This window comes from Pseudopipra pipra, chromosome 2, assembly GCF_036250125.1.
Source record: "Pseudopipra pipra isolate bDixPip1 chromosome 2, bDixPip1.hap1, whole genome shotgun sequence".
NCBI classification, from domain to species: domain Eukaryota; kingdom Metazoa; phylum Chordata; class Aves; order Passeriformes; family Pipridae; genus Pseudopipra; species Pseudopipra pipra.
Genome location: NC_087550.1, coordinates 60,597,030 through 60,741,208, shown reverse-complemented (window position 1 = coordinate 60,741,208; position 144,179 = coordinate 60,597,030). Strand labels below are relative to the sequence as shown.

Below are 144,179 nucleotides of genomic sequence, written 5' to 3'. Positions count from 1 at the left end.
CAAAGGGAGTTAGCTGTGGTTTTACCAGCTGATGGCACATTCAGTCATAGCAGGGAGCGAGCCACAGAATATCACTTCATATCCAGCATCAGGATCAGATCCTCCCAGAAGACTCCCTTGGGATGATCTCACATACATCTTAAAAGAAGAATAAGTTATATTGTCCTCAGGGAAAACCACTGCTACCTTTTCCTGAGGACTGCTTGTGCCATTACAATCTGGAACAGGGAACTGGAGTCAGTGAGCTTATGTCGGATGCCTGACCTCTTCACCTCTTTTGGAAAAGCTACCCAAATTTGGTCAAGCGATAAACGTCTATAAAAAAATCCATTCTTATGTGATCCATGGAGACTTCTGACTCCAGAGGAGGGTTTGAGAAGTAATGAAGCACGAGACCATGTGCTGGAGAAGAAAACAAGATATTGAATGGCTGTTCATTAATCAAGTGCTGGGAACAGAGTGAGAGAAGTACAGTGGTAAAAAGTAGCATGCAGTTCTTATAATTAAGGGCTGTTTCAGGATGCATATGTACAGAGAGGTGAGGATGTGAAATAATATTACATGAGCAACCTTAATTTACACATGCCTTACTTCTGGAGAGCTTAAGTTGGTAATTCTGCTGCTGTTTTATGGGCACAAGAGTGGTTTTTTTCTATTGTATAGAGCAGCTTGCTGCCTTTCAGTTCCCTGTACTTCCCTGGCTTTAAAAGATGTGGAATATTTGTGACTGCCTTGTGCTGCAATGATGCGATTGCAGAGCTCTTTTCAGCTCAGTGGAAGAAATGAAAGGTTGGGCTCACTGTGAGCAGTTGCTAGGAAAGAAAGAAAGAAACCCTATTTTAAGCTGTTCCACAGAAGCACATTCTGCCTTGATTGGTTATTGATTCCAGTTTCATTATGGAGAAAGCACATTTTTAGCCACAAACATGTGCAGCCACATGTTGAACTGCAAGTGTGAAAACTGCATCAACTGTAAGTCTCTGCTGTGGGCTGCACTAAGCCCAAGCATCCAAAAAGCTGAGGACCCACATTTCCCACTCTAGCAAATGTCACCAGTCTCTTGAGAAAAGTTTTCTTGGCTCCTTCAGCTATATTGAGCTTTGGATTCAATTCAGTTAGGAGTTGGTTGTGACTTGGATCTCGTAGACTGTCCCTAGACTGGTAAACGAAACAAAGCCTCAGACTGTTTTGGACATTGGAGCGTGACTGTCTATTCTGAAAAACTGTTGGACTGGTCCAGGGAGTGGTGGAGTCTGCATAAATTATTGCCCTCCCAAACAGTGCCTAGACGTGGGGGTGCAAGAATTTAGGAGGGTGCTGCAGGCCCTTCTGTGCAGCATGGCTTTGGCATCAGACAAAATTCGTGGGCATGTTCAGTTTGGTAGGAGGATGTAGGTACGCTTCAATATATGTGTATATATATAAACACAGGCAGCCATACTTGCCATTAATATACAGCTAGGTAATGTCTTACAAGTCTGTGGATTTCAGTAGATATACGAAGAAGCAAACTTGTACATCCTGCATCAGAGTGCACGGAAAGAAGGGGCATTTGGGGCTGCACAGTTTTGGGTCGCCTTTTACCCCAGCTAAGCCAAAATGGAGGTTTTGTGGCAATTCACCGTTAGCCAAGGGCAAAAAGAATATGGGCAGGGAACAGGAACAAGACTACGGATACTGGGCTTTTGATATACTCTTTCTCCAGAGCTGTGCCAGTTTAGTAGTTAGTTCAGAATAAATAACAACAAAGTACCTCCCTGAACCAATGTTTGTAGGAACAGAGCCCAAGGTCAGGCACATTTAAAAGGGGCATTTATCCTCCTAAAGAAAGGCAGAGTCTGTGAAAATGAACAAGGGAAAGACTTGGAAACTGTTAGCTATTTTCTGGAGGCTTTTCTTATTGCTTTTCGTGCAAGTCAATGTGTGCTTTGCCTGAATGGAAGTGGGTATTCTTTTTTCAGAAGTACCGGAGATATCTTATTTTCCTTTTGTAGGAAGGTTCCAGGCCCTGTAAACTTTCTCTGTTTCATGGCCTGAAAGAAATAAAATGTGGTCACTTTTGTGGGCTGCAAAAGTCATCTGTTTAGGCCTGTTTTCAGAGGAGGCCTGAGACAGACATCCCACAACAATGAAAGAAGAGAAAGGAGTCCTCTCAGTGCTTATTGGCACTGAGTTGCTATTGAGACAGTTGTTTCCGAAATTCCTATGCTGACCTGCGGATCTAAAGGATTGTCATCCAAATTCTGATAGTCTATTTGTCATCTGCAGGACTCTGGCCAAAGTCTGCAATGACAGTTGACTAGCCTGCAGATCCAGGTTTTCCTTTTGAAGTTGGCAGGAAAGAGGGCAGGTTATTACTAGAAATGTGCCCTATATAGGACTGGAATATGGCCTAAATGCACATCTGGATCCATATTTCTCCAGTTTAAACCAGCCCCATCTCTCATTACAGTTTCCTTTAATATTTGATCAGTTGATCAATCTTCCTTTTTGGTCCAATGAATATTTAATCATGTATATAAAATCAGACAGCTCCAAAATGAGCAATTTGGAGCTATTCTCCCCAGCGACAGCATACAGCTGTGTAATGACTAATGGAGACTTCAGAGCCCTGACAATCTTTTGCTCCGGACTGGACTTCTCCCGCACCCATGTTTTATGGTCCCAAGCAAAGAGAGATCTTTTCTTGGACTTGTCTTATGGTTTCAGTCCTACCAGTTACATTTTGGCTGTTTTTGAAGGCTGAGTCTATGTTTCTGAGCCAGGACCTGAACCTGGCCTCCCAGGCAATGGGCTAGTTTGAGTCCCTGTTGCTCAGAGCTATTTCTCAGGACAGTAGATTTGACTCGGAGAGAGCTGGTTGGAGTAAACAAGCAGAGCTGGGAACTGAGTACTGCTGGGTTCCAGGACTTCTGTTCTTTCCTAGTCCTTGGAAGGGCTAGGAATGTACCCAGGATGCCCAGCTCCCCTCAGCCCTTGTATGAAGGGAGCCTGGTTTCTTGGCTGAGGACGAAGAATTCACTAGGCAGCAGGGGGATGATGAGGAGGAGAGCATTGCAATGCTAGAGCAGACTTGAGGGCCTATTCCCTGGTGCCTGGCCTTGGTACTACGTTAGTTAATACTAGACTCAAACACATCTGTGTTCTGGGGTCCTCTTTTTCTTGAAGAAGCAAGAGGATAGATTTTATATCAGGAATACAATGCCACTCAGTAACAAGCTGGAAAAACTTGCTTGCAACATGCTGATCACCATAAATAGACCACACAACCAAGGTGAAGAGGTAGGCAAAATATTCTATAAGCAGTTGGGAGAAGTCTCACAATCACTACTCCTTGTTCTTGTGGGAGATTTCAGCTTATCAGATGTCTGCTGGAAATACAACACAGGAGGTTCCTAGAGTGTGTGGAAGATAACTAGCTGATACAGCTGGTGATGGAGCCAACAAGGAGAGGTGCCCCACTGGACCTGCTGTTTGTGAACAGAGAAGGGCTGGTGGCTGATGTGATGGTCAGAGGCAGTCTTGGGTACAGTGACCATGAAATGACAGAGGTTTTGGTTCTTGGGGAAGTAAAAGAGGGGTGTCAGCAGAACTGCAATCTTGGACTTCTGGAGGGCAAACTTTGACCTGTTTAGGACATTGGTTGAAAGAGTCCCTTGGGAGGCAGTCCTGAAGGGCAAAGGGGTCCAGGAAGGCTGGACATTATTCAAGAAGGAAATCTCAAAATGCAGGAGCTGGTGGTCCCCATGTGCTGAGAGACAAGTCAGTGGGGAAGAAGATAAGAAGCCTGGATGAATAGAGTGCTTTGGCTGAAACTCAGGGATAAAAGAGGAGTTTACAAACTTTGGAAGAAGGGACAGGCAACTCAGGAGAACTACAAGGATGTCGTGATGTTATGCAGGGAGAAAATTAGAAGGGCTAACACCGAACTAGAACTTAATCTGGCTACTACCATAAAGACAATAAAAAATGTTTGTGTAGATACATCAGCAACACAAGGAGGAGTAAGGAGAATATCCATCCTTATGGAGGATGGCTCATGCCTTGGACAGGTGCACTGTTTGCTGAGTAGAAAACAGGCTGGATGACCGGGTCCAGAGATTGGTGGTGGATGGAGTTAAATCCAGTTGGTGGCCAGTCACAAGTGGTGTTAGCCAGTGCTAGGATTTGGGGCCAGTACTGTTTAGTATCTTTGTCAACAATCTGGATGAGGGGACTGAGTGCACCCTCAGTCAATCTGCAAAGGACACCAATTTGGGTGGGAGTGTTGATCTGCTGGAGGGTAGGAAGGTTCTGCAGAGGGATCTGGAGAGGCTGGATCAATGGGCCAAGGCCAACTGTATGAGGTTCAATAAGGCGAGATGCCAGGTTCTGCACTTTGGCCACAACAACCCCATGCAGTGTTACAGGCTGGGGGAGGAGTGGCTGGAAAGCTGCCTGGCAGAAAAGGACCTGGGAGTGCTGGTTTACAGCCAGCTGAACATGAGCCAGCAGTGTGTCCAGGTGGCCAAGAAGGCCAATGGAATCCTGCCTTGTATCAGGAATAGTGTGGCCAGCAAGACTAGGGAAGTGATTGTCCTTCTGTACTCAGTACTGGTGAGGCAGCACCTCTAATCCTGTGTTCAGTTTTGGGCCCTTCACTACAAGGAAGACATTGAGGTGCTGGAGCAACTCCAGAGAAGGGCAATGAATCTGGGAAATGGTCTGGAACACAAGTCTTATGAAGAGCAGCTGAGGGAGCTGGAGTGTCTCAATCTGGAGAAAAGGAAGCTCGGGGAGACCTTATCACTCTCTACAACTACCTGAGGTTGTAGTGAAGGGGGGCAGTCTCTTCTGTCAAGTGACAAGCTATAGAAGAAGAAGAAGCAGCCTCAAGTTGCATCAGGGTTGGTTTAGATCAGATAGTAGGAAAAAAAATCTTCGTCGAAAGTGTTATCAAGCATTGGAACAAGCTGTGCATGGTAGTGGTGAAGTCACCATCCCTGGAGGTATGTAAAGGGCATGTAGATATGACAACTTAGGGACGTGGTTTAGTGCTGGCCTTGGCAGTTCTGGGTTAATGGTTGGACTCAGTGATCTTAAAGGTACTTTCCAACCTAAATGATTCTATGATTCTAAATGTCCTGTGCTGGATTTAGCCACTGCACAGAGTTGGGCAGTACCACTATTTGCATGCTGCCACCCAGCCCTGGTCTCCACTGCCAGGTGTACCCAGGCCCACAGCTGGGACATCTCCACCTGGCTCCTTAGTGTCCCTCACCCCTGCTGTAGGAAGCACAGGGCAAACACTGATGGTGGAGTTAGTAGGGTGTGAATGAATATTGAGGTTTGTCATTATATAGCTTGTGAGTATGTTTACCAGCTGCTTCTATTACCTGACATTAGGCTCTGTTTATAGGAGTCCATTAGGAGACTTTTCATACCATATTTATTCTTGGGGAAAAGACATTAAAACAACATGACCTCAAACTGACTAACAAACCTGAAAACTGTATAGTAAATTACCACAGAGAAAAGGCACACTCTCAGTGTGTACCTGGTAACGATGCTTTCTTGCTCTTCTGTTGTTCTAACCTAATGTTTCTATGCAGGTAGCATAAGACCACAGGCAGAAGCATCTCACAAGTATGCATTGACTCCAAATGTGTCAGGTCACTGTGGATTTCATAGTTGTTGTCACTGACAGTTATCACCTTGCAGCTTAATGACACACAGGCAAGAGCAGCTTTAAGTCTCAGGTGATGTGTATGTTTGCAATGCATTTTTAAGGCCACATCTTGAGCCTTGGGTAAGGCTTGAAGGCATGCACCAACCCTGCCAGGTGGAACTGGAAAGTGATCCTTACGATTGCTATCTCTGCAGGAATCACCAGACCACCAGAGAGGAAGGGACAGGCTGAGGGCAATGTCTCATATGGACACCATTCCTCTTTAATGAGAGTTGGGACTCTTTATCTAGGATATTACATGCACCAGGATAACCATACAGAGGTGTCAGACCTCCAAAGCTAAGGCAGAAATAAGGTTTCGGTCCTGAAATAAACCCAAGCATAATCATGGGGGACTGGTATTATAGGGAAGATGCTGATGTGGGTAATCTCGTCTGCTTAGGTTGTAGTTTCCAAAACACAGTAACAACTACAGTTAAAAGGTTCAGCAGTGGTGTTGTGAAGGTGTGGAAGGCTTAGATACTCTGTGTAGGATTCATCATTGAATGGCAAAGTCTGAGGTTCCCCTTACCATCCATGGATAGCAAGGTTCATTTGGCTGAGCTTGTCTTAGGATGTCTTAGCTTTTCCTCTGAAGGTTGCTCTTTCCCTTTCTCAATTAGAAAAATATCCTGGGAAGAACTTGTTCTGACCTGGACATGTTTCCTATAAATATCTGAGTGAGACCAGATGGTTCCTACCACCCATGTAGAAAGGAGATCTGCAATGTGAGCTACAAATAGGAGCAATGGATGTTGGTCCTTGGCTTGTACTGTTAATCCTGCCATGGAGCTGGCCTTGGCTTTCCAAATTGCAGCAGAAGTGCAACTGGCAACAACTGCAGTGATTTTTCTTTATTACTTTGCACCAGGGGGTACCAAGCAAAAACTTCTGATGTTAAGGGATATTCTGGGCACCTTCCACAGATATTTTTTACTCTCAAAGACTGGTGTGCAGAAATTTAATCCCTCTCCTAAAATTACTTGCTTCCTTCTTTTGTGTAGAAAATTGAGTTGGCTTGCTTCTCTTTGAGCATGTTCTCTCCCTAGTCTGCACAATGTTAGAATACAAGGACAGCAATACAGATCTCTGTGGTTTTGCTGTCCTGCCGCTGTTCCTATTAAGTTCAACACTACTGCAGTTTCATGCTTGCCCCTGCATGCTCGTTCTGATCTGGGACCCCTACCAGCTGCTGCGGCCATGTCCTGATACCAGCTGGGATGCACAGGTGCTGCAGCAATAGGATGACACTCTGAATACTGGACCTCTATTTTTGAGATTTTGTGGGAGTTGAAAGCAACTTCTAAGCAACTTCTCTGTGAGTCTTCAGCCTCTTCAGGATGGGCTGACTCCCAAAGGCAAAGATCTTTCTCAGCTCCCATTTTCTTGGATTTTTGGATCTTATGGATTTCCATGAGATGTGTGGGCACTTGACACTTTGGATTAACGAACTCTCTTTCTGCCAAAGCAGATATTTGCCAGCACCCACTGTACCCAACTTGGAAGAGCTGCTTCCAGAAATGACCCTCTTAGAAGCCTCAACCCTGTTCTGGGAGTTCCTGCAACTGGATCAGGCTTTGCATTTATTTATGGGTGAGGAGAATAGTTGTATTTTAGTCAGACCCTCTGTGAGCCTGAAGAAAAACAAAGCTGAACATCTCCTCCCGATGTTACCAACTGGTCCTATTGTACAGTGGTTTTGTCAGCAAGTTATTTAAGATCTTAATCCCTTTCAGCTATTAGGGGGAACTCCAAGGCAGAGTGAGGGCTGGAAGCAGGAGTGATTTTCGCTTGGATTTTCATCCTTTCTTTTCTGTAGTGCTGTAACCTGATGAAGAGGCAATGCTGTTTCACAATGTGTATTCCATTCACTGCTGCCTGCTTAAAATGAGGAAGGTGGAGGAGTAAGAAGAAAAGACTCCTTTAAATCCGTAGAGGAGCACTGGTGCCTGTAAGGGCTATTTAAAGAAGTAAAGCCACTTCATCTTGTTGATCTATTTCTGCATTGTAATTTATGCTGCTGTTCACACAGTGTCAGAAAGCTATTGTAAACCCTTGTATAAACCCACCCTGTAGACTTGAGGGGCTTGAGTCCATGGCTATGCCAGCACTAGCACTCTGGCAATAGGATAATAGCAGGTTTCACTCTTAGAAGCTTTTTTTCTTTCGGGGGGGTGTGGTGTTAATATACAAGAGGAAGAATTTTAATGACTCTCAGACCACCTACTTAGCTATTAGCAATAGGCAAGCTACAGTTATGCATCCTGGTAGAGGTGAGTTTTGAGAAGAGATGTGAAATATGAGCTGGGAGCTTTCACAAATGATTTCTGGAAGGCACTTCATGAAATGCCACATCAGTGATATACCTTAGAAGAAAGCCCAGGCTGGGAATTCCTTCAAAGCAGCAGCTGGAGGAAAGTTACCATTTCTTTGGGCATTGCCACTTACGAGAAGGAAAGCTAGATGAAAGATCATTCAGGAGGATAACGTGCTGGGAGCAACAGGGAAATTGGCAGAATAGTGATATAAAGGAAAGATGCTTAAGGATAGGTTTTGTCTCAGCTAACACTAAACATCTAGGCTGTCTTTGTGGTCAGCAGAGCACATCACTCTGAAGCCATGATTCATCTGACCTATTTTGGGCACCAGCCTATGTAGGATGAGGTGAGTTACACTTCATATGTGCCTGTTTCTTCCTACTGGTACCGGGAGGAGCTTCAGGCACATAGCATAGATACGGACATCTGTATTTTAGACACGTCAAGAGAGGTGAGACAAATCCTCCTCTGCACATAGAGTGGGACTGTGAGAGAGGACATGGATGGCCACGTGGCATCCTGTGAATCTGGGACGGCATCCAGTCACCCTCTGCCCTTGTCTCCAGAAGAGACAAGGAACTAGAACAACAGAGGATGGAAACCAAGAACGGAAGAGAGGGGAGAGAGAACGGGGAGGTCTGTTTCAGCCATGTTATGTTTCAGCTCTCAGTAAAAGCTGCTGCAAAGAACATTGGAGAGGTAGGCTGAGGAGAAGAACACAATAAATTAGAAATGGAAAAATGAGTTTTACAAGTTTTGCTAAGAAGTGAGCTTCTTTGTGAACAACCAACATTATTATAGCTATCAACTAAAAAAAGAACAGTGACATTTTATTATTACCATTTTGTTCTGAAATTGAGTTCCAAAATCTTTATGGATTGTCTTAAACTTGCTGAAATGTATATTTTGCGCTGAAAATCGGGTTTTGCATGAGCAAAAAAGAGAAAGCTTTTGTGATGACTGCAGCACAAATTTCTATGAATGGTTCTTTAAGCTGTGTTGCCAGAAATGTCATGAATCTGCTCAGAACTCCAAGGAGGGGAAGTGGTTTAAAATTCCTAACACTGCTCTTTCAGCCAGAATAGCCATTTTGGGTGTATTTCACATGAAGCATGGCTTCAGGGCTTGATACATCTTCATGCTGGGCCCCGTATTGTGCCAAGGAAGTTCTCAATGTTTAACAAATAATAATAGAAATAAGCTGTGTAAGCATATGTGAATCTTCATGTTATAATTTTACACGTAGAAAAATGATCTCATAGGCACATAGGAAATAGAGCAGATGGTAAAATGTGTGTTGGACTGAACTCAGGCTGGAGACTAAGTCTCCTAGACAATAAAAGCACAAATGCTGGATGGTCCCCTCAAGCCATGCACATGAAGTAGGCCTTGTGAACTGAGATAGGGGAGCAGAGATCAAAACAAATTAAGAAGCCAACTTTGATCTGTTGTTTTCCCCTATTACTGTAAGTTGTAGTACCGTGATCTGTCATTTTCTGTGTGGATATTCAAAGGTCTGCATGTGCTAGGATAGCCCTCTTTTACTGGGAGACAGGTACCCTGCTGCATTATTCCAATTTTGAACATGTGCAATTCTACCCATTTTGGAGGTGTTTCATCAGCAATGAAACGGTCTCAAGGAGGTGGTTCTGGATAAGGTCTTATAGCTCAGCCCTGCTGCTTTTTTCCTCCAGAGATTCGCCTCGGTGGGGATGGATGTATCCTAGTCCACACTCCTATTTCAAGGCATGCGCTTCTCTCAGAGATTAGAGCCAATGTGCAGCCCTGAGCAATAACAAGGTAATCTGGGAATATCAGGAATAACCATGAACTGTCAGAGTTCAAAATTTCTTCTATAAGAAGAAAACTGAGAAATGGAGTCATGCCAGATTGTAAGGAAGCTCTGCTCTGTATGCTAGCAAAACAGAGACCAGCATTATAAAAGAGCATTATAAAAGCAAAACACAGCAAACAAAGCCTCTTCACAACATAATTCTCACCAGAAAGTTTGTAGGTAAACAAAAGCTGTACATCCCAGGTCTGTTAAAAGACTAAGCTGAGCTGAAAGATTCTTTCAATTATGGCAATATAAATATTCTTAGTGCAGATCTGGCCAACTAGTAGCCCCTGTTTGATGTACAACATTAGATTCATGCCTGTCTCAGGAAAAGAATTATCTTCTACTGTCATGTCATTTTTTTTCTTCTTTCTCTTTGCTATAGGATTCCTGATGAGCTATTCTGGAGCGTTAAATACAAATCATCACAGTGCTCTGTTAAATAAACTTCTCTACACTGGGCAGATCACATGCTTCAGAGATCAAATCAACTCATGTCTATCTAGTGGCAACTTCCATTCAAGTCGATGGCTGTGGCTTTGGCACAGCTATCTAGGATTTCATGGCAGAATGTAGTGAGGAAACTGCTAGAATAATTTCATTTCACTTTACAAAATATTTTCCCCCTTTTTTTTACTGTAGGTAATAGACTTTCTTCTACAGTAATGATAGTATAAAGTAATTATTGTACAGGGAACATGATTTCAAAATGGAAGAATGGTCAATGAAAATTTTGCATTGGGATGCTGAAATCTCAATGCTGAGATACACTGAAGTAATAAGATCTAGAGTTTGGGTTGTTGGGGGGTTTGTTTGTGTTTGTTGGGTTTTGTTTGTTTGTGGTTTGGATTTTTTTTTTTTAGAACAGTTACTCTATTAGTAGGCTAATATGCTAATTTAAGGCACGGAACTCTGGAAAAATCTAGATGCCATCTTCTCCTTTCACCCCAGTACATATCTTGCTGAAATGCCTTTGCACTGCTCTTTTCTCAAAAGTAATCCGGAGGCAACCATGTCTACTTACATGATATATTAATTCAGACCACGTTACTCATAACGGGCATCCTGAGTCCCTGGAAGAGCACTTCCCCTATTTAAATTACACCAGTATTAGAAGTTGCAACCTGCTTTGAAGTAAGCCACACAGAGATTTTTACTGGTGGAGGTCAGTGGGAGGCAGGAACAAAGGAAGGAGGTGGGAGGTGCTGACTTGAGAGGAAACTGTCTTTGTGATCTTTGTAACTTGCCTTCTTGACAACTAGAGGGGGATTTTCCTAATAGAAAACCTGTGAGCTATATTAGGAGGGTAATCCACTTGACCCTTGCCCTCTCCTAAGCCTTCAAGTCATCACAGCATTTCATTTCTTACCAGCTGCAAGACCACTTCTGGGGATTCATTTGGACTGCAATACAAAGACAGCATTGCTTAGTCCAGGAGGAAGACCAGAATAAAGATGTCGGAACAGGTTATGTGGCGAGGACATAGCAATCATACTTGGAGACGGTGAGAGCTGGTGGCAGCAAGGAAGATAAACAGGGTGTGTCTGTGCAAGTGACCTTATTTATTTCAGCATGCTGAGGAGGCCCCAAATGTACTGCCCTGAAGGAAGTGAGTCCACGCACATATGGGAGTGGGCCCAGCACTATGTGGCTGGCACAAGCCCAGGAGCTGCTTTACAGCGTGACAGTTTGGGGCTCTCAGGGCAGCGGCCATCCTCAGTGCTGCACTTTTAGAGCTCTTAGCGTTGCAGGCTGTGCTGAAATAGGCAGGGTGGTTATTAAGCACTGGTGGGAAAGGTGGTCTGCTCTGGCATGCACTGCCCCTCTGGCGGGCACCAGCAGTGGGGAGGGACCCACAGCCTCCCACAGCACTGAATAGACTCCCTGCGAGCAACTCATTCAAAATCCTAATTTGTTAGTTCAACATTTGGCTGCTGAATGGCCCATGGACCAATCCTGACAGGGGGTTTTTTAATACTGTTTTTGTTATTCTCTGAATATTTTGGGTGAGTAATTATCCAGTGTGTACTGTGTATTGCAGAACCCAGGAATATTTGCTTTGGCTTTTCTTCCTGGTTAGTTAGGGTGTGTGGTTGCTGGCCCAGATCTCATGGCATTGTTTCTGACTACGTAAATGAAATTTTTATACAAGAGAATAATGAATACAGACCAGAGAATAAGGCACATCCTGTGGCAATTTCACACAGGCAATTTTTCTTGCTAAAACCCATGAGGGGCTCAGCAGTTGTGATTATTTACACATGTACATAATGGCTGTCCACATATGACTGATGTAGGATAACAGACACCTGGTAACCAGAGATGACTGAGTATGTGGGTGCCTTGAATCATCCCTTTTTTTGTCTGTGTTTTCTTTCCCTCTCCTACTTTCTGTTTGACTATAGAAGCACTTCTAAGGATGAGGAAGAAAACCATTTGAAACTGCATGAAACCAAAGGCTGGATGTAACTAGCTTCAAATCCAGGCAAGAGTCGGTGTGTAACTTCGTGTATTACTGTTCTCGTCATTCAGCATATCACATGGACGGGGTGGCATTTTAAAACACACAGAGGATTGCTGCCACACATGGGGTAATGTATGCACACACATACACACTCTTCGCTGTACACATACTTCACACTGCAGCCAGTTCAGCTGTGGTGCCAGCAGCAGCCCTGCTGTGGTGAAGAAAGCTCAGCCTGAATGTTTCCTCAGCTCCCCATAAGAATTTTAACCCCTGTACCAAGACCCACTTTGTCACAGCTGAAATGGTACCTGGCCTGCCTGCTGTAAAGAGTTTATCCACCTTAGGTGACAAGTCCTGGAAAAAGCTAAAGATATTTCTTTTTCCAACTCTTTGAATATGATCTTGTGGTTGTGTTAATGCATGCATGGCTTCAAGAGACTGAAACTTCAGCATCAAGTGTCACAAATGTATGTCCAGGCCCCAAATGTGATCACAGTACTCAGACAGCAGCTTACTGAGAGTTCAATCTATGAATTCTCATCCTAGAAAAAAATTGCTGGCAAATCTTCCTGATGGTCTTCTGAAAGTAAAAGAGATCAAATATAAGAAAAAAAATATTTTGAATGCATCTAGAATATAATCGATAGAACACTGGAAACCACAAATTCCACTGACATGGGATTTTGTTACCTGCCAGTGCTTTTGTTCACTGCCTGTGCAGGTCCAGACCTAAACTTGGGTATGTAATGGGAACTTGCTACAAGAGGACACAGGTGGAGATGAGGAGGTAGGCATAGAAGTTATTTGCAAGTTACCAAACTCACTGCTTGTGAGAGAATGGAAAATCTTTGCCTGACAAAGAGCTTTCCATGGGGTTTGAAGGCAAGGCTCTGCCTGCCATCCACACACCAAGGGAGCTCTGATAGGATATCTTCTGCTATGATTCCATCTAATCTTGGGAAGCAATACAAGCCAGCAAGCGTGATGCCTTCACTAGCTGCCTTGTCAGCCACAACGCTCCCTTTCCATCGCTGCATACTGTTCCTGAGATTAGGGAGGATCGGTACTGGTGTGAGCCCGCACATATCGCAGGCTGCCAGTTGCTCAGAAATCCCTGCTCTTGAATGGGTGAACGGATAGTTTCACGGTGGATTGAAAATACAGTCCCGTCCTCAATGTAACCTTTAATCTTGATTAAAAAGCTTCCAGGGCCAGGCAGCCTGGGCTGCATCCTTTGTTCAATTCTGGCAGTGGCTCTTGCATTCCCTAATCCCTGTTAATATCACTGCTTGTCAAAGAAGATTTGTGCCTTTCCTGGAAGATGGCCGCCTATTTTGTACCAACCGGGGGAGGAGATGCCTCATCAGCTGGTGCCGGGAACAGCGAGTGGCAGACAAGAAAGGCATCCTGTTTTCTGGGGAGAAGGCGCGGGAGGTGGGTGAGCATCTGGCTTTGGCTATTAACTCTGGCTGCTGGCACCACTCCTGTCTTTTCGGAATGCAACACAATCCTCTATTTTAACCATGCACAATCTGTGAACCTGTCATGGCAGTGTTTGTGGCCAAGGTACCAACTTTTGTATCCCAGCCAAACTGTGGGTCGGATTATGCTCTCTTGACCTATATTCCCCTAAAGTCATTTTCAATTAGTGTAGTAGTTAGTCCTCCTTTGTGCACTGATAAATTCCTCCATGCCATAATATTGAGCTGAGATTCCAGAGGCCATGCTCTAGGGGGCATTTTGCTGGCTCTTTAGAGCAGACAGAGAAACACTTCCCTAAAACAAGCCCCTCATAATCTCATGTTTCCTTGGAAAGCCTGTCCCACTGCTGCAGGGAAACATAACTGCTCTAGGTGAAGATGGAAAAAGTCTGATCCCCAGCCATGTCTTGGTTGATTCCTTTGGGGTCAGGAAACAAAAACCCAAACACTGTGGGGGGATTCATGTGGGGCTATTTGCCCAGCTAGTGCAGGCTGCTCTCTGTGACCTATCAAGACTGGAGAAATTAAAGGTGACTTCTTACTAAAGGTGGGAAGGGTTGTAGAGGCAGCAGGAGGAATACCTACAAAGGGTCCTTTCCTACAAGGGAGGGGGTTGTGAGTGGGGAGAGCAGCTTTTGTGACAGGCTGAACAACAAGCATTTTGTGGGAAGTGATGTTGCCCTTCTTCTCCACACTGGTGAGACAGATCTGGAGTGCTGGATCCAGTGCTGGGCTTCCTAGTTCAGGACACACATGGACATATTGGAGTAAGTCCAGTGAAAGCCCATCTTGGATATGAGCATAGGCTGAGAGAGCTGGGGGTGTTCCTCCTTGGAGCAGATAAGGCTCAGAGGGATGTCATCAGTGTGTATAAATAGCTGATGGAGTTAATATACAAACTTTCCTTCCTACCAGTCTGGCAGTCATGTACAGGTCTGTCTGTGAGGTGAGAAAGTGTGCGGAATCCATCTTCCTCTTCCGTCACCCATTGCTATTTCATTCCTTTTCTGATGGGAAATGCAGGAAGTTGATGTCAGTTATTCATTCAGCAAGAACGGATTACTGTATTGTATTTTTAAGTAACAGAAATACATTGAGGTTAATAGCCCTCAATTATATCAGAGTTGATCTATATTACCAATTTGTGCTCTATTTTGAAACAGTCTCATACAACCGCATAGGCACTATCCTAGCAAAGTTTTCCACGTTATCTTCTTGCTATGAGACTATAAACTCCTCTGACATCTGGAAGAACCTCTCTGTGTAGTCCTTGTCATTACAGTAAGATGAAACATATCTTAAAAGTATCTTCTGATGTCACATTCCTCTGGGTATCAAAATAAAATATTGGTTTTGATTGTAGCTGTAATAATGTGACTGAAAACACAAACCTCTTCTTACCTGGGCTTTTCTTTATCTTTTCTTTTTCTGCTTTTGTTGCTAGGCTCAAAGGAATGGCTATTGGTCAGGATTTTATCCCCTCTTTTTCCCATATTTTATTTCAGTTTTGAAAAAATTGGGGAGGAGTTCTGCTCTACCTCCTCCTTAGGTGTCAGTCATTTCTCCTTTTTGTGTGAAACTTACACAACCTGGGGAGGAAACAAACTTTATCTTTGAAAGGGGAATTTGAAAAACAAAACTTCACTTTTGATTACATAAAATAAAAATCTATTTCTAGTTCAAAATTTTTCATATTCAAAATCAGTACTTTTTCAATAAGCATTTGGTAAACTCCTAATTTTGTAGACAGGGTACATTTTCAGTTGAATGTTTTTAACAGTTATGATGGTATTTATTCTCTTTCTTTGTTTCTGGTAAATCAGTATTTTTGGACAGAAATAGTTGCGAATGTTTCTGTCCTTTTCCATCTCTCCAAGAATCAGTACACTCCTATGAGAAAGTCAGAGAACCTCTGTTTATGAAATAATAACATTTTGATTCATATATTTTAATGTACAATTTCATTAGAGGAGCAGTGCACAAGGCAGATTTGGCTAAAGCATATGTTGAGTTTTGGGAAGTCTGGGAGTGAAGCTAATCCGTCTGCAAAGATCCTGGGTCAAGGCACCATTTCCAGAGCTGAGGCTGCTAAACTGTAACATGGCTGTAACTGCCTGTCTTCCCTCTGCAAGACCTGCAAAGAGTCAGCCTGCAAAAGGGTTTGACACCCACTCATGCAACTTACCCGTTGGATTTAACTATTAACCTCTTGAACAAAACATCTGTGGGATCCAGAGCACCACCTTCACCCAAACAGCCCTGTGGTCAAGGATCCTTAGATGTGTGCCAGCACTAGAACTTTGCATGGGACAAACATGCTTTGTTGATGAGGTAGAGCAAAGATGAGTGGCTGCACCCCTGCCAGGGTCATGCTATCACTTGATAGGGTGACACTTGCTGGTCTGAGGTAACAAGAAAGCAGTGATTAACTGCTAGGTGAAGGATTTGTCATCTTGACTTCTCACATTTTTTATTTTCCTTTTAAGCATCAAAATGTGTAGAGGATGATGTCACCCCTGCTGCAAGAGTGCTGTGAATTTGGGCAGATGTTTTTTGCTTTCCTGCTGCATCACAGGCTCGTGGTGCTGTTATCTATCATGGAGCCAGGCTGGACCAAGTAAAACCCTCCCAGGACTTCACTGCCATGCTGTGAGCATGGGCATATCACTTCAGGGCCTTCATCCCTGCCACTCAACTGCCAGAAGGGGGCTGTTCATTTCTAAAGGAGATTGGTAGCAGATACTCATGTTCACACAAGAAAAACACGGTTAAGAGAGGCTTTACCTCAAGATGGGCATCCTGGCCAGATCACGGGCTCTCAGGGAGCAAGGGATTTGCATTCGTTTGGGTGTTCACAAGTATCTGAGCTCCTGTTGTGGCTAATGAGGACCGGGGCCTTCATTCAGCTGCAAAAATACGAACATTTAGTGCCATAAAAGATGCTCCTGAGTTTCTGGAAGGGTTGGTAAATGTGACCAGATCCAAGGGGCTACCTGTACCTGTGGGTCCACTGAGCTGTCTCACAGCAACAGACCTTTTTCAGGGTCACTGTAAGGGTGTCAGTGTCTGTGGGTGCTCTGCTTTTCCATATCTGGGAAGTGGGAGACAAATCCACCAGGTAACTCAGCACTCTTCAGGACCCAGACTCTTTGACATGGACACTCCTTCCTCACCACTCTGTCCTGTCACTCAAGGGCACCCTGAACCCAGTGCAGGCTCCTGATGCCTTGCACTGGTATGAGGGAGGCAGAGGGTCAGGGCTTGACTGGTCTATTGCCAGGGTGACTGAGCTGCCACATGTGGGTTCCCTGGAGAGTTAGGGTTGCTGCTGGCACAGAAGGAGCATTGGTCATCTGGCCTCTGTTTCTGTGCAGTGCATTCTGCATCACCAGGCAGGCTTAAAAATAACTACATCATCATTGTTCTACATTCCTTCCCAGGCCCCAGCCTTGCCATCAAACCCCAAGCAGGTCAGATTCAAAGAGAGCTGTGGCTTACAATGGTGCTAAGCAGAATGATGCTCTGGGTACCTCTTGGAATATGTGTGCCAAGTGCTCCCAGGGCAGCTGTGTACCCTGTCTCCAGCTCAGCACAGGCTGTTGGCCAGTGACAGCTCAGAAAAGTGTCTTTTGCCATCTGGAATTTGCAGCTGCTTCTGCTGCAATCTCCATTAGTTGGCTGAGGTAGTCTGACCAGCGTTACAAAATGGGAGAAAAGGACCCCAAAGGCCACTTGGTCTGTTCCTCTTGGCAAGGCAGGATTACATGTGTCAGTGCATTTAGAGAGTCCTCCTCGGGAATCACTTCTGTCACTATTCCTTTCCTGGCTACTGCCCATGCAACAGCTGAGAGGCAGCTAATATAATTAGCAAAACTTAATGAGAGACAGTGCTGTTGGCCAGTGCCTTCAGCAGGGCTGCTGAGCCCTGTTTGCATCAGAGCAGAAACCACTCTGTTATCAACCAACTGTCTTGAAAACTGGATGAGATTTTATCCTTTGCTTTCAGGTTTAGTATGAAAAGCTGTGATTCAGCTTTGTATGGAGAGCTCTTCATCAAGCTCACAGAAAAGCTGACTCAGCTGGGATCTCCCCCACATCAGTAAAACTCTCAATGGTACCATGGTGGAAGTGGGGCATAAGGACTACAATTGGAGAGTTTCTAAATCATCACTGTTGTTTATTCATATGTGTTGAATATTTTTATGCTCAACAGTTTCTTTGGATCTCTGGTATTAATAAGCTGTATAAAATACATACATCATCCTCCCTTTTCCATGAAAATGAGAACTTTTCTTGCCTGCAGGTTTTAAATTTTGCCTTCTTGGTTGCACAATATGAAAAAAATTACACCCTGAATAATGAAAACCAGAAACCTCATGGCCTTAGGTGTTCTTCAGTATGATGCATGGATTTGAAAAATCATTTGGGTTGGAGCCATGGCATTTGGTGACTGGATTTGTGCCTCATTATTGGTACACAAGCAGGCTAGCTGATGGGGATGCAGCTTAAACCACTGTCCAGGTGGAAGAAACCAGCTGAAACAGTAGGATCAAGGATAGTTGATAATAAAAACCAAAACTTTTTTCTCTTTATCTTTTCTCACTAGGTTCTTGATAGGTCGTCATTGTGGTTCAACCCTAGTGAGCAATGAAGTCTGCACAGCCACTCGTTCACTGTCTCCCCATTGGGATAGGGAAGAGAATCAGAAGAGTAAAAGTAAGAAAATTCATGGGTTGAGATGAAGTGTTTAACAGGTGAAGTAAAATCTACACACACAAGCAAAGCAGAACCAGGAATCCATTCCTCACTTCCCATGAGCAGGCAGGTGTTCAGCCATCCCAAGGAAAGCAGGACTTCCTTGGGAAGTCCATATGTAACAGTGACTTGGGAAGACAAACACCATCAGTCCAAATGTCCAAGTTCCCACTTCCCCCTCTCTGTTCTTCTTCTTCTCCCAGCTTTATAAGCTGAGCACGATGCCATATGGTCTGGAATATCCCTGTGGTCAGTTGGGGTCAGCTGTCCTGGCTGTGTCCCTTCTCAACTCCTTGCACATCCCCAGCCTCCTCGCTGGGGAGGTGGGGTGAGAGGCAGAAAAGGCCTTGACTCTGTGTCAGAACTGCTCAGCAGTAACAAAAACATCCCTGTATTATCAACATTGTTTTGGTCACAAATCCAAGCCATAACCCCATATCAGCTAATGGAAAGAAAATTATCTCAGCCAAAACCAGCACAGACCTTCTACAGGTTATTCTTCTAGAAGTACTGTTGGAAGACTTTTGTTCATAAAGGAATGAGACTGGAGAAAAGTGACTCCAGCCTGCTACCTTGGCATAGCTGAGGTATGGAATGTAATTCAGCTGGTATTTCTCAAATCTCTTCCTATATTTTTTGTAACAAGTGATAAACTTGTATTTTTTGTTAATCACTAACCCTTATTTGCTATGAAAAACAGATCAACCCCATTTACACCATCTACATCAGAAGGTGATGAGTATATTCTAAAGAAGCAGAATATAAAAGATTTTATTTTTCTTCAAGGTGGTCCTTAAATTAGCTGTTCAAAACCACATTGCTTAAATCTAATTTATGGGAGCCAAAGGCACATACAAGCAATCACTATCAACTCTTGCACTGGTGCCTAAATCCATAATGTCACTTCATGAGATAAAATCTCCAGTATCCATGCTGACACAGGGTGTTCCTGACACATAATATATGTCCTTGCATAACAGTCCCCCAGTTCCCAGGAACAATTTGCACAGCACTAGGAATTGAACTGAGGAACTGATCTGGCTCAAAGAACATCTGCCAAAACCCTTCCCCCTCCTTCTTCTTTTTTAATCTGGATCAATTCTCCAGTCTGGCCCTGGTGTTAATAAAGCTGACAGAGAAGAAGAAACCTGGATGATGAGGGGAGAAAAGGTGAGACAGTAAGAAAAATCTTCATCTCATCCTATTGCTGTGGACTCTGTTTCATGAGACCCCACAGCCTGAGCTGTGTAGCATCAGGCACCACACTGGGAAAGGTTACCCCAAACCTTTCAACTTTTTTGAGTCTTTGCTTCAGCAGAAGTGATCTCAGGGGAATCTCCATCAGGCTGTGGCTCCTGGAGGGATGTCAGGCAGCAGCAGGGAGGATGTGGTGAGTGTTAGGGAAAGAATGAAGGAGCTGCTGGAAGAAATGCTACTTTACCTGGGAAAAAGAGTGGGAACTGTCTAAACAGGTGCCTTTTTAGTACATGCACCTGTATGCTGAAGAAAGTACATGCCATTCAGGGAAGGGTAATTAATGCAGACTGTTGTACACAGGCACAATGTCACCTGTGCATCAGTTGATGGGAAGAAGATTGCTTTTTTTTTCTTCAACAAACAGTAATTTTATGTATATACATATGTATTAATATGGGGCGAGCCACATGTGGCCACAACCAACCTTTTCATATGCTCTCTGCCAAGAAATCCACCCCGAGGTGCACACGAAGCCTTGTCTCTAGGAACTCTTTTTGTACAGACAAGCAATTCACAGACTATGACCCCAAACCATCAGTAGATGCCATTGTTATTGCCCTAGATGTTTGTCTGCATCCCAAGGGTGTATAAACTTAGCTTTCCATTCCCTTCCCTGTTTTAAATAGTAATAGGTCATCCCAGAAGCATGTTTACTTCCTTGTAATTTTCAGACTTAAATATAGAGCAGCTCAAATTGCTTCATACTTAAAATTTTCTAATTAAACAGTGGGAAACAGTGGAAGAACTTTGCAAAGTACAATGCGCAGCTAAAGCTCAATGGTCATCCTTGAGTTCAAGCATTGCCACTTGCAGGAGTTTTTTCTTTCTTTCCTCCATTTGTACAGGCTTTAAGAACTTTCAGTAAGTAAGATTTCTTGTACAAGCTCAGATCAAGCCCATTCCCTTTATGCAGGCATAACTGCGTTGCACTGCGATGGTAGTTATTGGGATAAACTTCTGGAAGGGGAGTGAGAAGGGAGTGAGAAGTGCTTGTCCTAGGCAAAGGGAGCATCATTAAAGTCAGACAGAGAAATAAAATGCTCATAATTAATAGGAGGAATTTATTCTACTTAGTGAAACTAGCAAAAATACAGCTCTGGGCTTTATTTCAGCCTTGGACTATTTTCTTCATTTTGTTCAAGTCTAATTTACTTTTTCATGGCTCTTTGGTGACTTCAAACTTTTTAAAAATGCTGATTTTGAGTAGCTTTGTCTGCTCTGATTACTCTGCTCATTCTTCTACATAGATATTACTGCATTGGCTCTGGTCAGTGGAGAGCTAAGACAACTGTAGCAAGTGAGGGAACAGCATCCTGTGCAAGAGCCTCTTTGAGGCTGCGCGGAGAGGTAAACCTTCAGGACTCACGCAGTGGAGAAACCTCCAAGGCACTGGCGGAATCTGATTTCTCCAGCTTACCAGTTGCTGAACAGGTAGAGGAAAAACTTTTTACTGTGAGCAAGAAAGACAGGGCAGCCCCAAAGCCCTACCTACACAACACACAGTTGACTCCTGATCCTTCAGAGATGGGCTTGGCAGAGTGCCTGAGTCTGTCTCCAGCACAGGGCTGGGACTCTGTAGGTCTTAGCATGCTGCAAAAGGAGACAGTTTTTTGACACATTTCTTTTATGTAGAGGCATCTGGAGATTATGACATGCAAGGAGCTGATCAGATTATGAGTTTCTTGTATTACCTTTGCTGTTATATTATGTAAGGAAGGCAGAGTGTTCTCATATTATTATTGTAATTAAAGAATATTGTGCTTTTAATTTGCACAGTTCCTTCCTCAGCATTGTTTGATATGAATAGATGATAATAGACTAGTTATTGTGAGTTATTAATAACATGTTATTTGCTCACCATATGCCTAGGAGCCAGAGCAGTAAGCAAGGCTGCTATGTCCTAGGTGTCCCTCCCTGCACACACAAATAAAGGGATCATCTTTGATCTCTCTTTGCCTCCTGAGGTCTCTCTTCAATTTGGACTTACTGCTTACTATTCCTTTTGCACCCACCCCTGGCTGCCTCTGGGTTAGAGGGATTCTGGAAAAAAGAAAAACAGTTTGTTCTGCCTTCTGCATTACCTCTTGCATTTATATGGAGTGGATGCTCTAGTCTGTTTTTAATTTCCATGATTCTATACTGCTTTTGAGTCCAAGGTGCTAAATATAGATCTAACCCATAATAACCAGACTCTTTTTCATTTCTGTCTTACGATGTTATTTTCTGCTTTTATCGTTTAAGCCTAATGGATTAATAGGAGCTCTCCAGTGTGTACAATGTGGTTACAAACAAGACAAATGTCTCAAAAGTTTCTAGGAATATTTATTTGAATAAAAACAAGAGAAAAAATGACTCTTCCCTCACTCTGCAGGAAGAGGACTGGTACAATAAAGGCACCTTCTCTCTCCCCTTTGTACTGCAAACCTGTGTATGCCCTCTGGGTAGGGGAAACACATCCACCACACTGCCTAGAAAAATGACACTCTGGAGAAAAATCAGCAGACGGCACGAAAAGTGCTGGCTCAGATATCTTGTGTTGGCAGACTCCTACCAAAATTAGTTCTGGATAAGCCAGTACATCTGTAGTCAGAACAAAGTATTCCTCTTTCTTCCTATTCCTAACGCAGTCATGCCCAAAAAAATACAAGTCAGGAAAACATTTGGGGAAACTATTAAGGAGCGTGAAGGGAAAAAAATATTCAGACAAATATGGAGCCATTTGAGGCAAATATGAAGTCCTCTGTAATAAACAGCTTGACTTTATAGGGCCAAAAACAAGCCAAACACAAGTGATAGCTTTTTGGGACTGAGCTGCCCAAACCAGCCAAGGAAAGAATGTGGTGGATATAAAAGGCCAGGCCCACAGGAGACATGAAGACCACTTGGTACAAAATTAGAGCCATACCTGTGCTTTTCCAAACCTAGTTGGTACCACTGGCCTAAACCAGTAGCTGGTGAGAAGCGGGGTAAAAGGAAGCCTTGGTCACTTCATTTCATTTCTGTCAAAGTATCTTCCTCCCTGGGCATATAAGAGGAGGGACTTCTGTGTCCTTTGTTCCTTCCTTGTTGAGCTTGGTTGGGGTAAAGGTCTCTTTGTGCAAGAATCCAAGGAGCATGTCTGAAGACTCACTACAGGTACAGACATTGATGACTCACCTCTCCAGAAGAAATAAAGGTTGGAACCTACATGAACAGCTGCTCTGGGCATAGTCAACTTCTCTTTACTCAGAGAAGCTCATCATGCTTAGCTTGCCTATTGAAGTGTTATCTGAAAAGGGGCTGAGATACACAGAGGTATGCCATGGAATTCAGAGTTCGAATATTTTCACATTGTCAGGTGCCTCTCAAGGGATACCTGTAATGGTTTTGGGAAAGGTGAGTCTTCAGTACCACCGTTAGTCATGGTCCCTCCAGTCGTTCACTTTGCACTACTAACAGATGACCTGGGGTTGTCTTCGGAAGGGGCAAGCTAGTTTCCTCTGAAATAAACTTCCGGTACAGCTATGAACATAGTTCACTTCAGGCTTTGCTTCTGGTAGGCACTATGGATGATAGACCAAGCCTGGCTGCTCTACAAAGCCCTCCAGCGCTAAACCAGCACTCTGTGCATCTTGAAATATGACGTTATGCCCATAAGCCATGCTCATGAGAGACACTGCAAGGAAGATAGTTGGCTTATTCACACTCTCTAGTTTGCTGCTGGAAGCATTGATTTCCATGGTAGAAAACCAGAGGAGAAATCTGTTGCTGCTGGAAATTGCAGTAGCACTATAGGTCTAGGTTGCTGCAAGTAGGACAGATGGCCCAGGAGTTGTGCAGGCCTAACTGCTGCACCCATCTAGAAAGTCCATTGCACAAACCAGGACCAAGCTGGTCCCAGTGGTATCCTGGCAAAGGAAGAAAGGTATGCTATGTAGGAAGGGAGCAGGTATTTACTTTGAGTGTGCTGATGACCGTGTACCTCAGTGGGTGGGGAAGCTCAAATATGACAGGTTCAGTTAGACTTAATTTTTCCTAGCAAGAAATGCCAGAGCACTGATGCACATGGCCAAAGTTTTGCTGCAACCTGGTGAAAAGGGATTCTCCTACACTGCTCCAGACTGTCCTGGAACCAGTTAATCCTGTCTCTCCTGTCTGCAGTTTCTGAAGATTTGTGCTGTTCCTACTATCCCAAAAATTAATCCTGGATATTCAGAGACCGATCATTTTAAATGCATTAGGAGCACACAGGTGCTGGAAGTCCAAAAAACCCAAAAAACCAAAAACCCCCAGAACCCCACAAACAAACAGACACCCCCCCAAAAAAAAAAAAAACCAACCAAAAAAAAGACAGAAGTTGGGGTGATAACATGGAAGAGGAATTAAAATGATATGATGTTCTATGAGTACATGAACTCAGTGACAGAGAGCAGACTAAGATCTTCCAGACCAATGCTCCAAACTCCAAGCCCCAGAGCTCACAGGGGCAGGTGTGCCCAAAGAGAGCACCCCACAAGAGCAAGGCTGAGTGTTGTGTCCACCATAGGTCTTCTGTGAGCCCTCCACTCAGTTAGGGCAACCTTAAACCAGATAGAGGTTGTGTGTATACTAGTAAACTGAAAATGGTCAGGGTATGACTCTGAACAATATCTCATACTATTCATACTACAAATTATGGAGACAGTCCAACTTGCACTTTTCCAGGCAGTGCGGCACCATAGTTAGCAGATGGTTAACCCACTCTCAACAGTGGTCTGGAGAGAGCTCAGCTTTGAGGAATACTTGAATCTGTCCTGTATCATCCCAACCGCTAAAACCTAACTAGCAAAGCCCTAAATCAGATCATCTTTTAGCTCCTCTTGACTTGCCCTCCTCCTGGCTAGTAATGCCTCTTTTGAGGCCAGCTCTAAATTATCTGCCAGAGGGAAGTTCTTAAAAAGCTTTATGCTGAAGTAGCCTGCCTTATGTTCTCCATTAGGCAGGCTTTATTCCTCCCATGTTCAGCGTTACACCAGCAGAAGTTGGATTAGACTTGTATTTCTTGGCTAAACAATGACTAAAGGAAGCACGATAACTATCTACAAGTATTTGATGGGTGTAAACTCCAGTGAGGAAGAGGAATTGTTTAGTGTGGTTAAAGGACTTTTATGGCTAAAGCAATCAGATTAAACTGAACAAAGCAAAGCATAAACTGAATCCCCTTTATAACACTAGCAGGCTGCAAGGGCAGCTCCCAAGAGATGTGGTAGAAGTAGTGATGTCTGGGTCAGCTGAAACGTCACAGGGAGCTGAGCAGTATTTATGTTACTGACCTAAGAACACTATCCCATGAACAGCATGTCCACTTTCCCCACCATGTCCACACACACATTTCCCTTCATCTATGTGGGTGTACACCCCGATGAACAAGGAGGGAAGAAGTGTCACAGGATGGTTTAACCTCTGCCTGCACCTGATTTGTCCCCTTCGTTTGGTGGTGTAATCCATTACCTTAAACAATAAGTTTTCGTTCTGCTGACAGTGATTCTAATCTTGTGACTGTTAAGGGAGAAGTTATGCTTACACTTTCCATAGTGAGCCATGAGTAAGCTTTCCTCAGTACTTCAGCAGGATGGGGCTTAAGACCCAGTTATCTTAAGCTTACTAGTAATCTTGGATTATCACATACCTACAGAAATGCCATCAGCATTTCCTTCAGGTTATACCTTTGTCATCTGGCAGGATGTGGTATAGGGTGAACACCTCTGTACAAGAAGGGAACGAACAGGAGTACACAGTTCCTCTGAAAATATACTGGTGGTCCTTTATTCACTGATGGGAAAAACAAGCTTAGGCTCTCACATGTGAGAAGTAGTATGCCATAATTTCATCTTGCCCTTTTCCTCTGGAAACCAAACACAAGAGCGTGCAATCCCTTCCATCAGGAGTTTCTGATGGAGATCATGAGCTGACTTGGGCACTGAAAACAAATGTCAGTGTCTCGAGCGCTGTTATACTCCTCAGAATCCTGCAGCCTCTGAGGAAAAAAGAAGTACAGAGAAACATGGGGTTTGATGAGTCACTATGCTTTCTCTGGGCATGATTGTTTCTCTGCCTAATTACACAGACACAGTAGCAAAGAAATTAGATAAGCCAGGTGAGATCTGTTGTGAATGTTCTGGTCGTCTAAGAGACTAGAACTTTATTTACCTGACATGACTTGTAAACAAATGTACCCTGTTTTTAAAACAACATACTGCTTCCAAATTGCAGGTTATCCTTCTGAAACAACACCACTTAATGGGTTATCTCCCCCTTTAATCGGGTGCCATTGTTGACATGTCATTAAATCCCACTTAGCACAAGTGTGAGAAGCCTGCTGTTAAAAGCTGCAAGCAGAAAGACAATGAGGACATCCTCCCATGGTGCTTTCAAAGAAGGCCCTGATCTGTTCATAAAAGGTCAGGAAGGCAGCAAGGAATTCAAAAGCCTTAAAAAACCATCCTGCACTGTAGTCTTCAGTAGTGCGGTCATCACAAGTTCTCTTCTCCCGAGGGAGTAATTCTTCAGATGTTTTACATGCCCCTTGCTGGTGTCTCTCCTGTTTATCTTCAGGAGAGATTTTTCTATTTGTACATTTATTGAGCTTCCTCTGTTTAAACAGAGGCAGAGCTAATAGACATCTCTGCCTATGGTAGAGAATAACAGGGTTAATTAACACTGCCTCCCTTGCATGTCCACTGTGCAAATGCTAACACTACCTGGTTAGGTGTGCACACTAGGGACCATCCAACAGAACAGGCATGGCACTATTGCAGACTCCCTGCTGTGCTGATACATTCTTCCTCCCACACCTGGCTGGCTGCAAAGAGCTCAGTTAATAACATATTTTCTGGTTTATTCTCATAGGCACAGAATACCAATCTTGGTGGCTTCACGAAAAATTGCATGCTTAAGGATGCCATTTTACATAGGCTAGTTTCCCATCCTGGCCAAGATTTTTCTTCATATAGAAGGCTGACAGATGGTCATGCTTTTCGTAATGTTTAGAAAAGATTAAATTTTGAGGCAACCCTCACAGGATTGCCTTCTCTTTTCCTTACTCTTGTGTCTTCCAGTAGAAGATCAGTATGCAACCAGGGAGGTATATTTGTCAGGCCAAAAGACCCAACAGGTGTTCTTAACATTTAATTAGACTTTCATTTCAAAAATACATCACCATTAAGGTATCTGAGGACAAGACTACCAGAATTGCTACCTGGCCATTTACCAGCTATGGAGCACATCTTATAGTGATCCCCTGGAATGACCTTTCTGGGTGGAATAGCTCATCCTGCCTGAGCGAATACCAGAAGTGCAGCAGAATCACAGAACAGGTAAGGTTGGAAGGGACCAGACCTTCTCCCTAGTCTCCTGGGTCAGCAATCCCCAAGGGCTGACCTTGGCAGTGAAGACTGAAACAAGAACACGTGCAATATCTCAGACTTCTCTGCAACCTTTGTTCCTTTCAGCAGTGGGCCCACATTTTCCTTAGTATTCCTCTTGTTATTGATGTATTTGAAGAAGACCTTCTTGTTATCCTGAACATCCTTAGTCAGATTTCCTTCCAAATGGGCCTTGGCCTTCCTTGTTGCATTTCTGCATACTCTGACAATGCCCCTTGATTCATCCCAGGGGGCCTGTTCCTGCTTTCACCTCATGTATCTCCTGCTTAAGTCTGGGTTTTGACAGGGGAGTTCCTTGTTCATTCATGCAGGTCTCCTGCTCCATTTGCTCAATTTCTTGCCTCTGGGAATGTCTTGTAGGCACTTCCTGGGCTGCATGCACTTAGCAGAAGTGATCCCACTTGAGCCTTGTTTTGCTGTGTGGGAGAAAGGTACCTTGTCCCAGTTTTAGGGGTAAGAAGAGGCTCAGGTTCAAAAATGCCCTGTGGTGCATCCGCAAAACCTTAGGCAGCATGCCAAAGCATAAGCCTAACCAACTCCCTTCCTTGCTTTACACGTAATTTATTTTTTTTACCTAGCGATGCAACATATATGAGTCATCCCTGGCACTCCTCTTTTCCCAGGGCAGGGACTACCCTCCTATTGCACAGCCACTTCCTGGCTTGGCCACTGTCTCTTGGCAGCTCTGTGAGCCTTGCTTTCTCACCCAGAGGTCAGTTAGCATGACACAAAGGCATCAGCTCCAAATTCAGACTGTGGTGCTTAGGACTGCTCTGAGGACCGGAAAAATGCTCCTGAGATGGTAGGGGACCAGAACACAGTTTCCTCCCCATGAGGCGGAGAACTCATCCTGTGTCCCATTTGAAGGAGACAGGTAGATTATGAGGTACCTCTTCTTTGCAAGGAGAAAGACTTAGGGATGTTGGTTGATGAAAAGCTGTACATGAGCAAACAATGTGTGCTTGCAGCCCAGAGAGCCAACCATGTCTTGGGCTGCATCAAAAGAAGTATGGTCAGCAGTTCAAGAGAGATGATTCTGGTCCTCTACTCTGCTTTCCTGAGATCCCACCTGGAGTGCTGTATCCAGGCCCCAACATAAGAAGGGTGTGGATCTGCTGGCATGAGTCCAGAAGAGGGCCATGAATATAATCGGTGGGCTGGAGCACCTATCTATGAAGACAAGGTGAAACAGCCTGAAGAAGAGAAGCTCCAGGGAGATCTAGCAGCCTTCCAGTACCTAAAGGGGGCTACATGAGAGTTGAAGAGGGACTTTTTACAAGGGCATGTAGTGACAGAACAAGACATAATGGCTTTAAATTGAAAGAGCGGGTTTAGATTAGATATCAGGAAGAAATTCTTCACTCTGGGTGATGAGGCACTGGTACAGGTTGCCCAGAGAAGTTGTGGTTGTCCCACCCCTGGAAATGTTCAAGGCCAGGTTGGATGGGGCCCTGGGGAGCCTGGTCTAGCAGAAGGTGTCCCTGCCCAGGGCAGTGGGGTTGGAACAAGATGGTCTTTAAGGTCCCTTCCAACCCAAACCATTCTATAATTCTTTCTAGCTGTTGGAGGCTTCACATGCTCAGTGTCCTATATCTTATTCTTTGGCTTTCCCCTTCCCTGCATCAGGAATCGCAAGCAGTCATGCTGCACAGCAACTACCTCGTTGCTGGTTTTCCTTATGTGGCAGTTTGACAAAGGGGTGCCTTGGTACAAAAGAGACATCTGTAAACTGGAGAAGATTCAGAAAACAACAATAATAAAAAGCACAATGCTCTTGGAAACATCTGTAAGGCAGCAATTTAGAGCCCAGCATGCTGGGACAAACCTCAAGTCAAATAAAAAGAAATTAACTTGTTAAATATCTCTAAAGCAGGCATGTAAAACGTATTGTTGTCTGTATGTAGATAGGTTGTGTATGCAGCCTTTTCCACTTGGAGCTATGTCTCCATAATTATGTATTATTTGCAAGAAGAATGAAGAGCGTGAGGAGTGAATATGTTCCAAATGTGTCCGAACGCTGACTAGGCGAAGGCGGCGATTTTAGCTCACTTCAGGGAGAGGAGAACAAGCCTGTGCTTTTTGTTTATTCTTCTTGAGCTCTTTGTGACAATTGTACTTTTCACTGGAAGTGAGTCACCTGGCACAGAAGATAAGAAACCCAGAAGAACCACTCAACAAAAATATAGTGCTGGAAACTACCCTCCAAATTTTAGGCATACAGTCTGTCTGAAACTGTAATCATATTCAGGCCCTTCAGGCTTCCCTAATTACTGAGAAGAAGAACTATCATTCTTTTCTAAATGTGGTGTCAGCATTTGTTACAAGCAACCAGCACAAAATTATCCAAAAACCTTTTGGTGACCTATAAACCTGCAATTTGATATGCCTCACCCAATATTTATTCTGTAACAAGCAAATTTTTTGCACAGATTTTTATTGTAGAGACTCCTTAATCTGCTAGGCAACATGTAAGACCCCACGGCTGTAGGCTGCAGCTAGCTGTGTGTCAGCTAGCAATAAGGTGCACATCTTAACATCAATCCATTAAGCACTGAAATTAGCCCTAAGGGGATATGATGAATTCACCACTTCTTGAAGTCTTTCCAAACCTCATACTATACCTGAAATACAAAATGTGGTCTAGGTACAGGAATTACAAGGAGGTACAGTGTTACAGTATTTCTTAAAGGTCATAAAAAGACATTTTCCACATCAAAACTACAATTTCTTTCTTTTTTTTTTTTTAAACACATGTAATGAATTTCATTCTTTCTTCTGGTATAAGCTGGTCTACTTCAGTGGAAATCAAGAGTCCACCGCCAAATTACACCAGTAAATAAAGCCAAACTTTTAAGAACATACAGCTAAATTTGCAGATGCCTACTGAGTTGCAGAGCAGAATTTTCAGACACGCTGCCGCCCGCTCCTAATTTTTAGCAATGTCTCTCTTTCACTGTCAAGCCTTCCATCTCCAGAACAATACATTGCTATTGAAATATTTAATGAGTCACTTGTAAATAACCCACAGGAACAACAGCATATTTATCTCATGCTGCAGAGCTGTATTTTAAAAATAGTTGTCTTAAAAAAAAGCCCCCATGCAACAACAGAAAAAAGCCCAAATGTTTTCCCCTTCCTACTTCACAGGAGACTTTCTCTCTCTCTGCCTTTCCCTTTACATTTCTCATCCACTCTTCACCTACGGGGTTACGCTGAGGTGACTACGAGGACGCCCAGGCTGAGACACTCTATTTGCATTCTTCAGTCAATTTGAGTTGGCTCTTCTCCCCTATGTGGGCTTGTAATGTGAAAAAGTGACCTTGTGGCAAACTTGGGTGTGACCTTATAAAACAGCAACAGCTCCCAGCATGACTGCTGGGTCTCCTAACTCTTACTCCATGGAAAATGTGAGGCAGCTTATCCCATGTGCGCTCGCTGACAAACTTACGTTTATCTTCGGGCAGGAGCCTATGGAGTTATCACAGTGGGGCTAACTCACCATGTTGTCACATCCTGGCTCCCCTGCCAGTAACTTGTCACAGAGCTCTACTCTGTGCCTCCTTGCTTTGTTAATAGTAGTGTGCCAGAGCCAGATCCTTGCTGTGCACCTTGGTGCTTCTGCTACTGCAAGACCTCAGCAGCACCATGAATTTCTACTGCCGCTGCAGCTTCCATGACTCTCTTGCTCTACCTATTCCTTCAGTTCAGAAGATGCAAGAGGAGCTTGGAGCTGCTTTTCAAAATTTCACCTTAATCTGATGCTATGATCCTACTCAACACATCGCAGAAGTGGTTAAGAAGGTAACTGCTGGATGCTGCAGCTCTGAAGCTTTTCACACCATGGGAACAGAGAAGACTCTGTGTGGATTCAAGTATCTCCATTTTGGGATCAAAGCAAACCTCTGTTTTCCTAAGGATAACATGCAGTACAAGGGCTTTGACAGTAAGGGTGATACCTGAGTCAGAGATTCTTGCAAAGAGGTTCTGATGCACCAAGGAAAATTACAGAACCTGCAGCACTAAACATGACCCAGACACAGCTCACAGAACATCACTCTGTGTCATCCTGGCTGCTCCTCTGAACTGGAACACATTCTCATTGCTGTGCAAAGAGTGGACCCCAAAAAGCACAAACCATTGGCCTACCTTGTCCATGAATTGTGTACCCAAGCCTGCTTGCAAGGCTGGATTTACTCTCTGTTTACCACCAATGACCAAGCCACTCCAGCCTGAGCTACACAGCTCTGTGGGGGTCCCGCTGGGATTATCAATGCACTCCATATGGGCTAGATGAGCCTGGCCTTTGAGGGCATAGAGAGACCTTCCAAGCTTAGAAAGCTAGTCTGGAGGCAAGGGAGGACAACATCTATTTCTGAAAATCGGGATAATTAGGGTCTTCCATGTCATGCCATATTTTGGACTAGTAACCACACTGATCTGGTTTCATCAGTAATCAGAGAGAAACTTTTTCTCTGCGGAGGTGTCATTATGCATAGACATTAGCACTACTAGAGCAGCAATTGTTCTGTTTTGGGTTTTTTTATTCAGGCTCTGACAGATTGAGGTTGGTATGCAGGTGCCAGAGCTGGCTGTCCTTCATTGTCATGCCACACAAACAGTTCCTTTGACCTGCTTCTTCCCACTCCCAAACCCATCCACATACACTGCTTTGCTCCTCATGGGAGCAGAGCAATGGAGATGAAGCAGTTGTGAAATACACCTGCCCTTCATCTGCAGCCCTGCTCAATTACATACTTTTAACTTGGCAATATAGACTAGTTATGCTGTAATATAAATACATTTCTTTCCTCTATCCACAGCTTTGGATTCATCAGCAACTTGAAACAGCAAGAGGGAACTGAAGTAGTAACATAGCGGGGAAAAAATAAGAGTTGAGGATGTAATCAGCCAACTAAATGCCATTAGGACATAGTGTCCTGAACAGTGGGTGTACAGCTGCACTGGGCCGTGACCAAATCTATTAATAGGCCATGCAGAGCTCTTTTTAGTCCCAAGAGCAATGTTCTTCAAACTTTTGAGCCTAGAGTTCCTTCTCTGTGACTTCAGTAACTCCATTGGGATGTTTAGTTACAGTAACCAACTCTTCAGAAAAGATTAAAAGTCTGCCTCTAGTCTCTTCAGACTAGAAGTCAGAAATCCTGCTCTTCATTTTTTGGCCAGGCTAGAAGAGTGAAATAATGCTAAGACCATAAGCTTAGCCCTAATGTGGACAGGAGAGTGCCCATAGAGCATCTGATTTGCTCTAGACTTGATGGTAGATATGAAGGGCAAAGATTGTGGTGGAAAGTGCATGGCTTGGTTTGCTGTTGATGTGGAAAAGGACCTTTTACATCCCGGGGCCAGGGGACCAGGCTGTGACATGTCTGTAGTATCCTACAGCCTGTGGACCAGCACACTTGCCATGTCACCCCAAAAACTGACTGTCATTTTGGGGTCATATGGCTCCTGCCGAGAACACCTACATGAGAAACCATCCCCTTAGTCCCAGGCTGTAACTCTAGGGTGACAAGCAGACAATTTCAGCCTACAAGTTACTGATTTTAGAGACATTTAAAGAAGATGATTTCTACCTCACACCCAAGAGACGCAGTATGAGGGAACAGGGACGATCAGATGTTTAATAGGCTTAGGGAAGGTAACTCCACATATCAATGCACTGGGGAGCCATTACTCCCTGAAAATATCTGTAACACCCTTGGGCTGCTCCGGTCTCTTTCCTCTACCAAAGTCTGGTTTGTGGCTGTAGCCAAAAGCCAGTGTTGCAGCTCTATGATTAATTCTCATCTTCCCCATGACTGGGTAAGGGACTTGAGATCCCTGGGGGCAGTGAATGCTTTCTGCAGGACATGACCCCAAAGAATTGGAGTCTGGTGAATGTCTGCAGTGCTGTCTGAAACTCAGGGGTGAAATTGTGCTTGGTGGGAAAGAGCAGCAGCAATGTGGGAGAGAAATGCTCGAGGGAGAGGGTGTACCCAGAGTACAGCAGAGGAAGCATGTGTGAGGCAGCAGCTGCGGAAACAGGCAGCAGGGAGGTGGTAAGCACTTGGGAACGAACCCTGGAAACAAGCAAAGACAAAGCACAATTACGGAAGAGGAGATAAAATGAGGGCTGTCTGTGGAAATGGCCTGGGGACAGCCCTGCATGGGGATGGGGTCTCTCTGACTTGCACTGTAAGGGTGGTTCAGACACTGCAGCCACAGCAACCATTGCAGGCTGAGAAAGCCTGACTGCAGCCTCTGGGGTGTGGTGGGGCACCTCTCCAACTCAGAGCAGGGCTGCCACCTAAGTCCTCATGGGCTTGGCTGTGTAAATTTATTTATTTAACTGAATTGTCCAAGCCAGGAGTTGAGTCACTCCCGACAAGTGTCGGTAAGGCTTTCACACCTTGCAATGTCTCCTCTCAGCCCACTGGCAGCAGCAGGGAGGGCTGGTTGGGACATGAACACAGCAGGCTTGCCAGGCCTGCCTGGGGCTCCTTCTCCAGTCAATGGAGGGATAGGAAAGGGGTGCAGCCTACTGGCAATGACTCAGCCCACCAAAGAGCAGAGGTGTTTTCATGAGGTGCATGTTCCCCTGCTCTGACTATAGGAAGAGCTTAAAGCAAAGGCAGCCTGTAATTTAGGAATCACAGCCCAAAAGCTCAAAGTTAGAGAGGATGAGTCTGGATATACATATAGATAAAGGATATATGTAAATGTTAGTGTTGCGTAGCAGAATGAGAGTAGGTGAGTAATCTTGGAGAGCACCAGAGTTCTGTGTGGTCTTCTGCACAGTAAGCATCACTTCTTGCGTAAATACAAATGTACATGAAGCAGGAACTGGTGTGTTGGCTGTGGCTCCCAGTATTGCACATTTCAGTTAAGCTCTCTTGAACAACTATCTGTTGGTATTAGTTTTAAGATAATACCAGTGGGTAGTGAACGGCAAAGTATTGCTGGCAAACTATCAAACTGCTAAACAACCACTGAGAAACACAAGTTATACATTTCTTTACTGTATTAATTTGACATTACAATTCAGAGATAAGCAGGTTTACCAGGAACCCAAATGAACCAGCATCCAGAGTTTTATTCATAAGGTGCATCTGAAAAAAGTCGGTAATAATATTTGTGTACTATTCCCCAATTTCATAGCTGATGAAAAGCTAGATCATTTCTATTACTAGGGCTAGACATACTATTCTGTCATACGCTGTTGTGTTTTTATGGTAAATCCAACACAGATATGCTCTAGTCATTTTGGACTATAAAAATATTTCTGAAGGCAGCAGCAAGGCTTCCTACAACCAAGTCAGGGTGAGATTTCAAGGGTAGTTTTTGTCCTTTCTTGTCCTCGCAGCTGACAGTACTACCAGATACTACAGTATAGTGGTTTTTTTCTGGCCTTTTTCCCATGTTTCCTACCACAAATGAACTACCTAGGTAGAAATGTAGAACCTACAACATGCAGCAGCCAAACAACCTGTGCCTCTCTCAGTCAAAGCCCCACAACAGCAGCTACCCTTCCGTCCCCTTGAGCAGGGGTCTCTGTGCCATTAGGTGACTGTGAAGGGTCTTTCAGACCCCAGAGCTGATGCATGGCTGAAAACATGCTTCTTCCCACCACATGATCTGTTGATGTCTTGGCTGCCTCGTAAAAGCTCTCAGTGCCCAGGGAGCAGAAATGCTTAAAGCTACATATACAATCAATGTAAATGTGTCAGTAGGTGGGTAAGAGAACATAATGGAGTAAGCAGCAAGCTTTGTAGACTCTGGATACCATGGGAGAAAATACAGGAAGTGGACTAAGGCAAAGGATTTGAGTTTGTCACATATTTCACCTCTGTTCCACCTTCTTTTCACTCCTTTTCTTCATTTTTCAGTTGCTGGGATAATGCAAGCAGAAAAGAATATCCAGACCCATCCATTCTGGCCTTCAGAGCACTATTTTTTAAATAACATCTACTATACCAGAGTTTATATGGAGAGCATCATGGGTAAATGTTTTATGCCATGGATTCAGTTTTCTATCAGGACCTGTATTAATAATACCTATATAGGTCCAATTGTTAGTGGGCTTCCAATGAATGCTTTGTTTAAATGTATATTGAAAACTTGTTTTTACAATGGCTTTCTTCTCTTTAATAGGATTTGACATGTTGGCTGTAATGTAGCATGCAAGTTGTTTGTATAAAGCTTTAAAATATATTTCTGAATGGTACCATATAAATACTGCAAGCACCGAATTGTACTGTTTTATAGTGCAAATGAAAGGCTTCCTGTTCTATACCATAATATGATTTGTTATTTTTCCAGCACGCACATTAGCCTGCATTCAACTTCTGCACAAGGTAGAAGAAAAATTAAATTTACAAGCACACCTGAGCAAAGCTAGTTAGCTCTGGCCAGATCATGTTTCTATGATTAAATAATGCTGGCTATTATAATACATTGCAAGAAAGTGCAGCTATAAATCCCTGTCTCAGTTTATTTCCAATGCTTTATTGTGCCATAGAAACTCTGCTATACTTTCTAGTAAGGCTAGACATGGGACTGAGTCCCCCTAAGCAGATGTGTTAGATACTAACTTGGAGGAGATAAGAGTAACAATGCTGTTCTCCCGTGGTCATTCCCCTCAAGGACTTTCCCATGCTACACAAACATTAATAAATCGATCTTTGCTGCACCCCACCACAGAGTTTATTAACTGAGGAAACTGGTTCCCAGGAAGATTTAGCGTTTTGCTCAAGACCAGAGAGAAGGCCCACAGCAAGGAGAAAGAATTGTGGTGGTGATCTTCACTTATTGCCATTTAACATTAACATTTAACACAGTGTGCTGAAGGCACTGGTTTCAGAGCCTAGTGCACAACATGCCTACAGTGCAGCAAGACCATGCTGAGCATGTTGGTCACCACCATGTATCCCTGAGGACCTGCCAGAGCAGCATGTCCCTGGCAGGGTGAGGGACCATCTCCTCCCTGCCTGTGGGGATGAGAAGTCTGTGGCTTCACCGCTATCCTTGCTGGGAAACATCAGTAGGTCTCTCAAGGGTCCAGGAGTATCTCTTCAGGGCCAAGTCTACCCAACTTAGGGAACAGAGCTGGGGAGATCCTGGTCCCACAGTCATCTGGCTCACGCTGCAGCTTGCAGACAGTTTTCCTTTTGTGGAAATGAGGGTGACAGTGCTATATAGGTGGTTGGTGTGTACCCAGCTCTGGGCTGAAAATATGCAACACGTGTCCAGGACATACGTCTGAGACTGAGGACACCAGGGCAGTTCAACGCCGTCTAGAGTTCAGGGTTTTTACAGGTGGCTCTGACAGTTTTGCATTTTATTAAGATTTCTCATTTACCAGTTACTTACGTTGTTGCCAAAATTTGACCATTTGCTATTAAGTTTTCCAATCCAGGTGTTTGCCTCCAGCTGAATTATTTCAGCTAGAGTGGGGAGGAAAGCTTCATGTAGAGCTGTTCCTCAAGGCCAAGATTTAGGCTGTGGGAAAAGACTTATATGTAAAAAAGTGATATGACTTACCCTTTAAAACTCTCCAGTGCTCTCTGAATGAACAGGTAGTTGTATGAGGAAATAGAAAACAAAGCACACACTGAATTGGGCTCTATGGGAACAACTTGAATTGATGGCTACTGTGGGCAGAGGAATGACAGTACACTTTGTCTCCTACATATGGTTAGAGCCAGCTCTCACCCCACAGGTGTGGTCTTTTAGCTGCCTTGGCAAATCTCAACATTGTGGTGTTTACCCTGCTGATAAGTCACGCGGATGTCATGCAACAGTACTTAACTCCCTTTAATTTTGTCTTTAATTGCACACACGCACTTGGGGTTTCTTCATGTATTCAAAGTCCTTCAGTCTCATATTGTGCACTAGAAGAACATGTCTCAGCTGAAAAGCACCTATTCAGTCTGTTATTTTCCAGTATATTCATGATTTATACCACATTTTTTGAATCCTGAAATATTTCCTTCATGGGATTTTCTATAGTGCTTGCCCTTGCAGAACAAAAGCTCCCCTGTTCATTTTAGCAGAATCTCTCTGTGATGAGATATCATGATATTGTCATTTGGTAAATGAGCATCTAAATCAGCACTGCAGCTGCCAAATTTGAACTCATCAGGACTTGATTTTTCAGAGCACTTACTATATGACATGATGCTGTGAGTCACTGAAGCATTGCTCTGCCTGTCTTAGCTGAGACTGGGAGCTCAGCATTTCTGCAAACCAAACCACTGGGTTTGGAACTCAGGCATCTAGAAAGTAAAAGGACACAATTAGAACCCTTCTAAGAAAAGCTTGACTAAACAATATTTCCCAGCTCTTTGGGACAAAGGATTATATCCGAGGATGTAATTTTGTCCTTCCTCTACCCCACAGTCCTGTTCCTCGTTCACTTCTAGCTTTTGGAATAACATGAAGTAGAGATGCTGCCATAGCCACAAAGTGGGTCTAATTTGTGTGCTGAAGGAAGGAGCTGTGTGGGAAAATACTGTCTGATCAGACAATCCAAACTGTGTCTGCATAATACATGTATGTATGGGAACTGAATTAAAGTATCAAAGGTAATTTTAAATTAGCATTTTCTAACATTTATATGCTTGTTCTGCCAAACGTATTAGTATTCCTTCAAAGGAGGGGTTTGATTTGTTTTGGAATAAAGCTTATTTATTCTATTATGCATAGGAAATAACTGGTTCTATCTTTCTTACAAAATATTTTTATAAATGGTAGAGCGCCCTTCTCTTGACATTCCTCACCAACTTGGGTTCAGCATTTGAAGATGATAAATGGGCATCAAACTCAGCATTTCCACCACCTCCTACCTGCTTTGACTCTTGTTTCATTAGAATGTCAGCAATGCGCTGGTTCATGGCAGATAACCTCCCCTCTCTCTCCGGAGCGCCTGTGAGTGTGTAGGGGGTGAGGGAATGGGTGCATTTCTCATCTCCTCAGCATTTATTACATTCCTCTTTCTCTACCTCCTCTGCAGCAATAAATCAATGCTACTTGTTATTGTCTACTCCTTGGTCAGAGTCTCAGTGGGAGAGGCAGGCTCTCCTGACTATAATGTCGTGTGTTTTATCAAATGCCAAAAAAGAAGTAAAGAGCCAAAGGAAAACAAAGTCTTTTTTTTTTTTTTTTTAGATTTTGAAAAGAAGGACTGTATCCAAGTCATGCCAGCTGCATCACCCATCAAGACACTTTGTCCCATGCAGGCTGCACTTACCAGCCCCAGCCTTATGTTGCCTGCACAGGCAGAAGAGAACTGTGTGTCAGTAGGGCAATGTTTCTGTTTCTACTGTAGGAAAGAAAATTTAGAATTTCTGGTCCTAATTATTTCCTGCCTGCAGGTAGCTCCAGAACTGGAGTGCTGGATGCACCATTCCTGTATGTGTGCTGAGACGGGTGCACACTCCTTGAACTTCTGCTATGGGTTAATGGCAAGTAAAGCCCTAAAATTAGGTTGTGGCTGGAGTAAAATACAGCATTATTACTGTTTACTCTATCAAGAGCAGAGGCACACACACTGGTACTTGGGGAAACTGTAGATGTGGTGCTTGAGGATATGGTTTGGTGGTGGATTTGGAGCATCAAGTTAGACTCAATGACCTTAAAGGTCCTTTCCAACGTAAATGATTCTATGATTCTAAATGAAAAGCAACTTCGTAGTGGGTCTATTAGCAACTCCCTGGAGAAACTTTGCCCAGAAAGCCCCTGACTTCGTTTTGTTGCCTGCTTTCTAATCACAGTTTGCTCCACATAGTCTTCCTGATTTTCTACTGGAAAAAAGGCCCAGAAACCAGGGATTAGGTGTTCCTGCTCTCTACAAGAACACCCTGAAGAGATGGGCTGGAGAAATGATCAGAAAAGAAAACAGTGAGGTGAAGGAGGAGGTGAGAAAGGCAAGGTGCATGCCTTTTAGAGTAGAGGTGTTTGGCTGGTCCAAGCCCAGAAGCACAAAAAAATACCTGACACACCTGCATAGGCATCCAGGACCAAATTACACAGGCAGATTTAAACTGGGGTTGCAGCTGGGACTTTTTCATCCTTAACCCATTCTGATGTTAACTGGGGTAACTCATCTGGGAACCTTCAATGTAGAGGTTTCTGAAGGGGTTTGCAGGCAGATTCTCAGAGTCTGAAGTGCCAAAAAAGGTCCCCTGACACATTAGCATGTTTTTATTGTGGTTTTGTAGACTTATTTTCATCTTCTTTCTGCAGTGGTGAAAGGTGTACAGTTAGGTCCCCCCAAGCAAGAAATGTACTTTATCAAACCTCAGTTTGTCAGCAACGGCACCAGTAAAAGCATGCACACACATGCACATCTTTCTCTATGTCTTCCCTAAACTTTGCCTAGTTTTTTATTAAAATGGCTGCCTCAAGCTATTGACAAAATAACAGGAGATGTGCGGGGTGTGAAAAAAACCCTCCAACTTCAATTGAAGCTCAGATTCTTTCTTCTGCTCTCATTTTCACCATAATTTTCTACCCCTACCCTCATTTTCAAGGGCATATGCGTAGGTCATGATGTTTTTTTCAGACACTTCAGGGAAGGTTATGTCTCTGCATCAGACCTCGTTTAGGCACAGCCCCCTCCCTCTGTCAGGAGGACTGCCATGCTGCTGTCTGTGAGGACAAACATGCAACTTGTGCTGCAGAGGCAGGCCTGACATGCAGAAATGATGCATCTATTTCATGCTGCTTTTCGAGGCTACAAAATATATTGATGATAAGCAGATGAAAAAGTATTGCGTGCAGAAAGGGGAAGAGTTTGTTGCTGTTTCTTTCTTTGTTCACCTTTCCTAAAAAATATCTTCCTAGCCTTCAGACAGTTGTTAGGGCATGGACTTGCATTACGATAGACATCAAATGGGTTTGCAAATACAGCACAGCCTTTGAGGGAGAGTTCTGGTTCAAGAGCCCTCCTTGCCCCATGGCATGGTGGGAGGGGGTTGGAAAGGGACAACCTGGTACAGAAATGGGGGAAGAGTATGTTGGGAACAACTGGGTTTAGCCTGGGAGAAAATGGGTTTTTTGGACGCAGTGGCCACTGCTGGGAAGACATGGTCCTCGTAGTGCAGCTCTGGACTCTATTGTCTGCTGCATCTGGGGGTCTCCCAGGTGTCCTCAGCCTTGAAACTCACCTGGATTGGAGAGCTGGTGGTTTCTCTTCTTGTTGAGGGCTGTGTTGCAGTTCAGCTTATCTCTGGTTGGAGGAACCCACCTAGACATGTGACTACTTAAGACAGAATGAATTATTCACAGCTCACATCTGATTTTCCCACAACTCTCTCACTTGCTGATTATAATTGCCCTTTAATTGCTTTTATAATTTCAATTATATAACAAGTAGGCTGTACAGTAGCTGCCAAAAGTATCTATTAATTTTATTTATTTTGTAATCATTAATTGACTTCAAATAATTCCATAATTATATGATTTCCATAGTCCTGAGAGAGTGGTGAGTTCATTCAACAGGTAGGTGGACTTTCTTTGAATACTGTCTGCTTACACAGGGCACAAGTTTGTCAGTTTCCTCTGTAGAGATTATTATTTAGATCTTGTAATGCTGACCAAACATCCTTAATGTAGACAAAAGGATTTCACCATTTATACAATCAAATACTGTAGGGATATCCATCAGAGTGAATGCAGGCAACAGCCAAGAGCAGACCATTCATCACTGTCACTAGGTACTGTTTTTATTTTGCATGCCAGCTAGATGCTGAACTGGAAGATGTCCAGGATCTTTGCAGGATTGAGATGGAGACAGGACCAGCCCTTCTCAAGAGCTTTTATCATGTTCAGGGTAGAGCAAGATCAGATACTGGGTTATATTGAGAGAATCTGCTTGCATAAAGCAACAATTAAATAATAAGAATAAGCTTTAGTTGGAGGCCAAATGACTCTTCTGGAAGAAAGCGTGAATGATCTCATGTGAAGTTGCTTTGGCTTTTTTTTTCCCCTGGACAAAACAGAAAGAATAGCAATGGAAAGTCTCATTTGAGACTCTCCTTTATTACTGTTGTGTAGGAGTTGAATTGGGAGGTAGAGTATTGACTTGCTGGTCAATAAGGAGCCTGTATGGAGCCTTCTTTCCTGAAATGTCACATTGGATGGAGATAGATTTCTGCAAGAATAAGGCTGACAATGATGAGTAATAGAGATATTCAAGACCGACAAGACTATCCATGGCTCAGAATAAGGCAAAAAGTGTAATGAAGGAATCCTGTGACTGATCCTATGCAGATTGTTTTCAGAATGAATAGGTTTAGAATAAGGCATATAAACAAAAGCATGTTTTAAGCCATCAAGCAAGGAATCTTGGTCTATAGTATCTTTTTTAATTGTTTTGCATTCTTATTTTTTTTTCTTTAAGGAGAATATATTTTTATTGCTTGGTAAATACTAAATTGCATTTCTTAAATAAGGTATGGCTGCTATAAACTACATTCAGTTCTTTTTGTTAAAGTTAGTCAGAAGCATTAGAGGCCCTGAAGGATACACAGCATGGGAGGCCCCTGATTTAAACAGTCATATATTTATTTGGAAACGTAACTTTTATCATTTTTATTAAAGCAGGAAATGGTGAATAATCCACTCATTTTTTTTTTGTTATTATTCCATTTGTGCTGGATTCTGCTCCCACAGTAAGTGGAACTAAATGAAAAGCAAAAAGGACAGAATTCCTAAAATACATTTATTTTAAAAGGATGCATTTGTGGAAATGATGCAATTGAACCTATCTAGTCACATAGGTTTTCAAGATTTTAGATGAATATAGCTGATCCTCTCACCCCAGAGTCCAAAAGTGGGAAAAAAGTTGTCCTGGTTCTTCAACTCTTAGATATATTCCCAGCATAAAGTGAATAAAATGGCAGGCTGAACTTCATCTGTCTGTCAAATATCCATGGTCAGTTTAGTGGGACTGCAGATTAACTGTCTCGTGGGTCCAGAGACCTGAGCTGGCTCAGTGCAACGTGGTTTATCAGTTCAGGTGCAGTGTCATGTGAAGGTGGCATTAGGATTTCGAGGTCAGAGAGAGTTCAGGAGATGTAGAGTTGTGTTTGCAGAGTAGTGAGCTTAAGCTAATAACCTCTGTGGGGCCCAGCCTGGTTCCCTGCACAGCTGCCCCAAGTGTCTGGGATGCCATATGTTCCATGGTATGCTTTCTTCTGGAGAACACACTCTGGCTAGCAACTTTTACTGTTATCATCATTATGATGATGATGATGAACCAAAACATCCTTATTGCAATAACACAGATAATATGGAGGATACTTGAGCTGAAAAAACAAAGCAAACAGTTTTGTTTCAAAAGCTAGTTGAGCAGACCCATAGATTCCGCTTAGTCCATGATTTTAACAAATTCAGTTTTTTTAACCTTTCCTCAAAATTGCTAAGTGAATTTAGAGTGCTTAGTATGACAAATATTCTTTCATTATAACTCAAATTGTTTGATTAAATGAGTAAATTCAGCCTTTAACATGTGCTCATCAAAACTTTAGGTAGGCTCATTTTAAAAATAAGAGAAATTCCAATTTAAAAGAAAAAATATTTCCATTTGCTCTGTTGTTTTTCCCCCCATGTTTTGTGCCACTGGTAATTTTTATTTTTCTGGCTTCTTTGATTTTAGCTTATCATGAAAAGCATGGTATTCCATAAGAGGAGATCTAAATGGAAACTAGAAAAATAAAAGGAAAATAAAAATGAAAAGAGTAATAAAAAATTAAAGTGTCAGAATTTTCTGTGCTTGCTTCCTATAACACCAAGTGACCATTAGAATCCATTTCTCTTTCACTAATGATGCTTTCCTGAAGGGAATGTCTGATTATTTGACTTCCATGATGTATCCTTCTTCTCCCTCTTTCCTTTCAGTGGCTAGAGGGTTTGGGGATCGTCAGAAATACTGCAACATCAATTACTCCACCTTTCCTCAGGAAATGAAAATAAAAGCACACCATTTGAACATTTTGAACTCTCTTTAAAGTCTTGTGGAAGTAGCAGAAGGTTTGAGGTGAAGTTTTTTAACCTGTCTAAATCAGGACTCTCTTCCTTGATATAAATCAGGAAAGGAAAAATTCAACCTTTTGGTAATTTGTGTAGGACTTTGATGATAATTCACCTAGAGACATCTAAGTGATACAACATGGAAAAACTGAAACTAAAATTAATGGAGTTGAAATGGGATTGCATTGTGCAGGGCCCCCACATATGGTTCAAATTTGGTGCTTCCTCTGAATCCAATAGGATTCTTACAGCAAGAATTCTTCTGAGGAACTGCTACTGCACCCATCATGAAAGCATGGAGAAGAAAACCTCATCCCACAGTGTCTGTTTGATCTTCTTTCTTCTCTCTTGGTGAATCTTTGTGGGCTTTGTTTGTGTTCACAATTAAACACAGGTCTGAGTTCACTCTCATAAGCAGACTTGTCCATCATTCATGATACAAACCTTAATACCAGCACTGGAAGGTCACCTTGTTTCAAAACAGTTGGTATATATTCCATGAGCTCAGTTAAGTTGTTCACACACAGTACCAAGAGCCACCTGAGATGCCATGACATAGCTGTGATATTCAGGCTGGGCTGGCAGATGTGATCCAGTATCTCCATGAGGCACATGTCTGCCTGGAAGGCAACTGGAGGCCAACCGTACTATTGCAGAACAGCACCAGTGGGCAGTGTTTCAGAAATTGTAGCATACACTTGGTGTCTAGAGATGAGACAGCTTAAGCTCCCAATGAAATCCCTTGAAATCTAGTCAGCGCAGACAGCAGCACCCAAAGAGCCAAATGCTGAGGTGCAACTCTGTTGCATAAACATAGGTATCACTTTTCTTTTGAGATGTCCTGTATTTTGGGTATTCACACAGGACTGGCAAATATGATTTGAAGCTAAAGAGTTATTAATAGTATCTAGGAGAAGCAGCTATTCAAACCAACCAGCACCTATGTTTTGGCAACCAGATCTCAAGGTCTAAAGAGAGGCACATGGTCTGGGAAGTGAACAACAGATGATTCAAGTTTAAAACCAGCCCAATGACAAAAACATCCAGCTTAGTTGAAAGAACCAACTTGGCTCTTCCTGTGTTAGCTATGACAGTGTTTCAGCACACAGAGTGAATGAAAAGCATGTGAGTCATAATGCTTATGAGTTAACCTTTTGCTGAGTTAATTCTTCACCTTGTAGGCGGAAGCTACAATGCCCAGTTAGCCTGTGGCAACCATTGACCAACAGGTTGTCTTGCAGGAACACCAAGTAAGTGAAGTGTATCACATTCACACAAACCTGGCAGGAACCAGGCCAGACACAAACCACTGAAATGGTGAATTTGTGCCAAAATATTAATTTGTCCTTAATTTCACAATTTCCATTGTACATAATTATTACCACTGGCATGAATAGTGAGTTATCCCCCTTGCTCAAGCCTGCAATGAGTGTGACTTTTTCATAGCTATGCTTAATTGTTGCCAGGGTTCCCTGTAGTAGCATTAGCATGCTTAATATTACATGGCTTGAGAAAATTAAATGATCGATATCAGGATAAGACCACTCAGTTGTTCTTTCTTTGCTTTTGTAATTGCTTGTGTGACAGGAAAATAATTACTATGTTGAGTTTATTGCTAGTCTCGTTGTCCTCGGTGATTTTGTTGTTCAGCTGCGGACATATCTGATTTAAATTGTCCATAATACTGCTGTCTTAGAAGGAAATAGAAAGGAAAGGGGAAGGGAAATGAAGTAGGAAAATTAAAGGCTGATCTAAGATTAACATAGTGTTTAGTCTGGCTTCTGGCAAGGTCTGTTTGTAAAGGGAGACCAAAGCAAAAATCACCTAGAGTGAATTTGTTTAAAGTGACACTGTCAACTTCAATATCACACTTCAGGATTTTTCTTTTCTCCCTGTTGTTATAAGTAACGCCCAAACCAATTATATCCAGCTAATCCCATTGGAACACCTCAGATTACAGCTGACAGACTAAAGAAAAATCACTTCTCTGTATTTCTGGGTCATTTTACTGCAATTCCTGGCACTAATTTCATATTCTGACTTGGAAGGGACCCACAAGAATCTTTGAGTCCAGCTCTTAAGTGAATGGCCTGTACAGGGATTGAACCCACACGTTGTTAGCACTATGTTCTAACCAAGTGAGCTCAACTATGATCACCAACTTGTGTGGAAAGCTTACACAGAAAAAGGGTCATGTGGATTTAGGCCATGCGGATTCAGGCCATGCCCAAATCTTCTGTAGTTTCTTATTAGGACACTTTCTTGTTGTTTATGCAGCTTTTTGATAGAGTAACACTGGAGCAAAAGGCACCACCACTGTATTTAGAACCAAGATTTTTAAATCCAGGAGGGAAAGTAGAAAAGGAGAAATCCCCAAGAGTCCTCTGTAGAGAGCAGGTACCCTCAGGGTCCTTGCTTTCAACCATGAAGAGACAAACCAGTCCCTAGGGAAGAGATTCCTACTGCCTTCAGACTCTGGTGGGAGTAGGATGATAAAGAGATCTCTTTAACCATTATGCTTACAAGTCACTGGTGTCAGCGCTAAGACATCCTGGGAGAAAGAGGGAAACAAAACTGGTTATTCACTGCCTTTGTTTAGCTGCCTTCAGAGGTTTCAAGAGACCTGAGTACAAAGGCACTGTAGCATATGCGAACTGTTGACTCCATTAAATAATAAAGCAATCCCAGTGGGTATTAAGAAGCGTGGAATCATTCTAATGAGTCTGGCAAAATCTCGTTAGGATGAATAGCAGGTGATGACAAAATATTTGCTCTGTATGCAAACGACTTGTTTCCTTCTCCATCTACACGCAGTTGCATAAGTGCTCAGAACAGGAGCTGTCAGATAATAGCTCACAGGAGTAAAGTACTGCATATGTGGTGGTTGCATTTCAAATATATGAGTGGAAAAAATGGGATAAAATGGTGGAAAGAGAGCCCCCTGTATCACCAAACTCTCTGTCTCCTACTTGCATAATAGACTGCATTCCTGGGCATCCAGACAATCCAGCTGTCTTCCCAGAAACACCTTCAAAGCAAGGACATATGGGCTGCAAGTTGTCAAACTTCTCCAAGAGCTGTGAGTATAGAAAACATGGTGGAAGGAGGGCAGGGGGTGTGCTGAATATTGAAAAAAAGGCAAAACATGGCAGTTCCAGTTGACAGAGGTAGGTTACCTGCATAGACCTGAGTCTGATCTGACCTGCCAGTTCAAAAACAACTCCACTAATCAAACCCAAACTATCCAGCTGCAGGTTCAGATGTTGCTGTTTGCACAGTAAATTACTCCTTGTCCCCTTCTGCTACCTTAATATCAGGCTACGTAGCCTTTGATATCCATTCAGTTCCTGATGGTGTTTCTGGCATACTACACTTCCATTTTCTCCAGAGTATCATTAATAATGCTTCATACATTTGTTTTTAATCATGTTGGTATTTATTTATTGCTGCAGTCCTGTTCCTATTCCTCATATATGTCATATGCAAAATTCTTGCGTGGGGGAAATGGAAGTCCCCCAAGAGCCCCATTCTTCTGTGCATGCTGGGAAAGAGGATGACAGGGTAGTTGAGTCAAAGGACATTCCAGATTAAATAACCAAAACCACACAAACATAAGTGTTCCTGCCGATCTTCTCTGCAGTGCCTGGCAGTCAAATACCTTCACTATACTTTCCCCATGTAATTGTGGTTTGCTCTCAAAAAAAGGAGTCAGGAATGCATTTGAAGCCTTCCTTCTAAAAACACTTCTAAGATCCCCAGGGCCACAAAAACCTTCCAGGTCTGAAAGGCAAAGGACTGTGTGTATGATGATCCTGTGCTCCCATCATGCTCATTGGTTCTTACCTGGAGACGGTTTGCTACAGTCCATCCATCAGTGAGGGAATTAAGTAAACTGATTATGAGAAGGAGCCATTTGCTTTCCTGCCGAAGTCCTATACAGATGAGATAAAAATGATACACTAAACAGCTTAAATTTGCTTCCCTCACCATCCAGCACTTGCAGCTGAAAGTTATTCTTCCTTTTCTTATAAAAGTCTAGCAAAGAGGACCAGTTCCCTAAATTTTTCCCTCCTCAAAAAAAAAACCCTAATTAATTAACTAGATGAGGTTTTGTGTTCCAAGGATAATAAAATGGGTTATCTGATTTTAATAAAAGTGATTATTTTAAATTATTAACACTATTAGATGCTAATATTCTTAGGAACCTTTTAGTTTGTAAATCTTTATCAAAAATGCTTTTCATACAAGTGATTTGTCAGGTAAAGTTAATATCATCATTTTTCCTTTCATAAGTTTGGGAAGTCGATAAGGGTCACCAAATAGATCATCAAGAGAATTGGGAAGCAATATCTAGTCCTCCTGATTCCCAAAGCAGCACTTCATGAGCACAAGGGGCAACGCGGCTCACTGTGTCATGGCTGTGGGCCTGGGACCTCCATCATCATCACCATGGCCAGGCTTCGTGAACGAAGATTTGGGAAAGGTCTCTACCCACGTTTGCTGGTGGCTAAAAAGGCCGATACGAGACAGGCATGTCCGGTTGCAAAAGGCACAGCAGAAAGACTCCTTAATTGGTAAATTCTGCAAGGCACGATTCTTTTTGCATTGTCTTTTCTCCTCAAGGGTGATCCTGCGTGCTTTCTCAAAGGCATCAGCAGTGTTATAGATGGTGTGTCTCAGACCTCCCGATTGGAGGCCAGAGTAGACCAGTTATGATGATCAATGTGGCCAAGGTTGAGATGTTGTTTCAGGGAGTCCTTGTATCTTCTCTTCGGGGCTCCTCTCTTGCAGCAGCCAGTGGCAAGCTCCTTCTGTGGCTGGATGTTTTAAGAATAAGTTGGACAAACATCACTGGGGTGAGACTGATTCTCTGAGCATGGGGACAGGCAACATCAGGTCTTGAGACCTAGACCTGCAGCCTAGGATTTGATGACAGTATCCTACATGGTATTCGTCTTATATTTAATAATTGCATTAAATTGAGGTCTGCAGTTGAAGTGCTGCCAAAATGACAGCAGGCCAAGAACTACATTAAGCACTAAAACGCAGGCTCGGCAGGGTTTGCAGGGCAGCGAGGCTTGTTCTCACGGCTGGGTTATGCGCGCTGGGGTAACACGTTCCAACTCAAACCATCAGCAGTGCACAGAGGTCACAGCCGTCTGGTTCTGCTTAGCGGGTTTTGCTGATCAGCAAAAGCAGTGGAAAACCCAAGCCCTCAAAAAGCAGTAGCTCTTAAGCAACCACTTTTTCTTTCCTTTTTTATTTTTTTGCTACCCAACTAGCCAAACAACTGAGTGTTTGTTTAGTGAGGCTGACTGCAGTAAGAAAACTGGGCAGCAATGGCAGTGATTAATTTCAAACCTGAAATGTCGTCTGATGCCAGTGGTGGTCTGAATCAGCTGACCAATGGTCATGCACATAGTGATCCCAGATACATATTGATCTGAAAAAAATCCTGTGGAACCCTCCCAAATGCAGGATAGATGAGAATGCTCCAGGTTTGGCTCCCTGTACCCAAATCAGCCCTCCACCATGCCCAGGATTTTTGTCCTCATTCTCATGCTCTAACAGCATTGCTTCAGCCATGTGATGTGTGTTTGTGGGCATTCTGTAAAAACATCCCTCAGGTGAGCTGACGTAAAACCACCAGGGTATCTTACACACTTCTGAGTGAAAAAGACAACAAGCAGAAAGAAGCATTTCTCTCTCGGGGTCACAGGAAGACGACATGGTCTTCAGATGAGATCTGAGACCCAGAAGCCTAGACTGGAGAGTGGAAGACCTAAGCAGTAGGGGAAGGAGTCAGTATGTGCTGCTTGGCCTTGGCAGCAGTCCTTGCTTTCTTTTTTTTAGCAGTAGAGATGTAATCTTATAGAAAGAGGTCAACTTACTCATGTAGAGGCCTCTAGTGCTAGCTGAGGCATCAAAACTCATCCTGTATGGATTCCACCAATTTCTTCCAAAGGGAAATGTTGCATGTAAGACTTTTGTAGTATCTGTTAGGCTACGCAGACCTCTCGGGTAGCGTTAGGGATCTGAAATGGCATTACAAGTCCATGTTTAAAGAATGAGACCCCCTCTGTCTCTGTGCTGCAAGGTGTTCCAGTTGCTCAAGCTCTCGTTTGAGTTTTTACAGCCTGAACAGAGCTCTGTGCTTTTGCTGCTGAGTTTGCAGTTAACACAGCAGCAAGCACATATCCCCTGCAGTCTGCACATATGCCCTGCAGATGTCTGTAGAGCAGGTCTACCCTGAAGAAGTGATAAATACCTCTATATAGTCTTGTTGTTCCCATAGGCCAAGAGTAGTATTGCTTTCCTAGAAGTCCTTTGAGACTTAAAGTATTATTAACACACTGGTAAAAAGAGGTTGTAGGTGGGCATCTTTTGTCATGGGTTTGGAGAGAATAGAGAGACCCTACGCATTCATGTTGTTCTGCTCATAAGAATAATTCCTGTCAAAGCTGAGGGAGGAGAAAGCTACCCTTTGATTTCTTTGTCCTCAGCCCTCTTCCTCTGAAAGCCTGGAGTACTTTGGTTTTTTTCTTCCTTCTCCTCTAGTCCCAGCCACAGCCTGCAACTTCCTGACCTACCATTCTCATCCCCATCTACCCTTCCCAACGTCTTCAGCATTTACCTCAGACTTTTTGCTCAATCTTACCTTTGCTGCCCCACCGCCTCCCAAACCTCTGTAACTTTGTTCTTCCATTCACTTCCTACTCTTTCTACCTTACCCTGTCTAACCTTGGCTGTCCCAAACCCTCAGAGTCAACCTTCATATATTCTGCAGCTCCCGGAGGTCCATCTCTGTGCCCACCCTGTATCTTGAAGGATTTCAGTGCTGCTCTTCCCTTGGCCAAAGTACAGATGTGCACATTTCCCCTTTGCCTGGCTTCCCAAGGGATAGAAATCCACCTGGCCAGATCTAGAGGAAAAGAGAATATGAAGATGAGAAGTGCTATATCAAGATTTGGTTGTCACTGTGTGTTTGATTAGATAAGCTTCTAGGAAGTCTGGACTCTGTTGGAGCATGTCCACAGTCATCTTTCTGTGGAAAAACTGCACTGCTGTCACTTGTCTAGTGTTTATTGGTAGCAAATTGTAAATCCCAAGTCATTCTAGAGCAGGTAAGAAAAGGTTCTTAAGAAGAGGACAGCAGCTAAATGGATGAACACAGGCAATTTTTTTATAACTTTTTTTTTTCTCTTAGTTCTCAGCATTATGCTGAGTTTACTCTTCAAATGTCTGACTGACAAATGTCCCTTCACTTTTATTTTAAGTAGCTCAGAAGGCAGATTATTCTTCTTCGCTGTTTTTCCCTTTTTTTCTTCTTCTTTGCATAATAAATCAAAGTGGTAACCACTGGCTTACCTAGGCATTTTTGTGGACTCTGGAACCAAGATTCGTCCTGTCTTTCAGCCTGTTCTGAGGCATTTAAGCCAGTAGTTTAATTACCCTTAGATATCCCCACTAATCAGGTACTTTTGGGAATTCTGGAAGCATTTTGCCTTAGGTTGAAACACTCTTTACATGTGTTTATGTCACACTTTTCCCAGACCCAAACTTGCCTAACCTACTAGGTGCATTTTGCTGCATTGAGCTTTCCTGTCCTCCAAGATGTTTCTCTTCAGCAGATGCAGAACTCTCTGTGAGGCTGGCCCACCAGTGGCATTATACCCTATAAATGTCAGTACTTTTTGGCACCCCCACTTTGCAGTTGCTTGGGATTTTCAGGAGCAGATGTATCTCTCCAGCTCCATTGGTTAGCAGAGACAAACAAAGAGGAAATCAGGAAACTGAAGGCAATGTTATCCTTGTGAAGGTAGTTCTGTACCTCCTAGTTTGTGCACAAAGTTTTTGCCCTAAGCTGTGCATGCCCACACCTCCATTATGACAAACTCTGCTGGGCAGTCACAGAACACTGTTTACTTCTTCCTGGACAATAAAGCATTAGAGAAGTCTTTGTAGTCTTTTTCTTCAATATAACTTAATGAAAACATGGGTCTTTGCCTTGATGTAGAGTTAAAAGGTTCCTGCTGGAGCTAAGGGAATATTTAAGGGTAATTTTTTTTTATCCACTGATTTCTTCTGTCTCCAGAGAAGACAGAAAATCAAACAGTTTGCTGTATACTTGCTAACCTTACACTACCACACAATTCTTAGCAACACTGGGAACAGTAACTTACATGGTTGTATTCTGTAAGGGAGTAGTATAACTCCAAATCTTGTGTAACTTACACAAACTTTAGCAAGATGTTTCTTCCATTAATTATGGAAGAATAAAGCATCTAGTCTGTCATATAAAAAAAAAAATCACCTCTTTCTGGAATCTCAAGTCTAAGATGTTTTTACTGTGAAAAAGAGCTTCGTGGTAATGATAGCAGAATATCAGGTTACCAACTCTGTATAACAGTCCTCTGTTTGGCTTCTGTCTACTTTTTAACAAAATTTAGTGAAAAGCTGAATGCTTTCTTGAGACACCTTTAATTTACGTGTTAAGAATGTTTATGCCTCTCAAGTGGTCAAATTAAATTGTATCAAACGAACTGTATAGGCTTGACCCAGGTTCTAAGGCCCTGTTTAAACTGTTGTGTGTTCATGAAACAATTACAGCTGAATAAACAGTGCCAAAAGAATTTCAGAGAGGATTAGTTCAAATGTTTAACTAAACTAATTCCTGCCACGGTTGGTTTCCATGGGCATTCATTTGATCTGGCAGAAATGCTCTTTCCCTAAACATTTAACCAAAGTCTGACTGTAAGAGTAACATCTGTTCTGTCAGGGGAGGCAAACAATGATTTTGCCTCCCATGATCATTTGTAACTGAACAGCTCCATATCACACCTCTTGGATAGCAGGTGTCCAGCAGCCAAGTTACTCAAGAAGGCTTTTAATTATTTACTGATGGTATGTTATTTGGCTCGGTCTTAAAAACAGTAATTCCGTGTGCATCAACTGTTTTTGCAGACTGCAATTGCCTAGGCTCAAACATCTCAACTTCAGACTTTGCAAACTAGGCATGACTGGAGTCATGACATCTTTAGGGGAATGCTCTGACCTTACACCAGGTTTTGATGTCAACGAGGATAAGCAAATCTTCCAACATGGTCTGCTGAACTGATTAATCTCTTCACACAAACCCTATCTTCATTCCACTCTCTAAAGTCTTCAGGAAAGCTTCGAGGATATAGGTAGGAGTATGGGAGTACATAAATGAAGAGGGAAAAGACCGGTTGTGGTGGCATTATCCAGTCTCTTCAGAGTAAATAGCCCTCATCCTATACTCACTGAAAGTGTAAACCTGAAATACAAAATTCAAGTGTAGTGAACTCAGAATATTTTGTTTAATCCTGCTTCAAATCACAATACTTTTGCACAGGGTATGCTATCAGATACTACTGATGTAGCAAAGTAACCAGTATCTCGAGCTGCCTAGAGAGGTGCTCTCTCCCAGACTTGGATATGATCTGAAAAGGAGCTCGGCTGGAAATATTTTTTTTTATTACCTAGCATCAAGGGTGCTCGTACAGAAGGTCTTCAATTCTGACATTTGCTCATCAGTTTTGTCTATGAGAGCTTAGGACTCTAAACCAGTGGCCTTTTAATGGTAGACATGAGTTCTAGGTAGAGCCCAATAATTTATTGACATTTAATCCTTTTGGTTATGCAACAAAATTTATCTTTCCTTTTATTTTTCCTTTTTGATAAGGGGACAGCTTATGGTTGGCTAGTCAAGCTACAGAGTAACTGGCTGGACTACTATGGTCATGATATGACTTTGTAACCTCTACAGCACTACTTAGGGTAATTATCTTTATTTATCTATGTAATAATGTTTTAACAGATACTGCCAGTGCATGTCTGGCAGGAGATCTGCTTAGCATAAACAGTAAATATTGATCCTCCTTCCTCTTCCCTTGACATACCTGCCAATGCATCTCTACTCTTCAGTCCTGAGATCTGATACACCTCTTTGTCAATGCACTTAAATATCACAAAAAGAAACTATTCCAGCTGGTGATCTTTGCACTGTACTTAGCAACATTGGGAAGTAATCACGGCTAATTGTTATGGCTGTAATTCCAAACCTGACAGTTGGCAGAGAATCAGAGGTCTCAGTCACATTTGCTGAATGTCTTCTCTAATATGTTCCACCAGGTAGTTTACTGTAGTGCTCTCCAAAGCCTTGCCCTTTGACTACTTGCATTTCTCCAGTACTCAGGTAGTTGCTGCCAAGGCCATTCTCCTCTAGGGTAATTATTTGCACAGTGTAATTTCTTGACCAGCTGGCAAATGCGGCTTTCATGCAGGCTGGACTATATCTATGTAGAGAAGGGTTGGCAGTGTAAAGATTTTAGGGGCATCTAGACTGAGTGAATAAACACTGGTTACAAATAAAACCAAGATGCCATCTTCTCCCTCAGATAACTCTTGTTGACTTCAATGGGAGTGTGACAACTTTCACGTATGTGTGTACAGTATATCTGTATATCCCAGCAGCGGATGCCTGAGCTAAGGTGAGGTAGGTAGCATTTTCTAAATGGCTTTGGTACTATGGGATCAGTTGTTCTCATTACAGAATGCAGTTTGGAGAAAGTGCCACCAAGACAATTACTTCTAACAGAAACCGATGTGCCAGAGAGGTGTAGAAACAGATGTGCCTCTTCCTGAGAGAGGTGTTGCCCCTTGGGAAATGCAGAACTCTGGGAAAGAGTACGTTGCTTCCTGAGCTGACTTTTTCCCTGGAAATAAGCAGATGATCTCATCTTGTAGGGTTCTCCCTTCAGCAGGAGGCAACTTTAGAAAGCCCTGCACCACCTCTGAAAGGAACAAACATTGAAACACAGAAAGTACTTCTGATGGAATGGTGGGTCTTGAAAGGTCTGCATCTTGTGCCACTAAAATCAGAAAAGAGCAAAATGCATAACTAATCTTCTAGCGTCTGGGCAAGTGAAGAACATGGTGAAATGAATCCACTGGTAGCTCCAGGACAGTGGATAAAGTCTGACTAGTCACCAAAGGGAGGCATGGAGGAGAGCTGATTTGTTTGGCAAGGACTTCTGCACTTAATGTGGGCACTTGAAGTGAAATTGCAATGACAGATGTGAAATTACTGCTCCTTTTGTTAGCAAAGCTGAGGAATCCTGTAGAGACTGCCATATACCATATCCTATAGTTTTCTGGTTTTAAAAGTAGCATATTTCATAGTACAACAGGGCTGTGTAGAAGCCAAGTTGAGAACTGAGTTCAACTATGGGTTCAACATACCACTGGAGAATTTCACAAAGAGCCTTTGGCCATGGTGGCTCTCCCAGCTTCTTTGGTGTGTGCACTGTGTGAACCCATTTTGCCTCTAGACTTGCCCAGACGCATTCAGGGCACAGGCACCTGGTCAGGTTAAGGTGCCTGAGTCATGACTTCACAGCTCCCTTCATCCAGTGAAGCTGCTGTAGAGTCTGCATGCTCAGCACCCGAGGCAGGAATGAGTAATACAAGGGTGGAAGAGGCTGTAGATAAGGCATGGGCACTCGATCATGTGTTGGAGCCTTTTACTCTAAAACGTGCATATTGGCAGGTAGCACACACCTCCCTTCAGGCTGTTTTGTTGATGCTGATGCTCCAAAGTCAATGGAGTGTACGTGACCACAGAAGAGGTTAAGCTGGTGTAACTAACCCAGCGCACTAAGAACACTTACAGGAGAATTCAGTAGTATGCACTTTTCTTTTGTTAAGGTGCCATCTAGTAGATCAAACTAACTGATCTAATGACCCTCTCTTACAGTCCATGGCTATTAAAGAAATGTACATCTACTTATGCATTTGACTCTATGGCATGCAAAACACATCTTGTGTGCTAGCTGGGCTGATATAAGCAAACATGATGGCCTCTACTGACTGTAGTTCAAGTGTAGTCACCCTTCAGGAGTTGCCCTAGGCTCCTTCTGAGTTAAAGATCAAAAGCTACCTGTTGTGAGGGTAGAAAAGCTCTTTTCTCCTGCTTACTATATTGCCTTTTATTTCTACTGCCATTCCTTCCTTTCAAACTCAGTCCCAGGCATCAGTATTAAAAGATGCTTGTGGTACAGGGGTTTGTATTTCAGCATGGCACAACAGATAGGGGTGGTGCAGTCTGAATTTGTGATTGTTTTTACAGTCTTCAGAGCATCTGTAATGCTAAAGATGCTAAAAGGAAACTAAATCAACAATAAGTGCTTGAGATTTATGTTTTTATTCAGAAGCATGGGAAAGCAAGTAAGAAAGGAGAATGTCTGGATGTTTACAGTTCACCCAGCTCTATTCAGCATCTTCACATGGCAGGGAAGAGCATAGCATAGTGCACTTCTATGTTGGACCAACTGGGCTGGGCTTTGCCAGTGAAATTGAAAAAGACTAGAGGACTTCAGGATAAATAAGACAGCAGGAAAAGGAATGAAGGAATTCAACTGACCTTCTTTAGAAATGGGTGAGACAGGGTAAACAGGGAGAGATCTTGTTTTGCTTTCATCCTGGAAAAAATAACATTTCTTCCTTTCCAGTTCAGCACAGTTGACTGATTTGGAAACAAATCTGTTTTCTCTGGAAAGATCTATTTGCCCAACAGACTTTTTTTCTTTTTTTTCTTTTTTTTTTTTTTTTTTTTTTTGGCAAAAAGCAATAGGTTGAAAGAACAAGGCTTGTCTTGTTAGTAGGTTTAAAGGACTCAGTAATTAACTGGTACATTTGGAGGCATGGCATGCAGGATACTTGCTGCAACCTACTTTATTACAGTGTCAGAGGGAAGTGCTGTGAAATGGGCAAGAACTTTAAAAGAACACCGTTTATTTCTCAGGCAGTATCAGACAGCAGGATTATTTCATTATGAAGTTAATCCAGAGCATTTGCTGAGGTAAGGACACTCTGGCATGACCTTTGAGAATATGCTTTCATCTGTGACATGCTTTCTCTCTCCTTCCCTTTCTTTCCATCTTTCTTTCTGTCTTTTCTAGGTTGAAAACAAAGCAACACTTATTTAGTCTAGGGACAGCATGCACTTTTTCACATCAGTCCTTTGCAATACATAGTAGATGCCTTCAAAAAACAAATTGACATCCTGTGATTTGGGGAAGTCTGTCACAAGGGTCATTTGTCCCTGAAGTCGTCTCCTTTTGGTGCACAATGTATAGCAATGTTATTCACAGCCAAACCTCTTTTACTCCATTACGCATTTTCTGCTTCTTTTTTTTTTTTTTTAATTTGGTATGATACTGCAGGCAATGGCTAGCTTGAAAAAAAATTAACAAAAATGTTGGTGCCTCAAAATAGGACTATAATTCCATGCTGCAGTGTTTTAAGATCTTGTGGCTTGACCTTATGAAGTCCTAAATATCTGCATCTTGTAGTTACTGTAAATAATGTGGAGAAGTGCTCAGCAGTGCTGGAATACAGCTACTGTTAGCCCATTCCCCCTATGTGGTAGCCAAAATAGAGGCATCCCTAGCTGGAAATGCAAAGCTAGCAAGTCTCTTGAAGTGCCAAATAGACCCTTGTGGGAGGGAAGAAAGTCTCTTCAAGCATATTTCTGGAAATGCAAAAGATAAACATTTACCTAGCAAGATGATGCCTCGTATCTCAAGGGCAACCTAAGCACTGAAAATCTCCCATGACTCCTATGCAAAGCCAGATTCACCACTGGGACTGAGACTGAGAAGTGCAGCATTTGCCAATTTGGCAATTAACTTCTCAATTCTTGAATATAATGAACAGTGTATCCAATTGCAGATATCCACATGCATTTCCTACTGTTATACAGAATCCTTCAAATTGAGGGCAAGATTTGGCCCTAAATATCGGTACATATTTATTGCTGTATTCCATTTTTTTCATTCCTACTATTTACTTTTAGATTCTGCCCTGTTTTCACCAGGTATTAACAAGTATCTTGGTGTATGGGTCTATACTGCAGTAGGGTTGCATGGTACTTGGATCATAATGAAATTTGTCAGAAAACCCTATCCTCCTTTCCATTTAAAGGCCAGGTCATAAATTTTTCTTTTAATCCAGATCTCAGTGGAACAACCTGGGAGGGAAATTATGACTTGCTGAATCATTGTCTCTTCCTGATCTCCTCGCTGCCCTGGAGAAGGACAGAGGCATCTGCAGCAGTTCAGGCATCTTTTAACAGCAGTTCAGATCTTTTAACAGCATCTTTTTGAGGTTGCACAAGTGCTAACACTTTGTGATCATAGTGTTGTCTTTTCCCCGGGTCCTCGTGTGAGACCAGGGCCACTGGCACAGAAGACCCAGCTAAGCAACCCAGCAGGCAAGGGAGGAGGAGCTGTTTGCAAATCAGTATGATTTGCTTTCATGGTTTCCTCCATAGGGAGAAATGAAATGCAGAGGGAAAGTATTATATTGAAAAGATCAAAGCGGATAGAGACGAACGAGTTAATAGGCATGTTTTCAAAAGAAATAATTCTCCTGACATCTCAAGGGATGAGTGAAGGGCATATTGCCTTGTCAGTTAAACACAGCCGTTAGTTTCAAGCCCATACTAATTAGCCAGCTTAGAAAAACACACCGCTCAGCATTTCTAAATGCGGACTGCAGCCTCTGCCACTCCTCAGCACAGATATATTTGTCCACATCTTCTCAATGTATCATGCTTGTACAGAGGTGGCTTGGTTAGTAGTTAAAAGAGAATCAAGGATTAAATGAGGTTTCGTCCGGTATTTTTCTCACTTGCTATATCCAGGTCAGTCCAGGACAAACCACTAACTGAATAAGGAGTGGGAAGCCTGCTGTGCACTGGGATCCCATTTGCACAGTGGAGCAAATCATAGCACTGCCAAGACCCAAGTCACTTCCCTGTGACTGCACTGGCTTGCACCTGCATAAGCAAGAGTTGTGGTCCCTAATCTCTACTGAGCTTCACAGCAGAAATCAAGAGGGAAAAGCTTGCTTTTGCCCTGCACTGAAAAAGGCATGTAGGAAGAGACAGTAGTATTACACCAAAGGCCTGGGGAACTAACCCAGAGTGCAGAATGGATTTATAGAGAATCTGCTTTGCTTAAAATGGCTTTTAAAATGTTTCACTTTCCTATCTGGTCCTTCACTTCCCACAGTGTAATTTGGGGCTGCTAAACAATCACTACATTGAAGAGGCCCTGTAAGGCTCAAGGCACTTGTATTGCTTGCATGCAGCAGCAATAGGAGACTTGGTGGTCTATAGATGCGTAATTTTGACTTGATAGAAGTGCCTCAATTAAGGTGTTTACCTCCACCCATTTTTCCCAGTAAAGAGATAACTAAAACTACCTGGACAGAAGTCCGTGAAATTGTGACTCCAGACTCACCATCTGCTTCAGAGGAGTTCAGAGATCAGATATTACTTCAACCATGGAATTTTCCCAAGGAAGCAGTGTTGGCTGTAGCTGTACACTAGTGCGAGGAGAGCACTGGTGATATGTGCATTTGGGCCAAAACTTCTTCAGGACGGGAAATATGTCTGATTAACCGCTTGTGTATATGTTCAGCTTTGAGTCAAAGTAGATCTATGAGTGTCACTGCAATAACTGTAAATTTCCATTATACTTGGCTTCCATGTTCTTCTTCAATAACAGCACTGAACATATCCTGGAAAAGAGACCAAAGCATGTGATTTCTTTATATGATCAACTAATCCCTGCAGGATCCCCTGTTGTCTCTGCCTTTGTCTCGCTGTCTACCCACCCAATGAGTGCATCATGGGACATCCACCTGCCCTGACTCTGGAGTGTCCCAGTTGAAGCACATCTACTCTCCTGCCACAGAGCCCTCAGTGCCAGGATGGTTGAGTAGAAACAGCTAAAGCTTTATCCACTCAACCTGCATCCAAAAACTGTAATGGTGTTTCTCATATCCCTATTGCTGCCACAGGGGACATCACTATTTTTTCTGGGGTTTTTTTTGGTTGGTTGGTTGGTTGGTTGGTTTGGTTTGGTTTTGGGGTTCAGGTTTTTTGTTTGTTTGTTTGTTCTTTTTTTCTTTGGTTTGCTTTGGTTTGGGGTTTTTTTTTGAGGTGGTGGGGAGGTGTTAAGTTTTTTTCCATCCCAAACACGGGGATTGGGTCATTTGGGCTCAAGAATCTCCTGCAAATATACGTTGACCCCAATGGCATGAGATACTACTTCATGCAAATGGAAGTCTTATAAGAGAAAGGAGAAGGAAATGCTTTGAATGAACTTCTCCTGGTCCATTTCTGTGCATTTACAGTATCCCCTATTCAATCTGTTGTCTGCTTGTTTTTTAATAGGACAGTTGTCCTGGCATTCCTCTTACATTTTGCTGACAAGGGCCTCTCTCTCTCTCTGAGAAACCCAGCAGTTGCTGCCATACATTCAGTACCTTTGTGTTAGAGAAAGAAGTTGGGGACAGATTCCTGAAGCAAAACGTTGCTGCAATTGCTTCTGTGTTGCTGGAGAGATTAGCAGGGTATTTATTGCCTTTTTCATTCTCTATCTTCAATATCCTGGTTTGTAATGTCATACTCAGGTAGTTTGGCCAAAGGAACGCAGCACAATAACAGGCATAGCAGTTAAAGAAGTTACATGCATTTAAGTCACTGTCTGGGAAATGGTAAAAGCAGCTCCAGTCAATTGGAGGAACTAGACCAAGCCTCTATTTAAGCTATAGAGAAGGTTTGTAACTTGTCCAGGTTTTTGGGGTTTGGGTTTTCCTCCCCTCCCTAATAATAACAGCTTGCTAGGAACTAGACAGCCACAATCTCATCTAAATGTTTTTCATCGTCTTCCCGTGAATAGAAAGTATTTGGCAAACAACAGGAGCAAATCCAGAAAATTGGTTTCCAGCTGCTGTAAAGCTAAGCTCCTGTTTACATCCCAGCTCAGTGGGACAGACCTTTCCCATTTCAAGCCAAACCAAGACTTGTGTGCCACAGCTGTAAGCAGCATGAGGTAGGAAGCAGCACTGACAGAAAGAGTTGTGCTGTGCTGTGCTGCCAGTGCGGGACATGGCTGGGCCTTATGATTGCAGCTGCAAGGAATCTAAGGGGAATAAAGGATGTTTCCCAACCTCCCCTGCAAAACCTCAGGAGTGGATGTATCCCCTTCCTCCTCTACGGTACAGTTTAACAAGCAAAGGAGCTGGGACTTGTTTAGCTTCTCTTTCTGCCGGCTGCACTGTCCCTGGGGTGCAAGGGTTTCCAGCAGCCAGGCAGCGGCACTTCACATGCCCTGGGAGAATGGACAGCCAAAATGAGCTTGAGGAGATGGGACTCTCCCCCTGTACCTGGCATTGGTGAGGCTGCACCTCAAATCCTGTGTTCAGTTTTGGGCCCCTCACTAAAAGGAAGACATTGAGGTGCTGGAGTGAGTCCAGAGGAGGGCAGCACAGCTGATGAAGGTTCTACAGTACAAGTCTTATGAGGAGCAGCTGAGGGAGCTGAGGGCATTTAGCCTGAAGAAAAGGAAGTTCAGAGAGGACGGTATCACTCTCTACAAGTACCAGCAAGGAGGTTGCAGCAAGGTGGGAGTTGGTCTCTTCTCCCAAGTAAGAAGTGACAGGAGGAGAGGAAATGATCTCAAGTTGCATCAGAGGAGGTTTAGATTGGATAGTAGGAAAAAGTTCTTCACTGAAAAGGTGGTCAGGCATTGGAACAAGCTGTGCAGAGAAGTGGTGGAATCGCCTTCCCTGCAAGTGTTCAGAAAGTGTATGGATGTGGAACTTGATGATAAGGTTTAGTGGTGAACATGATGGTGTTGAGTTAATGCTTGAACTCAATGATACTGGAGGTATTTTTCAACCTTAATGATTTCATGATTCTATGGTTTTTTGTGTTTTATGGGACTGCCTTGGGCACTTGGTGTTTGGAGAGAATCCATTCCTTCCTCCTCCTCCCACTGTCCCAAAGAGGAATGGTGCTTACCCATGAGTAATAAGGGAGGTCCTGTGGCTGGCCATGGCCAGAAGGATGCTCCTGGTGGTTTCCAAGCAGAGGCAACATCTGTCTCTAAGGTGCTACTTTAGTACATGATGTTACAAAAGGAAGGAATGGATTCTACAGATGAAATACAATGCAATATTGATTTTTTAGAAAATACAAAAGAAAGACATCTAAAGAAGCGACAGACTCACTGCTCCCACCTGCAAAACTAATCTGCCAACATATCTGAATGTTTTTCTGAAAACTATGTGGCCTGTGTTGCCCAGCATTCATCAGTGTGCATTTCTGACTTGCTTAAGAGCACAGCTACCTCATTTCTGGGTAATTAAGTAGTCGGAAGCACCAACTAAGCCTAAACAAACATCCTTTACTCTAACAAAGAAAGTTATTGTGTAGCCTTTCAGGACACATTTTTCTGTAGTATGCAATGACTCTAATGTCTATTAATTATTTCTAAATGGTTTAAGCATTATCTGCCTTTGGGTAAATTCTTTCTTTATAGTGTAATCTAACCTGTGGGAGGGGAAATTAAAAAACAGTAGTTTTCCTTATCACCTCCCTAAACATAACAGATTCTTCTTTTAATCAGTATCACCGTCACCATCACACATCAGGTTTCAGGAGCTGGAAAAGGTTAGCAGGATGGTTTCCTGGATTCCATTGCTTGTGTCACTGCATCACTAGTTTTAAAAAGAATATGTGTGGGGGGCCTTTTGGGACTCACCTCTCCTTCCATCTACAGCAAGAAGGGAGCCTGTTTGCTCTTTGCCTTTATGACAGTTTACGTATTGCGAGTATCTTGAGGCTGTTTTCATGAGGTAAAGAGTTCGGTGAGATTTTACTTTGTGAAGCTACCAAAAATGTCTCACAAACAGACAGCCAGGAAACCCAAATATATCTACTCACGTAGAGCAGTCAGTTTTATTTTACAGAGGAAAAACTCTCTACGTATGACTCTGCATGGTTTACTACTCTGTAGTGTCAAGCCCAGTCCCAGAATTTTATGATCAATTATCAGTATCAACTGAATTGTGATTCGTCATTGTTGAAACATAGTGACAGAAATATCATTTAAAATAAAATAGTTTGGGAGTATGTTTTTCCTCTATTACTATACATTCTTTAGCAACCACAGACTCCCAAGAGATGTCATTCCCTTTTGCAGGACAGGGTGATGGGAGAGCACAATGCAGAAGACCAGAGAAAACCTGAAACCCACAAACTAGCTTTAGAATGAGAAGATAAAGTCTTCTCATGGTTACACAGATGAAAACAGTCCATTCATTACTTCTATATACCCAGCATCTTTGCATTCCTTGGATATAGCTCAGGCAGACCAGAATCAGTGTAGCAAATGTTATGTAGCTGATTGCAGAGGACAAAGTCCCTGCTTACTCCCATTGTTGTTTATCATACTTTGTTGCAGAGTGCCCCTGAGGCCATCATTTCAAAAACCAAAACTGTGTCTTTCAGCCTCCTTAAGCCAAGAGGACTTCCACCTTTTCATGGGAGTTTTCTCTTGAAATGTTGCAGCCACAAGGGTTCCCTTATGTGACCATAAACCACCATGCTTGTCTGTCAGCACTCAATAAATTCAAATTAATAATAGGTCCTCGAAGAGCTACATGCTGCTTCCAAGATACCTCAACATGTGGACAGAATGGTCTCCCCACAAATAATGAAGCATGCTCTGGCCTAATGGGACACTTATAAACAAAGTTGTTTTTTTGTATGAAAGACGGGATTTACAGCTCAATGTGTGCATGCAGCAGGAAAGTCTGTCCAGAAAAAATGCCCTTGTGCATATTTTACAGTGTTTATCAAAATTAGCAATCACAAAGAAAAAATACAAGCAGGCTTCATATTTTGCTCCTCTACCCAGTACCACTTGAGCAAGGAAGACTGTGAAGACCTGAGTCAACCCTGACTCATCTGCTAGTTCCTGAGAAGGGATTCATTCCCAGCAGCAACTCACATACAGCGTGTGCAGGCACACGCTGCTGCCTAGAAAAGGCAGCCACATGGGGAGTTGTCTTGTAGTTGCTCAGGGAATGACGCATGCATTCATTCAGCACCTCACCCGACTTGCCTGGCTTGCCCAACCCCCTTGCTAGTCCCCCTCTCCTTCTGCCTCTCCTTCTGTCTCTCCTGAGGCTGCTTCACACCCCCTTCTCAGAGGGCTTTCTGCTGCCAGTCCTGGCAGGACTGATGGGAGGGTTGCAGCAGTTCTTGAACCTGCCCAGGTCCATGAGTTTGGACTAAGCTGGGCTTGACTCTGCACATGATAGAAACAAATCCCATTTCTACTTGCCTAGCTTGAGACCTCTGTGCAGGACATGATACCTAAGAAGATGTGATGTGAAGGAGTGAGTTCCTGGGATCCTTACAGTCACTAAACAGGTTGTGTGAATTCTTTTATGTGGATGAGCTTGGCTCATGATGTCTATGCCTAAATGCACAAGGACAAGTTATCGGTCTAGCCTAAGGAATGCCTCTCTCCCCTTTGTTCCAGCCAATCCTGAGACTTTTTTTTTTCCCCTCAGGACAGTGGTTTCCTCTTTTTAGTGTGGTTACTGCAGCAGGGCAACACATACAGTTGTACTTCCATATCACCTTGTGAGCCTCAGGAAGCAGTGGCATGGCTTGGTGCAGTCTGTGCAGGTTGGGCTGCACAAACCATCACAGCACCACAGAGACAGATATGGCATATGGCAATCTGACTCCCTGTCCAGCCACTCACTGACATCATGTGAGGGACAACACACATCATTACATACACACGAGCAGCACAGTTTGCCTCCAAAAGGGATAGCCCTCTGGAAGAGTGCCAGGATCTTATCCCTTAGGTTGTAGAAATGGACAGGCCAGACTGGACCTCACAGCAGGATGAAGGTGAGCAGCTGGGTACCTACCTCAAGAGTAAGATGCTTTATAGTGACCATCTGACAGAGTAACAGGGTGTCAGAGCAAGTGTAGACTCTGCTAAAGCATGCTTGCTGGGTCAGTGTCTTTGTATATTTCTGAGCTCATATTTCCAGGTGTGTTCCCTAGGCAAATCCCTGCTCATCACAAGGATGTGACTCAGCAAAGCTGTTTCCATGAGGTAGGACATGTTCAAAATGTTCTCCTGGTCTTGGTGACTGGGAGAAACCAGAAGTGTGAGATGTCTCTCATGTGTCTGCCCCTCAGACAGGATAGACATGTAACAAGTCTTGGAGTCTCTGAGGAAAATGGGAATGGAAAAGATTTCTTTTCTTCTTGTTATCAAATTCTTATTGTCACAGAAAAAATACTCATTAAATCTTCATTGGGAAAGGACAGGGACACAGAGGATATCTGAGACCTGACAACAGTGTTGTGTGGTGCCAGGGTTAGACTATATATACCCATATGGCTGTATTGGAAGTCCATGGAGATATGACATAGTCCACCTGGCTTTGTTACTGCTACCACTTAGTTACTGCCATGTGGAGTTTGGGGTAGACTGCAAGAAGACATTAGAGACAGTGAAAATATCATTTGCTTTGGAGGCTCAGCGTTGGTCAGGAGGCATATCAGGGCCTGGCAGAGCATTTGAATCTACCAATGAATTTGCATGAGGCTGAGGAAACAGGAAAAAGATGAGAACAGCTGTGGCTTGCAGTGGTTCCTGGACTGGGAGTTGGAAACAGATTGTGAGACCTTATCTTCCAACTGTGTCCCCAGGGAACCATTCTTTTCCTAACAGCTAACCTTTGCTGTAATTTTAGTACATTGCTTCTCATCCAACCTTCAATGTCCACAGAGAGCAGTTCATTTCCCCATTCTAGCAAAGTCATTTATCCAATGACAGTCGCAAAACAGTTCTCATGTCTTCTTTCGCTTTTCTCCTATCTTACAGTCTGTACAGGGGAATGACTTGACCTTCCAAATTTTAGAGAGGTAAACTTGTTATATTGTCTGTGGAATCCAGCATCTCCTTGAAATCAGAAACTGGTGAAGTAGGAGTGAGAGAAGATTCCCCCTTGGCAGTGCCAGCAGTGCACTGCAGGGCTGAGCAAACCATGTTCAGGATGGGTCTGCTGCAGCTGCAGTATTCCACAGAGCAGGTGTGCTCTGCACTGTTTTAAGAATAAGGATATTTGTCAAACCTCAACTGAAGGAATGCTCTACCTATAGGGAGTGGCAAGGAAGAAGACAAAAAGTCCAGCATAAATAAAAAATGGATTGAAAGACAAAGGGAATTTAAACTTCAGAAGCAGGAGCAGTGTGAAGCTATGCTGCCTACAGTCCTGCTGAAGGGGGAAAGCAGGGCATGTCAAGGCATAAAGACAGAATCCATATCACCTACCACTGTATGTCTACAACACAACTATTTACATCTGAGCTAATCCACTCTTGGATCTCCGTTGAGTCAATGCAAAGGAATATACGGTGCATTTGAAATGTCTGCCTACAGATGAGAAGTCCACCTTCAGGTGTGCTTATTATTCCTGATGATGTAGAGGTACTCAGGATGCCTAGATGTAGATGTTTTAATTGGTTCAGAGGAATTTGACCCAAAGAGATCGCTTCTGGTTGAGAAAATTTTGACATTACTCAAAATGCTTCTCTCTGTGCCTTCCTTGTCCTATATGGAAAAGGAGGATGTTTGTCCTGCACCTTTCCTCATTCCAAGCTCCCCAGGTGTCCATGTCACGTGAGACCAACCTTCTGATGGATGTCTGAAAACATCCATCACAACACCGAAAACTTCAGCCCACTTGTCCATGAGCATAGATCCACAGGCATGCAGTGAGGAGGATATGAGCCTGCTGCACCCATATGTCTCATCCATCCCATGATGGCAAGGCCCTGTTTCAAACATTCATACCCATTTTCTATCAGGAAGACCTTAAGCTGAGCTGTGGCCATCTTACAAGCTGCAGGTGATGAAGGGCTGTGACAGCAAGTATCATTCAGTGATGATGATATGAGTGACCTTGATACCTCCTGTGTACTGTGATAACTCAGACTGTCACCGTGTTATCAGATTTCTTGGAGAGAGTTACAACAATTTAGAGAGCTGCTTAAGAGGACCCTTAGAGGGGAGGGTAGGAAGGAAGTGGGGAAGTGAGCAGGAGGAGGGACAGGAAGTTGTGAGAAGGCTATAGAAACAAGAAGAGGTGAAGGGACTGGTCACCACTTCCAGCTCCTTATCCACCTCAAGAGATGTTTCACAAATTACTTTTGAGACATTTTAGGCCACCCTTCCTATTTCCATCATCTACCAGGAGGGTTGCTGGCAGGCAGCACATTTTTCAGTGCTTTGTCCAGGCCTGTGTTTACTGCTTATCCTCTGGGACTCACACTGTCTCCCCCAGAAGGCTTAGCTGGCAGTCTAGGAGCTTCTGGGCAATTAAGCTGTAATTTTCCTTTGCTTCATTTTATGCTACTGCTTCAAGTTGCTCCTCTTGCCCTGTGCTCAGCAACTCTTTTGTGACCTGGTGTTTTCTCTCTCCTGACTTATCAGCTATCATTATCTCAATCTTTGCAAGTACCAGACACAGTTTAAAAACACATCCTCAGGACCCTGGAGGTGTTTACTCCTTTCTGTTAAAAAACAGACTTGTGGACAATGTGACATATCACTTACACAGTTCAGAGGCAGGGCATTTCCCACGTTATAAAAGAGTGGACTGCAGCCGCAGAAGTTGAAACATCACTTAAAAACACTGCTGTTTGAGAGGGAGGATTGCTCCTTGATGCTAAAAAGTACAATTGTACTTGGCAATTTGTGTATATTTCAAAATGCTGATGGTTTTCAAAACCCTATTTAGATACCAAGATCTCTGTGCCAAACTAAGATCCAGCAGTAAAAACAAACAGATAATGAAACAAACACTGTGGTCACAAAAAAAAAAAAAAAAAAAAAAAGGGAGAGAAATTGTTGCAATAATGTACTTTTCCAGGAAAATTAACCATTACAACAGTGCTGGTAAATCACTGGATAGTGGCTCCTGCTTATAAACATGATTTTGAAATCTTACAGTGTTGTTATTTACACAGTAGTATTGGCAGTAGCTATGTAAAGGTTTTTTGGCACAGAAAGATATTTCTTCTTAAAACTGTGACTGGGATTTTTTTGAATGCTTCCTGGAGAATTACATTAAATGAATGGGAGTTATTTTCCTAAATTATTTACAAATCTTTAAAAGTCTTATTCTAGCTCCATCATATGCAAATATTTGTAAGCTATGAAGCTGTTATGGATAAATATGAAGCATAAATACTCTTGTGAGGTGGGCACAGGTCCATAATTCAGATCTCTGTGGTAAAGAAGGAAATCCTCTCTACTACCTTTCAGTATCAAACTGTGAAGACCTAGTACAAGTTTAGGTCATATTCAGCTTTTCCCCAGAAATCTTTCTAAATCCCAGTTTTGTTAGACTTTGTGGTCTTATGCGTCAGAGTAGTCTGGGTGATCTGTTTTAACCCCATCAGGGAACTGCCACCAAACTATGATGACATTCAGAAAGATGCTGCACTGTGGGCATTGGAGAAGAGACTAAGACACTGCTTTGAGGGACAGGAATGGAGATTTGTTAGAAATTATGCCATCTGAACATGGCATCTGACTGCAATCCAAATCCAGGCTGTGCTGGTGTTCACCGCAGAATGTTACCATCACAGTGCAATAGCTTTCATGGAGGGAGTTGGGGTATCTAAGATCCCCCGATTCCATTCTTGCCTACATACCCTACCACAACTGGTGACAGGCAGCATTACTGCAGGCAAATACACTGGAAAAGATGGGATAAACATGAAGGATTAACTGTTCTCACTCAGCCTTTGACGTGTTCCCTCTGGATCACAGCTTTTGGCACATCTATGCTTCCATGAGCAGTGGTGAAAGTACTCTGCTAGTGTGATATCTATGATGGGTTATGCCTGTGATCACACACACATAAACACAGGCACACTCGCTGATTCAGGGTGAATTTCTCTGTAAACAATAGCATGTTTCCAGTGTGGTCTCAAGGGCTACATTGCCACTACAGTGGAATTTCTCGCCATTAACCACTGGATGAAGCATGATGTTACTGCTCCACTGTTTTTGAGATCCCAGTCTGTTTACTCACAGGGACTCAAACCTCAGCTAACATTTTTCAATGTTCCTCGGCTGGAGATTCTTCCCTACATAAAGAATTTTTTTGCTCCAGTGTCTGCTGTATCTCGGACACTAAAAGCACAAATGGTTCACATCGATCGAAGAATACAGGTGGTAGAAACTTTCAAGTTTTCATTACTGAGTTATTTCTTCTCACTGTAGTATCACTATTCCATTCATTGTTTTCAGCTCTTAAATATACTACTCTGAGCTCGACACGCATATAAGTTCCAGAATCATTCAGATTCTTATTGTAGATATTCCCTGGCTTAGTGACCTGATTCAGTGCAATTGCTCTGAATCTGAAAGGGTGATATTAAACTAGTGTGATTCCTGTTAATGGAATCAAGGAATGACACCACTCTTTCCCCCCTCAGCTCAGAAAGAAATCGTAAGATGGAAGTGGACAAGTGTAGAAAACATCCTACTTTCTCTGTAAGGAGAGAGGCAGGCTGTGGAGATGGTTTGGATGCTAAGCTGGCCAGAGTGGGATGGGAAAAGTTTAGAGATGAAGTATGGGTGTATAGCGATGGGGTGAGGAAGGCCAAGGCAAAGCTGGAACTGAACCCAGCAAAGAATAACAGAAAGGGCTTCTGTTAACCAGAAAAGGAAGGTATGTTAACCAGAAAAGGAAGGTCGAAGAAGGTGTACTCTCCATGATAAACAATACCGGAAAACTGATAACAATGGATGAAGAGAAGGCTGAGGTGGTCAGCAATTCTTTTGCCTCAGTCTTCAATGCAACTTCTCTTCCCACACCCCTCAAGTGGATGGACAGCAGGATGGGGATTGGGGGAGCAAAGTCACTCTATTAGTAAAGATCAGGTTCATGACCACCTGCAGAACCTGAAGGTACATAAGTCTATGGGACCTGGTGTGATGCATCTGAGAGTCCTCAGGGAATTTGCTGATATAATTGTCAAGCCACTTTCCATGATATTTGAAAAGTCATGGCAATCAGGTGAAGTACCAGGTGACTGGTAAAGGGGAAACATACCCATCTTTAAAAAGGGTAGAAAGGAGGATGCTGGGGACTACTGACCTCTCAGCCTCACCTCTGTGCCTGGGAAGATCATGGAACAGATTGTCCTAGAAGCTGTACTAAGGTACATGGAGGACAGGGAGGTGATTCAGGACAGCCAGCATGGTTTCACCAAAGGCAAGTCCTGCTTGACCAACCTAATTGCTTTCTATGTTGGAGTGACTATATCAGGGACAAGGAAGGGTTACAGATGCCATTTATGTGGATCTCTGTAAAGCCTTTTACGTGGTCCCCCACAACATCCTTCTCTCTAAATTGGAGAGAGACTTGATGAATGGGCTGTTAGAACGGGTAAGAAAGTGATTGGACGGTCACATCCATAGGGTAGTGGTCAATGGCTCTGAGTCCCAATGGATATCAGTGACAAATGGTGTCCCTCAAGGGTCTGTATTAGCACCAATGATATTTAGTATCTTCATTAATGACACAGATGAAGGCACTGAGTGTGCCCTCAGCAAATCTGCAGATGACACCAAGCTGAGTGGTGCAGTTGACACACCTGAAGGATGGGATGCCATCCAGAGGGACCTGGACAAGCTCGAGAAGTGGCCTCATGGGAACATCATGAGGTTCAACAAGGCCAAGTACAAGGTGTTGCACCTGGGTTGGGGTAACTCATGATATCAACATGATTAGAGGGATAGAGTACCTCTCCTATGAGGAAAGACTGAGAAAATTGTGTTTGTTCGGCTTGGAAAAGAGAAGGCTTAGGAGTGCCCTAATTGCAGCCTTCCAGTACCTGAAGGGAGCCTACAAGAAAGCTGGAGAGGGACTTTTTGCAAGAGCAGGTAGTGACAGGACAAGGGGGAATGTTTTCAAACTGAAAGAGTAGGTTTAGATTAAGTATAAGGAAAAAATCCATTACTGTGAGGGTGGTGAGGCATCAGAACAGGTTTCCCAGGGAAGTTGTTGATGTCTCATCCCTGGAGGCCAGGTTGGATGTGGTTTTCAGCAACCTGGTCTAGTGAAAGATGTCCCTGCCCATCACAGTGGGGTTGGAACTTTATGATCTTTTAGGTGCCTTCTAACCCAAACCATTCTATATGATTCTATGAAATGCTGAGTGGACAGGGGACAGGAATCAGGTCACCAGCAAATATATCTGGGATTTCAAGGAGGCTAGACAAGAACCTGGAGGTGTAAATGCCCCATCAGGGACATCACCTCTACAAAAGCTCTGTTCTGTGTATGGCCAAACATGGCAGAGTCACACTAAGAGTCATCTGTGCACTGGGGCTACATACAATGTTAAACAGAAGCAGAGAGAAGGTGAATCAATGCCCAGCTACGTCACATAAAGTAGATGTCTGGTAGCAGCAAGTAGCATGGTTGAGGGCTGGCTGTCTCTCTGCATTGAGTGCAAAGGGACCTACCGAATTAATTTAGATTATAGAGTGAGGACTTGACAGCTAAAGCTGAGTAAGTTAAATCCCACCTGTGAATGCCTACATGGACAAGAGAAAAAAAGAAAATTAATTCTTTAACATAACTGATGACATAAGGAGATCCAGTGGATGAAAATGGTAGCTGGGCAAATTCAGACTAGAAGTAAGGAATGTTTTTTAACTACAGAGGTAATTAACCGTTGGAAACATTTATCCAGGCTTGTGGTTGATTCTTCCATCACTGCCAATTTCCAAATCAAGACTGGATTGGCTTTTGGACAGAAATGATTTTTGTTTCAAGCAAGAATGAATGTGGGAAGTTCTCCTTCTCTTGCCTCATACAGCTCAGGCTAGAAGTTACTGGGAAGGTAGGTAGAACAAGCCTGGAGGCTCAAATCAAAGTATCTATCTCTGTTACAGGGATACTCTTTTCCTGCATATGTTATTGGCATTGCATCTTTGCAATGTCAGGACTCAGATATATTGTATATCGCAGCATATAGATCCAGACAAAACTCAGTTAAGGCAGTTTCCTTCGGGGCTTGTGTCAGACCATTTCTGAAATATGATATTAGCTTGAGATTCAGTTTCTAATGGCAGCTAAAATTTTCCCAAACACCAGCTTAGGTTCACTCTAAGTGTATAATGATCTCCTTACAAACATGATTTGCAATAATTTTCTTGCATAACAGAGAAGGATAATGGTGTCTGATGTCCCAGACACAGTGTCTTCTTTGCATGTGTGTATCGTAGGAGGATTTTAGGGGGACCTGCAGATGGCAATGTATTCAGAAGAGTTTTACTTCTTATTTTAGGACTTCTTCATATTTCATTAAGAATATCAAAGAATTCTTAAGAACAAAGTCAGCATAATAGTTCCCTCCATACAACTGCTGGTTTTTAGCTCCATCACTCGCAGATAGGTGCTGAAAGGAATTCCAAAGAAATAAGCATCAGAGTAAGACTTGTTTTAGCTGGTATTTGTAAGGGGGGGAGGAGAATCAAAATCTTTAGAGCATAACAGCAAAACAAACCACAGACAAAGGCTTTAATCCTCTTTTGAGTTACTTATTGAAAGCTAATCATATGGCTAAATCAGTAACTGCTGTTACCAATAGGCACTAGTTCATTATGAGACATTATCTGTGTTAGCAAACATTCAACTCCCTCCATGATCTGCAGCCCAGCTCAAGATTTAAATTGACACCAGAGTTTACAACACAAAATAAATTTTCTTAGTAGAGTTATTATAGCTGCATTGATCCAAAACTACAGGCAAGCAATATTTGTAGAAAGTGTTCACAACTTTTCTCAAGACCATTTCCATTGGGAAAGACTTTTTTTGGCTCAAAACCCTTTCTTTTGGCCTGGTAAAGAATAAGGTTTAGCTACTTTTAGGGTACTTAGCTTGTGTATTGTAACAGCTGAATTTGGGTCATATTTTATTGAACACATCCTCTACACACAAGAAAATACGGGTTGTGTTTATGCATTTTCTCCTACTGCCACAGCTTTGGAAGTAATGGCCAACACACCTTCATACTGTAAAATGGAGACCAAATTCTGCTGCTGTTTGTATGGCAAAAATGTTCCTTAAAAGACGGTCAAAGCCCAGAGCCTTTTTAGCTGGACATTTCCCACCACCCTACACTTGACTGAGCAGAGAGCTGCTTTACCAAAAAGAGTCTGAAAAATCCCCAGATTTTAAAGTAGTCAAACCAAAACAGCTATATCAATAAACAGAGTTAATTATTGAAGCCAAGTAACACCAGAGAGCTTAAAGAATAACAATTGCCCCAGAAACAGAGGGTTTGCCATGCTTGAATGGACACAGTCTATAAGCAGCAGGACATCCAAGAGTGGTTTTGTGCTATGCTTACACTGTCTTCAAGATCTTTGGACTTCTTCTTGACGTTCATTTTTTATATGGCTCCACATAATAGTACAGTCATCTGAGCATTTCCAGTACCACAGCTAAGATCTAGCTCCTGGAAACAACTAAGTGGGGGTGCTACCTTATGCTATAAGGCTCACTGAGCTGGATCTGCAGAATGAGAAGACACATCCAATCAGTCCTACCAGAAACTGCTGTATCCTATCAGTGCATGCAGGCTGCAAACAGTAGTTGTTTGTAGAAGATTTGACCAACTTCATGTTTTTGTATATCACTTACAACACATTTAACTGAATCTTAGATCAATTGAAGTCTAGGGGAATTATTCCAGAAACAATATTACTCTTCTCCTGCTGTGAGCGATTCCTGAGAACAAAGCAATTGGAAAGACTAAAACCTCAGACATGGAGAGATTAGTCAGGGATTGGTGCCACAGCCAGGACAAGTGTTTAGTCATCCTGACACATCCTCATGCTGAGCCCTTGACCAATAAGTTCCAGCCTTGCTTGTTGTCTTCGCAGAAGACAGAAATATATGAGAAACTAAAGTTCTGTGGTAGACATCTGAGTCAAGCACTTACCACATTGCTGTCACACCCACTGCTGTTTGGTCTACTCAAACTTAATAACTCTTCAGTGCATTATTCCATGGATTATGGAAATGCTGTAACTTCAGTCAGGTTGGCAAAGCAGCATATAGCTATAAAGCAGTGGGCTGTAATCCTTCCAGCGGGCGTGGTGGTCTCTTCATCTGTCCCTTCATGCTGTAGGTTTGTGGGTCTCTGCCCACAGAAATTATCCTGATGGAATATGTTTGTGCCTGGCCAGGTCTATATAACTTTCTTTCCCATCAGAAGGATTGACTAGTAGGGGATTTACTTTCTGTTTGAACTAACTGCTTTGGTTTCCCTCTTTCTCCTAAGCTTGGGGAAATTGGCCAGAGTTTTACAGGGATATTACACTATTTACCAAATTACCAACAATTTTTTACCTGAAAACTTCGAAATGTGAATGCCACGAAGTTACATCCACTTAGAAGATCAGTCTGACTTGGCTTCGTTTGGATGTTCAGCAATGTGCAATTTCATCCCAACCCTTTCCCAGCACACCTGCATTTATGGATACTGTTGCAACCAGCACAGATATGTCTTACAGGAAGCCTGGAAGTCCCCGAAGCTGTCCCTAGTGCATGACAATTATTCTGTAAAGGCAAGAAATTCAGAAGCCTGTTTTGGTAATTTCATTTAAGAAAAAGCAGGAAGAAGTGCACTCTTGGTGCCTCTAATAGGAATAGGTCAAGGGAAAAAGAATGTGTATTTTGGTTGCTAGACTTCATAGTGTGTATGTATGTATGTATGCAAGCATGTATGTAGCTGTCTATCTAACATTCTAATATATTCTCTGTATCCCACAATATCATATCCCCATAGAATTTTTTTTAAAGTTATATTAGGCTAACACTGAGTAGAGAACAAATGCTCTGTAGAAATTGCAACCTAAAAAAAGAAAAAAAAATAAAGGAGAAGGAATCATTGTTACCACTATTGAAATAAAGCATAGAAATGTTGCCCACTTGTTTCCAAGACATCTAGAAGAACTGTCTGTCTTAGATGCCTCAGCGATTGCAACGCTTAAGCTCAAAAAAGGAATGAGTTTCTAAGCACGCAGCGAGTCAGCTCCCTGCTTGTTATATTGCCAGTGAAGATGGGTAGTAGGGGATATGAGCAATGGGCAATGTCACTTGCTAAAACAAGAAAAAATAAATGAACACTGATTTCTGTGTCTTTACCAAAAATCTGACTTCATGCCTTGGAGGCTATATTTCTGTGGCTGCTGAGTCTGCAAGTTTGGCACAGAAAGTAAAATAAAAAGCAAGTTGAGTGATCTGACTCTGGCATGCTGTCAGGGAAGCATCATGTGCATGTGCTGGGAGATCTTTCATGCAGACATCAGCATATGAGTGATTTTCAGCTGGGCTCCTCCAGCCTGACAGAGTGGTTACAGCATAAGAGGTGTTGATCAGAAGGCAAAATACACAACTCTGAACTCCCAGTCACTGGCAGCCTCATTAGCAGCGTCTCATGAAGGGCTACGGAGAGTTCCCTCATGAAGGGACTGGAACATCTTTCATTGAAGGAGAGGCTGAGAGGGCTCAGACTGCTCAGCCTGAAGGAGAGAAGGCCAAGGGGGGGGGGGGGTGTCTTACTCATATGCATAAATTTACTCCACCTGAGAGTTGAGTAAAGACAGGACCAGGCTGTTCTCAGTGGTGCCTGGGTACAGGACAAGAGGCAATGGGGACAAATAAAAATACAGGAAAGTCTTGTGGATAATAAACTTACTTACTATGAATGTTGAGAGGTTGAGGTCTTTCTAGCTTTGGAGACATTCAAAATCTGACTTGACACACCCCTGAGAAATGTGCTGTCCTGTCCACATCAGCTATTATCCTGAGATCCCATGAAATGGCTTTGCTCTCCATAAAGAGTTCCTCTCTCTGTGGGAGCCAACAGAACATGGCCATGCCAGAGATACCTGCCAAGAGGTCTGCCTGCTCCTCCACCGTAGTATGCCAGCATGAGAAAGACCGTCATACTCCACCTCCTACAGGTCGGAAGACCAGCCTGCTCTCCAGGCTGCCTGTGGAATGTAGCAGCCACTAAGTGCTTCTTCCTATGTCAGCTCACCCATAAGCTGTGCAAACAGGGAAATGAACCAACCACCCAACTGGCTGAGATGGAGGTTTTCTCCATAGCAGTGCTGGCTAAGGGGAATGGAAAGGAAAACAGCCCCCCCCCATCTCTTTTGCTCTGTTTTGAACACAAGAGCAGCCAAAGAAGGCATTAAGTACAATAGCAATGTCATAGCTTCTCTCCTGCTTACAGCATTGCCACTGTTACCTCTTATCAGCTCCTCTGAAATGCAAACAATTAAAAAAAGGCAGAAATAAGAAGGGTCAGTGTCCTCAGTCAGCTAATTAATGTCTTGAATGCAGTGGAAACTCTAGCAAAAAGCTACGGGTACACAGAAGGAAGGAAGTGCCCTTCCAGAGATGTTCCAAATGTCCTTACAGGCATGCAAATTTGTGTGCTTTGGACTGGTAAAAAGCAATTCCTCAGAAACAACTGCTCATCAGTGGGGATGTGCTGCAAAAAGCATCTTGCTTAGGTTTCCTAAAATGTTGGTTTGATGCAATTGCTGGCTTTCCTGCTTTGCGATTTTTCATTCTGCATCTTGTTTAGATAAGGGGGATTAATGAGAACTGCCTGTAGTCAGCTGAACTGCCTTTCTGGCAGAGGCTCATGAGGAAACTGTGGAGATCAGTAAACAGAGCTGAAAATGCGGGTGGCCATGAGCTGCCTTTTTTTTTTCTTCATCTTCATATGTAAAGGAAATAAGAAGTGCATCAGTCAGCCCCGTCGGACAGGGGAGATATTTCACAGGAAATAACAGGCAGCTTCAGACTCATTTTTCTCTTGCAGAAGACTGTGCCCAGGTACTTTGAAAAATAGATGCTTCAGGCTAATTTGTGTTTCCTTTGGGTACACTGAGGTATAGTTCATGCATAAAAGCATAAAGGAGAGGCTGAAGAAGCCTAGACCTTGTTTGTTTGCATAATTGTATATGTTCCTGTTTTGGAGGACAGTGGATGACAGAAAGTTCAAGTTTTCTGAAAGAACAGGTATGGGATTTCTTTTTGGTGATGAGCAGCTGCCAGCATAATCCAGAGCAAAGGGGTCCTTTTCCATATATTCATTTGGAAGGATGTAAAGCAGCAGAGTACCTGAAGGACTGCAATGCCAGGGCGATATCTTTCACTACCACAGAAGGTGTCTTCTCAGCATTGTTTTCATTTTCCTCACCCCTGTGTACCACTTCTTGCAACCACAGACTCTCCTTTAGCTGCAGACCGGGCTCAAGTACATCTCATGCTGTGTCCCACCAGGAGAACTTCCACAGAGAGAGAACATGGCAGAAAAACCATTGCTGGTGGCATACCTGAGAAGAGTTGCCAATTGGCAAAATAGATGGGAAGGGAGTGTTATCACAGCTTGTTTGCTCTGTATGGCTGAGAGCTTCCCGGGATGTTTGCAGTGTCTGTAGGCTGAGGAAGAGGAACTCTGTGTCTCCAAGGAATGTGAGCCTACTGTCTCAGGAGCTGAGGAGTGAGGCCCAAACATGACTCCAGAGAAAACCATCTTGCTAAAAAGGACTTCCTATTTTGGGTAGTGTGCATCAGATCAAGACGCACGTGCATAGTGAGCAAGAGGAGCCCAGCATGTGAATCATCATCAGTGACCATGGCTTGGGGCCAGCTCCAAGTGGCTGAAGTCTGTCCTTGCTGAGGTATCACACATTTTGGGATGGTCAGGAGCAGATGCACATTTCTGGGAACACTGGGATGGTCATTTCCACACCCATGACCTTAATGCCTGCCTGGTGACCTGCCATTACACTCTCACAGTGACGGATGTGGTGACACACTCCAGGAAGACCTCATCATGGTGATCCGCTGCTGCCAGCCCTCCAGCCCTGCCACTCACACTGGGCTGCTCTTGCCACCTCAGAAGTCATCACACAGCCTAAATACTCCTGCCACGTGACAAGGACAGTCAGAGCATTCCAGCTACTGCAGCTTGGCTAACCTAGAGCAGACCCAGTGGCTGATAGCCTCAGCTGGAAAGGGCCAGCAAGGGAGGACAGCATGTGAATCATGCCACCCTCTCTTCCCATTGCCTCTCTTCCTAGGGGCTAATCAGATTGATCCTGTTTTGACAACCTTTTTGTTACACATGACAGGTTGCAGAACTGCAGCAGCCAGGAGAAAAACAGCTCTCTATCATTTTCTGCTGATGGCTAATATCAGTTGACTTTCAGCCATTCACTCTGCTACTCTGGGTTTTACTGGATATTTACTCATACCATATTCCTTTCTCCTTGGGTTTGTACCATGGAGGTGACTGGAGCAGTTTGCAGGTGCAGGTACCAGAGAACACTACAACCCAGTCCTGCACAAACTGCTGCTCCAGCTCTACTACCCTTGCCAGATTGGCTGATGTGGTTGTAGGACTAGCCCACAATCACCTGTCCGCCTATTCTTAAACACTGTTTTCCTTTTGACTGATTGAACAACAACCATGTATAATTTCTGGATTTTTTTTGATGGTAATATTGATTTTTCAAAAAATTATTTTTATTCAGAGATTTTATTGAATGCTTTGGGAACCCATCAGTTCAGTTATGGCTGTTTGGTTTAGTCCTTTCACTCACTTCTGTATCTTACCTCATGGCTTTAAGGAGTAATATCTCAACAGACCACTTCCCTATGTACTTTAATTTATTCCACCAAAAAAGATTTTTTACCTTGTGACCTACTCCCACTTTCTTTTTCATTCTCCTATCTTTTTTTCTGCATTTTTACTGGAAGAAGATACACATTAAAGTGATAGAATTCAATAGAGCTTTGGAAGAGTCTGTCTTGAATTATGTCTGTTCAGTACTTACATTAACAAATCAGATGAGAAAAAACACACATTCAATTTGGAGATCAAACTGATGGGAAATACTTCGAAGGAAAGAGTTAACATTCGAAATTACCTTAACAAATTGAAGAAATGGTCTGAAAAGAAAAATCCTTATGGTATTCAGCAGGTACAAAAGGTACTGTACTGTACTGTACTCTGTCTAGACTACTCAACTATATGATTATTCAGTGGCATAAAATCAGCTGATAGCAGTTTTGGAGAGGACCGTATGACTGTACTGAGATAAACATGTTAATGAAGAGGAGGGAAAACCTCTGGAAGGTCTGGGAAAATCATGCAATATCTGCTGCTGGAGAGCTTTAAGAAGGGGCCAGGCATGCATCTATGAGAAATGATCCTGACAAGGAGGGTCCTGCTATGGGCAGATGAATAACCTGGATTTCTTGAGGCCCCCTCCTGGTCTTGGTCCGCTTCCTGCCCAGACATGAACCTGCATCTTCTGCTATTACCTCTATCCTGTATGTCTCCCACAATCTGACCTCAGCCCACACTTGCTTACCCTTTTGCAGGAACATGTTTGCCAGCTTCTAGCAGATCACTGGAATCCACTTTCGATTTTCTGTCTCGTCTTTCTCTTGTCACTTTCCTCCTTGTCTTTTTCCCTTTCTTTCCCCCTGCACTTTACTTCTTCCCACTCACTGCAAACCTCCATCCTATCCCAGGCCTGACACTCAGCCTTGCCCCTCTCTACAAACAGATCCCACAGGGGCTGGCAAATGCCACCTTTCATGGTATAGCTTATATGAAGGAGATGGATCAGAAATCACTACTCCCAGGTCTCTGAATCATTCCTCCAGACTGTTTGCCTATTCACCCCTGCTTTGATTACATTTGGTTAAGACTTGGTAGCTCTCTTTCCCAGCTCCTGAGGATATGTCTTTGCTTGTTTTTGGAGAGGGCTTTGCTTCTAACCAGGCCAGATGGACTGTATGTTTTAACCCAATCTCTGCTCTATTTATCTCATCTTTTAGGATTTTCTCTGTGCCTTTCTTTTTTTTTTTTAAACACATCTCACACGTGCTTCCAACCCAGACCAAACCCAAAAGGCTTCAATTCTGAGAAGTGTTTTTGAGCACACAATGCTGAAGGACTGGATTTAAAATTAAGCCAAATGAGCAAACATGTCCATAAAAGGAGAGCACAGTGGGCCAAGACTGTGTGTAGACTTGCAAATCTGCCCTGGGATTTTGATTTCAGTAACAAACCCATCTGAGATTTGCTCTCACAGTTTACACTCTCCTCCGAAAACAAGCCTATGGAGAGTGTGATGCAGCAGTTACCATAGCAGCCAGCACCAGAAGAATCCATTAAGTGATCACAGTCCCAGCTCAAAGTGAATTACCAGACAGCAGGTGAACTTTTGCACCTTAAAAAATGTCTCTTGAGGAAAATATGTTGTCGTGCACAGTGGAACAAGAGAATGCCGTTCAGTTGCACTGACTCGCTGCTACATTGTTATCCTTAATTATATCTGTGCTGATTTTTAAAAAGTACTGCACAGGCTTTTCCTTTTTCCTGTCAGGTGTTTCTTGTAATTTATTTTTTTTCCTGAAGGACAAGACAGACTAGCTCAGTCAATAACTACTAATGAAATGTGCTTCAGGCCTCCCTTCTTTCTGCCACAGTTAGATTGTCAGCTGTCCCAGGAGAGAGGCTATTATCTGCGTGGGTGTGGAAAATGATCTATCACTGTTAATAATTTCTATTATCATAGCAGGTAGCACTCCAAACATATCAACACCTCATTATAACACAGTTTTTCACACATGGGAAGCTGATGGTCCTCTTGGATGCTCAGACATAAGAAGTATAGAAATGGAGCTGGGAGGTGGAAAGAGGACAGATCCTGGTGGGTTCATAAGAGCACAGGAAAACACACTATTCCTTCATAAACAGAGCTCCTTAGATAGCCAGAAGCTTGTACTGCTAGTATGTGATTGGGAGGAGCCAGTCCAGCACACAGGCTCCAGATCCAGACCTTGCATAATATCTCTTTTTTGTCTCTGTACCATACAACTCTGCCTTATTATAACAGCAAGTGAGGACAAGTGTGCAAATACCTTTCTCGAAAGCAAAGTGCAGCTGTGGATATCAACATCTTGACCCACAAAGGACAACTTTGGGCTTGCAGTGGCAGAAGGCTCAAGCTAAATTAGCAGAGTGGTTATTTAACCCACCCTTGATGCTCTTCCAGAAAGTTACCTGAAGCCTTTAAAACTTTCCACATTATGACCAACACAATAGCCACATGAAGAGCTACTAAAAACTTCCTGTGAAAGAAGGTAATGAGAAAACTGTAGTGTCTGGGAAAACCAAAACAAACAAATGAACTAACAGACCCCAGCCTTCCCGGGAACTTGAGTTGAACTTGAACTCCATGAGGTATCATTTGTTTCCTGTTTGCTACCAAAGTACAATGAGGTTTATATTCAGGCCCCACCTTTTAGTCTCTGGCTCTAAAAATATAACAATGAACTTGTGACACAAAAGCTCTGTCTCCTGAAGAGGCAGAATTTAGATCTAGCTGCAAAGCACAAATTCTCCTGTCTTTAAGGCAGAACTAATTTTGAGTAGGTGGTTTTTTTGTTTTGGTTTTTTGTTTGTTTGTTTGGGTTTTTTGTTTGGTTTTTTTTGTTTGTTTTTGGTTTTTTTTTGGTTGGTTGGTTTTGGTTTGGTTTGGGGGGGGGGGGTCATTTTTTTAAATCTTTCTATTTTTAGGTTACCAGACTTGGGAGAATTTTATTAGGATTAGGCCAGACTTACACAACTGTTTAAATTGTTAAGTTTGTCATGACTATAATCATTTTAATGCACTTATCTCTGTGGTTACCTCTATGCCATTCTCTGAGGTGCCTGAGCTGATACATGGCTGAGAGGGAACACTGGGCTACCTGAGTGGGAATATACATGGATGTCTAATCTATAAATCTTCTTATTTCCTTGAAAGTGTTGAGTTTCAGCTCCATGGATAAGAAAAGTAGGTGAATACTTACATTTAGTCCATGCTCAGATGCCACCAATTTGACTACTTGATGGTCTTCAGACAGCTCTTACTTTCACATAAGAAAAACATAAGGTGACAGTGTGAGAAATACAGTAGGGTGAGGGCAAAATGACTTTTTGGGAGACAATTCATGCCTTGATTTTAATTCCATCTGAAAATTTACTCTTAAATCTATTGCTGCTTCATACTGAACTTTCATTCCTTCTGGGAAACCCACCACTCATGTCTACGGGGAGTTAGACCAGATGCATTCTCAGTTTCTCAGCAATGGATTAAAACTGGTGTTCGTGTGACTCTGACTTACTGGTTGCATCTCCTGTTTCCAGAGTTTACTGCTTTGTTCTCCCTGTTTTTTCTTGAAGCATTTCTGCTCCCCCCTTTCCCTGTTTAAGTTATTTTTTTCCTGTCATTCCTAAAGGAGTTATATTCCTAGTGGTTATTGGAATAGTTGGATGTGGTTTTGCTGATTTGATGGAGCACCTCGAGAAATTATTATTTCTTTATTATAATTTTACAAGAACCAGAGTCTCTTTACAGCCTCATGTCACTCCATGGTTTTCCTGGGAGATGCCTGACCATGGGCCCTCCTTTTGCCTGCACAGGAGTAGCTCTCCAACAGCTAGTCCTCATAGAAAGATATTTTGAGTGATTCCCCACACCATTGTACAAGGGGCTGTGAGAGACAGAGCATTTCCAGCTGGGAGACACAAGTGCTGTTGTATGAGAGGGGGAGCACCGGAGCACTGCTGCCAAAGGGTCACACCATGGAAGCCTAGGGGTTTTATCTGTGAAAGGAGAGAATCACTCTGTCCCTTTCCATCCAGTAGATCCATAAAACTCTTAAAGGGAGCCACTTGGCTCTCAGACTTGTCTGCAGCTCTTCTCAGCTTTGTAAGATTCCTGAGTACAGCAGTTATCAAGAGCCTGGACTAGACCAGCAGAGATATTACATGATATGGCTGGATAGCAAAGAGTTTGCGTGGTACAGATAAAAAGTAAAGAAGATGCATGGTATGACTGGATAGTAAAGACATCATAAGAATTAAAGGATCCAATAACAGCACCAGAGTAGCAGCAGGGACTTTTGCTTATTTGCAGTATGGCTGGTGTTACTCATGTACCTGCTTACCCCAGCAGGTACAAAGTGTCCCCATGAGGTTTGTGCATCTTACTGAGATGAAGTTTTAAGACCTGAAAGAGATTCTACTGAATCCAGCATTTGTGTAAGAGACAGAAATGTGAATACGTGAATATTTTAATCAGCTGTATCTGTTAAAACTAGCTTATTCTCAGAGCCAATTTCTCAGAACAGTCTGGAGCCCTTTCTAGACCACCTGAGTACTCCAGTAGTCCTGAGATGATGACGGTCTGACTTGCTTCAATATGTCCCAGCAGCAGTGTGAAGAGCAGAATATACCTGACAACTCATTTACATCCAGTACCTCACAAGATTTTTTCAAGCACTGATTAAATAAAGATCCTTTTTGTCCTGGAAGGCTCATAAAGATGCAAAACTCATAAACAGATCTAGATAACATTGGAGTTAGTTATCCTCAACCTGCCAGTACCTTGTGTTCCCCATTGGGAAAGCTAAGGGTAAGGAGTCCATCAAAGAGGAGCCCATCAAAGAGGAGCCCATCAAAGAGGAGTCCATCAAAGACAGGGTGACAATGGCTTGACACCTGCTTACCTCCCTGAAATTAGTGGTTATGTGTGGCAAAGGAGACCTGGCCAGAAAAAGAAAAAATGTGGTCTGTATGAGGAATAAGCATGCAGCAGGACCTCCCACGCAGGGCTCTCTCACTGCTTCGCCACTGTGATGTCCAGGGACATGGGGTACTCCTTTCTGGGTTTGAGAACTGATGAGGAGAAATGGGCAGAGATTGATGGTGAAGGTGGCCTTGGGTGTGGTTAAACTGGGAACAGTGACCAGCTATACTGCTGTAATACAGCTCTCAAACACGTGCGTGCATACAAAATCAGAGTAACCGTCCTGAACTGCCATGCACTCTGTATTAGTGGATCTTTGAAAAGCAGTGAAGTCACAGTAATTCAAAATGGCTGTGTCGAGCACTGGCACATCAGTTTTTCCCTTTTCTACTTCAGTCTTGACATTTTCCCCCTTAGAAACTCCCCAAACTCTTTCAAACAGAAAAATTCACAACCATCTGCAAAAGGCAGTATGTGATGGGAGCACAAGAGTAACTGCATTTGCTTGTAAACAAAATACCAATTCAAAAGTTTAGTTGCCTCAGTAGGTGTTGTATATTTGTGTAAGGGTGTCTTGCAGCATGTTTGGACAGCTGCTGCTATTAAAATTTTTTGCCAAGTAAATTAAAAAAAGCTGCCTTCTAACTGTCATTTTCACAAATGAAATTTCACAAGGAAATTTGAAAGTACTTCAATGCAAAACTGAAATCTTTTTTGAGTTATTTTCAAAACATCTTAAACCTTTGAATAGCATGTTCATTTTTACCCTATATATTTGCCTCAAAGTAATACGGACAGTAAATATATTAATGATATACAGTTTATGGTTGCATGCACATATGTCCGAAAATGTTTTCTATCTTTGATATGATATTCAATAATATTAAATTTACTATAAAATTATAAAATTATAAATCATAACGGCAAAGATAGATGAAGAATATTTGCTGCCAAATTTGGCACAACGCAAGCTTAATTCTCTCCTGCTAAACAGCAACAGCTGATTTGGGACATATTCATGGGTAAGAAAGATCTCTTCAAGACCTGTACCACTTGTGCAACGTGAAGTGTAGACTTAATTCCATTGGAAGCCCAGGGGCCTTTGCACTGGGGGTGGAGGCGGATAGTGCAGGAACACACCCCCCTGGAGCTTTTTTCCATTGTGTCACTCAAGTGATTCCCTAAGGGAACAACATTTATTCCTACATTTTCCAAATGCGCATAATATTGTTCTTTCTGTTTTCCTTTCGAGTCTTTGTCACCAGTTACAGTTCCAGAATACAGGGCAGGAATGGGAGGAGGTGAGACTGAAGCTAGAGGTATTTGAAAGCATATTGCTTTAAATCTTTGCACGTTGAAAAAGAGAAGAAATACCACCCCGGGTTCATCTCTAGACTAGAGTGGGTGAGGCCAACTGTCTTTGTGTTGCAAGGATTTTTCTTCTGACTCCAAACTGAATATTTTTTGCAATAAACTGTTTTGGTTTTTTCCAGGTTCAACTATACTCCAAGAATTCCCTCCCACAGGAGTGTAATGCAGAAGCTCAGAAGAAACCCACCCTGAAGAACAGTTTGAGATTTTTTAACCTTGCAGACACTCAGTGGTGGGAAGGTTGCTACGTACCATCCTGTACCATACATCCGCTACTGGGATGCTATTCCCAGTCAGGAACATTGCAAGCTCTTTGTTGGTCATATTAAAGCTGCTTTGGAGACCAACACTCTGTATGACACATTTGCTTAAGAGAGTTGTGTTCATGCAGTCTGAGCACAGGACCAGATGCCATGCAGTCCATGCAGGGGACCATTTTGGGTTCTGGCACTCATTTCCTATATACACTTTGATCAAGTTATTTGCAGTTTCTCCCAGTTTCATCAGATGTAGAATTGCATTTGTGATGTGTGCTGACAACTCTTTGTCCTCTGTGGAGGGGATGAGATGTTTTGTTCAATCTCTTAAATAAAAAACACCATGAACAGGAGGATATAGGGCTGAAATATGTTTCTTAAAGAATATAATCAAGCTGATCTAGATCTGAATCTGAGGAGAAACTTCTTTTGGCAGTAATTCTACTTAATCTATAAATAGCTCTTTAGATTGCCAGATAATCTTTGTAATTTATAACCCTGTTGGCCTGAACAAGAAACAAAATGTAGTCTTCAGAATGGAAGAGAATAAAATAAAATGTCAATGTAACTGACATGACCTTAGACCCAGGTGGTGATTTCTGCTTTATGATCCACCAAACTAGTTTACCATGTGGTCAAAATTTCATTAAACATTTCTGCAGTCCTCATGTGTACAGTAAGCCATTCTTCTTCCAAGGGAAGCAGCTCATCCTTTGGAGATGTTTGTATTGCTATAACCATGGCAACCAGGAAAGATGAAAGTCAGAATACAAAGAAAAAACCAAAACCATTAGCTGAAGTATGGATAGGCAGTGAGACTGTAAAACCATGCATGGACTTTTAAAGGAAATGACTGTTCTGTATTAAAGAAACATAGCAGAATTACAGGTCATCATCATCATCATCATCATCATCACCATGGCCAGGCTTCGCGAACGAAGATTTGGGAAAGGCTCTACCCACGTTTGTTACAAGCGCGCTGGTGGCTAAAAAAGCCAATATGAGATAGACATGTCCGATTGCAAAAGGCACAGCAGAAAGATTCCTTAGGTGGTATATTCTGCAAGGCACGATTCTTTCTGCATTATGTTTTCTCCTCAAGAGTGATCCTGCTGCGTTCTCAAAAGCATCAGTAGCGTTAGTGTCTCTCCAGACCTCCCGATTGGAGGCCAGAGTAGACCAGTTATGTTGATCAATATGACCAAATTACAGGTACCATAGTCCAAAAATAGCACTCCTGGCTTCACTAAGTACAATGGCTCTTATAAACCCCATTAGAACAGATATCAGGAATGGAGGATTGTCCCTCTGACAGGAGGGAGAATCCATGTTCCATCCTGCTTCAAAGGGGAATGTGTCCCACAGCACAGACTGCTTCCAAGCAAGAACATTTGTGGTCCCACTTTTGACATGGGTTTTATGAAACAGAGCTATGATCACCTGTGATGCTCGCTCTGCCTGAGTGGGGCCATGAAAATGAGACTTCAAATAAACCCTAAAACCTGGGCCCCAAATAAGACACTTTGGATCCTATTCCAGTAGACTTGGTTGAGACTCATTGTCTAACTCAGCTTGAAAGAACTTCCTTGGTCAGCTAGGATTTGGTGTCATCCTACACTAAGAGTACCTTTGCCCAGATGCTTAAATTGGTAGAACAAATCCATAAAATTCCATAAAAATTATTTTCAGGAGAATGGATAAACCTATATTTTCCACAGACTAGAAGTCTGGTTATTGAAAAGTAGCTAGAAAAGCTACACATTTCCAACAGCTATATTCCCGCAAGGCATAGTTTGGCCTTAGATTTGAACTATGAGTCTCTGTCTAAAATTAAACTAAGTCTGGCTCAAAACATTGCCTTCTCACTTGTTCCTAAGTTCCACCACAAATGAGTCTGGCAGAAAAGGTAATTTGAAGACAGTTCTGAAATCCATTTGCAAACCTCAGCGTAGGCAAATATTACCTCTTTTACCATCCTGTTTGAGGGAAGAAGATTTGCTTAAATCAGTCTAAAATATTGCTTCATCTCATAAAGGGAAGACTGTGCAACACAGGCTGCTTTACTACTAAACAGAAAATTCAGTGAGATTCTTCCAGGTCCTCCTCTTTACTTATTTGTCATAGGCTAATAAAGAGAGGGTTTTTTCCCTTGGAGAATTTAGGGATTAGATAAACAAAGCACAACGCCACTGAGTCAGATGAGGACTTGCTTGTTAAATATTAACAAGCACTCAGCCTTTTCAAGTGTCTGCTTACCGATACCTCTGCTACAGGCTTCAGGGTTTGTTTTTGCAAGTTTTTTGCACATTACATTAAGCAAGCCTGTTTGTGTGTGAACACTAGAGTCAGACTCCTTTGGCTCTCTCCTGGTACCTGATGGAAGGTGAGTTATTCATGGGAAGGAGAAAAGGGGTTTTTGTTGTTGTTTGTTTTTTTTCTTCCTGAATGCATCCACCAGGGTAGGCAGGAAGAGTCACCCAGACTCCCACTTATCCAGTTTATGCTATATGGGGCAGCAACACCTACTATGTAACCTGCTGGTGCCAGCATCCCATGCTGTGCCCAGCACACAGGACATGCAAACCTATTTTAACTCCAAGGTGGGGGTGTCCTGATTTCAAATGCAAGGTATTGACAAAGGGCTCAGATACCCCCAAACCTTCCACAGCCTTTCTTTAGACCTAACACCTAAGGTCAGCTTCACCTACGTGCATGCGAAGACGCAGTAACTGGTCACAGACAAAAGGCTTAACTTCAAATCCAACTCATGGCGCTTTTTGGATTACTCCCCAATGGACTGTTTCTCTGTGTGTCCTCCTGCAGAACAGAAGCTTTGGTCTCCATACACAACCCATAAAAACAGAGAAGGTAAAAGAGAAACAAATTATGTCAGAATAGCTGAAGGCTTAATGGGAGCACAAATGAGGCAAAAGTCACTATATTTGCATTTGTTTTCATTAGTTCTCAGATTTACAAGAAACCCAGCAAAATGTAATTCGATAGTAAACCCAGTTAGTTACAGTATCCAAGCAGAGTGAAAGTCCCCTCGAATTGGATGAAACTTGATGCTGCCAGCATACTGCTGAATCCCCTCCGGTGCATTTCCAAATCACATTCCTCCTTTACTCTGCTGAGTGCTGCCCAAAGAATCAACAGTAAATCAAGTAGACTGCAATATACTTCTTTTTTATAATGCATCTATAAATTTCATGGAACTATGGATTTCTTCTTATGAAATTTAATTTGAGTCACTTGGGGAAACATTTCCATATTGAAAGGAGCTCCCGGCTTTCACTGTACTTATACTTTGTTCTTACTGAATTGCACATGATGTGATTTAAAGGGACACAGTCAAGGTAAAGCCTGCCTGCACAAAAGCAATTGAGTCCATTTCCACTTGGCAGATAAAAAGCAGACAGCTGCTGAGCTTAGCAATCTCATCTCCACCAGCCACTTGAGGATGGGCAGAGTGAACACAGGCTTGTGAGTGATGCTGGCTTTTCTGCCTCCAAGATTGCTGTGTCATGGGAAGGACAAGGCAATAGCTTGGCCATCATTTCCAGCAGGCTGACTCATGGAGAGATCTGCCGCTGACCTCTCTCCATCCCAAGGAGCACCAGCACTAACCTCTGCATTCCCATCTCTGGATTTCTGTGAATAGGGCTTTTTGAAAATGTGTGGGTCTGAATAAAATAATGGGTGCACAGCGTAAATTGGGTAGGACCTTCACAGCACCAAAACTGATGAGAAACAGCTTTTTTTTTTTTTTTTTTTTTTTTTTTTTTTTTTTTTAAATAAGACCATTCCATATGATTACTGGATTCCCCAAGCATTTTCTGACAAGCTCTGCTCCCATGCTGTTTTCTAATACACACAGTCTAGGTGCAAATGAGTCAAATTTTGCTGTTAGCAAAACAGAGAGAAGATGGTAGTGTGACAGTTTTGAGCTTATGGCTCATAAATTAATATCACACAGTCTGCAAAAAGTAGTTAAGAAATGTGGCTGGACTGCCAATGGAATGCAGTTCAGTGTGCATAAATTCAACACGAAATGTTAAGAGGGCAAAAAATTAGAAATTACTGGAAACATCAGAATTGGAGAATGAAAAGGGGATACAAAGTAGGAAGTAGGACAGAGGCTTATATTTAAAAGTCACTGAAAGAAAATAAATTCAGGAAAAATCCCTCAGTTAGGCTTGAATATCAATCCAGTTTTCTTTAAAGGAAGAAAAAGGCACTACTTGGTTCCTAAAATAAATATAGACATAGATGGTTACTAACGTAACAGAAAAGGAAATCAGAAGTTTGTAAATGCGAGAAGAATAGAATGAGGGAGAAACGGTGGTTAAGAAAAAATTTATCTGGTTTGACCAACTTGATCTCTTGATGTGTCTGTCTTTATGGTGGTTGGTCCTGTCTCTGCACATGGACATATATCACAGCTCACAGCTTTCTGAGACCAAAGGTAACATGCCAGAAGTTTCCCAAAACACCCTCTAAGGCCTGAGGTTGCTGCTGTTGTTGCATATCGATGGCAAAGACTTCACAAAGCTTGTCACACTGTCTGGTACCTGCTCTGCAAGCAGAACCACTGAACAGAGATGCTGTTTCACATGAAAGTATTTAAATATCATTATGCACAGATGTAAATTGAGGGGTCTCTGGGGAACACACTGACCTGAGCCAGTTTTCCAGTCCTGAGAAATATAGGCATTGAATCCTATAGTGACAGGATGGAAGCAGAGCCCACAGGAACCTGGGGCAAAGAGGAGGGCGAGCAGGAGACAGCCATGACTTGGGCTGAACAGGAGACCTCAATTTCTGTCATTGCACAGAGACCAAACCAGCTGCACTCTGTGGCTCACAGAAAGTGATGAAGTCCAAGAGCAGCTGGTGGAGAAAACGGTTTGAATCTCCTTCCTCACACTTTTCTACATGAAGCCCTAAGGAATAAGGCATCATCAGGAAAGGCACTGCAAAGAAAAAGGTTAAAGTAATACAGCAGTTACCTTGACTGGCTTTTCTAAGAACTGGTTAGAGAATAGTTCTTAAAAAAATCTCTCCGAAGAAATTTTTGGGAGAGTTTGCTAGTGTCACAATAGCGTCATGAGGAAGATAGTTGCCTCTGGTCTTTTATCCTTCTCTTATCACCCAACTGAAAGTTAGATTCCAGTGCAATTCTTTCTGATTTCTCACCACCGAGAAAGCTCTACTGTGCTTTTTGCAACCGTCTTCATAAATAGGTTATCACAAGAAATTGGTGAGCTGCCTTCATGAACATCCTAGAAATGATTTTGTATAGCCCCTGTGATAAGTGTCACACAGTCTAGGAATACCTAATCCAGAAAATGTCTTGAGATCCCTTCCAATGTTCCATTCCCTGGTTCGTGCGAAAAAATGGCACGCATCCACATACCTGAAAATATGTCCAGCTACCTACAGAGTCTTTTTCTTTTTTCCAAGAAGGGCTTGACTATTTTTATTTTATGAACATTTCCAATATTTTATTATTACTTTCTAAAAATCTAGTTAAAAACAGAGAAATATGGTTTCTATGAAGCAGATATGGGATTGCCAGTACAACCTTGCTTTGACACAGTTTTGTGTATCTGGAATTATTCGCTAAGTAAAAGAATTTTACTGTTATACAACACATTAAATATTCCCTTAAGAAACCCTTTAACCAAGGAAATGCATTTGTCTCAGGGTGGAATTGGTTTATGGGCTAAATCATCATACATGTTAACTAGAGTTTAAAGTGGCAAAGATTTGTAACACACAGAACATTGTTTATAACTGGTAGAGCTGGCTTACGGCTTGCTCTGGGTCATAGATTATCCTTCCACCTACCTAACATCTGTGCATCTATTGCTTGCATGCTGGTTAAATATTATTTGAAAGTATTGCAGCATAAATAAAATTAGCAGTGGGTGAAATGAAATGAATATAAATGGGCTTCTCAGTTTCAAATCCTAACAGTACTTTAAAAGGATTTTAACAAAAACTACTCGATATTGTGTTTTCTCACAGGAGTGGGATTCACAGGTCATACTCAAATGAAGGGATCCACCTAGCTAATTTTGTGACTTTCCACTTCTGACTTAGTATTTATATCATTGGCAGAAGAGATAATTGAAAAATGTCTCAATGTTGAATGTGTTAATTAACATAATGCCAATATGACCACCTGGGCGGTGGCAGAGGTTCTGGTCCTTTCTGCAAATTACCGCTGAAGTTCCTGGGAACCTGGAGGTATGAGTAGGTCAGAAACAAACCGTAAACTCCACAGCAGTTTTCTTTATCATTCAGGAAGTCTGCTTCTAAACTGTACAAAAGCAAGCCCTGAGCCTGTTGTTTATGTTCCTTTCCTTTCCACGGCATAAAGGCTTTCAGTGCACATGTTCCTTTCTGCTCTGGACGCAGTGGTGTTATGAGTGTTTACAAGTGGGCTTCCTTAGTATGCATGCTGCAGCACCCAGCACAACTCCCAGATTTTTGTATTGCAATACAATCCACACGTAGCTGACTTCAGAGAAGTCTTGTATGTCCTTCCATCTTGCGGCTCTCCCAGGTCTGCAATGGAAGCAGCTCTCACTGTGTGTAAAGAACTGGCAAGATCAAGGTGGGAGGCAACATTTCTCTCAGGCCTGCCACGATTGTCTTTCCAAAAAGATTTTAGGCAGCCATGCCATGCCATGCCTGCACTTCCTGTGTGCAGTGATCTGATGCACACTTTCATTAAATGCCAAAGCATGATTGCAGACAATAGGTGAGGTGACCACTTCCCTGCAGACAGGCTGGTCACTGTCTCAGGGCTTCCCCTCATAGCACATGGATCGTTCTCTCAGAGAACCTCAAGAGATTGTCAAAACAGGGTCAGCAGCAAATTCAAACCAGAAATGTAACAACTTGATTGTTCTGCCAATCATCATGAGAGGAGACTCCTCTGGGGCTTTCTGCTATGGAGAGGAATGGCTGTGGAAATGTTTGTGAGAAAGAGGAGGCAGGAAGGAGATATGGCCCATTTTAGGAAGAGAGATAAGAAACATTTCAGGCAGTTGAGCCCAAAAAGCTGTAGGGGAGGAAGGAAGAGAACACAGAAATTAATCTTGGGCCATTGAGATAAGAGCCATGGTTTTAGAAAACATAATTTTTATTTATTCTTCAGAGCTCTAAGACTGGGAACAAAATGTGATATATGGTCTTACTCTTCTGACTTTTAATTTCATGCAGTCATTTGCAGTTAGACCAATTGAGTGAAGAAAAGTTGTGCTGCTACTTGCATAATCTTGTAACTCTGCCCAGGATAGGTACAAATGGAAAGCACATGAGGTACAAGAAAGAAAGAAGTCAAGTCTACATAATACAAACTGCTCTTGAGGAAAACCACACACACAGATTAAGCCCAGCTAAGGATTAAATGTAATTTAACCACCACAAAAAACCCCCACACCAAACCAAATCAAATCAAACCAAACCAAACCAAACCAAACCAAACCAAACCAAACCAAACCAAACCAAACCAAACCAAACCAAACCAAACCAAACCAAACCAACAACAAACCCCCCACACCTCTGTCTTTCCACAGGCTGCTTTCTTCAAGTAGAAATTGCTAACCACTTTGTTTGACCTCCACATCACTAGATTTTATTCTACTCAGGCCTGATCTGCCAGGATGCCACCTGAGTCAATGTTCTCAGGATAATCACAAATTCTGACAATGTATTATTTTGAAAGATCTGAAGCACTTGCAGAAATACAACTTGCCACTTGCACCTGCCCAGATCCAGCTTAGGGACATTATTAAAATAATTGCATATCCTTTATGACAATTTTTATGCAAATGTATGAGCATGTAATATCTGCAAATATCAAGAACATTTTTTTGCCCACTCTCTTTGAATGATGCACAATTAGGTCTGCCAGCCTTAGTTTCAACGCTGACCTCACATAATGATTTGCAATTGATAGTGCCTTAATTTTATGTCCCCATACCTTTTTGAGTTAGTGAAAATAAGGAACTGACACCAGCGGTTCACTTATCACCTCACTAACTCCCATTTCAGTGAGAGTTATACATGAGTACCAACCTGGGCTAAGCACCCTCAAAGTCAGGTCTTCAAAGCTCACTGGCAAAGACAGGACTTGCTGGGATACTCAAATGTTTCTACGCTGGGAAGGAACTTCAAAGAGGCTTAAAGTGAGATTTGGTTATCTTTGAGGATCCCCTCTGCTCCTTGCATCCCTATAGAATCTGTTATAGGGTAGACTAGAAGCAACAAAGGGCTTGAACTATACCTATTCCCACCATTTTTGTAACAAGAAGACTCTTTTCCTTCCTGTTGTTCAAAGCCTCATATGGTTTGCTGCAGTAGCTTTCTCCTTTGGTTAAATGGGTGATTAGCAGTACATACAAATGAAGACACATTTTGAAAAGCAATGATTTTTTTCCAGTGGAATTGTTATAATTTTTACCCCTAAAGGAAGTTGCTGGTAATTTTTGGCCATCTTCATAATCAGTAGACAGAGTGCCACCTGCAAATAACTACCTGTTCTGCATAATTAAGTTTTTAACTTTATAGATAGTGACAAAGAGTTTTGTGAAATGCCAGAATGAATTTCATTCTCGTGGGGGAATGGAAATAGGAACACGGAAATATTTGTACCACATTTGAGTACTTTTAAGTGGATGGATGGATAGATAAATCAATAGGCACATAAACAACAACAGACAAAGATACACAGTTCACTGGAGTTTACAGTTCTCTGAAAAAGTAAGTCTTGCGTAATAGCTCTGAGTTTGCACACAACAGCACACTGCACTATTATGTCCTATGCATGTGGCAGGTATATCAGTCCTGAACACAGCAGAGCGCTACAGCATATGAGCCACAAAATCAGAGTTTGCCATTCAGCTTTTTCATCTGGTGGGGCAGCTGCTCATCTGATTGCTGGCAACCATTCCCTGTTTGTCACAGCTAAAATGTTAACAGCAATGGCTTTCCAGATGAATTTGGGAGCATTTTCTGTTTTGAGAGGTGCGGAATTTCTGTGTAATGATTCCTTTGAGGTAGGGGGCTTTACAGATAAAATATCAGTTCTGAAGCCTCAGTAGACCTGTATCCTGTTCCTAGTCACCCTGTGCTAAAGGGATTATGTATTATCCCCACTGCACAGTGATATTTTGCAATTTAGTTCTCTCTTCTTGGGCAATCTCACAAGGGATGGTATGTTGGTTTGCAAGATCCCAAAGATTGCTCCTATATACATAGGTGCTTCCTTTTATTGAAGTATCCATCTGTAATTTCTAATTTTTTTCGACTTCAAACATACTTGCTAAGTAGATAAAATTTACCCACACTAATTTATATAAGATAGACCATCCACAAGCAACTCTACAAGGTCGCTCTGAAAGATTTTATTCACCCAGAAAGAAAATCATGATTTCTCAAACTCTGTTTAAATTGGCCAGTGGAATAGCATGGGGGATACTGCGGGATCGTATTCCTTTGGAAGTGCAGATAAGAGACTTTTCAAACTGTCAGAGTTTTGTCCAGCCCACGCACCCACTGGGGACACCAAACCCTGAAGGGGGTGGGTAGCATATGCCTGTGTCTCATTTCAGCACAGAGTGGGAGCACACACCTCAGAAATGCTCTTGGGTACCCCAATATAGAAATAGATTGAATTTCTTACCAACATCATTCCTTCTCCCTCACACTCATTTCTGTAAGGAGAGACATCTCAAACTCAATAGGAATGTATTTTTTTCTGGTTTGATTTTCTATTAAACAACAGATATGCTGTGGTGCTTGCCTGAGACCTACAGCTACAGACTCACGGGTTAATGTATAACCAGTATATTCCTGAAGTATTTAAGTTGCTATTTCCCTTCACTTCGCCAAGGTAATGAGGTGTTTGATGAAGGGAGTTCAGCTGCAGAACTGCAAATGTACATTCTGTAAGCTAGAGAGAAACCACAACAAGCTCTTGCATTTAATATTCTGATAAATTGGGCATTTCTGCACCTTACAGCAGGCAGTGACACAATGCACCCTTGTTAATCTGAACAGAAAGTCCTCCTTCAGTAATGGAGTCTAGGCCTGTTACAGAAAATTTGATTTGCTTCACTAATTCAAAACACAAAAAAAAATAAATCCAAAGGATGCTCTGGAAGTAGAGGTTATCTGCTGATCTGTTCAGATAAGTGAAGCATAACTCATCAACAATGTGAGGAGGTAATGGAACAAGTTGCTGCCAGTGTGCTGTGCTGGTTAGTTAGATTAAAAGAGCATATCTGGTGATGATTGTTTTCTGTTTTTTGGTTGTTTGGTTTTTTTTTTTTCCCTTTCTGAGAAACATATCAAGAAAGTGTATTAGAACAGTTCAAAATCACTGATGGGTTTTGTTATCTATTGCCTGGTGTCAAATTGCTGATAACTTCAAGACCTTCTTTCTTTTTCAAGACTTTGAACAATCTAATTAAGGTTTCTTGGAAATAAATCAATACTTGATATCACCTCTGAACAGCATACTGGCCAGACATTCTGCCGGCCTTATTGAGACATGGCTTGAAGTCATTGGTGTCAGAGTTTAGGCTCTCACCTTTTTGCTTCTGCGTTTTCTTTGTAGAGAAGATTTTCTTGTTGCAGTTAAAGCTTCATACCTTTCCTTCATGGGGCACAGCTGCTGAATGGCAGCACATAGGCACTCCACTCCAGAGGAGTGTTGTGGTCGACTCTGATTTCGTTAACCCTTGCTGCTGGTCTGGATGGGCGGGGGGCTGCGACAGGTTGACTGCAGTTTTCTAGCCATCTTCAGGAGCAGTTCGTTGCACTTTGTCTCTCCTTTGTCCTTTATTCCCCAGTAGTATACACAGAAAAATGAGAATGCAGTAGACTTTCAAATAGTGTTACTCAGTCAGGAGGGGAAAGGCACTCTGTGAGTTGTTGAGGAGGTTCTACCCAAAGGCAATTATGCCTCTGCTTTTAGTTGCCCCTAGTAAACACTTCTCCAGGATGGGCAGTCATTTTAGTAAAGATTATTTACCTTTTTTTTTAATGATTAATTCAGAACCTGACAAGGCTGAAGTAAATTCTCTGAAGGCTTGAAACTGTTTAGTCTGAATTTTAAGGGAAACAAAATTGCACTTCTGAGCATTTAGCTCACAGGTAAGTCATAGGACTCTTGCTTTGAAATGATGCTGAAATAGAAGGATTTGCTAAAGCCTCCAAAGTCTGGTTTAGTTAAAAAACTAAGAAAGCACAGAGGGCTTGATAGTGATCTCTCTATGCTACTTGGCCCTTTTTTATTGCAAGAAGGGACAAAAAAGGGCCAAACCCTTGATGTTTTCTGTTTGAAGTTTCCTTGGGAAGAACCCCCAGTAAGGAACCACCCACCAGAGAGAAGATATCATTCTGCTGTATGTGCAGAATCAACCCAGCTCCAAGCCCCTCCAAAGCCTAGGTCCACCCCACACCAACATTTGGATATCTCAGCCTCCAGATGCACTAGCACCCAAGGAACTTCTCCCGAGAACAGCAGGAGACTCTCTGCCCCCTCATATTGATTTTATGAAATCACAAGGAGATTTTCCCACTATCAGCTGATGATGTTGTTGGCAAGGGCTTTTTCTGCAGTGCTGTGAAGGTAGAGGAACATGATATTTAGGAGGCTGTATTATGCTTGCAGACATAAAGAAAGGGTTCATTCAGATGCTCAGTATCAGAGTCAAACATTCAATCTGGCTGTTCTTTGCCAGATCAAACTGAGCTGTTTCAGCTGGGACAGATTGGAACTGAAATGTGTCTTCAGGCAGAATGGGGGAAAAATAATCATCCTGATGACGTAATTGAGGAAAATCAGGGTCACAAGCCTGGTTGCTGAGCACTGTCAGACAGAGGTTATCCATAATATTTCTTGGCCACATCCACAAAAGTGCTGCAGGGAATGTTTCCTCCCCTTGGTGCACCCAGGGAACAAGGCATCGATGCATTTAGGATTAAACACTTTTAACCCTGTGCTGTCCTATACATGGTCCTAGGAAGACACTCTTCCAAGAAGCAAGTCTGTTGAAATTCTAGGGCAATTTATGGGGTGGGGATGCACTAGACTCCAACTGCTATTCTTGTCCTTACATGATTCACCAATTTTAATACCTAGTTCAATTGACTAAATTTGGCATGTCATTTAAAACCCCAATGGCTGGGGAGGAGAGTGAGAGACCTCCAGAAGGTAACCTCCACTGACATCTCCCACCACTGAAGACAGCAGGAACTGTGCCCCTTCACGCACTGCTCATGTCCCACTACAGTGTAGGGCTTGGACAGAGAAATCTGCACCTGGGTCTTTCCTCATCCTCATCTTTTTCTGTGGCACATATATAAGTCGAACCTGGCTGTTCTAAAGCCCTGATGGTGAAAGATGCAATGTACTCTTGCTGCTATAGCACCTTACACTGAATGTAACAGCTCAACATAGAGAGGTCTCTCAGCCTCCTGAAAAAAAATGCATCTCTTCTCTCATGGCAAATGAGATTTGTAAAGCGAGTGAGCATGAACTGGAATTTTTCTGTTAAATACAGCATCAAAGTCTTTTGTTAGAAGCTAAATGGATAAAAACAGTGCATGAAATTGAAGTTGATAATTAGCTAGTCAGTCCCAGTGAGGAGCTCTAACTGCTTTGACCTTCGGGCTTTGTGCAAGGGCCGAGAGGAGAAGCACATCTCCCCAGCTGAGCAGCACAACTCACATGGTTTCACCTGAGGATACAGCAATGCAGTGAGCTAAGCCTTGGCAAAAAAAACCCCAAAATTGCAAATCAAAGTTAATGTATAGAAGAGACTGATCCTAAGCTGCGTGCTAGAAACTTAATGTGAAGAGCTAATGCTCTCAGAGATGCTCACAGTCTTGTCAGCAGAGTCCCAGCATGCCACTCAGGATACGTTAGGGTTGCCAAAAGTGGGGTGAGGTTTTCCAAGTCTTTGTTGTTGGAAAGACAGCACTGATCTATCTTTCAAAATCTTAATTTCACATGCCTGGAAGCACAGATATTTCTCAGGCCACTACTGTTATTTGATGCTTCTCTAAAGAGAAGTGTATCACCGCTAATGTTGTGGCCTTTGCCCGTGGCCCCTGAAGCCAGTGGAAAGTCTTCCAGAGGACTTTTGCTCTGTCTTCCAGTGAGGGATAGGAACCGTGAACGGAGAAAGGTCTTTTCTCTGCAATTCAAAGATTCACGGAGTTTAGGATTAAGAGGAGCCATTAGATTAAATAGTTGGCCCACCTGTGCACCATATACACCAATTCACCCATATACATTGGCACTGGGGTCAGGAACCTCAGAACATTTCTCTTAGATGTTTCTTCACATCCCATGTTGCAACTAGATAGAAGCATTTTCTGCTGACTCTGTTTAGTTGCATGCTCTAGTACAGTCGCTTCCCAGTCTTTTCTTTGATAAACTTTCAATCTGACATTTTTCCCAGTCCTTGAATAATTTTTTATTGCTTTTCTTTATGTCTCTTCCCTAATGAAATCAATGCTGAAGTTGTGACTACCAGCACCAGATATACTTTTACAATGGTGAACCATGTTTCTTATTCATCACTCACCTGTTTATGCAAGCAAGAGCTACTTTTTTAACTCTCCTTCCCATACACTTGCAATGAGAGCTCATCGCTGCTTCCAAGAGACTGTCCTCTGTTTCTCAGGTGGGCTCTGTGTTTCTTGTAACTAAATTTTGCTGAGTTTTGCTCTTGGCTTCTATTCTAATGCTTTTTGTTTTAAGAAGCCTGGCATACCAGAAAAACCTGCAGATAAATCTGCTGTGATTTACCTTGGCACCAAAATTTGTGCCAGCCATTAATTTTTATCTGTAGTGATTCCTTAGCTATTTCTGGTCTGACCTCAAGAGTCTCAATTTAAGGTTCAAAAAAACATCCTTTGGGTTTTTCCTACAAAGTTATTCAGGAATAGCTAACAGAAATTCACACACTAATCTTAATCTATGATAAACATAACATCAAGTCAAACAGTCTGCAAAGCCAGCCGAGGTGGATGTTTTTTCCTGCAGTGTTGTGTCAGGATACAATGGGCAAGCAAAAGAACAGTAGAAGGACAAAAGTCTGAGTGGGAACCAGCCAGCCCACTGTCACTAGCATGCCTCAGATGCATCGTAATCTGCACTCCCCCTGTAATGCAGTGAGTAGGAGAGGCAGGGAAGCTTTTAAAATAACTTTCATTGCAGTTACAAATATGATGTGTTTGTCCACTGCCCAACCAAGTCACAGTTGCTATCTGGCACATAAAATCATGTAGAAAGCAGAGGAAGGAAAAAGGTAGCAGTGCTGACAGTATATACTGGTATATGTGTGCAAAGGAGAGAATCTGAGTCACGTGAATAAAACTGGGGTAAGCAAAACCATCACTAGCTGAACAAACGAACCTAACATGCTGTAAAGCACCCTGATCACCTGCTGTAACTAAGCTAAAAAAACCCCAAAAACCAAAAAAAATCCTAGTTGTACCTAATTGAGATGTTGCATGTAAAATTTCACAAATGTCTTCTGAAATGGCATACTCGCTTTCCTGTTTTTGTTGGATATACTGATATTCTCAAGACTACAGTTTTCTTTCTCATGGCTACTCCACTGTAGTGGGCTTCTAGTCAGCTGGCCTTTCAGTCATTTTTTTCAGAAAAGCTCTCTCCTTCTCCGAAAGCAGAAACTTTTGTTATTTGAACTTTGAATCACGTCTCATTTTGTTCAGATGCTCTGATTTCTCTCTGCATTGGCAAGAAATATTTAAATCACTAGCCACATCAGAGAGACTGCCTCCCTTATGATGTCTTGACTTTGAATACTAGCTCCATTTATGACTTATCTTTAGCCAGTTCTCTATAACATTTCTTCTGCTAATCCCTTCCTCCAGTTCACCTAATAATTGCCTATGTAGTCCATTTTCAAATGATGCATTTCTCTCATTTACCTGTTATCCACATTCTTTTATTTCATTCTAAGGACCTGTGGTTGATTGAGATCACACGAACAAGCTTGTGGTTTTCTAAGTCACATTTTGCACATTTCTAAAACATAGATGTTACCTTTGCTGTTCTCTATTTCTGTAATATCACCTCTAAACTAAGAATTTTATTTAAAAACTTTGCTACCAAACCTAGTGTTTTTGCTGGTTCTTTCAAAGTCCAGTGATAGAGGTTATTTTTTCTTCGATTCATAAGCACCTGAGCTCCATGTAGATAATATCATTTGCATTAACCACTGCCTTTCTCCCTTAGTTCTTGAAAATGGAGGCAACACATTCGCTTAGGTTTTGGAAACAAAGATAGAAAATCTTTAATGTTCATCCTATAATGCTCAAATTCCTTATTTCTTTAATTTTTACATAACCAGTGAAGGTTTCATCCTTTTCTCATGAACTTTGAAGTCTTAAGTTCACTTGGAGCTTGCAAAATCTTGCTTTTACCTCTATAACTTATAATTTCCTTGTTTTCATTTTCCCATTTTTCTCCCTCTGTTCCCTGTTTGGTTTTAGGTTTCTTTACCCCTGGATTATTCATCCAGTTACATTATCAGTCCTTTTCTGTTTGTTTTTCTCTCTTCTTTCTTGGAATAGAAGTTTAAGGTATTTTCCATAGTTGATTGAAATTCATATACACACATTCAAATCCTGAGATTAGCTGTCTTTATTAATTAGCTCCTTCAACTCATCAAGGTTTTCTCCTTTTAAATAAATATAAAAGAATCTTACTTAAGCAGCTTAACTTTGCCATACTGTCTTTTGATTGAAATGTAACTGACTCATAATCCATTCCTCTACAAATATTTGCCATGGCCAGCTGTTTTATAACCTAAGATCCCATACAACAGCTCCATTCCTGCTTTCTTCTCTGTCTCCCTCCTCTCCTCATTCTCTTCTCCAGAGAAATACCGTCTCACTGAAAGAATCTGATTTCAAGAGCAGAAATTCCTTACCCAGGATGCTCTGAATTGCCCCCTCAAAGCCCCTCAGCCTAAGCTAAGCCCATACACTGACATTCAGCCCAGGTGCAAGTTATTTGAGTGCCTTCAACTTGCACACAAACATGGGAACTGTGTGTCAGAGCTCCTGCCGCTTCCAACACAACAGCTCCTGTTGCTCTTTAATACTGAACTCCACTGTCAGCAGAGCCTGTAGAGCTATTTGGAAGACAGGTGTAGGTGACCTGAATAGCTCTGTGCTCTTTGCTCTGACTCTGTTAGTGAAGCATAGACATGTGGAGTCACGGAGATGACCTTGAGGAGTCTACCTATGTTTGAGATGCTTTCCCAGAAAGGTATGGCACTCTTGTAGTTCCTGTGTCATATCTGCAGCTTAGTGAAGATATCTTAGATGATCTCTGGCAACATAAATTGTATCAGACACCTACACATAAGCATCTGAATCAAGCTCTGGTTGTCCAATAAACATAAAGGGGCCTTTGTCATCTTGTGCTCATGAAGACACCTACATTCATATGCCTGAATTTTTATCTCGAGAATCTGGATAAGACTGAAACAGATCCAGGATGTTCCGAAACATGTTTTCTGTGTTAGAAAGTTTCTTTCACTCATCTTCAAATATTGTTTCTGATAAGAAGAAATTTAAATTAAGAGATGAAAAGGCAAGACTGGAAGTGTCTTTCCTACATATCAGTTTGTGCAGACTGAGAGGGGAAAGCAAGGCAAAGGAAGATACAGCAATGGAGAAAGCAATGTCAGTGGTAGGATGAACACCCAGACAAGAAACAAAAAGTACCAATATTTATGAGAAAGAGGGTAAAGCATTTAGTGATATGAGCCTGCTGACTCCTTCTAGGGACCTGAGCATGGTGATAAGACATTATTTTATAAGAAGGGTATGGAGGATTTTAACCTAGTTCAGCATGAACTGTTAAAAGAGGATATAACTGATGTCCATGTATTTCAAGCCAGTGCAGAGAAGCAGGTGGTAAACATGAAAGAGAGAAAGGAACTACTATGGTCAATCCTGGTATAAGAACAAGTGGGTTAATAAGATGCAGACTGAAATTAAAGAGATGTCCTTGCTCATTACAGATGTGAAGGTCTTCAGATGAAAGTGGTGGGTTCCAGAAAACCCTACTGACTTTGCAAAACAGAGCTTGAGCAGCTCAGGAAAGGAAGCGTAGGATATGATGGCAGAAGGCTTTCCTTCCACAAACATAGGGGTGCATTTTATAAGTCCCCATAACAGTCCTCAGTCCGCAGCATGGAGGTGAAACAAAGCTCTTTTCTCTTCCCTGTGTTGCACAGAGATGCAGCCAAGTCTGACCAGGCTGTCAAGTAGTGGTGGTGATGGCACCTTCCCTTTCACTGACAGAGAAAAAAAAAACATGAACAGCATCACTGACAACACATCAGGCCACAGACTAGTGTTTATTTGCTTTTTCCATTCACAGTACTCAATAAGGAATGTTAATGGAAAATTGTTTAAGCTTAACAGGCAAAAGCTAAACTCATGAATAAGAGGTCTTGGAACATTTTACTTTGAAATTTCTTTCTTGTTCCTTTCACTCTCTCCACCTCTCCCTTTCTTTCCTATTAAACTGAAGTCTATTTCCCTAATAAAGTCCAAGGCTTTTAAACGCAGCCTAATGCTCGTGATTGCTATCTTTCACTGAATAAACAAAATACTTTATACCTTCTGTCAGAGGCACAGAATTCTCTTATTTGAAGGGAGAGTGTAACCAACATTTTAAACACTTTTTGTGAACATAGGCCAATGAAAGCGGAAAACTATGAGAAAAACTGGGCTGCTCAATCCTCATCCTTTATCAGAACTGGGGAGATAATGACACCTGACTTCTTTCCTTGATCAGCTCAATTGCCGGGGTACACAAAGAGGAACTCAATAAAGGTGAGGTGGTCCATAACAGACTGATCCTGCAAAACCTCAGGTAGCTTCCAGGTGTTTTACACAGAATCAGACCCTAAGTGCCACTGCCAATAAAAAAGAGATAACCCACTGAGATAGCCAGATAGATAGCCAGGAGCCCTGGGCAATGCAGAAAACTTGTCCCATGAGTAGTTATAGGAATCTGACTCTGACAGATAGAATATCCACAAAGCACCGCTGAGAAAGATGGACATTTCTTATCAGGTATTGCACTGACACCAAATGCTCCCCTAAAGATGAACCCCCTTCTCACAAGCCACCTGGAAACATCCTGGAGGGAGGGAAGGCTACCCTGAGTTGCCTTTTGGGGTGATTTAGCCAGAACTAAATACTCCCTTTGAACCTGTAGCAAGCAGCCCTGTGTTTGCTCTGACACTGACACACATTCCTGCAGCCCATCGAATAAAACAGAGAATTACAAGACAGTCACAGCTCCTCACTGAAATGTCTCCTTTGACCTGTTAAATTGAAATAAAACAGCAAAAAAAATGCACACTGATTGGGATGCAGGAGTTTAATGGCACACATGTTTCCAATGTATTTTATAACAGCCACAACAAAATGCAATTACTCAGTGTGTGCAGGCGTGCCTCTGGATGGCTCAATAAAAGTCCAGACAGGCTGTGCAGATCAAGGCTGAGGCAAAGGCCTCTCTCTCACATTAACATGGTTGCTCCCTGTCACCGTGTGCTGTCACTGAGATGAGGCTGGTGCAGGAAGGAGGTATGAAGATAAAGAGACCTGGAGATGATGGAGAACAAATCATGGAGTTGCCTGTTTTTCAATCTGTCACCTTCACTGGGTCATAGCTGCTGCTGACAAATTTGCACTCTGCAGAGGCATGGCAAGGAGAAGGAGCATTTGAGTTCAGGGATGAGGTGTGAGGACTCAGCTGTATTATGGGGTCAGCCAAGTGAACAGAATCTTCTCTTTCTTTCCTACATTAGGGAATGACCATTCACAGCAGAAAAAAAGACTGCATTTAAGTCTCTTGGGCATCAACAACTTGCTCTGATGTAATTGCACCTTCATTTTCCAGCAAATGGGGCTTGTCAAACTCCAAAGGTCCTGACAACTCCCGTAAAGTCATGTACTTGTCCAGAAGACTGGGAATGATGATGAGTTTGAAAAGGAATCCAGAGATAGCCTGTGAATTCCCCTGTCCACGGCTGAACAAGGTGAAGGATTTCCCTTTCCCTCTTCTGCACATACTGTTTACTTCTGAGCAAAGTGCCGGTTAACTCAAACTAAAGGAACCAAGTCAGTAGCAGATCTTAAGATAGCTGCACACCATATTACATTACACCTGCAATGTCAGACTCTGATATAGTACAGAATCCTGTTTCTTGAAAAATCAGACACAATCCCAGGTCACGCTGACTTTCCAAGTGTTCATGAGTACAAAGAAATGATGATGTACATTCATGAATCACACCCTATTTACAGCTCTCATAAAAGCCCAGGCTCTCAATGATCTGAAGATTAAAAGCCCTTGTGCCCCAGGATAAAGGTTCTATTCAGCCAATATCCAATAAACTGATTTCCAAGGCCTGCTTGTTGAAATCAGGCTTGCAGGACAGGATTTTCCTAGGAATTGCTTATCTTGGTTCTACCTGGAGACTTGGGCACTGCCTTTTATTTCAATATTTAGGTGCTGCTTTAATGAACACGCCTCCTGAGAAGCTTTTTAGTCAATAAAATCTCTTGTATTTTTCTGCTAACTAGGTACTGAAAATTCAATTACAGTCAGATGTTCACCTCCTAATGAGAGCTATGTTTCTGAGTGTTACTTGGTGTTACATAGTCTCTGTGCACCTCTGCCTCTTTAAAAATTCATTTGGGAACATCTTTCAGCATCTGAATTCCAGTCAGTTCTGGGTAATAATAATCATTCATTTCATCGATTTCTGCTGTATTTCTACTCAGGGTAAATAATAAGGCAGCACTGTGTTGTGGATTCAAACCGAGACTCCAGCTCTTAACAACAATTGAAAGCCCCCACGGGTGTGTGAAGAAGTCAGAGACAACAGCACATCAATTATGAAGCCCTGTACTCTATCTACTGCTGGCAAAAGAAAAGGTTAATTATCTAAAAGTAAAGCAACTTAATGCTGGTGTAGGAGGGTGAACTGGAAGGAGAGCTGTTGAACAAACAAGATAAGGTTGTGATCTACAATGTTAGAAGACGGAAGCTGAATAAGAAACTGTCCAGTATAACCTGTCACCCACAGGCAAATTGCATGGCTGAAAACTCTTGACTAAAATAAATGGACTACGTCATGTCTTTTAATAAGCCTTTTCTGACTCTGACATTGAAACCAACAGGTGCCCAGGAGCCATAGACACACTCATACCCACTTAGTCACTCCAAGGCTGTACATGTTCAAATGACTTATCACACCACAGCAAGCCAAAGACTTGAGGACTGAGATCAGAGCTGAATTTCTTTAATGTTTCTGCTGCCAGTAACTTTTTTCGGATGTGAATTTGAAGGCACATCTCTCCAAAGCACTGTTATGTTTAGGGTTTTACTCTGCATGAGCATCCATGAATCACAGAAGGTCTGGGGAGTTGAGGAAGCACCAGAAAGCCTGGGCTGTGGTTCACCACTGCAGACACACAGGCAGGCAGCTGGCATCTTTCAGTGTTTGTTAAGACTGCACTAGAGAAAAACTCAGTAATCATCAGTGGCTCTTCCCTGGGAACCCAAACAGGCAAGGCTACATAAGAAGAGCAAGAAAGAAGCTACACTCATCTAGTTTACCTTCTTTATTTTGAAGGCCTGCCAGGCAGCCAAGGACCTCACAAGTAGGCACCAGCTACATATTTATGGCAGCAACTCCTCCAGCCTGGGATAATAGCTAAGAGAGTATGAGGCATATGGAGTCAATCCCATTGAGTGAAAAGGAAAATCACCAATAAGACCAATAGGACTCTAACAGAGTCTATAATATAGATCTTAAACACAGCTTAGAGCCCGGAACATATAGTCCTTAATGTTATTTTTTTCTAAGTTCTTCATTCCACTGGAACAAAATTTTGAAGGTCCATGAATACTTTGGGTCTTATAGCAGCTGAAATTATTGAAAATCATTACAGGTGTTTGCTGCATTCTATGCAACTCCCTCCAAGAAAAGAAGAGTGAAACGCCATCTCTGTATAAATAAAAGACCCGAGGCACTAAGATGCTAAAATTACTCAGTTAATTGCACATCACTAATCTATGGGGTTGGCAAATTTCTCATCTCTTGTCTTTGAGCAGGTCCCTCAGTCATGTAACAATTCATCTGGGTTAAAGAAGCTGCATCATAAAAAGCAAAAAAAATCCTGAACAACCCATTAGAAAACGATGAATTCAGATTAGCTTTTCAGGTCACTGTACTAAATACTGCCACTAACAGTATTAGATTTACCTTGTTTCCGTTTAACTGAGCTAGAAATGGATTCCATTATGTTCTTCATATTTTTGTTCAGGGCAAATACACATGGCCATAGGTGAGTGCTTGAGAATTCCCATGGGGTCACAAGAACAGGTCTGCAGAAGGGAACGGCACTCTCTGAAGTCACTCCTCTGGCTGCCTTCTTAGCACAAGTGGCTACTCATACTGTTGTCATGAGGAGAAGTAATCAGTGAGTAATAAAATCCTATATAGATAGTCTTGCTCCACTGAACACAGGATGGAAGTGGTCTTTCCCCCATGCATTTGCTTTAATTTATAAAGAACTGCAAGTTGCCTTTCTGAACACAGACTGTTCCCAGTCGCTCGTCTGGCAACATGACAAATACTTTACTCATTTATCCAGGGCTAAATGTACCATAGAGTGGCTTGGTGACCTTGCCTGGATGCCAAATGTTGGCCCAGGGGGCTCTCTCATGCCCCCTCCTCAGTAGAACATGGGGAGAAAATAAGACATAAAATCTCATGGGTCAAGATAAAGGCAGTCAAATGAAACAAACAAACAAACAAACAAATGTTGTGTGCAGAAGCAAAGCAAAACCAAAGGAGATGGATACTCTACTTCCCATCAGCGGTCAATGTCCAGACACTTCTTGGGAAATCGGGCCCCAGTATGCAAAGTGGCTGCTTCAGAAGACAAACACTTCAATAATGAAGTGAGCCCATTTTCTGTTAGCCTTTATTGTTAAGCGTAATGTCATATGGTATGGAATATCCCTTTGAACAGCTGGAGCAGCTGTCCTGGCTGCCTCCCCTACCAGCCTCTTGCCCACCCCCAGCCTACCAGCCCTTGGGGGTGTTGGAGAGACAGCCTTGGTGCCGTCTGGGTGCTACTCAGCAGCAGCCAACACGTGGATGGGTTACCAACACACTCCTAGGCACAAGTGCAAAGCACAGCACTTCTATGGGGAATGTTAACCCCATTCCAGCCAGACTCACTCTCCAGGTGTCAGTGGTTACATCACATGGGTCACCTTCATCTGGCATGTGTTGATGTGTCCTTGCCAAAAGAGGAGAAAAGGAACTCGGGTTAGTTTGAAGTTTTGGCTGGCTGGGATCACGATGTCAGTGTAATATCCTGCGTGCATGCACAAACTCACAGCAAAGGTACGAACAGTAGTATTTTTTCAGAGGCATTTCCATGTGAGCTATATACACCCATTATGTCTGCAAATGAGAGTTATTTAGAAACATTCATACAGACTTAGGAAGTCAAGACCACCTTAAAGATATTGTCATACACGTGATGAGCTAAACCATGGCAACATGCAGAATTCTTGTAAGTAAAATTGCTATAAAGAAAGAAAATCAGCCACTCTTCCATTTTTACATTATTAGTCATTTCATTGGAGTCTTGATACTTGAAATGCAATGTCATTTGCCAACATGTGTCTGTTATTAAAACCCTGGGGGTGTGGACCCTCTCTTACTCTTTTGCTGGAGAGTTATGCTCTTTCCGAGCTAATACAGGTCACTGGAAAGCTCCAAACAGATCCTCCTCATTCATGTTCCTAAATATATAGCCTCTGCATTTGTGTTAGGAAGCCCTCTTTTATCATCTGAATGCCCACAGAAATGAATTTCAGCAAACAGCTGGGGCACTAGTGTTTAAGGTTAAGGATTGCAACAGCCACACAGAGAATAGTTTTGCTGTCTGCCAGGTGCCTCAGACACATTCTCATCATCCTTAACACCAATCTAACACATAGCAGACTCTTGTGCCTATTTACAGAGCCTAAATGCAAACAACACCCTGAAAGGATCTAGATACAGGGAAAGAAGACAAAAGCACAAGCACTTATTTGCTTACCAGCAAATCAGCTCCAAGAACGACTTCTTTCACTGTCACCTAATGAACCATATCGAAGAACCCACTTTTCACCCAAGATTCATGTCTTTAATACCCTTTCCCGACAGAAAACCTCAGTTCATTTACTTCCCCTTCCTTGGGGTCCCCTTGGCTTCTCTTCAACTTCAAGTCACTTCTCACTCCTGGGATTATCAGTATCAATTTATTCTGGAAACATTTTCCACACTGCTGCCCCAAGGCTAGTGTCTGCCTTCAGCTGTCTAGGAATGCTGATGGCTTTTTTGGTAGGCGGGGGCCATCCTTTCCCATCCTGGTAGCAAACAGATATCTCTGATAATGACCTGGATGAACTGCCAGCAAGTCATTAACATCTCTTAGGGTAAAATGTTTTCCCACCTGCTGAAGTCATACTCTGCATATTGCACTCCAGTTCATATTGCAATCTGCTCAATAAATAAGTTGTTTCCTGCAACACACACACAGACAATCATGCTTTATACAAAGAAATAGAACCAGATGAAACGATATGTCTCATTACCAGTGCTAAATGTGACAATAATCACTATTTTGGGAGGTTAATGGTAATACCATTCTCAACCACGATGAAACTGGTCTCCTTTAGGTCAGGAAATTTACAGGATTTTTGAGTTTGACCTTTCTCCCTTTTGGAAGTCATTAGCATCTCTTTGTGTGCTGGTTGAACATCAGCTGACAAGGGAGTTGCTTGTTCCTAAGAGAGTTTCTTTTTCTGTAGGGAAGCTCTTGATTTAGAAGCCACTAGCAACTCATCAGAAGCTTTCTGAGTGATGGTCAACCTTCACTTCAGAGGCATGGCTGCTGATTTAATACTCTAGCTGGAGGTAATAGTAAATCTATGACATCTTGGGGCCACTTGAGCTACTTGTATGTAGTGGTGCTTGAGAGGGGTGGTGACATGAGGAAAAAGATCCCTTTTTTGCTCTGTATATTTTAACTAGACTTGCCTTCTTTGATGTATGGTGAGTACTGAACTTATAAACACAACAGTCCATGTGCTTCAGCCATCTGAGTTAAATGTTTATGTACGTGGGTGGGTGGGTTTATCTCACTGAAATGTGGTCATTTTAAGTCAGGTGTTGGCTTCTTCCATATCAGCATCTAAGATAGGGCACTGCAGAGGGTGATTCACTCTGCTACCCCTAGATACTATGATGGGGTGAACTGCCCTTTGGGGTATCCCTGTTAGTTGTAAAAGGGGTTTTGCTGATTAGAGGGACAAATGCTCTCAGAGATGCGTGCGTGCCTTTTTCCCCTTTGCAATGTACCAACAGGAGGGATCATAACCTGACATGTCATGCCTGCTAAAATGGCCAGGATTTTTTACAGAGGATTTTATCAGCCATATAATTACTAAGATGGTGCCCTTCACCACACATTTAACAGGAACATAGTGGGTCCCTAGAACAGCACCTCTGCTGTGTGACAAAGCATTTGCAAAGAGAAATGTCTTTGAGAGAGAGCATGCCCTCTCCCAGCTGTTCTGGTGCCCACTGGCAATGCCAGCTGCTCAGGGTTACACACTGAAGCTACCAAGAGCAGCAAGGCAGGGATTTTCCAGAGAGCTACCAGGGAATTAAATGTCTGGATTCCTTTCACATTCCACAGGCACTTGGCCGATGAGTTGCGCCTCCAGGTTCATTTTCCAGTTCAGCTCTGGTACTAGAAAAATGCTCCATTGAGAGGAATATACCCACTTGCCAGGCTGTCAGAGGGTGCCAAGAGCAACTTTAGCAGGGTTTATCAGACAGACGGCCAGGGCACTAGCACAGAACTATCTCAGGAATCTCAACACTGTTACCACAAACCTATCTTGAGTTTTGATTTTGAAAATATGTTTGTCTTACTCAGAAGAAACATCAGATAAATTATGCAGTTTTGCCTCTCCCAGGAGTGAGCCAACAGCTACAATAGTTAAAGGCACCTCTTGGCTATGCTTTTCACATTTCAGCATAGTAACAGCTGAACACTGAAATGCACAACTTAAAAAGAGTTGGGGATTTAAATGAAAATGCCTCCTGATGGTCTGTTGAGTCACAAGCCCTGTCCTTATCATGGTTAAGGAAAGAAATCAGTGGCACTAGGTGCTCTGCATATCATTCAGTAGCTAGAGGCACAAAATTTTAGAAGACTCCTAAGGTGCCATATCTCCCCTTGGTATGAGAAGCTCTGCTAGCCTGGTGGGGCAGCATCCAGCAGCACTTGTGAGCTTTTGTCCTGTCTGATGCATGAGATATGGGATCAGACAACCTCTCAAACAAAAAGACTCCAAACAACACAGTTTGAGGCAGCAGCCAAGGCTCTGTAGCTGGGGCCATATGACTCATCTCTTCTGCACTGGAAGAAAGGTACATGCAGCATCTGCACTGCTGTGTTTTACGTTTGTTATTCAGGGAACAAAACATATTAAGAGCAAGAGAATGGAAATGCAGGCAGGAGAGGATGAGCCAACGTGCTGCAGATGTACCTGTTTTTCTCCATGAACTCTAAGGAAACTCACTGGTGATTCCAGACACCAGAAATTATGTGAGATAAGTCCCATTCCAGCTGTTCGTGGGCAATGTGACATATAAGCAAAGCACAGCTTGAAGCTGCCCATTAAAAACTGATGATTCAAAACTATTGAGAAGCCAGTGATAAAGAGGAGTCAGGCTCTTCGTAGGTTTTGGCTTGGTCTTACAAAAGCATTGTATAGTTAGATACAGTGTAGATATAAAGTCTTTAAATATGGTTTATAATAACTCTGTTTCCTCCTGAGGATGACTACATATGCAATCAAAGACACATTGGGAAGGCTTCCTGACTAGACTACGGTCATTTCAGAAGAGAGGTAGGAAATGAGCCTAATCTTTGAGTGTCAGAATACAAGGTGCTACAGGGTTGATAATCAATCACAATTAACAATAATAAAAAAATCAATTTAATAAGTGGCAAATTTACCATGTTTTCTGATAGAATGAATTACAGAATAGTTTTGTTTGGAAGGGACTCTTTAATGGTCATCTAGTCCAACCCCCTTGCAATGAGACCCTTCAACTAGCCCAAGTTGCTCAGAGCTCCATCCAACCTTTACTTAGGTCACACTCATATTCTGTTCTATTTGCCATTCCCATGCTCTTCTCTTCCAAAAGCTAAAGACAGATTATAAATTTCAATTTTTTTCATAGACTTTACATGAAAAAGCCAGGATAAAAATTACCTAGGAGTTTGTGACATTATCTAAGCTATATGGGTAATGGTAGTAATTGAATGCTAGGAAACTGGAAACAGCTGCTACCAAATAAACTCACATAATTCATATTCATGCACCTAACTCATATTCTAATTAAGTAAGAAGTTAAAATCCCTCTAGGTGTTGTGCTCAGAGCTTGTCTTTCCCTGAGCAATGCAACAAATAATTTCTTTGCAAATCAACAGGAGACACTAGCTTATAGAATGTAAGGGGGTTTATTCAATCATAGTTATTTACACTCTGAATATTTATAATATTTTGACTATTATAGAATAATTTGTATTCTAAATAATTAGTTTTGCACATAAAACTTCACAAAATTAGAATATGTAAAAAACCTCATGAAAGAATCTCAAATTAAGTAACAAGTGTTAAAGCAAAATTAAATTCACTTTGAAATCCAGTCAATTAATTAGGGAATTTTTAAATGTATATTCAGAATTTCCTACAGTGCATACTTCTCCAACCAAGGGTGACTCTTTAATGGATTTATTTTGGTGATATTTTTACAAAAAAAAGATTTGTTTTTCTGAATCAGAACAACAGCAATAAAAAGTTAAAATATGAATCCTCCCTTGGATTGGAAATCCCAGCTGTGGAGGTGGAGATACAACGAAAAATACTTTGTGTGATTGTTAGTATTCAATTATTCACTGACTGTCCCCTGGGAGAGCCAGTGTTATACACTGATATTTGTCCTTGTTTTGCACTCTGTGTGCCGGGAACATTTGTGTACGTCCACTATTAAGTCTACAGAAATGCAAACACAACTAAAGTCCATGCACCACCTCTGTGGACTCTAGATCCTACTAGTAAAGAGCATGTAACCCAATCTCCTTTAATTTTGGGAGTGGTGTGGGAGTGGGAATCAGTTTGGAAATTTGATTTGCCTCAAATAAGCCATAAAGCATTAAAAAGCACAAGCTTCTTCATTTACATAGCCTCAAAACTGCAGGCATTTCTAATATAATTTCTACCCTTTATTCAGTGGTGACAAGTCCTAAGGGGGTAAAGGAGTAGGATGAAGCAGTGACTCTTGGAGCACTCTCTAGCCTAATTATCACTTAATCAACCCTAGCAGTGTCAAAAAAGAAGCACAGAAATGTCAATCCATTTTCAACTCTTGGTTCCCTTGTGCCCCAGAAAGCACCCTTGTTTTAAGCATTTGAAAAACAACTTCTGTGACTCTGAGTTTTTCTTACTACTATTTTTCATCTCTTTCTACTACTACTAGTTTTTGTCCTTCAAAAACTTTGTACACATTGCCAAGGAAAAACCTGTTGAAGCCCAGCTCTTCTTCTGAGTAATTTCCCCAGACTGTTTTTCTCTTGACTGGAGCAAAACAGGAACCTTAAGCATAATAAGCAATGAAGATAACTGAGCAGAGCAAACAAATCTTTATTTCTTTTGAGAGAAAGAGGAGAGAAAATGGACTTGGATCTGCTGGATCATAAAAAAGATGAAGAAAACAGAAAGCCATGCTTATTCCAGATATGGAACTGCATCGCAGCCTGAAATCCTCTGGATTTGAGGAAGTTTATACTTGTTGATGAACTTTGCTTTTGCCTCTGACCACAACAGTAGCTTCTAGCCAACTCCACGACTTCTCTGGGAAGCCTCTCCCAGTTTCTATTCCTCACACTTGCAGTGTTGACTCATCACTTTTCAGATATGTAGCATGCTTCACGACTTCCTTGCTGTGGCTGTGCAGAGCAAAGTTTCTGTACTTGGAGACAGCAAGGCCTGTGATGTGCAGAGGAAGCTACACCAGCATTACATCATCAATGGCACAGGCAGAAATAGAAGGGTGAGAGATTAACCACACTTTCCTTGGATGGTGCTGAGGGAAGAGGACTGGAGGAAAGGAGTACTTACACTCATTTGGGCCAAAACATCCAAGGGGCACCTGGTAAATAAGGTCTGCATGCAGAGGTTGTGAAGGGCATGAGCCAGGTGTTAACAGGATGTTTCTATAATGCCAAATTAAAGACTTCCCTACCACTTGCCAGCCTTTCAATGCCTATACACGTTATTTTGTACACAACCCACATTCTAAAGTGAATTGGATGTGGGCTAGTAGATTGTTCACACTGTGATGTGGATGCTACAGGGCAGTGGTGAACAAGTAGCACAAGTTGTTCCTTCACCATCTCATCATCCCCTATCATTTCTCTTGGGGCTCCAGAATCTTTAAAAACCTCACATAAAGCCCTTGAAACATACATGTACATCACTTTAACATGAGTGTGAAGGGTTAAAAAGTTATCTAGCCTTGAATCAGACACTAAGAAAAACAAGATCTTGTTTACACTTGTTTGGATAGGCCAACACACCTGGCTGCTGCTACCAGAAGCCCTGGGAGCAATATAAGGAGATGGTGCTGGGCCTCGTTCAGCTTAGAGCTGTGAAGCTGGAGAACAATGCTTGTTGGCCTGCTCTGAGCCTCCAGTATGAATTATCCTGCCACTGTACAAGCCTGTGAAATGCTAAAGTCCAGCTATGTACAGATTCAGGACAGAAGCTGGAGCTGCAAGACAGCTGCATAGATTTGACAACATTTCCAGGTTGTATTTTTCTCTGTGCTTAAGTTTGTTCTCCTCACACACAAAGTGGAGCCTGAGAGCCTGTCTTAGCCATGAAGTGACCAGTCAGGTACCACTCAATTCTCAGTGCACAACAAGCTCAGGACATAGTCATAGGGTAAAGGCAACAAAACAGAGGGCTGGGATGCTTTCTGCCTGCTTCTCAGGTTCCTCCCATCAAAAGGCTCCTCACACATTTTGTTCATCATCTGCTCAGGATGGATCCACTCCGAGTAGGTGACAGAGGCAAACCAGCAAGACACACCTTGTGTTTATCGTGTCCTCTGGGCACTGTGCTGTATAGATGCCACCTGGTAACTCCAAAACCAGGATCTGAGTATTTCTCCACCACTTATTGTATATGAGCATAGAGGTGATGCCAGCATGACTGACTCAGACAATGATTATGCAGAAGTAGCAATTTATTTTCCATCTAACACTCAGCTGCAACACTTTACCACAGTAATGGGCCCTGCAGCCAAAGAGACCCTGAAAAGATTTCCAGGCATGTACACGCAGTTGCAGAATATGATCTGCTAACAGGACAATGTGCAGTAAGGTTTACATATGCTGCAAGAGGGAATCCAGTGCTACAACATGGTTTTTGGAAGCTAATTTCAACTAACACTTTCCAAAGCCTCCAAGTACAGGAAGCACCAACTTCTTCATACAGAAAGCCTTGTGTGTGTAGCCCAGGTCTGCTGTCAGCTCCATGTCTGGAAGACAGAATACAGCTTCTTTTCACTAACAATACCTACAGCTGAGTAGCATTTGAGTCCCTGAGTTATTATTAAAAGTGAGCAGGATCTCGAGAGACTTGAATTTTAGTCTGCCTTCAACTGCTGGGGTTTCTCTAGGCTTGAAAATTGCAATTGAGGTGGGATTTCTGTATTTGATTAGCAACACCTTCAAGTATTACCGATATAGGAGCCTCTCATTTCCAGGATGTGGGAATTTTTCCTTCCATGGCTGTTGCTGAAGCTTGAACATACAGTCATCACCTTAAAATACCCAAATGAAACCTTTGTTTATTTCAGACTATCTCCGCATTTGGGAACAGCCAAGAAGAAGCACAGTTCCTGGTCAGACACTGGTTTCCCATCCTGAGACATACAGACAGTTGGTCAGGTCTCCTGCCACCACCAGAGTGGAAGAAGGGACTGTCCTGCCTTGCTTTAATCCCAGTGTTTCCCAAAGAAGTAATGACAGGCTCTGGTTGTCGACCCTCTCTATCGTCATCAGATCCTGAACCAAGTGCTTCTGAAACTCTAGTTCCCATAAATAAATTATTACTATGAAATTGCAAATTCTAATTACTAAAAAAGAGAAGAACCCTAAACTTCCCTGAGTTATTGAAGAACTTGGCCAAATAAGCCAGAAAAGCTTTAAAATGAGATGATAAATAAAGCAATAAAACTTACTCAGAAGAAAACCCTTTACTAAGCCTTTTCACTTACTTTGTAGGTCTGTCTCCTGGGTGTTTGTGTGACTGAAAGAGCACCCACCAGATCCATTAATTGCATCAAATCCAGGTGCTTGCTTGAAGCCAACATTTAACCATGCAAATTAACATTTTTGTGTTCAAGGTAAATTCCTACAGCTACTCATGTGGACCAGCAGCTGCAATTACTCTTTGTTTTCACCCAAACAAGTTTTTGCATGTGCATCCATTGTGCCTGTTTATGAAATTTTTATTTATAAATATTTACTTTATATTTTAATGACTTCTATTAACATTGCTCAAGAAGACATTACCACTGCACTGGCTCAACACCGACAAATACTTATGCTGAGATATAACAGATATTTCTCTGCAGTGAATGCCAGCTTAAACTCCCCTTCTTCTTCTTGAAGTATCTGTGTCAATATCTTATAATTTCTTTTTCATCTGTAGCCAAGTAAATATCTTTATTAGACTCAATTAATGTGGATTGTACCCTACATGGAGGCCTGAATTTTGATCACATCTCAACAACTTTAATTTTCTTATCATTGTATCATAGTTATCATTAATGCCTGGATCTGGAAAGTGATGCTGCCAAAACTTAGATAATACCTCAGATTCATGCAACAAGAATAATAAAATCCTTTGTCACCCAATCACTTTTAAAAAAACCCCCATCTTTCTGAACTTGTATCCAAGGGTAATGACCTTAGCAGTCATGCCACTGAGACAGAGGTTACTTTCTTGTATTGTTAGCTAAGATGCCCTCATCTTGTCAATTCATCTTTCCTGATAGATCAGTGAAACACAGAGGGATCCACATTTTCCTGGGATTTCCTTCAGAATAACAAATGGCTAGGGTCAGCTCCAGCTATGCCAGATGGCGCTGTACATGAACATCCCTCCATCTCTGGTTATCAGCAGGTACCCTGCTGCTCTGCACAGGCCTGGCACCATTCAGGTCATGTCTGAAGCAATTACGTATTGATAGCCTGTTTGTTGAGAACTGCAACGGGGCACAGTTTCACCCCACAGGCTGTTGCATGTGTTTCACTCAGCATTCAGGTGGGAACCATCCAAAGCGCTCAGCGCTTTATGTGTAGCCATGACTGACCACATTTGATGGTCTTTGCGTTGTGTGCAGGGCTTGTTTCAGTAGTTAGGGACAGATGTTATTCTCTTCTTCCATAAGAGACTTCTGATCAAGTCTTGTGTGTTTCCTATGAATTGTCAGTGGTGTTTTGATGAAGCCATCATATTCACATCACCAAACTGTCCTTGATAAGCCTTCCTTTGCTCTTTGTGACATGAAGACCTTGGTTGGCTGAGCAGCAGAGGGGATAGATTTATACAAACCATGTAGTTTTTATTATACTGATACCAATTTCCATTTCCAGATCACATGGGCTTTGTGGGGTGGCTCATTTCAGTCAACTGCTCAAAGTTATTTGTGGGAGCTTTTGGGACACAACCTACTGTCATCTTCTCAGAAGCAAATTTGTTCACCACCTTGTGGTGAGTTAAAGGCTTTCCAACTAGGTTAATTTTTAGCCTGAAGATTCTGTATCAGCAAGCTCCCCTTAGTGTACTTTTATCAAATACTTTTACTGTTGGAAGTACCCAGAGATTACTGGTCTTTGGGGAATTATGTAACGGTCGCTGTTCATTGAAACAGGCTGGTGTACAGTACTGAAGGTTACTTGAAAGGCTTGAGTATTGCTGTGGTCTTGTCTTTGAGAGTTGATATTCCTAAGAGTCTGCTCCTGGTTTGGTTTGGTTGTTCTGCTGTTTTAAATAGCACCAGTGGCTCCAGGGGAAAGGATGGACTTAGTTCTCCTGGTTATTCATTGCCACTAATAAATACCGGATGGCAACAGCAGCTAGACGGAAGGATACCATGCTCTCCTGCAGACTGTGATATCCCTTGGAGATGCCACTACTGCCCACTATAGCAGAAAAATCAATTGTTGCTGAAAATAGTTAATTCTAGACCAATTCCCAGGCTTCCCCATGTAAATACAGAGCAGCTACACCAAGGGGAGTGGGCTCCCAGCAGCAAGTCTGCTGGGGAGGGAGCCCTGCAAGGAAGCTCTGGGATGGCTGATGGAGCTACTGGGAAGTCACAAGGTTCCAGCTGGGTGCTGTTGTTTTGCAGCCAGAAGAGAGTGCGAGGCTGCACACTGATCTGGGTAAACAGAAATGAGCTGGTCTGTAAGGAACGAATGACCATAAAGCATGTTGGTGAGTCAGATTAATTCCTAGAAAGAAAAATAGGGCAAAAATCTATTGACACAACTTCTTCATTAGGCAGCTTTTGCCTTCTTCATGCAGAAGGAAATGAAGCCAGTGCTGGGAAAGGCTGTTCCGGTGTCTCCACAAGAAATCAGAGCAAACAAAGGCAAGCTGCCCTCTCCCCCTCCTCTCTGCAGAGCTTCAGCATTGCTCCCCTGATGTTGGAAATAAAAACAGCACCTGCGGGAGCTGAGCTGCCTGGAGACACCATCGACTCCACTTGATTTGTTTGCTGGCTCGTAGGCAATTTGGCAGAGCCCGTCCACCTGCCAGACTGTGGGGGCTCGTTGTGTTGTGCCAGCAGTGCCACAGGACCTGCCAGCACCCTCCTCCTTCTGCACTTCAGCAGAGCAGCCACTGATGTGCATGTGCTGCAGCCTCCCATTGCCCACTGCCTGTGCTGCTAAGGCTCTCCAGCACAGCCACAAGCACGACTTACCTCTAACTCCTTTCCAGTAAGCATGGGGTTGGACACTGCTTCTCTTGTGAATGGAGAAATTAAAAGAATAAAGGCAGATTCCCTGTGTCACGCTTCTTACCAGCCCCTCTGCATCTTCCCCAGCTCCAGGAGATAACATTCTTCTAGAAGACACCACTCCTGCTGACAAGGGAATGACCAGGGACAGGTGTGTTTACCTCTGAGCACATGCCTGTGCATGTGTGTTGGCTTTCTGTGCTCCAAACTCAAGTGCCAAATGTGACAGCTCCAGTTGAGAATGTGGAAATCCCTCAGGTAGCAACTGTGAATTAGAGCACCAAAAGATTAAGATCAAATGATTCGTATAAATATTATTTTCCCTAGTTGGTTAAATGCTCCTAGCTCCACAAATTAAGCTGAAGGAGCAGCCTCAGTTGCTTTGCAGCTGCTGCTGCAGCCTGGTTCTTCAGAAGCCTCTTCACTGTGAGACAGTATCCTGCATAGTTTGGGATTTCAGCTCACAGATGACCAGCCAGTTGCTCTCTCCTGGAGAAAAGGGAAGAAGGACAGAGAGAGAAATTTGTGGTTTCGTCAAATCAGATTGATACCCGCCTCAGCTCTTGGGCTCCTCTGCAGAAAACTATCACCTGGAAATCTCACATTGGGACTATCTGAGCAAAATCTTGTGTACTATGGGGTTTAAAAGGGATTTGAAGTGTTTTGGGGCATTACTTTGGCCTCTGAAAGGCAGAATGGGAAGTTCTGTAGCCTTCTGACAAAGGATGCAAAATATTCAAAGTATTTGAAAGCAATATAAAATTCACCAAACTTCACACTCACTGGCAATACAAAAACGTAATGTTTCAGGTAAGTCTCTGGTCAGACAGACAGTAGATGTTGGGTCCAGAAGCACAGATTCCTCCCCACTGGCTTGACAGTGGGCAGATTTGGGAAACCTGGCTTCCCTCTCTCTGCCTCTCTCTCCCCCCAGGCACATTTTGTCTCATCTCTGTTAACCCTCTATGTTGTCCTGGGTAGAGATCCGCTTACCCATCTTAATACAGCCTCCAAAACTGTATTAATTGCGGTTTCTTGGTGCTACTTATTATAAATGTGTCAGAGAAAACAGGGTTGGAAGAGATCTTGAAAGGTCACTAGGTCCATTTGCCTGTTCCAACAGAGTCAGATACTGATCTAATCTGTCCTGGATTTCTGCCACCTCCTGTTCCGGCAGTATGATGGAGGCTCCACAATTTTCCCAAAAAAATTGTTCCATATCTGCACTATCATACTTACCATGAGAAAGATCTATCTAGTACCTAAGCAAAATTTTTTTATTGATAATTTAATCCTCTTCCATTTTGTCTTGTTCTCCAAGGACACGGAAAGCACCCCCTTCTCCTAGGTTGCAATATTTATCCTATTTGAAAACTTGTACTATATCCACCCCCTCTCCCCATCCACTCTCACTGCCACCTTGGTCATTTCTTCTGCAAACTAAACAACCCCAGAGACTTCTCTCACAGGTATCAGTGCCAAAAACAGCAAAGTCTTGACAATAATTTTAGTCTCACTAAAGGGAACTTTTTAATGTAAGCAGTCAGTGACTTTTCTAACAGTGGAATACCCAAACTGGTAAGCAGAAGTGACTAAACACATCACTTCTGCACACTTACTGATACCCTCCGCTGTCTGGCTCCACATTAGCCTGAAACACGAAGTGAAACTCAGCCACTCAGACCTCACAGAAAGTTTGCACAGATGTATGCAAATCTGCTGGCTTCAAGCTGCTTTGCTTAGCGGCAGCTGGATGTGGGCGTGATGGCTGGCTAGGAAAGGTGAGGGAACAGCAGCCACATTGCACCTGGACAGGGAGAGGCTGTCCGCCCCAAGCCTGTTGTTTGAGTTGCCTGGGGCCAGCTGGCAGGAATGGGATGGGATAGGATAGAGGAAGGTCTAAAGGGCAAGGAAGTAGCAATGTGAGGAGGACACAAAACTGGAAAACCAAGAGCTGCAAGGTGTCTGTGCAGGCCATCAGTTTGTTTCATTTTCTAATTACCTGTGGTGCTTGGCTGGGCAAAGGGGCCCATTTTACTGCTTCCTCTGGTGCTCATGCTGCCTGTTCTGCCTTTTTGCTCCTGCTCTGAAGTGGTGATGGATCCAAGGTGCACCATGCCAAGAACTATGACAACTCTCAGTGACTTCCCTCTCCTACCTTCCTTGACAGCCCAGACTCAGTGCCTTGTAAAGGTCTGGAAGCAATCAGGAATTAAGCAAAACAATCCTGCTGCCAAGTCAGAGGAAGCAAAGCGAAAGACTGATGTAACATTCAAAGAGTACATAAATGGCACCATTAAAATGTCCCTCTTTACCTTATCCCAAGATCCAGTAGCTGCGAGACATTGTGTGGAATTTGAGAAGAACGTTTTTGAGCAAGAACAGCAGTGACTAATAGCATATAAATTCACAAATACAGATGAGCATCAGACTCAGTAAACAGCAAGCTTTGAAAGGGCCAGGTCACCTCCTGAACCCCAACAGCATCCAAAGGGACCCTGGCGCTCAGGAGACATGACAAACTACCTGCAGGAAGGTTTCCCTGTCTTTTAAATGGTTTCAGGACAGTGTTGTTAGGCACTAGCCAGCAGGAAATAAAGTCAAAATGTTCCGAGTTGATGTGCAATGCACACTCCTTCTTACTGACAATTACTCTTTCTTAACCCTGAATACAGCAGGTAAGACCTGAGTTATCCTTCATGTATCCACCACAAGTTCAAATAGAAAGTCTGTTTTGTAGTTCTTATCTAAGCACTATATCTAGCACAGCTAAGACAAAACTGCACTCTGTGGAAATCATGTGCTGATCAGAAGTCCTTGCTGATGAGCAGCTTACAAGCATCCAGTTTCTTTCAGAGCTGTGACCACTTCTGACCTTTTCTTCATGTGACTTTAGATTACTCTGGATTCTCAGGTTAAAAAAATCTGTACTAGCAGAGAAACTCCAGATGGAAGACTGTTTGTTTTCACCTTCCTCTGAATGTCCTGTCAAGAAATTTGCTGCTACTAAAAATCCAGGCAAACAAGATAACTGCATACACAAATCCTGTTTGTGCTGTTGGGCTTCTCTACTCTAAATATAGCTGGGTAGAGGAGCCCTGACCAATAAGACAATGGAGTCCTCTGCTTATCTGCACCACGGCCTTGGCATCTGCAGAGGTAATAAGCCATTTTACTTTAGTTGTTTGACCAGACACAGATTTTAGGGGTATAAAGCTAAGAAAAAGAGACAAAAACATTACTTGTGATTCTCTTGCAGTCAACATGAAGAGGGAGGGATTCCACAAAGGGGGTTCATCCTATCTTTCCTGGCCACCTTTTTAAGGATGGGGTTACTCACTCTTGGAAGTGATTCCCATTTTGGTAACCAAGCTGGCTGCTCCTCCTGTGCCAGGGAGACTTTCTGTCTCCCGTTGGGTGCAGGCTGATGGAGCAATGCTCTTGTCTCATTCCATTTTAAACCTGGAAGCTCTCCATGAAAATTAAAGGTTTAATTTCATAAGGGTCTTCCAGCTGCTTAACACAAACCCTCTGTCAACTGGTTGGTGAGGTTGGGTTTACAGCAGCCTGGTAAAGTGATGCATACTAGTGGAGCATTATGGACTAAATTCTCCCCAAGTTTTTGGTTTTTTAAAGCCTTTTTTCCCATAGCATGAGCTGTTTCCTTGGGAAGCTCATTCTCCTGGTGACTCAAGAAATCTGGATATGAGCATGTGTTGGCCTTGAAATCAGTCAGTGGCTCAACTCCTTGATAGAGATCAGTAGTGAGGGAGAGGTTTGGGTGGATTTTTTGTTGGGTGGTTTTTTGGTTTTGGGGTTTTTTTTGGGGGGGGGGTTGGCTTTTTTTGGGGGGGGCTGGTTGGTTGGTTTGAGATTTGTTTTGTTTTGTTTCTTTGTTTTTCTACTTGCATTCTATACTTTGACTCTGTTTCAGCATCAAAAGTGGTTGAATTTTCAAGTCTCTCTGCACCTCCTCCAGAGAAGCCCAAATCCCGAGCGACACAAACAGACCAACAGTGCAAGAATGGAAATCCTGTTCAGGGCTCAGCTAGGCTTTTTCTGCAATGTCCTCTCTGGAAGATCTTAGAAGAGTTTGTCAGAACCGCCAGAGTTTTGTCTTTTGACAAACATGACGTATCTTGGCTCCATTTCCTCCCTTGCTTATCACTATTTTGTTAGCTTGTAGATAATTTCCAGGAGATCTGCTCGCACCTTAAAGTCTGATCAAAGCAAATCCCTGGGGCTTTTTTTAAGAAGTTATAGGGGAAAAGGGTGGGTGTCTTTCTGTCTGGTAACAGTTTCTTTTAATCTGCATGTTTTCTCCTTTTGTAATCCATAGGCACTCATGTTTTTAGAAGGCTTGCCAGTTATGATAGGTTTCCTTGACGTTACTGTAACAGGCAAGGCTAAACACGGCTGTCTGGTGCCTGCAATCCTTAGGAGTTCTGCAGGATCTGAGTCAGTAAAAATAAACTGAACTTTAGACATACTCAAGCCAAGGGCTTTTTCAGCCAACTCCTTTGTAAATAGTCAAAAATTCAAACTAGATATGGTGGGACAAATTAGCATCTGGGATCACCTCAGTAGCTTTACTGGCACTCTGCTCAGAATTCATTTGCTGCAGTTTGTCCTCTACAAAATTCCTTGTGCTTGGAACAGGCAGTACATAAGTCAGAAACTAAGGCACAACTTCTCAACTTTTATGTTCATGGAAATGAGAAGAACTACTAATAGAGATGGCATGCATATAAATGTCAATATAATACTGTATTTGATAAGTTCTCATTAACTGCGAGAGCTGAAACAAACATTTCAGGATAATACGTGCCAAAACACTTTGAAATATTCAGAAAGCCTATGAAGATGAATGCCTGTGAGAAGGAGATAGACACCATCCTGTACTGTTTTTGATTTTCAGTCCACATTTTGATTGCACATCCAATTTTTAGAGTAGACAGATAGGCTTCTGAGTCATAGACTGGAAGGGCAACCCAGACATTGATTACTGTCCCAGTATAACACCAATGGAAAGTGTGCCCAAACCTCCATCAAGCCAAAATTCCCTCTCTCCTCCCATGGTGAGGTTGTGGTGGGTTGTTATTGTGTATCTCCATCTTTTAGGCTTAATTTGCAGTGCAGAAGGAAAGACTTTCCTTCAGATGGTGATTCAGAAGAGGAGCTTAATTCAGATACTCTACAGTTGTAGCTATTTTACTGTACCTGGGTGCACCTCCAAGCTCCTCATCTGGAGGCACACTCCAGATATGTCCTAGTCTAGGTGCTCATCAAACTCTGAGCTTTTCTGTCACACAGCTCTGCATAGAGAGGCAACCCAAATCAGATGGGAAACACCGTCTGCTGTGAATAGGTCCTCAGTGAGGGTGGTGGGTGGGTTGAATCAGGACATGCCAACCCATGCACCCATGGACAAGACTGACAACTGCACTGGTCTGTACAATAGCCTCTCCTCCTTTTCCAGTAGGAAAAGGGATTCTGAGGACACTGTATGCTCCTATGTGCTCATGGCAGGTGCTGCAAATATCCACCCTTGGCACAAGTGTAATTGACCACCTGAAACCCCACAAGGGGCCTTAGATGAAATGTGTCACTTAAGCCCTGCATGAAGGTGGAAAGGACAGCTGCAGAAAAGCATTGCAACACAATGACATATCAGGGAATGAACTCAGAAGCATTAAAGAAAGGCAAATGAATTGGGAAAGCTTTAGGAACTCTTCCAAGCACTACATTATTGTTTTATTTTCAAATGTACCACATCATAGGAAAGAGGCATGGCTCTGTAATGTTTCTCCTGGAGAAACTGGAGTTAAATGTTATTCTTAGGAATAGTATATGCAGGTGTTCACCAGATATTTGCAAATGTTTCACTATTAATTGCATGAGAAGTAGTTTCTATAACAAACACTTCATCTTCTGATTCATATAGCACCTCACCTTTTGCCTCATAACCTCTTAAAAAATGAATGTCTGTAATGCCAAAACCATACTACACACAACTTTTACAAATGGATATTATTCCAAAATAGCAACATATATTGTGCATGTGCTTCTCCCGAAAGCCCCTAGATGACTTCAGTGAGTCCTCATCAGGGAGCAAATACATAATCATGAGGTTTAGGTGATGACTACAGGTCTTAATTTGTAAATCAGTGAATACTCAAAGTAACAATCACAGCAAAATCTGGGAGAAATCTGCAGGATGAATTATGTACCCACACACCAGCCAGGGGGTCACACTGAACACCACAAAGAGGATTGGCTAAATTCATCAGAGAAACCGGTCCCTGTGTACAGCTTTCAGCAGTTTCTCATAGTAAACAGCAGACTAGGTTGATGCCAGACCTATAAATGCACAAACACACACAGACGTTTGCATACACGCTCCCTTCTCACAAATAGAAGTCACATTTGTACTAAATGTTGGGATTTTGTGAGGATTTATACCTACCTTCATTACTACTGTGTTACTTTTTAGAGCCGGGTGAATTCAGCAGAAAATACCATGGCAAGAGTTTGAAGGGACAGACTGTGTTTCTAAAAAGTGTTTCTTCATTAAAAATGCATTAAAAAACACTGAAGTCTGAGGTACATAACAATGTTATAGTAGGCATTTGAGGTTTACTTTCCTAAGATTGATCTCACTCCTGAGTAAAGTCTACCTTAGAAAAAGTCAGCTGTTTGGTTTTGTTATTTTCTTTGAAATTGCTGTGCCCACATTGAAAAAATCTTCTTAAGAATACCCCAGTCTAAGCAATACTGTTCTGTAGAAACTGATCTATTTCCTGATGTGGAGAAAAAACCCCAAAGCTTGACATCATTCTTCCATGTTCAAAGACATGTCTTTAATCAATAAATTTATCTAATTCACCGCTAGTTTGATTCCACTGAAACTAGAGGAGTTGCACCTTCTTGTATATGAGTTGAATTTGTTCCTAAGCATAAATACGAATAAACAGGGCACCTGCAGCTACGCCGGATACACTGAAATTATAAGGGCTATCAGTCCTCATGCTTCAGGGTACATAATCTGATAACCAGCTGAGGTCAGGGACAAATATCCCCCACTGGTATAATATTGACTGATTGGATTCATTACAAGCCTTTTATGTCTTTCTCTAAAAAAATCTTACATTTGCCACTAGATGGATCAGAGGCCTGTTCTGGCATGACGATTTCTGCGTATCTAATCCACAAAACAGTTGGCAATACGTGCTGCTCCTGTAATCACTGAATCAGCAGCACACCAGCTGGAAGGACTCTGCCTGCATCCCAATGGTGGCACTGAGTGCTCCAGATGAGGCCTTTGTCAGAAGGTGGGAAAGAAGAGGAGGCTTTTCGCCATGGTGTACATATTTATGGAATATGTCTGATTTACAGACATCTGATGTATTTGATGTACAGAGTCTGGAGTACACATCATCTGACCTGGAATCCAGACAAGGGTGAGAAAATTAGAATAGAATAGAACAGAACAGAACAGAATAGAATAGTGTAGTGTAGCATAACAGAACAGAGCATAGTGCAGCATCAAACACATCTGAAGGTTGTGTACAGGAACAAGAATCCTGGAACTGGAAGTGAGCCAGTGCTTGTCTGTGAAGCCCTGGCTAATCAGACGCCAAATTACTTCTTTACTTCCACTGCAGAGAAGGAGAACAGATGGGTGGGATGGAATGAAACACAAAATAAAAGCAGGTGTCCATGGTCGACTTTATACAAAGGACAATAAACCCTCTCATTATATTACAGAAAGCCAAAGTATGTTAATATTTCTCTAACAGCGCTTCCCACAGAAGCAAAATCTGCATCTGCTTGAAAGCCACAAGGTGCTTGGGTGATTATCAGTGAAAGGGAGCAGAAGGCCGTATGTGATGTAATTAGGAAGGCTGCTCAGAGAGCGATTTCACTGCTGAGATGAGGTCCATGCTATCAGAAACAGAGATTCTCCCAGACTGTAAAAATCAGAAAACACAGGGAGAGGCTTCTGCTCCCCATCTTGCTGAGTCACAGGTCAAGGTATATTTTCTGTCCAAGGCTATTCTTTCTAATATGTCACACTTCAATGACACTTTAAGCTCAAAATGGAGCAATCTGGTTTGTCTGACTGCTTGCCAGGGTAGCTGGAGACTTCTGGGCTCTGCACTGACAACAGTTTACTCGACTAAAAGTGATTGTACACTCCTTCTGTCCCCAGGAGGAGAGAAGGTTACAAAACAGCATCATGTCTCCTTATGTGAAAAACACAAGTACTCAGAAAGGAACAAAAACAGTGCACTTGTTTTCCTTTACACTTATCATCACCAGTGAACTTATCAACTGGAATGAGTTTCCAGCTACCCAAAGAAGTTTTTAGTAGATAAGCATATCTGCCACGAATCACATACACAGACTGCACTCATAACCACCAAAATAAACAGTCATATCTGTCTCTGAGAAACAACCCTGTTGACAGCTGTCTTGCCATTGCAGTGTACAGCAATATTCAGGTAGTTGAAGTAGCTCCAGGAGATTGGAGTTCTTCTAAAACGTTGTGTTTCCCTCACCTGTTTACTCATATTTGGGAGGGTTTTGAGGAAATCCTTCAAGCAAAATGGGACCCTGGTCTTTTTTAGGCTAAAGTCCATTTCTTATCCACTAGAAGATGGTCAGCCTGTGAGGGTGGTTCACAATCAGCTCAGACCTACCTCCTGAGCTGAGCATGCTCCATATAAATACCTCCACCCTGTGATGGCACGGGGCTGCTGGGTCTTCTGCATCTCTTGTGGTCAAGAAAGCAAGCCAGAAAACCCATCTTCTGTCTATTACTGGCACACCCAAAATGTGTAAAAATCTAATGGGACACCTACCTTTCTCTCCCTGTTGACTCTTCAGGAAATGTATTAGGTGATCTGTGGCTCTTGAGTACTTAGGAAAATTTCAGTGTTCTAGTCACAGGAAGGTGAAGCATCCTCAACAACTTATTGGAATAAACTGATCTTTGTACACCTGGGACTCAGACTCTAAGCAATACTTTTTTTTTTTTTTTTTTTGGTGTCATGGCCTGTGAACATCAGAGGAGAGTTCATAGGGAAAGCACCTGCCCTTCTACTCACAACACAACTTTTGTAATCTGCTTTCCTTCAGGTCAGCCTAAAGATACACCTGAGCACTTGTGACCTGCGGGCAAGGTTATCAGTATTGTGAAGAGACAGCTATAGCATTCATCCCCAGACAGATCTGTGCAGGTGGACCATAGAGCACCTACAATGGTCACAACCATCAGCAGAGTTGAAAGGGCTGCACAGCGGGTCTTGAACACTCCAGAAGGTTTCCCAATCCATGGCCTAGGGGCAAAGGAGATGGCACAGAGACAGCAGCAGGCATGTGGTAATATTGACAGGTAATTACTGACTCACCAGTTTCATTGCTTTTCAGTTTGTTTTTGGGAGAGTGTTTGTCTGCCAAGTTGAGTGCATGGGAGATTCAAATCCCACTTTTCTGCATGGAAACTGGGAACCAACAAGGAGTTGGCTTATTTGGCTTCACTTCTGAACTCATTCACCCAAACTGAAAGGGACCACCAGGAGAGGGGTAGAGTTCAAAATTTCCAGGGTGTCAAAGCTGACACTACTGCATTTCACTGCATTTCACCCCATTTTTGATTCAAAGGGGCATTCTATTTCAAAAAACCTTTGTTCTCAGGCACAAGAAAGTGATGTTTGAGTCTTTCTAATAATAAACATGTAGTTAAAATGATTCTGGTACAATCCATCTCTTAGTTCTGGAGGGGACGTGGAAGAGGGGGATGAAGGGAGAGGTCAATGAATTTATAATCTGGCTTTTAGTGAGGTGTAAATTTACCACCCAGACTCCCAGCCATTACACCACAGACAGGAAACCAGCTGGTGGAGGGGGCAGTGAGTTTGTTGTTCCTTCTTGCACAATGACTATGTATGTTATTGATTTCACAAGCCTACCCATGACCGGTATATTTTTTAAATCTTGCCTCTTGCCTTTTTATGTTTTCAGATCAGCTATGCATTTCATCAGTCTCCTGCCTACCAGCAATCATAAAATATGAGCCTTTGTGGGAAAAGCAGAGACGCAGAAAGAGTTTCTTATGAAATGGTGGCTGGGATTGTTCCAGACACCTCCATCCAACTGCTCTCCAGGCAGCAGCTTTGTAATACAAGGGATAGTAAACATCAGCTTCAGAAAGTGAGACGATTGGGTCTTTTGGCTGCAGACCCACTGAACAAGTTCTCCTGACTACTGAGGCATGGTTCAGAAAATAAAAGGGCTCTTTAGTGCTGATATCTTTGGACACTGCTATGCAGTATAGCTGGAATTAGTCCAGGGTGTTCCTACCTACTTTGCATCTTAGGCTATAAAACAAATCCAAACACATCACTCCTTTCCTGGTGCTTGCCTTTCATTAAAGTGCCTCCTGCTATTAATCCTGCCCTGTCCAACCTTGAGCAATGCAATGTCACTGGGCTGCTGCACAACCTGTGGTAACTAGAAATAGATGATATCACTGGTGGAGAGGCATTATCTTTTTTCCAGTCCGCAATGCAGAAACTGTACTCATTTGCATAAATTCTACCTACAGAAATTCTGCAGCTTGCGCTTTCCTCCTGACTGTCTGTAATGTTAGCCATGTCAGAAGAAGGCAACACTGACAGGCAAGGCACCTTACACAGATGAGGCAGGACTCATATTCTTGAGGGCCTTACAGTCGAACTAGAGGAAAGGATAGATGGAGACCAAAGGGTGATCAGCTCCTGTTTACAGGGAAAGTAAATAGGCTGGGATTCTCCAGCATGGAAAAGAAAATTATGTGGAATATAAAATCCTGCAGCATTCCAGATAGGTCAGAAAGTTTGTAATTGCTCACTGCAGGGGAGGAGCTGGGGACACCGAATTAAGAGATTAGGCAGAACATTTCAAGCAAACTAAACTCTTTCACAAAGACCGCAATTCAGAAAGGAGAATCACTGCCATAAATTTTTCACTGCCATAAATTCACCACCATAAACTTTTGGAATGTCAAAAGTACAACAAATAGGTCAATAAAAGAAAGTCTGAGCAATGGGCCTGAAAGCATAAGGTGGAGAATAGCTCCAGAAGTCCTTAATGCACAGATTTTATTAGAGGTTAGGCAGGTTCCATCTCCCTGGTCCTTTTTCTTTTACTCTTTTTAAGTAGCTGCTACTGATAGCTGTCAAAGATGTGATACTGTCTTGATGGGCTTTTGATTTGACTACATTCATCCACTCTCATGTGATTTAATGGACCAGCTCCTCTTTGGAACAATTCCAATGTCTTCAATGAATTTGAAGCATGAATTTCCTATGTGTCTGACAATTCCTGCTTTGTTTCCATTTCAGCATTTCCTAAGGCTTAAAAGCTGCTCTTAGTCTCTGAACTTTTCTTTTGAGTTCATGTCTTGGTTATATCAGTTATGCTCAGCATTACATTAAGACAAGCATAAAAAAAGCAATCTACAGTACTGTTTTATTAAGCTGTCACAACAAATAGTGCCAAATGAGGGGCTGAAACTCTCAGATGTCCTGGTGATCGGATGAGCATATACTACATTACTGCCACTCTAGTTCTGAGCAATTTTAAGTACCTGTCAAGAGGGTACAGATCAACTGTAAAGGGCGTATCTCTGTAGAAATTAAAGAGACCTCTTTAAGCACTGTTACAAGGGCTGGGTACCACTAAGTGGCCATAGCCAGCTGGGTCAGGTCCCAGCTCCCTGAGGCAGCTCCCTCATCCTCTGGTTGTTTCTGCAGTGGAGGGAGGACCTAGTAGGGCTTCTGGTTCCTTAGGCCAGGTGTGCCCTCAGCTGTGCATTGCTTCCCTATGGGGCACAAGCCCCCTTTTCCTTCTTCTTCTCTTCATTCCCCCATTCCAGTTTCCAATGAAAGGAAAGCTTGAGTGTGAGGCTCCCAGCAGATCTTTGTGCCTCTGGTTGCCACCTTTTCTTCCACCCAGCCTTTAACCATCACAAATACCATGAACTCTTTGGAGCAGTGATACTGCCTAGTGGGGCCCAGATGTAATTTGGACCTCTTATCCAACCTAAAGAACAATAACGTCCTGTCTATCTCAAAAGTGTGTCCACTCTGTATTATGATATGGTGTATAATCTTCCTCTATAACCATGGGAAGAAACCATCCGGCTGAGGATGGGAGTGATGTGTACCGATGATCCTCTCTGGCCCTTGCTGCAAGGACAAGGCAAAGTGTGGCCCTTGGGCTTGCTTCAGCCTGGAGAGGCTGTGCAGCCCCAGGCACCTGCCCTGTAGTGTGCACAGCAGCCACAGGAATCTCCTGGCCAGCATGCTGTGAGCTCTCCTGAGTTTCAACCCCTCCTGAGGCAGCGATCTAGCAAAGCAGAGCAGAAATGCTAAATGCTGCATTATCATCTGTTGGAAAGGAGCTATCTCTTGGAAAGAGCTCTCTGTCAAGGCTAATGCAGTCCACGAGCCAAACGTTCAGCAGTATCCTGTATAATTTATCACAAACTACAGTGTGACCCCAGTCCTCCATCTGTTTCCTGAAAATAAGCTGGGGAGTCCTTTCTCCTAGCTACTGTCCTGCTTTAAAAACAAGTCTTACAATTGTAATGAGAACCTCTGCAAAGCTGGAGCAGCAATTAAGCCTGTACGTCTGATCTCACCTTGACTTGCTCTTTCACAATATCCCTTTCTTACAATATTTGGCACTGGTAGAAAGGACTATTTATTGAGAGCCACCAATGGCCTGACTCAAAAGAGACAGTAGCTTCCGTTTTCATTTGCCAAAAGCAGGGCCACCAAAAGGGCAAAGAAGATTGACGGAATAATTAACAATAAAGATGGGCTGAACTTTTACTGGGAATAAACTGGGACTGCCCTTCTCACTTCTGCCTACCCTCAGTCCCATAGCAACAGAGCAGCTTGCTGCACAGTTCCAAAATACAGAATGGAGCAGTACTGAGCCCTGCTAGCAATCAGCAGAGCTGGTCCTCTGAGTTATGTCTTAGAAATCAAATTCAACACTATTCTGTCTTCCACGAAGTTTCATCTTCCCTGGAAACTCATGAGACCTGAATAAAACAACCCCTAGATTTCTGTCTCCAAAGGATATTTGATGAAATGAAACTAATTTCTAATGAGAGACAGAACCCTTGCAAAGAATTGATAGTTCTTCAAACTCTCATGTCTGATTTCATTTATCTATTTACACCAGTGTGGACAACTGTACTAATTCTTTACTATTAGTGCAGACTTGAAGTTTAATTCTTGACCATAGATAGTAATGATCAGTCTATTCTGAGCTCACTGTGTTGTAGGAAATTTTCCACTGATGTTAATGGACTTGATTTATGTTCAAGAGTTTGAGACTTTCACCTGGCTGTCTTGCTTTTCTCTGGCTCCAGTTTGTTAAATGTACTATTTAGCTTATCCTGCAGCCTACTTTGTCACAGGAGAAAATCCTCATTTGTTGAATTTGACCGGGTGCTCCTTCCAAAACGCTGATGGTCACCCAGAATCTGAATGGAGTTTAGCAAAGCTGAACAATTCCAGGAGCAATTTTGCCCTTACAGAACAACTTCAGCTGAGTGATTAAATATCAGATGGGTGTTTACCATTTGGAGATTAATGCTTCAAAATGGGTGGCCCTTTTGCCCATCCAGTTCCCACTAGTAATGTCAGAAAGCATTGGTGTCCCACACCAGCACTATCTACAAGTAAGAACTTCTGTCATGCTACCAAGGCCATTTTAAAGTGAAAAATATTGCAAGTGTTATCTCCTTTAGTCAGGGCTTGTACTTGCACAGAGAGTTTGAGGGTGTGTGCTGGTTGCTAAGGGAATGGAGAAAAATGCATTGGCAATGTCAATGGTGGCGTACACACCACAGGGTGTGTAAGCTACTGCTAATCCTCTGATAGCTCCTGGTCGCATCTATGCTGTTGCTGTATTTTCAGCTAAGTGTCACGACAAAAAGCTAGTTGGTGTTATAGAGAACAATTAACCAAGTTCCTGAAATCCTGCAAACTCAAGCCTAAACCTTTGCTTCAAAAGGTGTTCTGAAACTCTAGTAATTCTGGCAAACATGTCTTGACAGACAAATGTGAGGATGAGGCTAGGACTGTTACCTTTCTGGACCTCCTCGCCCTGTGAGTGGGAGGACAATGCAGAGAAGGGCAGTTTTGAGCAGCAGTTGTGTCTTCGAAAGGGTGGGAAATCCTCCAGACAGGACTAAGATGATGTGAGCAACCAGTTGGTGTGGCATTACTGAAGGAAGCAGCATTTACATTACATAGCTTTTATTTTGCTTACTTGGCTGTACAGGCATGCTGGAGGAGAGCTATGTCTTTTCTGAGTTGCCATCAGTTGGTGGTACATTGAATTGATTGTATAGTATTTTCTGGATGTTTTGTTTTGCAAAACTGGATTCAATTTTAGTATGTAAGTGCATGACTAAGGATGGTGGTATCTTTGCCTGTTCGCTATTGCTTGTGCCAGAATTTGGAGTTCTTCCTCCACAGACACAGCACCACACTTGTCACAGCGTATCAGAGTCAGCATCAAGATATTGGTCCCATTCCCAAGAGAAGAGGAGCCAACCCTTATTGTTTTAACTGACACTGTATCTTGGAAAGTAAGCATGGAAAGGTCCACTGGAAGACTGGGAAGAGATATGTAATTATATACTTAGTTTTCCATATACACACACAAATTTATCTCACTTGACTTAGGAACATAAAGATACATGTCAGGACATACATGAATCATGTACACTTATAAACTCATGCACACACACATCCATTTTCACTCGTACACGTACATATGTGTTCTAGGTATGTACTTGTATACAAACACAATCTCCCAATGAATATCATAGTCCTGTCCCAATATGTTACAACACAGAGGCAGTGTTTCACACCTTAACCAGTTGCAGATAAATGGTATAGCCTGTTGTGGAACTAATTGATTCTAATACTTTTGGCTTAGCTTTAGGATGGCTCTAATTTAAGATAGCACTAAAAGAAATTAGACATTTATATTTTTTTTTTTAAGTTTATTTTCTTTCTTTGCTCTTCTTTTACTTTCAGGGCTTCAGAATATAATCACCATCTCCTGGAAACCTTTTGTGGGATATCAGTTCTGCAATTTGTCTAGGTTACAAATCAGTTTGCTTTGCAGGTTTGTAGCTTGAACCAGAACTGCTACTGGGAAACTTGAATAAAATGAAAGAGACCTTCCAGGCACCACATGAATTTATAGTGTAGATTGCCAGTGCCACCTAGAAAACAGAATGAGATGAAACACTAATCCAGCTATTCAGGATGCTCTAGAATCCAGCATGGCCAAAAATGGGCATATCAGCCTTTTTTAAAATATGAGTTACGTTTCTCATACATCAACAGAATAGGATACAGACTGGCCCTCTCAAGGCATTATGAGACTTCTATATATGATTGCATATATTTATTGCATATATGTATTTCTGTAGTTAAGCTACTGTAGACATTTTTTTTTCTCAGTGTAACTTGCTTTAAAATGCTCTCAGACTACATTTAATAACATATACTCCTGTAAAATACAATTCTGTGTGTGAGTGTCATTGATGACCTTCCCTTGCAAACCAAAACACAATGAATGTGGTGAAAGCTGTACACTTTTCTGTGATCCCAGTCAGTAGATTTATGATTTAATAATCAAGAAAAAAAATTAGTTTAAAAAACCCCCTCCAGCTCTATCAATCTGCTAAGAGCACCTAATTGCTCCAGAGCTCGGTAAGAAGTCACAGTTTAATAAACTCCACCTGGTGTTGCCTTACTAGTGCTGATTTGTATATCTCTACTGCCCGAGAAGTCTGAGGTTGATTTTATTGTTCTGAGTTTTTTGATTATCTTCAAGCTAAAATGAGGGACTGTAAATTCCAATTTACAGTGATCCTGTTTTGTGAAAGGGCCTTAGGATGAGAAAAAATAGAAATGAGGCTCACGGCCCTGTGTTTTAAACAATTTTTAGTCACTACACTGTGTAGTGACAATTCTGCAAAGATTCTTTACCTGTATGTTTAAGACCATTTTTTTTATCCAAGTGTAACCATGTACTTAAATCTATATCTACACAGAAGAGCTTGGCTTAATGAAGTTGCAATGCAAAATGTGATAACTGAGTTTTCATGGAAGGTCAGAATGAAGCTGTGACACAGTCCTAAACCATATACAAATGGTGACATACATTATAGCTAATGTCATTGGAGGAACAGAACATTTCTGGCAGAGGGAAAAGATTGACACTGACAGCTAGTGGGGGAAAAATACAAAACTCATAAATCACATCAACAACACACATAAAAATTGAAGTTGTCACCACGCTAAGAGCTCTAAAAAATAAAATAGAAAACTCTCCGTCCGTCTAGCCAACATTAGAAAATGAGGCAAAAATGTGAAACCAAAGAGGGGTATAAAGTCATTCCAATTGCTCCCAGATGCCTCAAGCAAGGAAGAGAAAGATATTAAATCAGCTGAAAGAGAGGGAATCCGATGTATCTGAAGCAGAGCAGGACAAAAGTAAATTGAAGGCCACATTAGTGGTAGTGAAAAATTGATAGTCATTTCTTAAGGAGAATTTGATCTGAGAACAAGAAAAATGAGTTCCCTGTTAGATTTGATTTGAGAGAAGGAAAAAACCTCATGGAGAGGCCACAAGAACAAAGATCCTGAGTTAATTTTAACAAACTACAGAGAATGATGCAGAGGGCAGAGGGACAGGGAAAGCTAAGTGGATGAGAGGTTATTGTATATTCCAGAAAAAACCAGCATTTTCAGTCATTTCATTACACCTAGCACAGCATCTGGCACTGCTTGAGCCATTTGGTTTCTCCTCTTTGTGAGCTTCATATTTATGCTTGTGTGATATTAAGTTTTGCATATACAGATGCTACAGGATATGAAAAAAATAAGAGAAATGTGACAGAAGTCATCATTTACTTCTTCAGCCAAAAGTCTCCAAAGAAGTGCTGGATATCCTCTTTCTTCAAATGTTTATTATCCCGGACACAGAACAGACAGCTGTGTACGAGCTTGCCTGGCAAAGAAGTGGAGTGGGTAACCTCATCTACCCTTTCAGTCTCTGAGCTTTGATGATTCATATTTTGCAAGAGCAGCTTTGCTTATAAATAAGAGCAGGTTTAGCAAGTGAAACCAGTTAGCCTTTAAGCACTAAACTCATACCTCCTAACAAAAGGAAGAGCTTGAATTCAAAGACAAAACCCCTCTTGCTGTGAAATGCTCTCCAGAGTTTAATTTCACATGTAGGACCAGTAGCACTCACAGCAGGAAGGCAGAATGAGTCATGTGAGGATGTCAGGAATAGGGATAAGAAAGCATTGCAAAAGTACTCATAACATAAATTGCTTATCGTTCGGTATTTTGTTCTTCAAACAGAGATGATTTTGACACTGTATCCTGTTTCAAGGAAAGAGGAAAAACCAGGAGGGTGCTAGACTGAAGGCTAAGCCCACCAGCACTCTTACTGTCCTGAAAGGCAGCACAAAAGTTTCTTATTCAATGCTGTAATACAAGATAAGGTAGAGAAAATAATAGTTTTAGAAAGTGGGACTGCTTCTTTGTTGCCCTGTTTCTGTATGGACTGATTTATTTCAGAGAGGATGAGAGAGAAAAAACCATCTTTCTGGTTTCACAGAGTTCCTACCTGTTTTCATAGTCCTTTCCACTATTTTATATCATAAAGTGCAATGCAAAGGATGTTCACATATTCTGATAATTCCAGAAACTAAAAAAAACTCCATCTTTGTTTAGGTTCTGCCTTATCATTTATATCATTGCAAGTTCAACTGAGATAAAAGAAGCCTACTTCTGAGAAAGAGGGGATTTTGCCCACCTCGGGGCAAGAGCACGCATTCTCAAAAGAGCTTACACTGGTTGCCATTTCACAGGGGCTTTTATTCCTGAAAACCACCTGCCCAAGTGAGTCCACTTCACCAATCCTGTAGAGAAAAAAACCCTGATGCTCTTCCCACCACATTTCTCTGGATTGGATGGTTGAAACTGTGCCTTTGGGAAATAAGAGAATAGTTACAGTTAGGAAATCGGTATAAGGATCAATTCCAGCTGCTTTTTTTTTTGTTGTTCCTATGGATTGATGTTTTCATATCCTTTTCCCCCCCTCCTTTTTTTTCTATCTGTGGGTAGAAGAAAACAAAGACACAGGTATGTTTCCTAAAAAGTGCCTGTTTTAAACAAGGCACTAGGTATTAAATGCTGATTCACAAATCAAACATTCCTCTCCAGTCCTATCTCAGCACAGATCCTGATACACGCATACCATAGTATCAGATTAACTTTTTCAGGGAAAGGGAAAGTGATTTTCTTACTGATGTTGTAGGTAATGCATCTTGTTGTGAATCAGTGAAATCAGGGCAAAGACAACCTATACTAACATAGTTTATCCCACTCCTTCGATAAGGTGTTTTCCTTGTCTGCTTTTGCTGCTTCCTGTGAAGCAATTATTCTGACCAAAATCTTCCCTGATTCAGAGTAAACAGTGTCTTGCCAAGCTTTGGGAAACATGGAAGTATCTCATTGTGGTAGAGGTCAGTCAGTTCACTTTGTATATACAAACATAGTCCAGTGTTTTGTTTCTCTGGCAGAGAGCAGAGACAACCGCAGGAGCAGTGCAAAAGCTCAAGTAGCCTTTTCCTCCCCTCTCCACCCCTGTGGCAGTCATCCACTCCAGGACAAAGTGGGGAAGAAATGTTCCCCCCATGATCCAGTGACATTTAACACCAGTCTGTGCTGGGATGTGTGGATTGCCTCCACGGGGACCCAAGAACTGAAGTCAACAGCAAACCCACAGCAAGTGTTTTCAAATAGACACTGTCCTGGCTCTAAGGTGTACAAATAACCAAGATTTCTATGACATTTGGGCTTTTTCATTTAGTTTGGGTATTTCCAAAATGGGTGTCATGAACCTGTTTTCCTTGATGCCTTCTCCACTGTGGTATGAGAGGAGTAGCCCAGTAGCATTTCCCTTTGCTTTTGCCTGTCCACAGCAAGTTCCTGAGGGACTGAGCAAAACAAGGGTATTCTACCTGGTTGGCATGGGGCTGAGGGAGTCACTTGCTTGGGGAATGTATCTGTCACATATGGGGACTTTCTGATTTCACAGGTCAGAGACAAGGAAGAGCAGGTCACTGGTACAGTGCTCCATGGCAACCCAGGGAATCTAGAGATGGAGGAATAAAGGGATATGGATCTCTAATTCAGAGCATATTGAAAAGACAGTATTGGAAAATGGATCTGGATTTATAGACATACTCCACAACACAAGGATCATATCACTTCATTCAGCAGTGGAAGACATAGGAACATCCATATCCTAGATTTAGATATAGTTACTGTGCTCTAAGGGTGGGATTTGATTTATTTAACTTCTGGTATACATACGTGAGCCAAATGTGCTATGCTCCCTAAATTATAGTCAATGGAAAGAAAAATGGAATTCCAATCCCTTTTTCACCTATCTACTGTACCAGACTTCTGCAGGCTGAAAGAAACTGAACTTTTAGTGTCTTTCACCTGCTGTGATTGTTCTCTAATCCTCACAAAGTAAAACATACCATAGACCTATAGTGAACCTCCAATAAATGCAATCTCCTAGAAAGTATCCCAGTAGAGGTAATTTTTTACTTTATTGGACAGCTTCTTTCCCTAAGCAACACTTTTGAGACTATCCCTTGAACATTACCTATCCTGCACCACAAATTAGCATTAAAGGAACAGGCTGACATTTTCATGTGTCTATAAATGAGATCCACATTTGGATATCCTGCACTAATCCCCATCTGCATGGCCGTCACTGTCCAAAAGCACTGCAGGGGCAGTGAACTCTGACTACCAAAGTGACTAAATGTGCTTGTCCATCAACTCGCCACCCCTTGCCACCCCAAATTCTGACTTGTCACATATCTGAATTTCAGAAAGCTGAGATGGGATCACAGCCCATCTCCTCCCACTGGTACACTGGTTCACAGGCTGATGAGAAGCTCCAAATGTTCCTGGTGGATCACATGCATCTCAAGAGGGCTCCTTTGAAGAGGGTGCAATGGGGACACTGAAGCAGCACCTGGGCAACCTGCCTTTCCTACTTCAGCTGTCAGCAGATCAGAGGATCCCGTGACCAGTGATACCAGCATGGCACATCCTGGGGTGGGAGACACACCACCATTCTGCATTGTAAATGCATTAAGCAAAGGTGGATAGTGAGGGAGCCAGGTGGGAGCTTCATGCTAAAACACACAGGACCTGGCAGGTCTGAGGACTGCAGCTGATGGTTTCAGGGAGGAGTTACGATTAACATATCTGAGCTGGAAGGACAGGTTAGTCATGCATATGGCCTAAAGCAAGGAAGACAAAGACATAAAAGCTGGGGAATCCCAAAGAGATGAGAGGTGCAGGTACACACACCCGAATAAAGAAAACCCCAAACTTCACTTTGGGAAGGGCAGTTTGCTCTGGTGTAAGAAGAACTACACAAACAAGTGAGCATCCATGAGTGCCATATTTACCTTTTTCCCCATATTATCAGTGGACACATGTTTTTGTCTTCCACTTAACCAGGAGAGTGGCTGCTTACATCTAACAGCCTGATGCATGGCTGTGGCAAACAGCCTTCCCTCTGTTATCCTCAATGCTTCTGTACTTGTTCATGTGTGTGGGGAACATCCCACAGATTTCTGTCCTGAGAGGTTAGGGGTGATGGCTCACAAACTGAGCAGATTGAAATAGTAACTATTATTAATTTTCTTATTGGATGGGCCACAGATCCATGGAAAGCTTGAAGGCTATTGGTGATCCGCTTGTCCAAACACTTAGACAACACTTCTCTATGAGTCCTCTCCAGGTGATCATGGGAGAAGCTGTCTGTCCTTTGTGAGAGAGAGCAAGCAGGGTGATCACCACCTAAGTGATCTGAAAAGGAGGTGAGTTCACCTGAGTCAAAGCAGAGCTCTGACTCTAACCCATGCCTAAGTCATGTAAGTGAATCTTAACTTCCATTACAGACATACAAACATAGGGGATGGCACACTGTCCCCTGTGGTACTTTTCTGGGTCTTTTCTCTTGCCCATCACTGCACACAAGACTGTCTGAGATCATAAAGTCTGCCTTGGAGTATCTGAGGCACATCCTGACACAGGACAGTTAGTACTAGGCAGCTCACACACAATAATACATCTTTTAAGAAAAACTTACTTGTCAGTATACGTCACTATATTGTAGCAAAGTTTTGTTTTCTACGTGCTAGGTAGAGAGATAAACAAGAAGAAATTCAGAGTTTGGGCTGGCTCTGCAGTAAAGATCTGTTCTTTTCATGAAGAAATGTTATCTGAATCACAGAGGATCAGGAAAACCAACTACAGGCTCTCTGAATTTCTGTATGAAGCAATCACAGTTACGCAACTCATAATTGAGTTTACTGCACTTAACTCTCTGTTCTTCATTACAGTGCTGAGTAATGAAGTCTTACTATAGAATAAAACCCCGTTTCTGGTAACATTGTGATGTTAACATAATTATTCATTGTCTGTGAGTTGTGTTTGTGCCAGTGCTGAAGAGCAGATGTTAATAGTGAAATCTGAGGAGTTTATTATAAGAAAAATTAATTAGCTTCCTGTTCTGTAGGAACAAGTCTGTTGTCCAGCAGATTAATTAGAACATCAGACAGTCTTGTGTCATGTTGTAACCAAATCTCCAAAATTTTTTAAGGTTTGAAGGCTTGACAGTGATGCAACTCATCTGGATATCAAATGAAAAGACTTACTACTTTCATTTATCGCTGTACCACCTTTTTCACTAAAATGTCATTATACAGCTAAGATGCTGCTATAATGATTTTTGACCTTGTTTCTGTTATATGTTATAACAACATTGGAGATTCTATTTCTGTAGGGTTTACAAGGTCCTGTGTGCATAGACAGAAAAAGAATTCTAAAATCCAGGGAAACTTGAAGCTGAAGCCAAAACCAAGAAAAGCAGATGGAGTCCACTACAAAAGATATATGAATCAATACTAGAGCCATCAAGTATACCAAAGACAATGATCAAACATCTGGGAAGGGACATGGTAATCTTCTACAAGCACATGAAAGATTGTTCCAAATAACAAAGGAGTTAATTTTCCAGTATTCATGTTAGATAGGACAAGAATTAACCTGCAGCAATGAAGACTTCATTTAAACTCTCTAATTGCAAGGATAGTGAAGCAGTGGAAAACTGAAGATAATGTTTTCCACAAGCAAGTCAGACATCTGCCATCACTGTGGATGCTGCTGTGGGACAGGATTAGATGACCCCTGCAGATTCTTTCTGCTTTGTGACTGTATGGAATCACTGGTCAGGCTGTCAAGACAGTGAAGTAGACCTATTCTTAGACGGGTGAGGGTCAGAAGAACAGTAGAGCTGTCTAGGGTCACTAGGACAGGCACTGTCAGGAGGCTCTGGTCATGATATGTCAGGAGATGAGCTACTTTAGGACCAGATTTGGGGGTTGTGGGGGTCTAAAATGCAGTTTTAAAGAATCTATGTTGTAAAAGAATTTAATTCCACATGCTATGTTTGAAAAGTAGGCCTTTATCTGACTCTGGTGCTGTGCAAACACAAAAAAGTAAGCTAGTCATTGCCAGAGAAGGGTCCACATCCAGTTTCTTCAGTACCAGGGTGTTGAGACCCAATCATCCTCACGCAAAGCTTCATCTGCAAAGCACAGTAGTTAATGGATAATGGTTACTTATTTTTCTAAGCAGGTCCCTGCTCACACAGCTGGCAAGTAAAAATCCAGCCTAAAATATCAAGGGTAGGCTCTGTCACTGCAAAATGTGCCATACCAAGCATAAAGGAGAGGAGTGGGGCCAGACACCCAGATATTTTAAGGTGTAGCCCTCTCTCCAGATTGCTGCCACCTCCTAGGATGAGACATCACCAAATCTTTTACTATATCTGCTCAGAAAGGCGGGCCAAAAGAGCAGGGATCAGTTTATAGGAATCTCTACTCAGGTCTCTGTTGTGCAATGCTGGTTTCTATTCCTCTTCTTACAATAATAAGCTGCAACTGCTGCTTCAGGGATTCTACAAAGTGTGCCGTTTATATAATACCTATTTAAAAATGACAAAGCTTTCTTTCCTGGGCTTTTCATGTAGTGGTCCACCCACATGCAGGCAGTGCACACAAATGACGTATCACCCGGGGGCTGAAACTTGCTGCAAAAATTGATAGTAAGCCATTGTTATTCTAATTGTGTGGCAGTCTTCCTTAATTAAAGCTATGCCACAGGTCATTTACCCTGGTGCAGAGTCCACGAACATTAATCCTAGCAGTGTTTTGGAGTCAGAGAGTTCTCATTAGCATAGGATTGGCTGTGAGGGAAGTATAATCATCTGAAACACTTTACAAAGGAATGTAAATTAGCATCCATGCCTCTCATGTACTATTGACACAGTGAATTATTTTACTGGCTAGAAATGAAAATGAGCACAGAGCAATGACATTCATAACTGCAGCTCAGGTTGCACTCTGTTTGCAGTGGGGATTTGTGTGTGTGTTTGTGTGTGTCTCTAACCACAGCCAGAAGCTCCAATTATCATCTCTGATGGCTCACCAGCTCTTGAAGCTCACACTCCTCCCTACACAAAGTGCTGCAATCTGTTTATACTGAAGTAATGACTGAGAATAAAAAATAGACTTTAGAATGGCTTATTAGATGGTGTGCTTCACTCAGAAGTATGGAGCCCCATATTAGGAGTGGATTTAGGTTTGGGAGTGGCTTCTGAACCCTGTTGTAATAACAGGAATAACTCCCCAACTTGTCTAATCAAGCGATGCTCGAACTTTTTTTTGGTCACAAACCACATTTCAAGATAGATATTTGGCTTTGCAAAGATCAAAAGAGGACTGAGGAAGAGAAAAAAATAGCTGCTTTTTATCAAGTACCTCAGCACTGATTCCAGAGATCAGCAAGAACATTACTCACAGCTAATCAAAAAACATCCCTCCAAGGAGACAAACTAACAGTGATTGCCCACACTAGAGCTGAAGAAAGGGATACCACACTCAGGAACAGAAGCCAGATGTTCTGACCGCTGGTCCCCTACTCCATCTACCCCACACCATTGCTTTTGTGTAACGCGATTATAGCAAGATAGAAATAGTAGATGCAGTTCTACTATAGGAATTGTTTTTCTACGCAGTTTAGTTCTTCTTTACATAGAATAATTACTTCCCTGACATAGTTCTCATCCTGTTCAGAAGCCAAGCAATGGCCATGGCTAAAAGCCAACTATGGCCAAGCGTACTGTGCCTATAATTTTGGAAATTCATTTTCAGAACAAAGACTTACACTTCTGATAGTAAAACACAATCAGGACACTGAGCTGTGATATGAAGCAGTATAATATATTGCTGGCATGTATTAAAAAGCTGTATTATTCTACATAGATGTAGTCAGAGTAGTTCTTACAATGAAAAAAATCAGGAAGTGGTTGGATAAGTCCTATCTTCCTCAGAGTTAAAGAGACCAGTTCTATGGTGTGACACTTCTTGCAATATTTACTGGAAGAAGGAAAAAACCCCAAACAACTAAAGAATAGGAAATCTTATATTAAAAATGAGCAAACCTACCTTTTGATCTTAAGGGCTGCACTTAGGCTATGGTAAAGCAGTGTGGAGTAAAGCAATTTCATTTCTATTTAGTTTATATTATGATATTGATAGGATTACCAGTAGCAGAGTATCCCAGTAATTCACAACACAGAGGTGCTATTATCAACATCATAATTCTACAGATGAAGAAATGAAAGTCCAAATCTCAAAGCTATTAAAGGATACAGATAAGGTGTCTTGACAAAGTGACTCGCAGTATAGTCTGTTAGGAAATCAAATTCAGGTTTCTCAGTCCCTCAGCAGCACTCACATAACTAGCTCAAGGTGTGCTTTCAGTGGGATGGTTTTGCTTTTGTTACAATATAAAATAATTTTAACCAAGACCATATAGTGTTACTGAGTCCTATCCTGTGTGAATTCAAGAACTGTTCACTCTCACCTGTACTCTAAGGAAAGTAACATATATTCTTTTAAATAATCTTTGAATCTTTGAAAGTGATCTTGTGTGTGTGTGTGTATGTGTGTGTGTGTGTGTGTGTGTGTGTGTGCTTGCTAACAACTCAGAACTAATTTATTTTCCCAGGCGTATCTCTGCTTTTAGCAGCCATTTCTCCTGGTCTCCAGTTATCATCACATGGTAATTCAAAACCAGACTATTGGCATCAGAATTATTTGATCTTCAGGGTGAGAGGACAATGAAGGTCGTGGACACTTCCACGGAGCATGTGAATGACACAACAGAAGGCCTGGAGCTGACAAAGAGGCTCCTCACTCAGACAGACGTTCAATGTTCTGAGGTATTCAATTTGTTTTCTGTCTTTTTCTGGGGGTAAAAAAAACGTTGGGACATCAGTCAACAGAAAATGAAGACAGAGCCATAGAGTAGGTTTGGGAAGCAAAAATTTAAACAATCTCAAATGCTGTCTACAATCAAACTTTTACTCCTGATTAGACATCTAAAATGACTGTGGGGTGGATAGGCAGCAGCTGCTGGTTTTATTCTATGGCATTAACAAATGTGGCAAAGTTGTGGAAGCAGGACCTTTGGCAAAGGTGATCACCTGAGTCAATCAGACATACACAAGTCCATAGGACAAAATGTCATTATTAAGATGGGGCTGAGAGAGGTAGTGAATGTCACTGTAAGTGCATTCCCTGTCATCCTTGAGAGGCCATGGTAATTAGAGATGATTTTGGATCACTGGAAAAAGGTAAACTTCACAAATGCCTTCTTAAAGAAAGTCAAGAAACACTTGTGTGATTGCACTTAGGATGATCTGCTCCATAACCCTGTCAGGCACTGAGGTCAGGCTGATGGGACTGTAGTTTCCTGGGTCCTCCTTGCAGCCCTTTTTGTGGATGGGCATGACATTTGCCAGCTTCCAATCATCTGGGATCTCCTCAGTGAGCCAGGACTGTTGGTAAATGATGGAGAGTGGCTTGGCAAGCTCTTCCGCCAGCTCCATCCCCTAGGATGGATCCCATCCGGTCCCATAGACTTGTGAGGATTCAAGTGGCTCAGCAAGTCACTAATTGTCTCCTCCTGGATTACAAGGGGGCTATACAGCTTCCTGCCTCTGTCTACTAGTTCCAGAAGCCAGTTGTCCTGAGGACAACCTGTCTTACTGTTGAAAACTGAGGCAAAGAAGATGTTAAGTACCTCAGCCTTTTCCTCATCTTTGGTGACTATGTTCCCCCCATG

At 42.4% G+C, this 144,179-nt stretch overlaps 1 long non-coding RNA gene across 1 annotated transcript; it reads left to right on the top strand.

Moving 5' to 3' along the window:
* The first annotated feature begins 55,934 nt into the window (after nucleotides 1–55,934).
* On the top strand, nucleotides 55,935–115,011 carry LOC135409750 (uncharacterized). The gene is made up of 7 exons (XR_010428345.1): nucleotides 55,935–56,137; nucleotides 80,202–80,548; nucleotides 84,133–84,284; nucleotides 84,374–86,891; nucleotides 103,500–103,638; nucleotides 108,483–108,588; nucleotides 114,616–115,011. It is a non-coding gene; the product is annotated as an uncharacterized LOC135409750 (long non-coding RNA).
* The last annotated feature ends 29,168 nt before the right edge of the window (nucleotides 115,012–144,179 follow it).